Source organism: Pieris napi, chromosome 2 (genome assembly GCF_905475465.1).
Source record: "Pieris napi chromosome 2, ilPieNapi1.2, whole genome shotgun sequence".
NCBI lineage: Eukaryota > Metazoa > Arthropoda > Insecta > Lepidoptera > Pieridae > Pieris > Pieris napi.
Genome location: NC_062235.1, coordinates 9,776,670 through 9,920,848, shown reverse-complemented (window position 1 = coordinate 9,920,848; position 144,179 = coordinate 9,776,670). Strand labels below are relative to the sequence as shown.

Here is a 144,179-nt window from a genome sequence, read left to right as displayed (position 1 = left end):
CAAAGTTTTGTGTACAATGAAATCGTTGGAAAGAACCTTGCTTTGCTGGGTTATGTACTTTAGACTGGATCCAGTATTGTTTTTTAAAGATTGATCTCATATACAGCAGCTTTAAATTTATCGAGGAAAGTAAAACAATTTCTTTCAAATGAAAAAGCTAATATAGCACTAAACTATTAGGTTATTTAAAAGTTTACCTTAAAATTGTGTCCTTATGATTTATTATAATTAACAATTATGATGACTTAAAAAGCGTGTTGCATTGCATATAACAAAATTAAATTGCCTTATATTTACGTATTTCAATAAAATTTTAGTTCACAGTACGCTATTGTTGTGTTCGAATATTGACTTTGCCATAAACAACGTTTCCCCGTATGGCTTACAAGAAGTTTGAGCCTCGTACTTTGAATTGATATTTATTAATATTTACCAAGCAAGAAAACTTATTATTAATAAGTGTTTTATATTAAGATCGTATTAATAATATCAACATTTCAATGTTTTGTACCTAATCTTTTCTTAACTAATACCATAAAGAACTAGCGGACCCGACAGACGTTGTCCTGCATGATATTTCAAGCGATAGTTTATTAAACAAAGTATGATAGTATTGACTGCAGCGCCATCTGCTGGGCTGATTTGCGCTGGGCATCCAAGGCGTCACCCAAACGCACACAAAAAAATCATTCAAATCGGTCCAGCAGTTAAAGAGGAGTTCTGAGACATACACACGTTCAGCAGAATAGATATATAATTATATATACGTACATATTAGCCCATACAGTTTTTTCTTGTCTCCTTTTTAAAAGTTTTTTGATGTAGTGTGCTGATCTAGTTATATAATAACTCCGATCGAAGCATTTATTATAAACGATCTTATTAATAATTTTTCTTACATCCTCTTTGACGATATCGCATTCTGTCAATGTTATGTCAAACGCCATAAGGTTCACAACAAAAAAAAGAATTAGCGAAACCAGTCCAGCCGTTCACGCGTGATGTCGTGACCAAGGGAAATAGGGATTCATTTTTATATATGTATATAGATTTAAGTATAGATATATGAGAACGGCTTCACATAGTCTAAATGCTCACTTAAATTTAAGCAAAGATCGCTTAAGTTCTATTAATTGGAGGAACAGTCCTGAGAAATAGCTATTAATAGATGCATATTCGTTAAGGAATAGGTTTAATTATTCCGCCCCTGTTTATCACGCGAACCTAGATACTGAGCTTTGTTTTATCTCAAATTCTTTAATTGTATTCCACTCGCGCCTGTGAACCGTTAAATTTGGTACAATTGCGAACTTGAGACGACTCCGCCGATTTCTTTTTACAAGCCTCTTATTTAGATAATAATGAAATTAAACAAGAAATTGTAGGCGAAATAATCACGTTAAGACTTGTCGATTTTCATTAAATTGTATTCTTCTATAGTGTTTTATTTAAAAACAAAAATGTATCAGATTTCTGAATCAGTTTCACGATCATTTGTTTTTTCTGTTAGGCATTAGGTGATCAGCGTTATGTTCACACGCCGTCGATTTTTGGGTCTCAGATGTGCCGTTTTCCCATGATTATCCTTAACCGTAACAGCGAGTGTTAAATACGTACTCATAAGGAAAACCCATTGGTTCACAGCCGTGATACGAACGCACGACCTCAGGGCTAAGAGGCGCACACTCAAGCCACTAGGCCAACATTAGAATTTAAAAAAAAAAATCAAAAATCATTTATTCATATAATGAACGTCAGAAAATAAATATATGTATATGAAATGCTTCTATTTTACATTTACTGCCATTTCTCAAATCAAGGGCGTAGAACGGAAGAGAAGAACTGGCTTCTAAGAAACTACAAAAAATAATCTTTTTATTTTAGGTAAACCAATATAATTTCTAAAAAGACAAAAGACTTCAAATATTTCCTAGCTATGAACAATTATTAAAATTAGAAGCATTTATATGTATTTCTTTACAGACAAGTCATAAGTGTACAAAGTGTTACCAATATGATTAAATGATTTTTGAATTTGAATTGAATTAAAACAGCTTTTATTGGAAAATTAAATTTTACTTATTATTTATGTTTATGTTTCCCACCATTTAAACCTTCCCTGAACTTCCACAAATATTTCAATCATTAGCCAAATTGGTCCAGCCATTCTCGAGTTTTAGCGAGATAAACGACCAGCAATGTGTTTTTATACACATAGGTTTTGTCATTTACGTAACTGTATGTGATAAAGACAATCATACAATATTTGGGGCATATGTTTATTTTGAGTTGTTATTTTGAATTTCTTAGGAGAAAGCTATGTTGTAACCTGACCTGTTATTGTAATGGATGGATAACGAGAAATCAGCTGTATTGTGATTAATTTGATTTATTATAACTTTGACTATTTTACTTATAATATATATAATAATTATTAAAAACTACAAGCTTGCTAGTTAACAGTAAGAGAGAATGCGATATATATATCTTAACGTATTTGTGACTTTCAGGTTTGATGGTGTATAGGATTTTTTTGGAGACCTATACATTTTTAAACGTGTATAGCCGAGCTTTCAAGCTTGCTTATATTAAGTAACGTCGTACAAATATACCTCCGTTTCATTCGTTTACAATTGTACGAACAATGCGTTATTGTAACTTGTAATGTAGGCAAGTACAATTCAGTACAATGAAATGTATTCTGCACCATTCGCTATGAGAGGAAGTAAGGTTTCCGTTCCATTATCCACGATGTCTTGAGTGGTACAGGATAAAAACGAACCGATATGCGTGTGTGTGTAAATTTATTGTTGAGGAAGACTTCTTGTCTTCACATACAAAGTCGTAACAAAATATTTGACATATCGTTTTCATATATTCTTTTTTAAGTAAATACGAGTATATAAAATATACTCGTAGTATATACCCGCAGAAATAAGTAGCACTTGTAATCTTTAATTGTTTACAACAGCTGTATTCATAGGTAATATTGTATCAAAATAATAATAACATATTTTGAAGAAAAAAAAAAATCCGGTTGTCTCTAAAGTCGGTTTATTGACGATAGTTGAACGTGACAACGTCATAAGAAAATAGTGATGGAATGGTTGCATTTTTCAAAAGATATTTAATTTGATTTGTTTGATAGATATTTTGTATGGATATAGAGGAGGTAAATGGAAATCACAATTTAATTGATCAAGTTACATTTATTTGTACGCATAAATACAATTATGTCAATTTTTTAACGAACGAACGCTGTCGAACGCGGAGGCTGATTGTGCCTCTTTGTCGCTCGTTCTGCGCTCTCGCTTGCACTTCAAGCCTTAAATGGCGTCAAGGGCGAGGTAACGCCGCATGGGTCAAGACCGAGGTTAAACGCCGCATGCGTCAAGAGCAAGGTAACGCCGCTTGCGTCATGTTAAAGTAAATGTTTCTTTTACGCGACACCTATAGTGATATATCTCTTCAATAAAGAGGGCAATTTATTTGGACTGTAGCACATTCAAGGTATAGCATTATCAAACTGAAATAAAGGAGATTTTTATCGATAAAATTATAATAAAACCAATTTTTATCCGCGTTAGGAACCGTTTTATTGTACTTGAAACGATTTAATTGTAATCGATTTACTTTACAATATTCACTTGTTATTTCTCTTTTAAATAAGGTCTTCCCATTAGTCGTATATACGTAAGAGCGTAACGATTCCTAAAAGGCCGGCGATGCACACGAACCCTCTGCCAATGTGCCACTAAACATCAGGTGAGATTCCTACCCCTTCCTGTTATATTAAATAAAAGTCGCCTTTTTCATTACTCACGAAAATTAGTGTTGAATAATTTCATCCATTCAACCCTGTCTTTGGCAAGCTTTACCCTTGTAAAAGACATAACTTGGATACTCCAGTAAGTAGAGCGTCGGGTTCTCGTCCCTTCCAGTCTATCGATCACCGCAAGTTTTTTCTGGTTTTTAGGACGCAGAGTCCTGTGTGTTCCAAGAACACTTCCAAAAAAACAAGGCGACTTAAAATGCTTGTGTTGATGAAGATTCACACCACTACAATAATTTTGAAAGAGATTCTACGTAAGCGTTTTTTGTTTATTAAAAATATTGGTTGTTTGTAAAGTAGGTTTACGATCGAGATGTTTACGTGATAACGTCTTATTGGTGATATAAGTTTTTGGGAAGTAAGGAATTAATGAAGATAACAATTGTTTCAAATTTTAAATTACATCTATCGTTTTATTCACACTTTTGATGATAAATTTCGGGTGTAAAATGACAAGTTTACTTATTCGACTATGATATACATTTTTCTTCATACATTCACGGAATGACTGGCAGCGCTCGAGATGAGACGGGAGATCGGTCCGTCTCTCTCTCGTTATACCTGCGATCGCGCTCGTGAGGTTTTGGTGTGACACAAGTTTCTGAACATGTTACCCGACTAAAACGATTTTAAAGACGTTATCACGTCAAAAATAATTTAGTTAAGAATTATATTAAAAAAAAATCTATTTAGGAATGAAAATGTGTAAACCGTTGTCGACAACCCAGCTGAGTTTCTCGACTTTTCCTACTTCTTAAGAGATAAATCAGTGCTTCTGTTACGGTAAATTAAATGTATCATTTTGTATGAATAAGATTACTACCCCCATATTCATATAACCGAATCAGTGTAATTGCACTCTTTCGACTTTTTCGTCTTTATCTGTCAAATTGTAATTTTGATGTGACGAAAAAAGACAGAGTACTTTTAAACGGGTGCAATAAGAGAGATTTAGTTACTATAACAGCATTAGTTTTTAAAATACAATCTCATACTATAACGTGATCATCTAAAAAATTATAGTTAGAATTCATCAGCAAAAAGTTTATTGTAATACTCACAGATATTATTTACGTTAAAACAAAAGTATTGTTTTCTATTTAAAATGAATGCTTTGAAATCTAATATCCCGCTTAATTGAATTTCACTTGATTAATTGGCCCTCGTTTCATGTTATTCCGATTCGATTTAAACAAATAAATTGGTTGTTTTAGTTCAAACAGATTCTTGTATAAGCCCTCAATGTTAAGGCGAGATATTTGTTTGAATTTGTTGTATTTCTTTGTATGAATATTGCGTTCACCGGCTGCCTACAATTAGAGACTCTTGTATATAGATAAAATAATGGTTTTATATTATTCAAGATCCTTAAGCATGGGATATTTAAAAGATATATTGAACGTGCAATTTAATTGTATAGAGATGTCAATAAAATTCCTTGTGTTTCCATTTTACACTTTTTTTATTTGAATGTAAACAAAGGCAACCCAATTTTAACAGACACAAAATAAAGATTTAATACTATATAATAGCTGCAGGGTTAAATTAACTCTAGAAAGTGCAATGAGTATTGTACTCAATCTTTGAAAGCTGAGAAAGCGCTTTTAAAGCGAAAACTATTTGCGATTTCCATTTCAGTGCAAATCTACGAAAGGAGCACTCAGGGAGCAGTTGCCGTTGGAACCCGATAATATCACGGGAACCACTGCATAATCTTATTGTTAGACGAATTTTTATATTAGAATTGTAAAATGTACGTGTATTATAAAACTACGTAACCAGATACTATAATTTACTGTAAAAAAAAATCCATCACACATTTCACGTTTAAACATTATTTACCATAATTTTATAAGTTTTAGGAATATGTTAAGATGTGTATAGCAAATTTACCAATCATTGGAGGTATTTTTGTTACTATGTAGTAAAAAAGTAAATTTGTAATTTATATAATACTTTATATATTATAAATGGCAAATACGGGTTTCACTTAATTTGACTCTAATTAATATTTTTCTTGTTTCATTGGCTAACTTGTTCGTTAACTTTACTGAAGTCTGCCAACTCGGTCTTTATCTAGTTAATTAAAAGATAGTTGTTAAATGGTTCTTAATAATTAAATTTATCTGGCTGTGTTTAAGGATAATTTAATATTATACAGGTATTGTTTAATTCAGCCACAAATTGATTGCTTGTTCGCTCATAATCAAAAGCAAGTTATTGTTTTTTACTGTCGTTGTACAACCCCCATACATTCTCATCTCCCGAAGTCGTCAGATTGTTTTTGATTAGTACATATTGAAATTTTTGTTTTGAAACTGAGACCTAAAAATCGACGATATAATTTCTCTAAGACTTTTCTATTACCTAATGGAGATTATACTACAACATTATATTAAAACACGGTTTTAGTACGTCGTAATAAAACACGTGCTACAGAAAATACAGGTGTATTTATTGTATTATTAGCAAATAGCTTGTTAGCAAGAAATCTTCGGTAGAAAGCATTCTCAGCACAAACTTTTAAAATTTGCAAAGAAAATTGTTAACCTTTGATATTATTTCATTTCAGTAATACAAATTGAAGGTAAACATTTGTAGTGGAACCATTAAATTGTATCAGGTCACTGCACTTGATTAAAATTTTACAGACTAGAAATTTACTAAAGCATTTTTTTATATAAATTGAACACGGGTAACGCTGATTTCATGCCTTCAGCGCTTAGTGGTTGTCGAACATGTTATTTAACTGAATTATTTTATTTTGATTGCGGCCGAATATACGTTGATACGGGCGACAGAAGGCTGATACATACAGAATTATGCCTGCTTCATGCACATTACGGGACTTCAAATAACAACAAACGTCTCTCATGTGGCAAGGTCAAGATAACCAGTTGTGATATGTTCCTGAGGATCTGAACTCGCGGTAAAAGCTATGCAAGCATTTAGAGTTCCAATGTTATTATTATTTCAGCTTGTCCTCATTCAGAGAAAGAATATAAAAGTGGGTGGTAATAAGATAGCTGATTTTAATTTTTTGTTATAAAGTATATAATAAATAGGATATATGTATGTGTAGCAACGAAATAGTCTAGCATTTTAAGCTGTTAAATAGAATATGATTTATTAAAAATTAATTATTGTTTCACGTAAAACTTTATAAAACTTTTGTTTTGAACGTCTCTGTTTATATTTAATTATATGTATACACATTCAATCAAATGACATAATCTAAGAATCACACATAACATCCCGTACGAGTGCCGCCCTTCGTGAGACTCGTCCATCGAAATCTCTGTAAATGTAGATACCCACTTAATTAAATGACTTTAAAAGAAGTACAGTTAATAAACCTACGCGATTACCTATCTTAACTTACGAAACCGGCTTTTTAGCTTTAGACAAAATTTATGTTAAAATTTTATTTAAATATTTACCAAATAGCTTATGTAACTGATCGCTTTATTAAAAGTTACAAAAGAAAACATAAAATAAAACCTTTGTATTTGAAAGCGAACATGTGAAAGGCTTGCGTTGACAACAGTTTTGGAACTCAACGTTGCTAATTACTTCCAAGATGTTATTATGTCTATTTAGCTCACGTACCTGTAAGAGAACTGTAGTTTCAGCAAATTCTTGAGTGGAAAATTGCATTTAATTTGTTCATTTTCGCTGAATTATTTTAAATTAATTAACCTTTACTATTTGTACCTTTGATAAACATACCGCAATGTATGTATGTATTTTTCAATCTTTAAATTTATTTAAAAATCTCCTTTTTGATCATCTTTTTTCTGCCTCGTGATTAGCTACTACTTTTATATATTAATTGTGAGTCAATTAACCTTAAGCTGAGCTTTTATATGTCTGTTTATACATACTATTATTTATACCTTTTCTTTAGATTTTATTTTATTTGATTTTAGTTATAGTTGCATGTTATTTTTAGTATCTTTTTGTTAATTAATTATGCATCTCTTGTACTTTACCCTCTGTAGGTGTTTTTTTTTTCTATTGATCCATTTTAGGGTTGCCTGGAAGAAATCGTTTGTTAGGGATAAGGCCGCCCGTTGGCTAATAACTTATGTAACCTACTTACTTTTTGTTTTTTTCTATATGTATAATTATGAAGTGTAAATAAATAAATAAATACATACACAGAAAGTAACCTAAGACCCCAGACGGATGTCGCACGCAGAAGCCACTAGCCCTATACGCCTATATATTTTTTGCGAATTTGTCTACCTCGTACAATTCGCTTTTAGTGAAGACCTATTTATGGAAGTTCACGTGATTTATTTATTTTATTTAGTTTTTGCAAAATACAATTTTATTTAGACAAATTCTTTTAGCCGAATCATTTAAATTCACACAGATATGGACACGAAGCGAGAGTTTTTTCGAATGGAATAAATTGATAAAAATTCAGTGGTACAAAGTGCTTTTAAGCTCACAAACATTTTAAATAGAATTCGTGTGTCATTTTCACTAACTCGGTTCAAAATAATAAATAATAATAAAAGTCCGCTTTATTTACCAGTTTCTTTTGAGACCATGACCAAATGGAAAAAAACAAAACTCGCTCAAACATCACAACTCTAGCTTTGATTAGCTTCGCTGCGGGAAAAAATATGCATGTTCACTAACACACTTTAATCCCACGGCAGACGACTTTTAACAAGATTATTTGGTACTTATAATTGTATTTTATAATCCATTTCAAAAGGTATTTCCTTCGTATTTATTACGAAACTATGGATAAACGTACAATGTTTCAAATTAGCCGAAGACTATTCATTTTTATTATTTTGCTAATTCACACGAGTGATAGGGACAAAACATACAAAAGAAATTCCAGTATGAAGAGATTTCTGGAATATAATTTGTAGTAACTGAATAGTACTAAAAAATATTATATATTCGACTTTAATTAAAGCGGTTAAATATTCCCGGGAAGACACTAACCGGAAGTCATTAGTAAACGTTGATTCAATATAGGTAGCTTGGTCTGTGCTAACACGGTTTTTAATTTTCTCGTACCATGTCGTAACACGCTCTGTACATTTTTATGTTCGCTAACTCAGTTAACAGAACAAAGATTTGTATTGGACGACTACGTAAATGTTTTAGTTCGGACAGCGTCTTTACACTGAATTCATTCGAAGCTTGCTCATTATAGTATTCTTCTTTGAGTATCATTTCACAAAATTAATTCAAAGTTTCTGAACTGGAACTTATGAAATGAACAAGCAAATAGTGTAGTTAAGAAACTGTTTAGATGTACAAGAACTCCAAGTAGTTTGTTTAGGACTTAAACACAAATTGACGGAATAATTATGTACTGTACTGCCTGTACTATATAGATGAGCAATGAAGTCCCAAAAGAACCCAGACATATTCTTCGTTTGGTTCATAATTCTTGATTATAAGGGTTGATATTGTCCAAGACATTCCTTACATATTTTTGTTTCATGTTAGGTAAAACACCCCGCTACCTTGCCTTACTTACCTTTTGATGTCATAGTGGAAACATCTGGTACCGATCTCTTATGCTCCGTAGTTATCCTAAGTCTTAAGAATAAAGAAGTTTAATTCATTAGTAATAACGGTAGCTTCATTACCTACCTACAAATAAATGTCAATTAATGTTTTATAACATGAGATATAAAGTCTTCTTACTCATCACTAAAAGTTTAAATTAGAACCGTTTAAGTGAAGTGCCACACACAGGAGTAAAATCTTCTCGGAAATAGCAGTGAGTTTGTTAATTATTTTATTTTCTCCAAAAGTCCATTTTAGTCCAAGACTGATCAGATTTTAACAAGTACTCTAACATCATACAATTCTCGTCAAACATAGGTGCAAAACAAAGTATATCGGCTCATTTGTTATGCTGTTATAACAAATCGTTGATGTACTTTGAACAATCTTCAACATTCTTTTAAAACGCCGACAGGATCAAAGCTAGCCGCACAGCGCTTCGTGCTTTGCACTTCACATCATGTAGCTACTTTTTGTATAAAGATCACAAACTATGCGGTAATTAGGTATAGTTTTATGGCTTACCTGATACGGCTTTGTGGTTGGAGACCAGAAGGTCGGCCTAGATACCGCTGAATCGACAGAGTGGAGGATAACCTGCTGCAGCTAAAAGCCAGTTGGCAGGAAGTAGTACAGAACAAGGAGCGCTGGTAGTTTCCAGTATTGCCAGCGAAGTAAGGTATGGTATTTACCATTTAATTTATTTTTCTAAGTTATTTAAACGGCTAATTCTAAGAAATATGCAAAATACACACAATTTTAGAACACCATAAGCGCCATGGTCCATGAGCATATGATAAAACATTAGCTTTGTCGCTACAGACATAGGTTATTCATTACCATTAAATGTGGGTTGCTGTAATAATGTGAAGTCTAGTTTTGTAGTAGATTGCAACAATTTATTTTCTTTTATATGTAGGTATACTACTTGACACACATTGGTTAAAGTAGACATTTGTTTAAGTATTCATACGGCACATTTTAAAAGTAAACAACCGTATTCTATTATTTTGAATTTGTTATGATTTACATAAAGTTTATTTAAATATCACAAAAAAAATATTACTACATTTCAATTTCAATTAAAGAAATGTTTTTTTGTTGTTTTAAAATATTGACATCCTAATTCCAACTCAAAATATCTTTATTTATACAGGTAAACAAGTACACTTATGGATCGTCAAAAAGAAGTTAAATTAATTGTAAATTTACATTTACTACCAGTTCGCAAGTCAAGGGCGTAGAGCGGGTAAGAAGAACTGGCAAGAAACTTTTCTTCACTCTTTTTAATCGCAATAACTTCAGGGTGTCGGTTTTTTGTGTCGGTGTGCGCGCACATCGTAAAAATTTAGCGATAATTTTAATGGCCCGACCGTAGACATCCATGTAATCTCTCTGAACTAGCACGCCAATTGACTACGTCGCCGTTTTTAATTGTCTGGTTAGTTGCAAATCAATTTGAATTAGTATTAAATGTATCGACTAATTTTACCTCAATTAGTACGGGAAAACAGGGTATTTATTACTTACATATTCCTTGTATTTTCCGGAAAATATGCATATTATAAAATTATTTAAAAAAATGGTATAAGTTTTTGTCTGTACATTTGCTTAGAACTTCGAACCTTCAAAGGCTTGAGAGTCGCACGCTCAACCACGAGCTTAACACGGCTTGCTATTTACAAAATCAATTATCTTAGTAGAGATAAGGGGCTAATTATGTTTATAGATTTACACAAGATAAGTTGACCATTGCCCATGGGATGTCAACGCTAATTATTTCTTTCAATAAGAAACCGTTATCAGAAAAAAAACATGTGATTGTACTTATGTACACGCGTTAGAAGTTATACTTCTTTGGCGTGACAAGATAAAAATCTTTTTACAATATTCATCTTTCGCCTTATTCTACGTTTGTAGAAAAAACTAAACTAAAAAAAATATTTCTACATAATTAAAGAAATGTTTTTTTGTTTTAAAATATTGACTATCCTAACTTCAGAGTGTCGGTTTTTTGTGACAATAAATCATACCAACCTAAGAAATTCAATGACATTCTGTGTTGCCATCCGAAAGTTTTCAAATAATTCAATTATCTTCTTTCATTAGCTAGACTCTATGTTATACGTTCCAGCACATAAAAGTATAATAAAGTAGTTAAATTCTAACGGGAAGAAAGTATACTAAATGTAATTTCTTTGCTGTTACGCCGTAATAGGAAGAAAGCTTTATGAAATTCAATATACGTCTGGAATTTTGCGGATAAATAAAGCTATACTAATAAGCTTCGTTCTGTATAGACAAAGTGCAGAGTCAAATACGAATAAATATAAATAATATTTTACAAACGGGAATAATAGGTCAATTTTGTCGGTATTGTTTTAGCGGTTAACCGTGTAAATTTATTTCTCATTTAGAGTAAAAGTCTCATTCAAAAAAACTACAGGGCTGATGGAAGGAGAGCAATGGGACCCAATACGATGCACCAACCAAGTATCACAAAACCTAGGCACTAAACTCTCTTAAGCTTATCAGCAAGCGGGAGATCAGAGAGGGAAGTAGCGGGTCCGGAGAATCATAACGCTTACAACGATGTAGTGGACAGAACGAACAGAGCGAACGGAGTAGCATAATAATTACAGAGAAGAAGATTATGACCGTATGTCAAAACAGTATGTACAGGTGTACTATCACATCGTACAGGTATACGTATCAAAATCCCATTAAATTTGTTGATATGAATAGTATATATGGGTTAGAAACAAACTAACTTAGGTCACACTTTTTTATTTATTTTTAAACAGGTTTGCCAACGGGAATTACATCTAACAGTATATCTTACCTCTAGATATCAACAAAAATAACTATTTTTTTTTAAAAGACAATTCACACCAATTGACCTAGTCCCATGCTAAGCTGGTGAAGCTTGTGTTATGGGTACTAGGCAACGGATATACATACATATTATAGATAGATATACATATAAATACATATTTAAACACCCAAGACCTAAGAACAACACCAAATACTCATCACATCGATGTTCGCCTCAGCCGGGGATCGAACCCGGGACCCATGGATTCGCAGTCAGGGGTACTAACCACTAGACCAATGAGTCGTCAAATTGTACACACTGTAACGGGCAAACACAGGCATAGACATAGACATAGACATAACATTTATTACAAACAAAAACACAGAATGCTTAGTACCTATTACCTATTGCTAATTAATATAATTCTAAACCATAAATATATTATTTAAAAAGCGAGAAATATAAATGTTGACTTGGTGTAAAATTTTGGAAAGGTTTGCGAAACTAAGTAAGACGTTTGTTGAGGGGAAAATGTATTTGTTATCAATATGTTGTTGCAAATATATTGTATGGATTACGAAGAACAAAGTTTAAATAAAACCAATAAATATAGTACCAACCATCAAATACTGTACCTACTATTCTTCGTTTATCGAAAACAACCAAAGCCTGTAATTTATTAAATTCGTTCAAATACCAAAATGTGTTTCGAGCCATTCGATCCTCAGTTCCCCGAAGGACAATAAAATAAGAGGTGAAAAGATTTTCGGACCCTTCTCACATTACAAATTAAGTTTATAAAAATGTACTAAATAAAATTGGTTTCAGAAAAATAATGATTTTGTTTGGATTCAGTTGGGAGTCATCTTACTTCTAAGGGTTAATTTTAAAAGTTTTATCTATTTGTGAAATACAATTTTATATTATTTTCCAGAAATCACAGACGCGAGTAATGTTAGCTTATTAAGTTATATTTTCTATATAGACAATTAAAATGTTGAAATATATTACGACAAGATATATATGTAGATATCTGAGTTTAAGGTGTCGCGCTATATTTTTTTAATAAAAAAAAGCTTCATCGTATTAAATAAGGTTTAACAACAATACTTCCTACATAAACAACAACAAACAACTACCAGGTGCAAACACAGCCAAGCTCGCTAAACGCAAAGCTTCGCTGCCATGAGCATTCCAAAATAAATTCAAACAGAAAGGAAGTAACGTTAAAATGCAGAATCTTTACTAGATGCTCACCTCTTTTAATAGATAATGTTGATTTAAAAACAAGCTTTGCTTTTAAAACCATATCTGAATGTAGGGTGTTCCATGTTCCTCACGACAAAGATCGTGCTTTAAGCTATTTATTTCACTTATTTTTCTTTGTATTGTCAGTGGTGGAAGTGGAAGAAGTTTTGTGAGAATAGGTTCAATCATTAATAAAAATAGCATATTACTAAAAATCATGCTCCTCCTTTTTGCAGAAGTATGGTCATTAGTAGTTTCTTACAAAATATTTCCATATTTGCTTTTTAAATGTACCAATAATTAATATGACAAAATTCGAAGGGAATAGAAATAATGATTGATATTTTAATTATGGAGTGCGGTAAATAATAATAAAAATCAGTTTTTTTATGAAATAGGAGGCAAACGGACTGGAGGCTCACCTGATGTGTGTGTATGTGTAAGTGATACTCACATTGCCAAAAGGCTCGCAAGTGCGTTGCCAGTCTTTTTGTTTAGTTCTGTAAAGATACTAAAGTTTTTATTCAAAACTACATTAAAAGGTAACTAATGAGGTCTATTTCAAACCAACTCTGTATGAATAAAAGCTTAATAACACAGCATTTTATAAAATGTCAGCTCATTTACACTGTAATTTGAAAGAAATTTGTTATGTAATCCTAAAACTCCCTCTTATCTTAAAAATGAATTGAAATTCTCAGGTTCTTATAACAACATGTTACACTCCTCTAATGGATTCTTTTTGGAAAATACAAAAAGGCAACTCGTTTATGGTCTATCCAATCAAGTTATAACACATTCGTCTAAAAATTCAATAGAACTTAGGCAATTAAAGTGTTTTACTTATTTAAATTCTATATAATAAATATCGTTTAAGACTAGTTAGGGCCTGCGAGTTCGTCCGCATGAATTTCCCTCCCTTAAACAAATTAAACAATTCTGTCACCATAATATATATTTTTACAGTGTAAATATTACTTATCTTAAGCATAAGATACAAAACTCTAAAACTCTCAAAACTATACAAAACTTAATTAAATGTACAAATAATTTTTATATCTAAACAGAAACCTAAATTTTACTAAATTACCTTAATTGTTGGAGAAAGAATTAAGGTATGATTAAGCTTAATTTATTAATAAAAAAGCCAAAACTAGACCAGTAATTTCGAAGATTATCTATAAACATATATAAAAGCTTAATAAGTTAATTATATTAGTATGTCCTAATATACAGACACAGAGGAATAAAAAATAAATGTTTCAGAAAGAAAATATACATATTTTTGATCTCGAATAGTACTCATTAATTTATGTTTTATTCTTTTACACGGTGACCCTCTCATTTATTAAGTAGATCTTATTTTCCGACTAAATGGGAATTACTTACTTGTTAAATCAAAACACTAATGACATTTTTTGTAATCAGTTCTATCTAGCAAAATGAATTTTCGTTGAGAAATTAATAACATTTTTCTTCGAGGCTGAAAATCATAGCATATTAAAGTGTTACACATTATTAAGTTCAGGTTCACAATATATCCCTAGGCTGTAAATAATTCATAATGTAGGTTCTACGTACGTTCAGTCCTTCACCCAAAACTGAGTGATATATTACATGAATAATGTTCCCACTTAAAGTGGCCTAATATCTAGGTGAGGTATAATATTTACGGGTTTTTTACGCTGGCTATAAACGCAATATCAGCCAAATCTTTCGTAAAGTTATATATCTTTAAAAACAAATTTGGACAGTTGAAGTATTGTACAAGAAAATTCTTACTCAGGTTTACTTAGTTTTATAAGCGCGGCGATTACCTAAATCGTCGGTGTTTCGCCCCAAGAGTATTATCAATAGTCTATGACAACGGTACAATTATTGGTGTTTGACGGTGAATTTAAAGAAGTACATAATAATATGTTCTTTGGCTTTCAACCCAAAACCATAAATACATTTCTTGACGGTTTACTCACGGAGGTTTTTATCAAATATCGAATCATTATTAAATATAATAATGGTAAACGACTAGGTTTGGGCAGTTTTGTCCGAGTGTCTTGAGCATGCCCTGAGTTCTTGTTGTTAGCACAGGCTCTTACTGTGAATGAAAACACCGTGTGGAAACCGAAATACTTTAGACGCATATATCGACGGCGTGTGTGTAATTGCCTATTATGAAAAAATTACAATGAAATATATAAAAAATCTAAGGCCAAAACTAATAAGTGGTACCGCTACTGGTGATTTTTTTACAGTGGTGTGAAGTGACCATGGGTTCATAACTGAAAATGAGCTTAAAAATTATTACCAAGTTAAGCTTTGATGCAACACTCGCGGAGAATAAAATGAAAATTGTATAAAACGAACTGTGAGCATTACTTATATTAATATTCTTTATTTATTTATTTTTATTTTATTTTAAGCCTTATCTTATTTCCTAATACAAAAATATCTAATTATCTCATGTGTTAGTGAATATCTTTTACAGTTAGTAAGTATCAGGAACCCTCTCCGGTACAGGCCTCCTCCAAGGCTTGCCATCTTTCTCTATCCCGAGTTATTTGGACCCAGTGAGGACCCGCGATTTTATACACGCTTTATATTAGCTTCGCTTCACCTGTATGTATGTACTATGTATGTAACCGACTCCTTCGGACTCGATTTTGACCCATTGAATTGAATGAAAGATTTAATTCAAACTGCGCACCTGTCAAAGATCGATGACAATGCAATAATCCGAAAAAAAAATGAAAGAAATTTAACTAAAAAATAAAAAATAAATAATAGTTTAAAAAAACTAAAAAACACGCTTTCAAAGCACATCAAACTAAAAAGTGAAAAATAATTCCTAATTTAGGCTGAAAATGGTAATGAACAAAAAATACTCCCATCGAGCGTAGGGTCTGCGTATTCTAGTATGTACATAAAAAATTGAAAGACATGTGACAAGCTATTTTAAAACGTTTTCTGCCAAAAGTTTTATTCTACACCAAATAAATCAAAGTTACCTACGAGAACTATGTTACACTCAGCCCAAGGTTCGGAGGAATGTCAGGGAAATTCGGTTTCAAAGGTTGTATATAAATCAATTTCCTGCCGGTACTCACTTGCAGAAACTTGTGAATAACTCAGCGGGCTGTTTAATTGATAACGTACTTATAACGTGTATATCAAACCTCTATTATATTATTCATACATACCTATACTAAGATATTTTCATGAATATATAGAAAATTTATTAGGCAGCTAAGTTTGTTGTTTTTGTATTTTAGTTGTATAGCTTAACTTATTTGATAAAATAAATAGTAATAATAATAATCCAGAGGCGTATTACTCTTTGTGGATCTTCGCCTCAGATTGCATCAGTTTCTTTGATCATTTTTATTTCATAGCCAAGCAGGTGATCAGCCTTTTGTCTTACACATGACGTAAAGAACAATAAAAAGAGTGGCGGAGAGTTTATTGCCAGTTCTTCTCTTCTTCGTTCGTTCTTGATTTGAGAACTGGCTGTAAATATATAATTGAAAATTTAACCATTGCATTACATTGTGTTACCTATCTGAATAAATGATTTTTGACTTTTGACGTCGATTTTTGAATTCCACACATGCCCGTTTCCTCACGTTGTTTCCATTCACCGTACTAGCGAGTGCTAGATGTGCACAGAACCCAAAATTACGTTGAAACAAAGACGGGAATCAAACCCATGGGATCAAAGTCTTCACGCTGAAGGCCAGGCCAGAAACATCTAACAAATTTATAATATATATTAATTTATTTGCCAACCCAATTTTGCCATAATTTATATGTTTTATTCTAACTATATAGCAAATAAAAGCACACGAGCCAACAGTTAAGATATTTTAAACTGGAATAATTTATTTATTAAACTTGATATAAGTTTAAAATTATGTAAATAAGGTTTCTTTTTAAATATTATATATGAATTAATCTCCCCAAAGAGGCTGATGATACTTCATCTACTTCGCTCTCTCTTTAATATTTTAAATTATTATTCTACTTTAAATAAAGATATCTATTATTCGATTATTCGTTTGGTATTCCAGAGATGGTATAATGTGCAGTCTCTACTTAAAATGTTACTGGATTTCTCTTTATCTTCTTTAGGATATTAAATATTCCTTTTAGTGCCTTAATAAGGTTAAAGACTAACCGGAAAATATCACCTTTTTAAATTAAAATGCGGATTTTCAGGTTTATGGAAAGCTCCGAACTTGACCAGCGATACATTAATTAGTCTGCTAATTAACGCTTCAAAAGTGTAATGAAAGGGTTACATTTTTGAGACCACTATGACCTAAGTATTTTAGTTTTTAGTGAACATTTTTACCTCCAAGTTTGATTTGGTTCCCTTTGTAGTAGAAACTCTTGGCCCATGGGGTTCAAGGGTAAAATATTTCAAGTTTATAAATGTATTTTAGTTTTTTCTGTTTATTCATTTTTAATTATTATTATTATGTAATTATCTTACATTATATTTAGATTTCATATTATCTAATTTGCATAACATATATATTATCATTCGTGTACGTACATACGTAATATATTAATAAGATAATACTTAATATTCCCAATACCAAAGTCCTTTACGTTAGCAAAGTCCTCGTTAGTATCGCTTTCAGATTAAGTTATAATTGATCAAGTAACAGTCAATATCAGTAGTTTGCTAATTTCTAATAAGTTTGGCCTTGCTTTGCGGTAGTGATTGAAGTACCTTATCCATCCAGAAACGTTTCTGTGTATATAATTAATTATTTTAACGTTATTTACATTAGATTGAGCCTAGTAGACCAGAATTGGTACGGCTTTTGGCGACTTGTACACATTAAGTTTCTCATGTAAATACAAATACATTTTTTGTAATGAGAAATAAAGTACTTGAAACATATTTTTTTAACTAAAACCCGAAGCTCCGAGATCCTAGGTGGAATAACTAGGGCCTTTTAAACTACTCAATCGCCGTTTTTAAAGAATATTATATAAGAATATATACAAACATTACCTGTCCACATCGTATCCCTAACTTTCGTACTAACTACTAACTGACGTGGGACTGATCTTAAATTAAATTATTTTGATTCATGTGCGCTTTTTACTTTTTATTTTTCCTTTTTTTTTGTTCCTGTTTAGTTTTTTTTTCTTCTTAATAACTGTATGTAAAATGTATTTTTGCACTTCTTGCCTACCTTATCTAATTTAATTAATTGTTTTTCTTTTCTCACAGTGGTTGCCTGGAAGAGATCGCTCGAAAGCGATAAGGCCGCCAGTTGCCCTCCTTTATATTAAATTATGTTAATTTTTTATATTGTAATGCAACGACGTGTAAATAAATAAATATTTGTAAGTATAAAATAGTTAATGTTGAATGTAAATAATGGTGTGAATTAATCAATTTTCGTGCACTGAATATTGCTAATTGATATCTGACAATTGACATCAAATTTAATCAGTTATAATACCACAAGAGCTTCAAAATTATCGGGTATTTCCCGATAGGTTCGTTGCAAACAAATATAGTCGTCATGACGACTATAAGTCGTGCAGGGAACCTTGAGGGAAATGCCCGATAATTTTGAAGCTCGTGTGGTATTCGGGGGATTATTTTTCCGACCCAAATGTCGGCCAATAGAATTGCACCATGAGACGAAATGTACAGTTAACAAATAAGAATTTCATAATGAATAAAACAACTACTTAATACTTTTCTTGAAGCAACGACCAGAGAAAATTTTCACAAAAAATTATCAGTATAATACCATGTAGGTTGTACCACGTGACGTCGAATGGTGCAATTCTATTGGCCGATATTTGGGTCGGAAAAATAATCAATATTATTATCCTTCGCCCGTACTTCTGTGTACTTTCACAATTAATACTCGTACCGGTTTTTATGTCTTTTATGTTGTCATACAATTTTCAATCCATTTTGGGTTTAGCAGTCTCACGATTTTTGCAAACACAACGTGTCGGGACAGGTCCCAACACAATCGAAAATAGCAGAGTCGGCCCCCCCGATTGGCTGACTGATGGATATATTTTATTTTGTGCACAAATAACACCGTGCTAGCTAGGTGAAGTAAAATATTGTGTAGAAATGAATACTTCAACAAGTTAAAACAAAACGTTTGCCACATGCTATCCCCCTAAGAAAGTAATATCAAAGTAATAGGTAGAATAATAAATATAAAACCATAGATACATGTGATTAGAATAAATGGTCTAGTTCACACTAACTTAATTTTAAATTTAAACAAATATTCGAAATCATTTAGGCTTTTAAAAAGAGTGGTCTTCAACTCGTCCAATCTACGCTCTTGAGAATTGTCAGTAAATGTAAATTAATTATATATTTCTTTGACGTTCATAAGTTCAATAAGAAATTATTACAAACATATTTTGACTTTGACATTGACATCAAACGCTGGCTGACTTAACTGTTTTATGATCAGTTATGTTGCATGTTTGTGGCGTAAATTACTTTTGACTTATAGCAGTCAGAATTCGTACTTTGGTTTTTGTAATCACATAAAATACCACGCTATACGGTCTCGACTTCCTTTTAGGAAAATCTCGCAATCTCCCTTTATTGGACTACTTGTAACAAAATACGTCTTATATTACCGACCGTTCTTACGCCGAGTACCCTTTATCAGCTTTGTAAGAGATTTCAATCGACACAAAACACTTGTAAAGTATCTTCTAAATCGCATAGGAATGGCATACAATTGAAAAACCTCTACAGAAAACATACTGTGGGTATAGTAAAAAGATTGGGAGAAAATTAACTTATGGTAGCTGATCTTTAGCTGTATTGTGTTATATTAAAAATTAATTAAGCAAAATAGAAAAATAAATGCTGAATACACTTTTATGACGCGAATTAAAATTCGTATATTTTATTGCTTATATTATTATATTTATTTTTTATAATTATTATTATGTACAGGTTAGCTTAGCTTCATTAAATGGTGATATTATTATTACTTTGGCATATGATACATATATATTACTTTTGTTACAGGTTAAGTCAAAGTAATCATTATACTTGTGTGCGTAAATCGAGCTGTTTTTAAGACATATTAACACAACGTATTCTATATCTAACATAGCATAACTATATATAAAATAGTTATAAGACTTTCAACATATTTAAAAAAGCCAGGTTCTAAATTAAATAGGAGTTTCAAACTTTATAAGGTTTTTAAATAAGAAGTAATTAATTCAACTTCAAGTTGGCTTTGAGGGAACTTTATCCTTTTATGTTCTAAGAAGGATCGAAGATCTTAAAACTAAACTCTAAGTCATTTAGTATTCTGTTCAGGAGCTGACACTTTCGATTGGCATCCCTTTTTACTCGTATAATAGAGAAATATCTAGATCAATTGGAAATGTTTACCAGTTAAAAGAAAATTAAATTAAATTTTAAATTTAAAAACAGCATCTATCTCGGAACTAAGTTCCTTTCTTAAGAAGTTTTTATTTAGAAAAAAAAAAAATTTATAAGATAGTTTAAAGGAAGAAAATATTTTTATTGCGATGTTTTATCGACAAGCGTAGCGTAAAATCTTTATTTTAATACGGAAACAATATTAAATTACAATAAAGAGACCCATTCGACTTCTTCGATACAAACAGTCCCCCGAGAGTTGTGGTTCTCGCGGTTTTGCGGACTACTCGATTGTTAGGAAATTTCATGGATCTGGTTGGCGCTGCGCCTTCTGAAGTTCTCATGTCATTTTACACGTGTATATCTTTTTTATTACATATTTTTATAGGAATTTGATTGTTCTCATTTTAATGTGTGATGTTGAGAGCATAATTAATATATAATCCTTTTAAACATATATTTTAGTTATTCTATTTTAAGGTTAGTTATTGTTTTTTGTTATATTAATTTATGTTACCAGTATTATGTTATTTTCATCGAATATATGTTGTCTAGTTATATATATACAGGGTGGCCAAAAAGTCGTGGATCAAACGCAAATAGGGGATAGATGAGGTCATCAGCTGCAAAAAAATGTTCTACGGGAGGTCTCTAAGGTCAACCCCTGCAGAGTTATAATTTATTTTGCGTTTTAAAAGAAAACTGACTTTTTTTTACTAATTCTTATTAAAATTCGAAAAAATCTACATCCTATATCTTTTTCATAATATCCACTAGATTGGTACTGATGAGTTCTTGCGTTAGACATACTATTTACAGTTGTTTATTGAGTGTATTGAAGATAATATTATGTTATACGATATAATTTTTTTTCAAATCAAAACTTTTGTTTACTTCGGACCCCACTGTGAAAAAAAATTACTCTACCGAAAAGTGACCCTGTATTACAAGTTTTGGCGCATTTCATAGGGATTCTGAAAAGGTATTACACGTAGCCATGAGTGGCTCTAATATCTTTCTAGGTCGAAAAAACAACAACGATTCGGACTTATTTACCTACCTGTGACCAGTGCTGTGTGAATTGGACTAGATTCAAAAAATTGGACAGATGGCTGGAGGGTTATGTAGGAATTTGATTAGACGGTGCAGATTAAGTATCAGTCAGAGGCAGGAATTTTGAGCATTTATTGTAAAATTTTTTGTTTCCTACAGACAACCTTTGAGAAATAATTGTTTTAATACAATTATTTCACAATTGTTGTTTGTAATTCTTCCTAGAAAGATATTAGAGTGACTCATGGCCATGTGTAATACCTTTTCAGAATCCCTATGAAATGCGCCAAAACTTGTAATACAGGGTCACTTTTTCGTAGAGTAATTTTTTTTCACAGTGGGGTTCGAAGTAAACAAAAATTATATCGTATAACTTAATATTATCTTCAATACACTCAATAAACAACTACAAATAGTATGTCTAACGCAAGAACTCATCAGTACCAATCTAGTGGATATTATGAAAGTATACAGAATGTAGATTTTTTCGAATTTTAATAAGAATTAGTAAAAAAAAGTCAATTTTCTTATAAAACGCAAAATAAATTATAACTCTGCAGGGGTTGACCTTAGAGACCTCCCGTAGAACAATTTTTTGAATCTGATGACCTCATCTATCCCCTATTTGCGTTTGATCCACGACTTTTTGGCCACCCTGTATATTTGGATATATAGTTTTGCCCGGAAAGCGACTCCAGGACCTCCAGGTTAAACGCCATATGCGCCATATTGTGAAACATGAATATCTAAATTGTTGTTATCTGGCAGCTACCTCGGACAAAGAATTAGTCTAGCAATTCAAAGGGGGAACGCTGCCAGTATCTTCGGAACCTTGCCTAAAGGGACTCCTTTTAATGATATATTTTAGTTTATGTTAAGTTTAGTTATTTATTTCAATGTATATTATTTTATATTATAACCCATAATATTATCATAATTGTTACTTTTGACATTTCAAATGCAAGTAATAATATGTAATGTTATTTTATACATACTGAATCTATAAGCCTCCGGTATTTTGTAATATAACTTCGATAATCACTAATTAGAAAAATCCAAAGAAATTTATATTGTCTAGCGATGGTTTACGATGGGCTTTGGCCTGACAATTTCGTTTCAGTAAATACAATAAGGAAGAACATGAGTCGGCTTATGAGGGTTAATCCCTTATTCACGGCTTTTACTTTGGGACGTTCAACCGGTTTTAAGGTCGAAGTTTTATAGAAATCTTGTAAAAATAAGTGATATAGGGTAATACATATTAAATAGGCCATTTGTTTAAGACCGTCATAACGCCACAGACCGATACATCGACACGCCCTTTTAACACTTCTGTCTTTGCGTCGAGGATTACCAGAAAAATGAAGCAATAATTTGAACGTTTAGGTAATGCCTACATAATACTGCATTAAGAAAACAACACAGTGAAGACATACATCTATAAAATGATTCTTATTTAGGCAAATTATTATGGGTTTCAGTATCCTCTATCTACGTTATCCCATCTATAATATTCTATTTGTGGAGTGGTGTGTGAAGTGTTAAAGCTGCTGAATTGACCGAACATATTTCTGGTAACATAACATTCAGCCGCTATTCAAGACAATTTCTTCCACATATAAATAAAAGTCGTATAAGGCAAATAGGTGTGGTTTGAATGGTTTCCATTTTGTTAGCTCAATTCGGCGTGTCATTGTACGACGGATAAACAAAGTGATTGGTGAATTATCAATCGTCGTCTACGATCGATACAGATACTTTGCGATCACTGTGCGTGTCTATGTTATATAATATATTGTTGTAGTGTTATTCTAGATTACGCATTTATTAAAGCAGAAATTAAGAATAAGTCCATGGTTTTACATAGATGAATGTACATTTACAATAATTGTGAACTAGCAATTTTTCTATTTACAACCCGCGCCACTGGTTACCAACATTAAAAAAAAACGCTTTCAATTCTGCCAGCGTACGAGTCGAAACTTTCGTTACTACTATTTTTATTTAATTACAATATTTAACTGTTTCATCATGTGATGAGGAGCTTGAAGTACCTAATGGTTGTAGGTAAAAAATCTAGTCGAATTTAAGAGTGAAAGAGACTATTGCCAGTTCAGACCGACCGTTCTTCATCCTGGATTTGAGATCTGGCAGTAAATATAAATTGATACGCAACTTTTTTAACTACTAATTTTTTTATAACCTACTAAATGAACTCGTGAATTTTGTATCACCTACATATATTTGTGGCAAAACGTAATACAACATTTTTAAAACAGACCAAAGACAACCTCAAACTTCACCTATATATGACATCCAAGAGATACTTCTTTATTTCTGAAAAGACATAGCAACAGATTTTATTGGAAAATTTAATTGTCGTTTTTAGTATTTTTCTATACTTATTATTTATGTTTTCCACTGTTTAAACCTTCTCTGGACTTCCACAAATAATTCAAGACCAAAATTAGCCAAATCGGTCCAGCCGTTTTCGAGTTTTAGCGAGACTAACGAACAGCAATTCATTTTTATATATATAGATGATTCCTTGTATTGTTCCTACATACTGTTGCTACATTCAACATTCTAATTACATCAAAGGCATACCCAAAACGTTCCATTCCACCAAGAATGCATGTTAAGCGTAGAATTCCCATATATTATAAGAATCATAGTACTTTAGTCAGGTTTCAGTCCATTAACTGAATATATAGGTGTAAATTACCTTAGAGTATAGCGCAATTTGCGTAAAGTGCGGAGTCTTGTCGTGGCTACTTTTCATTACCGAACTGGCCCATTTGTTATACTTTCTATGTTGACTTTCTTGATATTTACTGGAGCGTGAAATGAGTTGTTTTCCTTTATTTTAGCTTTGACCGCAGCCCGGAGATTGCCCTGCATTCCGCCTCATCATTCTAAAATGGTGAACTGAAAACAGTACTAATAGAATTTAAAAATTGTAGGTGCTTCATTTATTTAAGCTTTTAGTTAAAATGAAATGACAATATATTGTTTTTCTATTTAACTAGTATAAACGAATAAGAGGCGCACCTGATGTTAAGCGATGCCGCCCATGGACACTCACCCTGCCAGAAGGCTCATAAGTGCGTATAATAATTGATAGTTTTAAGAATTGTTACGCTCTTTTCTGGAAAGACTCTAAGTTGAATTGGATCGGAAATACTTTAGTGGGCAACTATTTTCACATAGTGGTGGTGTGCGGTAAAAAGTGTATTAAATGTAATCTCACATTTTAGTTTGTATATAAATATTATAATCATTTTAGAAAAATCGTTTCTTTTACTGGATTTTGGAGTTAGTTTTAAAGTATATATACTTATTTTAAAAATTCAAATTCAAAAATCATTTATTCACGTAGGTAACACAATGTACACTTGTGATTCGTCATTAAAGAAATATATATTAATGCTTCTAATTTTACATTTACTGCCAGTTCTCAAATCAAGGGCGTAGAACGGAAGAGAAGAACTGGCAATAAACTCTCCGCCACATTTTTTAATCGCCATGTTTTGTTTTTTTACACAACGTTTGTAAGGATACATCTGGCAAGACCCCTTTACACGAAGTATAACATAATTATTATAGTGTAGTCTTGTCCAGTTTGGAAAGCAAAATATTAAATACCTTGAAATCTCAATAAAGAGTTTTTCAATAAAAATTTATTAGAAAAAAAATAATTTTCTGTTTCAGGTTCAGTCGTCAATCCTCTACGATTTATAACAAAAATTATCAGAGCTCAACGGGGTAGCAATCGAGAGCGTTGAAATTTGAAACGATTCATAATGTTACGAGTGTGATTTATAAGGATTTCCCGTCCCCGCTGAAGTTAAACGTTTAAAATCAGTGAAGCCAGAAGGTGTAAAAATTTATAGCTAATATAAATTCTATTGACCTCTTTGATATACAAAGTCGGTGACGGGCGAGCGTTTAATATTAATCGCCTAATATTTTACGCTGAAACGCAATTTCAGTTCACCCACAAAAGAACACCACAGGCCCATCTGATGATAAGTGATACCACCACCGCCCTTCTCATGAGGGTTTTGTGGACAAAACTGACGAGGAATGACTTTTTTACGCTTTTATTGTAAAGTTATATATATTCACGTTTGTCACTGAAAAACTTAGAAATGCAAATCCCAAAATACTCGTTGAACTATGTGACATAAGCAATATCACTATAAATTATTCAGAAATGTATAGGTTAAAAAAAAATGTGTGCGTGTACTAGGTGTACACACGTAAGAAGTAAAACTTCTTTATGACCTTATTTTTCGAAAAATGATCTACTATATGCAACTTTACAGAAATTGGTTAATTAAAGTTAAATTAGATAAAGTTTAACAAAAGGCTTTTATTATCATAGACATGAATACAAATACAATTATTTCATTTTAACTTATTACTGTACTACTATGTAGTACTAAGATTATTACAGAATTTCATTAATTGTAATATAATTATTAGTATTACTATCATTGTTATCGTTATTATATATTTTTGTTACTAATGGCTTCGAATCTCTTCGGATCAACCGTGGTAGGGACAAGAAAAAGATGGCGCGTAACCGAAAATTGTGACAAATGTGTGTAATTTTTTTTCTAACGCCGATAAAGAAGTTTGACTTCAAAAAGCAACATAGCGCGTAACCTGCTACAAAATTTCTCCCATACGTCGATAAAGAAGTTTCACTTCAAAAGATGGCGCGTAACGGAAAAATGTGACGCGTAACAAAAAAATGTTACACTAAATTTTTTTACAACCCCGATAAAGAAGTTTCACTTCAATTAAAAGATAATAAATAATTGTAATCATTTGTTACTAACATAAACCAAATGCCAAATGAAACGAAAATGTTCTGTCTAAAATAAAGGTAAAAATGCAGACGTCAGCCAGTTCACTATAATTCTACTCTATATTCTCTCTCTCAACTATCAATCAATAAATTCCAGAGGCGATCCACATACCCAGCACGGCGCCGACGTAATTACATTCTTATAGAACCCTTCTTTAATCATATCATAAATAAGAAATTGTTTTATGTGGCAAAATTTGTGACATATTTAAGTGAGCTCCCTTTATTAATACTTTCTCTTAAATAATAATAATAATAATTCAAATTCAAAAGCCTTTTATTGCCAACCTTAAATAACATTACTTTAGCTGTGTTAGTATTTAGTTTTCTTAATTTATTGTTAGTATTATATTTAATAGTATATTAAATAACTAATTGTTTATTTAGTTGGGTACCCGGTTATGGGTAAAGGCCTCCTCCATATTCTGCCATCTGTGTCGGTTCTGAGCGTCCCTTGTCCAGGTGTTGCCGGCCATGTCATGTATCTCATCTCATAATAATAATAATAATCTTTATTTCTTCTCTCACATATACATACAAGGTTATTATGATTAAACTAAGATGATAACATTAGGAAGTGTTTGTGAGAGACTGGTCTCTGTAACAGGAGACCTGAGTGACAGATAGCCGGCCTCTCCACCACCGGACCGGAACACGTACAATCAGGTCATTGTCATAAGTTACAATAGAAGAAAATAAGTATTAAGTGCTAAAAGAAAACATTGCAAACGTCTCAATACAATTTCTTATATCGTTAAAACAAAATAAAATCTATAATTGATGTTTCTATGTCAATTTGTGATTGGCGTAAAGCTTAATTTAAAATGAAATGAAGTATACGACTACTATAAGATACTCGCGATATAAAACGATATGCTACCTAGACACAAAATCTTTATTGAAAACTTCCATAACGCGTTTCACGCTCCAGTAAATAAAAATGCATTAAAAAGTTTAAACAGGTAAGTAGCAGAGCTGTGATGGAAAAAGTTTTATTTCAAAAAGCATAATGGTCACTAGAATTATTTTTGTTGCTTACATTAACTAACAATAAAATAACTGAATTAATACAAACAGCAGCGGTTGTCAGCAGTTCCTCAATTCAATTACTATATATGTGTATGTCATGCAGGTTTTGACCAACGTTTTGACATAAAATAATGTATTGTTTGGCATAATTTAATATCTTAATTATTAAAAAATAAATACATATGTATAGTTATAATATATAGATTTCTAAACTTGTAGATACGTTTATTTTTACATATTAGACACATTAGAATAGTATGAATTAATCCAAATTCTTATTCAACCTACAGTCCTTTTAAATTGAAAACCTTTAACCTAAAACCAATCAAAACTATATAAACACTAGATTAAACTCTAGTTCCGACGCAATTTCCAATCACTGAGCAGGATAATTCTGTTTCTGACGCCACATCTCGACCGCAACTTGTGATATGTGCTAAACCAACTACTGTGATGCAGTCATGTGGTCTAATATTGCAATAATGATTGATAGAGGGTGTCCATACCACTTTGTATCCAAGACTAATTAATTTAAATCTGTGGTTATTAGGATAATGGCTCGAGTGGCCAAGAGGGTTAAATGCACATAGAAAGAAAGTGCATTGGTGCACAGCCGGGGATCGAACCTACGACCTCAGGCATGAGAGTCGCACGCTGAAGCCCCTAGGCCAACACTGCTTTTAAACATGAACTGAATCATTATTATGAATCGTTTGTAGCTAACGTGATTTATATTCATGTGGTCCTTGATTTATGCCCGCCTTCCACTGCGAGCGGAACTGACCCATTATGGACTCCGCTATACTCGTAACGATGATTTTCATTCATTTTCATTTCCGTGGGAAAACTCGCTAGCCTCATATGTGACTCTTTCAACTCGCTCTCTCCGCTGCGCTCGTCTCCGCTTTGGTGGAAGCACATGTATGAAAATCATCGTAACGAGTATAGCGGAGTCCGTAATGGGTCCGTTCCGCTCGCAGTGGAAGGCGGGCATAAAGCTTCTTTGCCTAGATATAAGCTAAATTCCTGTTTATTGAGCTATGAAATTAAACAAAGGCACGACAAAAGCATTAATTACGTGAGCCTCACGTAACAACTTTCTACACTCCCGGTTATATCGTGTTATGAGAATACTGTTACTAAAACTAAAATTAAATTCCAAACGCTGTGCACATAAATTTTCACAGGCCATTTTGTTTTGTTGCAATCAAGGAGAAGCGTGGAGGGTTTTCTCTGTGAAATATAACTGGAGAATGGACAGGGTGACTTGTATTATGCCCCATATATCTACGTTCACGTCAGTATGGTGAGTCGTGAGACGTCATTGCTCTTCGTTTTGCGATGCACAACTATTGTTTGCGTTTGATGCGAGCTAGTTTTGTATTGATGTTGTCAAGAGAGTAAAATAGTATATTATGTTGGATGTATAGATAATAGAAATATATAAGTAATATATTATTTAGAAGTGCGTGAGCGATTCTTAACCCTTTGAGCTTGTGTCTTTGATTCCTGATGTGGATTTTTCTATGTGCGTGTGCTATCTTTCTAATTAACCCATTCTTCTATTATTATATTGTTTCCACGAGAATGTTAGTGCGTGTATTTCACCATGCCTCCTGCTGATAGAGGACAAATATTTGTTTTAAATTTATTTTATTACATATTATTATTACTTAAGATGTCAGGTGGAACAAGAGTTTGAGAACTGGCAGTAAATGTAAAATTAGAAGCATTTATGTATATTTCTTTTTTGGCGTTCATAAGTGTACATTGTGTTACTTATATGAATAAATGACTTTTGACTTTGACTTGACTTGATTTACGCATGCTTTAACGGTGAACCAAATATCCTGTGGTAAACAGCTTAGATCGAGAAATTGATGACCCGTCTCAGATACAGAAAGCTAAACAAGTATTTGCAAAGAAAACAATAAATATAGAAATTTAAGGTTATTAAGAGAAACGCCTCTAAATGTTTATCTTCATGTCCCAAATGACTAAACATGTACAAAGATATGATTAAACTTTTCATATAATTTAAATATAAGATTCTAAACTTTTCCCAAGGCCATATTTCCCACCTACAGGTTATTTTTTTATCGTTATAAAGCCAATTCAATTATGATTCTGTTAAAAGTTCCATTTGTATCCCAGCCGTGGAATACGATTTGCCTTGCAAAATAACTTAGGGCAACTTGTTTTGGAGTAGCTCCTAAAATATCTTCATTATAAAGAAAATTGCTTTGAAAATGACCGTTTACTTTTTTCTTATGACTCTAAAGATAAGTAAAATAATGATTTGTCAGTTATAGGTATTTCTTTGGTTTATTTATTTCACTAATAAGCTAATTTAAATTAGAATTCAACTTTTTACTGCTTAGCTTATACAATATTAAATCGAGGGTCGATTCGTTTTAGTAAAATGTGATGTAATATTTAGTATAGCAGATAACTTTATTAATTTGCAAAACAACCTTGGTATTGAATGAAATCGAATACAGGGTGTTTATTTATTATTGTATAAACTAAGCGGTAATAAGTTGAATTCTAATTATCAAGTATAAAGAGAAAACTATTTCCTTCGCCCGCATTGGAACGAGTTTTACAAAATTAAAGGTTATCGGAATTTACTTTCCATTTAGCAACTTTGTACGCTGATGAAGGTTTGAAATACTGAAAATTAATTTTCTGTAATGGTTTACAATTTAGTAAATATGTCAAAGACGGAAACTGTAGGTACCTACGTTTAAGCCGGTTAGTTGGTATTCCTATACAAGAATTGTTAATTAATACGAAAAAGAGTCTTGAACCATTGTAGACATATTGGGAGAGCAGGTGTTAAAATGACATCATGCAATGTATTCTGCACGCCGAAGTCCCGTCCCATCAAAAATGACATAAGGTGATGTATAGACAGTACGGAAAACTCCTTTACAGTGAGTGCCACATACTTTCCTTGGCCGGCAGCTGACATTGGTACTACTGTCGCCATTTTGAAATGTTAGACTCACATTGTCAATTAACTGCCAAATACATCTATCTAATAAAAATCCAACTAAAATGTATTTATTTTTATTCCTTGCATTTTTAATTACAACGGCAAAGTTTTAATTATCGAACGGTTCTGATTGCTATCTTAAAAGAAAATATATTAAAAGTACAGACCGTAACAAAACCTATCATATCAGTTGTTCCTAAGGTTCAGTCACATTTATTTAAGTCTAGAACTGTATTTTCTATATACATTTTTTTACTTAAAGACATTTCAATAAATTATTAAGTTAGCCTGCATGACTTCTAATTATTCCCCTCATAATGGTTAATATTTATTTACTGACAATACTAATATCCATGACAGCGATGCTCTTACCGGCCAACAAAAGTATGTGGTACTGTAACAAAATTATAATGAAAGAGACAGAAAATGAAACCGCCTATAGATTTTTTAGAATCTATAGGAATAATGAAGCTTTATGGTAGATTGTCAAATTAAAGAAGTTTGTCATCAATCATCTTGACATAACTAACAGAACTTCACAAAAATAACATAAAATTCCAGTAAAAATGGGTTCTAAAGCCAATTTTAATAGTGGTAATCTCATACAGAGTTATTACCTATATTCAGCTTTATTAGCCTTAAAATTGCTTGCTTTAAAACCCCTCGCCTCTATCGTGTGTCATCCAGAGAAAGTGCAGCGTGCTAACTTAAGTGATTTGAAGAATTTGACTCCTTTTTGGCTGGTAGCCGGTCTGTATATGACAACATCGCCGGATCCTGTAACCGCTATTACTCTCCTAAGAGTATATGTCGTGGCCAGGATAATAGCTGCTATTGGCTATGTGACAAGGATACCGACAATGATGAAAGAATTAGCTTTTTTTGTATCATTCACGATAACCACATATATGGCTGCCTGTGTCGTTATGAAGTATAATCACGCTCTGTGAACAATTTATGAAATTCATAAAGTAAAAACTGACTTACCAGCAACGTCGTTTGTGAGTAATTTCAGCGTTTAACTTTGGAAATTACGGATTTTCATATAAAAATCCAAACCTTTTTCATGTTTCATCTGTCAAACTTATTTAGGCTTAAAGTACCTATCTAGATAAGAATACTGAAATCATTTGTTTTAAATACTTATATGTATTTTTCTTAATACATTACATTTTAGTACAAAAATCTTATACGGAATTTTATTTTTTTCAACCATAAATTTAGTACAATCTGTAGGTAGTCACAGAGACTCTGGCATTGAGAGTGTCCATGGGCGGCGGGCGGTAACACGTAACATCAGATGAGCCACCTGTCCGTTTTTCCCCTGTTTAAAAAAATAAAGATAATAATTTAAGTTGCATGAAAGAGGCTCTGTAACTTATCGCAGTATAGTATTTCTGTATAAATTTTGTACGTTTTGTTATTATTTATAACAAACAGGTTAGCTAAGCATAAAAGTGAGTTACAGAATCGCGGGGCAGGTCACTCTTGATAAGCTAGGTGTCCCGATCGTATCTGCTGGAATTTATATATAGGGTCATAAGATGCTGATAATAGTGGAAAAATAAACGGTCTACGGCGTTCTGAAACCTATGCTTTATGTAGTTGTAAATCTTTTCAACAAAAGTATATAGTAGTTAAGTAGAAAATGTATATAAATTCGCAGCGTAATTCCTATTTAAAGGTCACTCAGTTGTTAATAATGAAAAGTCCAAAAGACCCTTGACATTAAAGTAAGGAGTTTAATATTACTCAAGTTTGCAAATCTGTTTTGAAGAATGTTTAAATAGGACCTACCTGTTATAAATATTCTAATCGAAATCCTTTTGTTTACTTGTTTTACGAAGATTTTGTTTTGCGTTTTTATTGAAATTAAGAATTTTTTATTAATCAAATAAGGGAGCGTTCAAGTATTACGTCACGAATTTTGGGGGGGAGGGGGTCCTTTTGTAAAACGTTACGATGCGGGGTCGGGATTGAATTACGCGTTATTTTAAATATTATATTCGACTTTCCAATACTTTACACCACATAATGATAACTTTTAGGTATAAAGAGTCACTAGGTGGTAACGAAACGTTTTACTATACTGGGTACAGTACTGCACTTGGGTACAGAAAAATGTTTCGGCGCGTTACATGGGGGGGGGGTCAATAATCTCCAAAAATTGCGTGACGTAATACTTGAACGCTCCCCCTAAGTTTAATTATTTAACAACATTAAATATCATGTTTAATAAAACGGCAACACTTAATACTTTTTTTTTTTTTTTTAATATTATGGCAACAGCTTCAACTTTATGCCAGTTTCAAGTAAAAGGTTGGGAAACTACACGCGCAAAAAAATAATAAACAAAGACATCAAAAGGAAATAAAGGGATAAGCTGGTTAAAAATAAAATATGTACATAAACATATTACATCTTAATATTATTATAGATTATGAAAGAAGATAATACATTATAATACAATAAAGGATAAAGCAAAAGACAGGAGATTTTAGTCGGAAACGGAACATGAAGTGATTGTAAAGAATTCAGAAAGGAGGTACGGTCATATTGGGAACAAGAAAAGAAAATATGGTCAAGGTCACCAATATCTTCTCCACACTCACAAATATTACTATCAATAATACGAAGCCTTGCTAAATGATGAGGTGTACAAACATGTCCTAAACGCATTCTGGAAATGATAGAAGTGACAGTTTTAGAACTTTTAACCTCAAAGAACCATGGTCTACTGGGGATCCTGGGTTGAATTTCAGCATAATGTTTGCCTTTGAACTTGCTGCTTCTCAACCAAACATCATTCCATGACTCCCAAAGATGGGTTTTCGGAAGAGCAGCTAAATCATGACAATAATTAATGTATGGGACTATGTCTCCATCCTTTATAGCTTCTTTAGCAAGCTCATCGGCTTTCTCGTTTCCTTTAATTCCACTGTGACTTGGAATCCATGCAAAGATAACGGTGTAATTTCTTTGAGAACATATTAAAAGCTTATCACGTATTTCGCAAATAATAGGATAACAAAGTTTCATTTGGAAAGGAAATTTTTCAAGAGATTGTAGTGCACTTTTTGAGTCTGAAAATATGATTGTACTTTTAGATTTTAATAAAATAACTAGTTCTAAAGCTTTTAAAAGAGCAAAACACTCTCCAGTAAAAACCGAGGATTCAGGAGGAAGTTTAATCTTTTGAATTATTTTATGTTGCCAATGAATTAGACCAACTCCAACACAATCATCAACAGAGATTTTAGAGGCATCTGTAAAAATATAATCCCAACCTTCCCAATTTTGTTCCTCAACGCTACTCATGAAACGAATATTTGTTTCCAGAATATCTTGCTTACGGACGCCTATATTATATCTTATATCCGGATCAAGAATTAAAGAATTGAATTGTGTCATAAATATGGGTAATGATGGAGATCGATGAATGCGGCTGTGTAATGTTAAAAATTTACGAAAGCTTATTATTAGACATGGTAATGATTTGTGACGCCAGTAACGGGATGTATAAATAATATTGTTCAATTCATGCAGCCTTCCATGTAGAGGGTGGTTAGAAAACTGCATAGATTTGAACAAGAATCGATCACTTAAAAATTGCCTTCTTAATTTTAAAGGAGGATCGCAGCATTCTACTTGTAAAGCATTGGATGGGCTTGATTTCATTACTCCTGTCACAATTCGCAAAGCTTTTGACTGAATGACATCGAGTTTTTGACTTCCCAAGACACTTCCTCCATCTAAGAGAAATGTGCCATAATCTAAAACAGATCTTATAAGAGCGTTATACACAAGTTTCATAGAAAACGGATGAGCACCCCACCATACACCTGAAAGGCATTTCATGATGTTAAGCAGCTGTGCACATTTCATAACAACATGTTCATAATGGGCAAGTCCAGACAATTTTGAATCCAATATAACTCCTAAAAATTTAATTTTTGTTTGGAGTGGCAAAGATTGACCATTAAAGGTCACATTTATTATAGGAGTTGTGCGTTTTTTGGAAAATACGACTATAGAACTTTTGGAAACTGATAGATCTAGGTCATTTTTAACTAACCAGATATTAAGACAATTAAGTGAACTAGACATGGAATTGCAAGCCTTAACCACAGATTTATCAACGGAATAAAAAAGAAGATCATCTGCATATTGTAGCACATTTATATGGGAATTTATAGATAATTCTAAATCATACGTGCACTTAATACTTATAAAACATTGTCGGCTAATAAATAAATTAAAAAAAAAAAAAACATTGTTTTTTTTAATGTCAATCAATCAGTTCTGACAGTTAAACTTAGTTTATGGAAATATTTTGAAAGGCCAAGACCTAAAATGAATATTTTAAAACTGATAAAATGAATACATTAATGCTGAAGTGATGCGGAATATCACCATATCTTTGGAGGAACCACTCACACAAACATACATGGCGCATGCAGCGTTGCTTGCTGTTAAACTACTGGCCTTGAGCCCCATTGCAGCATTCACATGGGTTAATAAAGGTCTGTTCCCAAACACTGATATCATTCGAAGAGCATATCTATCAGAGCTAAAGAACTTGGCTCCCTTTTGGATTGTTGGTGCATTGTATGTGACTACTGGGCCACCGGTTCCGCTAGGCAAAACTCTCATTCGAGCATATACTATATCTAGGGTCTGTGTGGTACTTGGATACGCTACAAAACCCATTCCAGCCCTAATTTCCGACCTAGCTCTTATTACGTCATACTTTATTAACTCTTATATGTCTGTGTGTGTTATTTATAAGTACAAAGATTGTTTATATCGGTTTGTTTCATTTAATAGTTTTAAACTAGTTTCTGGCTCTGTTTGTTGCCAAAATTTAGGAATTCATTGGATCGTTCATTCAAGCATAGCAAGTTTAAATAACATTTAATATTCCGATGTTTTTTCTTTAAGATATTTTTTATACTAAAACATATAAAAATTAGTATAGCACCAATAAACGGTTATTAGTTCCCGTTCTGGGGCTGCCGGCATAGTTGAATGCGAATCATCATCTCCATATCAACGAAACACACAAAATATGTCTGATCTATCCTTTATACCGAGTTTCGAGACTGTACAATATAATTTAGTATTATGACAGCTAAATGAGTACATATTAGGGACGTTTGCTTACTTTGTCTTAAATTAATGCAAATACAATGTTACGCATAATTTTCTGTTTAACATGGAGAGTTCTTACTTTAATGTGCCGTCTGGATCAATTAAGTGTTGACTCCAAAGTTTAAAGTTTGAACGCAGATTGGGTGAGTTTAATAAAACAGGAGATTTGGCAAATTGGTTCAGCGTCGGCAAGATCGATTGATTAGTTTACTTTTACGGAAGTGTTGGCTCAAGTGAAATGAATTTTCCTATGAACAGGAACAAGAAGTTTATGTAAGTTAATTTCCTTTTACTAATAAATTATACGCATGTATTAATTAGAGATTTCGGGGGTTTTCTAAAACCAATAAAGTGTGTAACTAGCTTCATCTAATATTGGTGGGATTCAATAGAAAAAAAAACGTATAAAGCATCAAAAATATTTATAGAAGTGGTCGTTATTTTTTATTTAGGTAGCCAACGGCTTTTATAAATATTTCAAAACCAACTGTAACCAAATAAAGCATTGCCATGAACAGCCTACCATATAATAATATTGGTGCGTCTATATGTAGGTATGTGTTTATATGTTTGTGTGTGTAACTTAATATATTATTTCGTATATCATTTTTGAATCCTTCGTTTTATAAAATATGTCAAATCGAGAAAATAAATCATTATACTGGTTACAATACAATACCCAAGTCAACGCAAACAGACTTTTAAAACTCTTAACTCAACTGAAACAATTATTCTCTGACAAGTTTTGGCAAGAAGGGTCTTAAGTAACCAATGTCGACGCTTTAACTCCGAAAGTTTCGTATAAGCCCTACAAAATCTTTTAAATTATGATTGTTAAATCACGCAGCATTGCATACTTGCAACCCGTATATTGCTACTTATTATTTCATGGTTATAACTGAACGCTAGATTCAACAATGATTCAGACTTAAGGCCGATTTACATTATCTTAGTGTTTAGGAGAGTGCTTTAGTACAACTTGAAAGGCAAGTTCTTTAGTGCGTTGCGAGTGAACGTTTACATTTCTTCCAGTAGAGTATCATTACACCGCCACAATGAACGCGCAACGACGTCGGCAAATAAGCTCTATTCTACGCAAAATACTAACTGTAGTTATGCAACAAATAGAAGACGAGATTTTATTCGAAATAAATAAACTAAATATAAATAATAAACAAAATAGCTTATTTTAAGGCAGTGTATGCCGAATGCCTAGCCGGTTTGTTTTTGTATAAATTGTTTTTAACGTTCCACAAACATTCGTGAACAACATATTCAGACACAAATTTGATAGTTGTATCTTCCGACCATTTAGCCATCTTTAAAATCAAAAAACACGCCCGCGTTTCACGGCACTTATGCACTCTCCTAAAGATTTTACTAAAATCACTTGGATCACTTGAAACAAAAATAAAAAGCGATTCTATTTTGATTCAACTTGAAAGTCAAGTAGAACCGTACTAAAGCAAGTAGCGTTTACATGTTTCAACTAAAGTACTATCCTAAAGCACTCTCCTAAACACTAAGGTAATGTAAATCGGCCCTTACATATTGGCTGTCTGTTAATATTTATTATCGTATTATTCGGAGAAGAAAACTCAAAGGTCATGAACGATCCCATTTCAGAAATCTACGAAGTCGTATACTTTGTACGTGTGAGGATTATAAGTAAAGAAACCCAAAGCACCGGAAGCCGAAATAAGTTCCGAAAACAAACATCCCGAAAACTTTCATACCCTGTTCATTTAATCCCGATAAGGACCGACTTGACCCTTAGCAACTTTTTTTTGTATCAACTCGAATGTTTTATGAAAAAGTATGTACTGATTCAGTAAGTAAAATATTGGTAATAATATTCGTTTCTATTCTTTTATAACGTGAAACGTAAAGAATAAAGCGTTAACAATAAGTCATCTAGTCTGGATTTAGAGGTCCTGAGTTTGATTTCCGGTGAAACAAGACCTATTTCGGGTTGATAGTAATAGAATATCACCGACCCCATGATAATAAGATTTCGTATTTAAATGACTAGTTAAAAAAACTGCTCATAGCAGTAAGACCGTCCATTTACATTCTTTGTCAGATATTATGTTATGCCTATTTCGTAAAAAATTGTGATGTTAATAAAGTATTTTGTTATTATTATTTTAAAATTACTGAGCCTGAATTATCAAGATACATATTTCGTGTTATATAATAACGTCATTAGTACATTTTTAGGTACTTTAGAAATGTTATATATAAATGTATAAATCATGAATATAGAAATGTATTTTATGAAATCCTAAGCTACCGTTAGTGCCACTTTATTTTTCGTTATAAGCAAAGAAAATTTTAGTGAGTGAAAGAACTAACCGTATTTGTATGCATTGAAAACTAGCTCAGAATTTTAATACCGGGAATTTTGTATTCATAAGGTGTGCAACTTAGAATATATTTGGAAGAGACAAACTTATTTGAATAAATTTTAATATCTTTGTGAGATTGAGATCCTTTAAAACCTAATAATGCACTTCCGTATAGCTATTCAACTTATTGATGCCACGGGCCTAGCGAAAAGATTGAAAAGGAAAAAAATCATTCGGAATTCACTACGAATTTGTGCTAAACAAATATAACTATTTTATATGTACCTAGGTAACACTGAAAATTTTTAGAAAATGAAAAACGGCTTAATGTAGAAAGTTGCCAATACTTTTATTGTTTTTCAAAGTAATCTCCGTTCCTTTCTACACATCGCCGCATTCGATGGAACCACTGAGAAAAGCAGTGTGCCACCTTCCTTAGGAGTCTTTTCTATGGCATTTTCGTACGCTTTCTCTGCATCAAGCAAGTATGGGGAATCCATCTGGTACAAAGCTTCCTGACGCCTAAATGTTCGTGTAATATCTTTTGAACTTGACCAATGCATAATCTGCGTATCTGCTGATTGGTCACTTTCTTATCTTCCTCTATCATGCATTGCACAGCACTGATCTTATCTTCAGTAGTCGCTGTTAAGGACGTCCCTCACGCGGATCATCATTAATTTTGCTACGTCCACGCTTAAACTCGTTAAACCGTGGCACGAGATGGGGCTTCATCAAGAAATGCTAATCGCAGCCTATCATAGCTTTGTTGTTGAGTAAGTCCACAATTAAAGTCATAATAAATCATTGACCGAAAATTTTCTCGCGTTAGGTTCATTTTCACGTGTTTTAACAAGAGTTTGAGATTTGCCGCCAATTCACAAAAACAAATGACAAATGAATGCAATATACTACATTAGATTACCAAAGAGTTCTAAAATTGAAATTAAAAAAAGTTTTCATAAGCAATGTTTCTAACTGGCCAATTCTAAACATTTTCAGTGTTACCCTCATAATAAAAGAGACTATTGTGTAATTGGGCTTATCTTAAATATTCTTATTAACTAGGCAAGAGTTAAGATACTATTTATTAGGTTAGGTTCTTATGTCTCATTAAAAAAAAACAAATAAAATTATAGTCTTAATGTTAAAATTTAATGGAAATAAGTTTTATTATATGTGAAAATAACTTATCATTTATTTAGTTTAAAAAACAATACATCAGCTAGTAATATTCACAGAGTAGAGAGAAGGACAAAGACAAACGAGAAACAGACTTAACCTACATAACATTCTAACATTACCAGACTCAGAGTAACCCTATATATTCTGTCTCACTCTAACGCGTACCGGCCGCACTTACGCTCCGTCAGAGAGATGTGAATACGCAGTATGCGTTCTGTCCCACTCTAACGCACCTGCGCTACGTCACCGATCACGCCAGACCGATGTGAGACGCAGTATGCGTTCCATCCCGCTCTTACGCGTATTGGCCACAGTTATCACACACACGTAATCGTGTGTTAGGTATTTATTTTCATTAATGATAAAATCTATGCAGTAGCTTACTAATAATAAATAAACTGCTAGCATATGATAAGCAAGTCTTAATCACAACAACAAAGACCTTTCCTACCTTCATAACATTTACACATCGCATCACATAAAAATCATTACAATTTATCCATCAAATGGTGTAATATGATATCCTTTCATGAAATAAAGTGGGGAACGTAATAATAAATGATTTTGCTCGACACGATTCCTTCACTTTGTGAGACTTCAAAGGTCGTTACGCCAATATTTTTATAGATATATAGGAAAGATTTATTTAGCTTTAATGTGTATACAGTGTACAAACAACATCCCTTTTTTTGGTTGCGATGCTCTGAACATTTATTTATGATGTTTGAGTGAAAGACTCGCTACTTTAAATTGTTTTACATTTAGTGTTAAATAATGGTTTTGGATCAGCTAAAGTAAACTTTATTACTATTACATGATAAGTTGCTAAAATTAATAATAGACATAATTGCCGAAGACGCATGTAACTTTAAGGAGCTTATTTAAATACATTTCAGCAATTATAATAAAAGTGCAACCATTAGCACCGAACTACTGATATACACACGAAAACTATTATTTTATGACATATATTTCTTTACCAGCTTTCTGCTAAGGAAATAATGTAACAAAACCGAAGGTAGAATTATTAGGATTTTTTAGGATTTTTTGTTATAAGTATATTTTTTATCTTCCAGTAAACTAGAAAAATAGAATGTAAAAATAAATAAGCAATATAACATCATTGCTCTAAGGAAACAACGTTAAAATGGAGCATAACGATACAGATCAAAGGTTTTTCTATGTTTGTATTACTAAGAAGGTTTAAATTGTTATTTTTGACATATTCCAATATGGGCTACGTTTTGTTACGTAGATTTATTGTGAGAATTTATACGTAGGTAATGTATACAAATGTATATTATTAGGTACTAAAACAAAAAGAAGGTGTTTTTAATTGTAATAATTATGTATCACATTAACATTTCTGTTTTTATGTCTCTTTATTACTATTTAAACTATCTTCATATTACTGTGCTTATAAAATGTGCTTATAAGATAATCTTTTATTGTATACTTGTACTCGGATCTATATAAATAAAAAGGTATCGCAAAATATGTCGCTAAGCGGAAAAACACAAGTATTTTTTTGTATTTATTCCTTCACCTCTGAGAAAAGTTATTATGGAGAGGAAAATTGGGAGAAAAAATTAAAGGTTTAGTTTCATTTAGTACTATGGGTTTTTCGGAATCGCGTACAGTACAGGGTAGCATAGGAAAATGTTTCATATTTGGTTTGTAACTACTAAAAAGGTAGGCTAAGTATAAAAGTCATATTAAGGCGAAACGATGTTCGCGGGGGCATCTAGATTTTAATAGTAACTAGTCATTCTTCAAATTGGTTTACTTAAATTCCTACCCTATAGTTGGCCTAGTGCGTTAAGGCCGACCGAAGGTATGTTGGGCAAACATTGATTTTTTTAAACTGTGTAACTTAGTTTTAAAGCATAGTTTGTATACAATAAAAATGTATCTATCTATGTGTAGAACACTTTAATAACTATCCATATGCAACGGTTGCATAATAGTTTACGTAATGAGAGTAAAATTTCATGTCGAGACTTAGCTCTAAGTGTTCCTCCCTGCCTTGCGATTCTGTAACTCACTTACGATTATACGATTGGCACTATACGATTTGGCATTCTGATAAACAATAAACTACAAGCTCCCTCCTTAACAGAATGCCAAATCGTAAAATGACTGCTTTACGACTGATTTGAGCGCGTCCGCCGCTGCAAAAACCGCTGTGAGAGTTCGAAAAGTGAGTTACAGAATCGCAAGGCTGATGTCAAATGTAATAAATTTTTAGCAAACAGAAGTAAGTCATACTTAGTGCTAAGTTAGTACTAAAGTCACGACGAAAATATATTGGAACAAGATATATTTAATTCGAATGAAATCTATAGTACGGGAGGTAGCAACGTTTCAAAAAAAAGAATTTTAGGTCAGCTGATTTTGTGATATGTCTTCCTTCTTGCACTTCCGGTTAGAGTCTGGGCAATCTGGCTGGCGGTAGCGGTTGCATTCATTAGTGCGCATCCTATCTGTTCAGGTAATAATCCTGGATTTTAAAAGCATTTTAAGAAGCGTAATTTTTAATTTTTCGTTTTTAAATACCTCTACCTGACATACTTTTTTTATTGCCAGACATTTTTCACGTTGCTAACTATGTGCCAGACGCGATGTTAAGTTTTTTTTTTATAAAAATTTCAAAGCATTTTAGAATGTCTGTAATTTTAATATTATGTTATTTAAATATAAGAAAAACTGAAAATGAATTTGCCAGACATTAATTCGATTGTTAAGTCTTGAATTAAAATGAAAAAGTATTGCAGTATGATGAAGCATTGCATTTTAAGAAGCGTAATTTTTGATTTTTCCTTTTTAAATAAGTCTACCTGACATACTTTTTTTATTGCCAGACATTTTTCACATTGCTAACTATGTGCCAGACGCGATTTTAAGTTTTTTTTTATAAAAATTTCAAAGCATTTTAGAATGTCTGTAATTTTAATATTATGTTATTTAAATATAAGAAAAACTGAAAATGAATTTGCCAGACATTAATTCGATTGTTAAGTCTTGAATTAAAATGAAAAAGTATTGCAGTATGATGAAGCATTGCATTTTAAGAAGCGTAATTTTTGATTTTTCCTTTTTAAATAAGTCTACCTGACATACTTTTTTTATTGCCAGACATTTTTCACATTGCTAACTATGTGCCAGACGCGATTTTAAGTTTTTTTTTATAAAAATTTCAAAGCATTTTAGAATGTCTGTAATTTTAATATTATGTTATTTAAATATAAGAAAAACTGAAAATGAATTTGCCAGACATTAATTCGATTGTTAAGTCTTGAATTAAAATGAAAAAGTCATGAAAAGTATTGCAGTTTAGTAGCTACATACAAACATATAGAACATTTTAATAGATACTGTTTCATCCGGAATAAAAACCTTAGTATATAAGTAATTTAAATATTAATATAAAAGTAGTTTATCTCCATAAAAAGCGTCGTCAGAATTCAAAGGGCGTTCCTCAAGGTTCAATATTGGGTCCATTCCTCTTTTTAGTTTGACTTTGAAAGATTAAATTTAAAAAAATACTTGAATTTGTCCGATTTTGGCGTTAGCAACTTATTTTCCGTTTCAATTTATTTACATAGAGTGACATCGAGAAAACTATTATTATAAAGTTGGTTAACATACCTTTTAATTATAATATTTAGTAAAAAGGTTCTCTTTTCTTTACCATTAACCCGTTAAACCACGTAGGAGATAATTAAGAATAATGCAGGTACCGCAATCGCAATACAAAATTACTACTATACTTTAGAAGCAATAAAAAATGTATCCGTATCTTCTCGGAATTCATCGTTTCTTTTAAAAACGAGCATTATTTTAGCAACACAATTATGACGCACTAGTAGACTTTCAGGATATTTATAATACAACTTAAGGTCCAAGATGGTATGTCATTAGGAACTGGTGTATAACAAAAAAACTTGGCGATTAAAAAGAGTGGCGGAGAGTTTGCCTGTTCTTCTCTTCCGTTCTACGCCCTTGATTTGAGAACTGGCAGTAAATTTAGAAGCATTTAATGTATATTTATTTTTGACCTTCATAAGTGTACATTGTGTTACCTGATTATTGACTTTGACTTTGGTACCAATACCTAAAAGCTGACAATGCATCCGTGAGCTTTCTGGTAATGTTAATGTTCGAGAGTGTTATCACTTATCGTCAGTTAAACATTGTACGTGCTAATTGAAATGGTGTGGGCCAGAGACTTTGAGTTCAGAACTCGACCTTTCCAACCTTATTTATCTATTCCGTGGTTATACTCACTCCCAGTTTAGGGTGCGGTTTCAATCAAAATTTGAGAAATATATTATTTTGGTCTGAACAAAGTAAATTTGACAACTGATGCGGGTACTGTGGCGGTTGGCCAGTGTATCCCATTTATATGTAAAATAAAGGAATCCCCTGTTTTAGATAGAATCCGTAACTTTGAAAATGCAAATCGGGTGACCGGAAATTATTTCCCAGACATGTTTCGACCATCTCGCTCATAGATTTGTTATAATATTTGTTAGTATACACTATGTTATATGTATGGTTATTTAACGCATATGGAGGAACCGAATTCGATTCCCAGCGAAATATTTTAAGCATAACCTGTGGTTTGGAACCACAAAAACTGAAGAGAAGCGTTGTATTGTAGAAACAGAGGTTTAACATTAAATTCACTTAACTTACCGAGACGTGAACAAAAAAGTTTAACTTACGTAGCAACAAATATAAAGTACGCGATCTAGAACTTGTGTCTACAAAAACTATCTTCAAGTCTGTAACATCTGTTTAGTTCTACGGTTCGTATAAGTATAATAGTTAGTTACGAATTAAGCAAAAAAAGATTTTGTTAGATGGATAAGCTTCTGTAGTTTTAAAATTACAATAATAAAATGCAACGAAGAATTTTAAGTTAACAGGCTGTTTTTGTAGTTGTGCCAAAAACAGGTTGTGTTTTTATTGTCCACAAAATAAGCTTTGTAATTTGTACAGCGAAGTTTTGCTGATTTTATGTAAAAATTAAAGCAATATATTTTCTTATCTGAATAAAATCTGGCAAGATATTTATACATATTGGATACTACTAGAACCGGATATTCGCCATGTCTCATTTCATATAATTATAAATATATTCTGTGGTATTGTAACAACAAAGTTTAATGTATCGAGTTTTCTGCCAACAGTAGTATTTTATTATAAAAACTTCTGATGCAAACTTGTACTTTCAAGTTCAAACGAACACGTAATCAGAATGTAGAATATAGAATTTTTTTAAATGTTTTTAAGTAAAAACGGTCCAATCCAATGTTTACTAGCTACAACTCCCAAAAAACCAGTTTTGCTACAGCCCTTATTTATTGCTTCAGATTTATTTCATGGTTAGTTTTTGAAGGCAAGATGGTGATCGGTCTAGGTGTGACACACACCGTCGATTTATTGGTCGGACTTATCGGTTTCGTTACGATGTTCCTTTACGGTAAGAAAATATGAAGAAATGTCAATGTATGCTAAGGGATTGTTTTCAAAAGTGCTTTTACCGGAAGAATATTACATTAATATTGAGTAACAAAGATCATATTAATTTTCAAAATATTATAAAAGCCTGGACAGTCCGTAATTCTTTATAAGTGTCCGGTATTAATAAAATTGCCTTTCATGATATCTTTCCTGTTTATAAAATCAAATCAGTGGCGCTACAACCTTTTTAGTTCTGGCCTCAGATTTCTGAATCTGTTTCATCATCATTTGTCAATCTAATAGGCAAGTTGGTGATCAGCCTCCTGTGCCTGACACACTCCGTCGACTTTTTGGGTCTAAGTCTAACATATTATTTATTAGTTATTTTGCTAGTAGTAGAATCCAATCACGAATATCTATCTACTGAAATTAAATGTATTATATTTATCGTACCTCCGTGTATTGTGCTGTACATAAAGGTATATACAAGTCGCAATATTGGGATAATCCGACGTTAAAGAAAGTTACGATCGCAATTACGCAACAAACTAACGACTCGAATTTTTCTCTTGGCGCAGAAAATAAAGATTAGCCAGTGGAAATAACGATAACGATGCAACCAACTTAATTTATATGAGATTTTTATATAATCACACCATAAATTGGAATAAAATAGCTTATTAAATGTTAAACATACTAAGAGCCGTAAATAAATAAATGTTTGCCATAAAAGTATACGTATAGTGTATACCCCTAAGTATACTATGTAGGATGAATTAAAAGAACCGCACAACCAGCCATGATAAACTAGCTTGTAAATGTCGGATTATAATTTAAAGAAATTTTACTTTATTTAAATTTTACTTTTTTACACCGAACCGTTCTTTGTGGTACAATTAATTAACACTGCCACGGGAACCAAACATTTAAAGTTATTTTAGTGTTCTATTTATTTATTTTTACTTATCAGACATTACATACAGATGAGATTAAGATTACATTTTAAAGTTCATTAATTTAGAAAACCAATGGAATTGTATATTGCTACATATTATATTAAATTAATAAACATTTAATTTACAATAACAAATAAGGATATTTTATATATTCTGTGTGCCGTTATGTATTGTGTCGCCGCTTATTGTTTATGTAATTAAAGACGGTTATAGCCAGTGCTCGGTCACAATTAATGAATAGATCTATCATTCGCGATAAATCATGGCCATAACTTACCAACAGTAATTGAATCATTAGTTTGTTTGGAAACGAGTTAAGAATGATGTGATAATATTTAGCAACACGCCATCTTGCGTGTTACGTTTTCCCATAAGTTTATTTTGTTTTATTAACCGTATAACTAATCGTATAATAATTAATATTGTTTGTTCTGTTAGCAACTAGTTCTTTTATTGTTTTTTATTTACGCGAATATAATGTACAGTAAATTATGATTAGACAGATTAAAAAGCATTTAATAAACACATGTTCACATTATTTCGGAAGTTGTCAGTTTGACTTTTGACTTTGACGTTTCTATGTACGTTCGAATTGCTTATACACTATACTTGAGTATGATGATCTATATATATTATTCTTATATAGAATGGCTTCAAATGAGTTTTAAATTTCGTAAGCGCATCTTTGTATGATTTCTCGTAAATATTTTTCTCCGTTTTGATTTGATCAGCTATAAGAGAGCTCAATAAAAAATATTGATAAGGAAACTAAATTCAAGGATTCAAAAATGACATATTATTTACTCAAATGGCAATGAGTGGGACACATGATAAGAGAAGAAAGGAAAAGTACAAAGAAGGTAACAGAGTGGTCATCACATCACATCCTATAGATAAAAAGTAAGGGAAGACAGGTGAGACGTTGGGAGGACGACATAAAAAGGATAGCCGGTGTAGAATAGTATTGAATAGCGAAGATAGATCAAGATGGCGATATTTGGAGAATGCCTTTTTCGAGAGACAAGTTGAGTTGTAAAAAAATACCCTAGAAAAAGCCGTAAAGGCGTATTTTATTTTATTTATTTCTTAGGGAACAATCCAAAACCAGAAGTGTTTGAGATAAAGGTACCACGCATTTCTGGAGTGGACATGTATAATTTTAGTAATTAGTTATTGTAATAAATATTCAAAAAAGGTATAATTTTTATTAAACTGTTCCATTATTTTGCGTGCTTTACATCAACCAGTTCCGTGCTTAAATTGTATTTTATTTTAAACATATATCTTTTTATTTACATATAAAAATGCTTTTTAAAAAGGATTAAAACTTATGCATTTTCATACGTCATCCATTTTATAAGCATATATTGAAGTTTTCAGTTATTTCAAGGACCTAATTAACATAAATTTATGATAAACAGTCAATCAAGCATCTAATTCACGATTTGCATTTAGATTGTTATTTACCCATTATGAAATCTATTCAAACAATTATTGTTCAAAGAGTAGGCAAAGCTAATAAAACTTGTTGTAATAATAAACGCGATTTGTTACATACTTGTAGAAAAATCCCAAATAACTCCTATTTCCTAATGTCACTGCAATGTTGCTTTACCATCATGGCACCCTTAAGACGTTAGATAGCAAGAGAATATCATTCTTTAAGCGTTCTGATAATAAAGGCAAGGACTAGTTCTCACTTTCCAAAAGCGGTTGATTGACTTACCAATGCAATGCCAATACTAAATAGGTCAAGAAATTTTAATCTGAGAAGAAAAATAAAAAGTATTTCACTGTCCATGCAAGGCAACAAATTATTACTAGTATAGCTAAACATACATATTTAATTAGATACAATATTTTTTTATAAAATAGGGGGGCAAACGAGCTTGCGGGACCACCAAAAAGGGCAGTCTACGCAGCCCATAGACACCCATTTTTAGTGGGTGCGTTGCCGGCCTTTGATGGAGGAGTAGACTCGCTTTTTAAACATTTGGAGGTCGTATCTCTGAGGGAAGACCCCCCCGGGAGTCGATTCCACAGTTCGCTAGTTCGCAAAAGAAAATGCCTTGTGAAACGGACTGTGGAAGACCTCCAACCATCAAGATGATGTTGGTGAAGTTAAGAGGTCGTAGGGTTCGTACGGTGTTGAAAAGAGGCAGGAGGGATCAACCCAAACAATTCTTCCGAACCCTCTCCGTAGTAAACTTTGTAAAAAACGCAAAGAGACGCCCGGCGAAATTCCACAATTTCCACATATAAGCTTTTTTTATCGAGCATCATCAGATTTATTGTTCGATCACTGATCACACAAATGCGAATTCTATTTTACAAAGTAAAGCCTTCATTTGCAGGTGTAAATAGTCTCAAACTCGTTACATTAAATTCTTATTTCGAGGCTCAGCACTTTAATTAAGAAATCCCGAATTGTAAGGCCGTATAATGCGACCATTTTCCATTATAAAAGAAGACATTATTACTCGGTGGCATTATTACTATAAATTTTTCAGGCAACAATCGTTAGGTGCTTACACAAGCGATGCAATTTAATTGTGGTCATTTTCTTTGAGTTAACTATTTTATATTTTTAGAAACCATTTTTAAACGAACGTGATATAAGAAAAATCCTCTGAACCTTATCTTTTATAAAATATAAAAACTGAAAATAAAGGATCTTCATACTATATTGCTGTAAACATATATTGCTGACGAGTAAAATAAAAGTTGTCTTGTCACCTTTCTTTAGACTTGCCGTTCGATATGTTATCTCGCGATCTGATCTTATGCTGGTTTTAACATTAAATAAAAATCCCTCAACTTAAATGCTTCTATAATATCTCATTTTTACATCTTAACATAGTCCATACATACATTAAATAAATAAAAAATAGTGGCGCTACAGCCTTTTTAGGTCTGGGCCTCAGATTTCTGTATCATGATCATTTGTCAATCTAATAGGCAAGTAGGTGATCAGCCTCCTGTGCAAGCCTGTTTCCTCACGATGTGTGCCTCCACCGTTCGAGCGAATATTAAATGCGCACATAGAAATAAAGTCCATTGGTCAAGTTAGCCATCGAACCTACAAACTGAGGGATGAGAGTCGCACGCTGAAGCCACAAGGCCAACGTTTCTGTAGTCCCTACATAAAGGTGGTTAAATTTCGTAGGATTAAAAGGAAATGTCCGAGACCCGTAACGTAAAATAAATAATAGATGAATGAATTGAATTAAAACGCCGTTGCTTTTAGAGAAGTCGTAGTATATTTACTCAAGTCACAAGTAATTGTTCTCAGAGCCAAAGTGCATTAGTACACATTAACAACGCCCTACGAGGTTTCAATTTACTCATCAAGTTAGACAAATATTGCTCTTCAAATAATAGAGTGAAATCTAATGTACTTTTCAAGTCACAAAATCTAAGGAAATGCATTAATCTATAAGTTAAAATATAAAAGTTGGGAAAATATTTAAAATACGTCGTCATTATTGGTGGTTAAAAAGCTAAATGAGTAAAATAGATTTTTTTGATGTGAAAATAATAGGTTTTTTGGACAACTAAACGTAGTGGGGTATTGTCTAAACCTGCGGTAAGTGAGCTATCATTACATTTACTATTATATTTTATTTCTAATTTTTTAATTTCATACCAGTAGTTTCTATTATTATCACGTTTAACCAAATTCTTTAGCCTTTTTAATATGAGTTGTGGAACGACGGGCGTCGAGGTGCACTCCTCCGAACACTCTCTACTGCAGAGAGAAACCACATCTCCACGCTACTAGTTAATTAAAAAAAATATCAGGAAATTAGAAGAATCTGCCTCATTCCTAACTGGGGCTATGTGACTCTACTGACCTCCTTTAAGCCAGTGGTGTTACCCTATATGAACCTCAAATTGCATCCATTCATCATCATTTAAAGACAAGTAAGTAATCCATCTTCGTTATCTGATTTGTTTGATTGCGAGTCGAACTGAGGACCACAGCGTTGTGACTCATGATTAAGCCACTAAACCAACTACCACACCACTTAGACTGATGATCGTTTTGTTATCTTTTTGCGATACAAATATATATCATTTTACATGCATTGTGGCAAAAAGTCGTAGGCATTTATTGGCCGTTACTTTTCATTAACTGCCTGATATTACGAATTGTGCAATAGCATAGAGTGCAGTTTCAAAGTGTTCTGACTAATACAAGTTGCGGTAAAGAATGACTCATTTTCCCGATTTGCATGTGTGGAAACATAAAAATCATCGAATTTTACATTCGTGTCTAATAAAGACTTATAACTAAATATATTTATGTAGAGTAATACTTTTTACCAACACTGCTTTCTCTTCAGAAAGCGAATGTAATTTTTTTTATTTCGAAATAAAAAATAATGCTTTGATAATAAAAAGGAGCACATAACAAAATATGTTAATGACGTCTCAAGTACAGAAGCGTAGCTCTAATGAACAATTTACAGTTTATTAATTTGGGAATTCAAGCGGTAAATTAGCTTTACCTGGGACTTTCATATAATTTTAACCTTTTTTAATATCACTGTCGTATTGTTTGAGTCTCACTGAGCATGGTTACTTATGGTATTAACTTATGCTTAGGTTACGTAAAGTATTTAATTAATTTGCGTTTATATCCGTTGAAAAACTTGCTGATTCGGACTATTCTTACAAGTATTATAGTATATATAAACGAGTTTTGTTGCGTGTTATATACCAAGTAAGAAACACATTAGAAGACTATTAGAAAATAAAATACAGTTTGTTTTATCAAACTGAAATGAACGTAATCTATAGACGATATAACCATCAATAGCAATCACAAACAAAAACAAATAAAAGTTCCGAATAACAGGATTATCGTAACAATCCCCTTCATTACGAAAGTAATGAAGAAAATCTGCTAAGACTGCCTTTGTGTAATGATAATTGGTTCCGCTATATAATTTTCAGCAGCCTGCTATTTCGTGCAATTCTCAACCATGAGTTGCCTTTGATCCTCGGATATGTACCTACCGATGTATATAAGGTTCTTGCGAGGAAAGCCGATTTGTTGGTCTAAGACACAAACTTTTAAATTTTTCTAGATATATTAATAGACCTATGTAAGGCAGATCATTTTCTTCTTGTATATAACATGGGGCAAACGGGCAGGATGCTCACCTAGTAAGAATTGCGTCGGAAATACTTGAGTTGGCAGCTACACAAGGCCGGTGTGCGGTAAAAGTGCCTTAACGGACGTCAAGGTGATACAAGAGAATTTTCCTATTCTGCCTTGACGACCGATGATGACACATAGCTGCAGGTTTAAATACAAACAACTCCTTCGAACACTGTCCATGGTAAATGCGGTAAAAGATGCAGAAATAACCTATATACATTACGAATGAAACATACAAATAAAATACACTACACACTACTAACGCATTTTAAAAAACTTTATGTACTATGTTTTAAATTCTTATCGTATATAAACAAAAAAACATCGTCTTTTTCACAAAATCTGATAGAATTCAATTGTTTTTGCAATACATTGGCAATCTGCTATTTACCACAATTATAAAAAAAATAATTTAAACAAATAATATTTCCCGTGACCGCCACCGCGAAAGACCACCAGCGAAGAACGCATGAAGATCAATAATATAAAGTCATATAGAATATCCTACATTTCTACCGTGAGTGATAAATTCTGCCAAACAATACTTCAATCCAAAGGTCGTAGTTGGAAATCCCTAAGCGGTCGAAAAAGCATTATTATTAAGGAACCCAAAGTGTCGTCGTGCCTACTGAATAATACCCGCTATTACTTGAAGGACGGACGTAACTCATACTTAAATAATAAATTAGAAAAGAGGCACGTAAGTTAGCGGATATTTTTTTAAGGTTTAAGCGCTGGGTATTTTAGTTTATGAACATCCCCGGACTTTGTAACTTCCAATAGCGTAAGCGATACCGATCCTGACTTTTTGGAAACTATATTTGTTAGTATAGTAAACTCCTGGGTTATTAAAATTTAGTTGCTGTTTAAGCATACGATACAATCATAAATTAATAACAAGGACAAGGCAAGGCACTTCACGTTTTTTGTTAGTTCTCTTTTAAATTGCTTCTTTGCTGTGAAACTGACATGACGTGGGATCCTTTAGCTTGTGAGATTTTATTGCATCCTTGATAGAAGAGAAATATAGATTGTCTAGTCAAGATTGCAGGTACTTTGTTCATAAGTTATTCTATGACATAAATTTTCAGTAAGATTTTTGCGACCGCCAGCGGCTACTAACATAAATGGGTATTAAATTGTTTATAATCATGTTTACGATATAATGTAAAAAACAATACTGTAAATAATTACACTATCGTTCTATTAAGCAGCTTAACAATACAACAAATTAACAAACTTATAAGGGACTTTCACATTAGATGGTTTTCAGCGTATTTTAAATAAAACAACCGCTAAGTGGTTCAACCTTGGCGCTGAAGAGACACATCACAGTACATATAGAATTACTTGTTTACTAATTAGTAACATAGCAACTAAGACCGAATGGTTACTAACTCTAACTATAAATGGATATAGTCTGAAATAAAAAAAAAAATTATTATTAAAACTAAGTACTACTAAGTACTAAGAAAAAATAATTAATACAATAAATACATAAACAAATAACACAGATTAGATAAACAAATAAAAATATTTTTAAGCATTCTTTGTACTAATTATGTAGTTTTTATATGCCGCAGATTTGTGTCTTCTTTACCCCACCAGAACCAGTCTGCTAGGGGGAGACTGAAATAGTATTATAATGTTTTCGTTTATTACTTTCAGTACATGATTAAAGGATTCTCTGAATGCAATACATTCGACATCAATCACAGAAATCAGATATAAAACATAAATAAAGTATTGCATAAAATAAATACATATATTTATAATTACTACATTAACTTTTAAATAAATAAATAAAAACGAAAACGAAACGATGACACGAAAATGTCGGGCAGAAATTAGTTGACTTGCTATCTCTATGGCATTGTAAAACAATAGAAGGCTGTATGTGAACGAAAGTTATTCTTTAGTATAAGTGAAAGTATAAAGTTAAGAAAGTTCGTATGTGAATAATGATTTAGAACATTCTATACAACGTAGAAAAAACCTTATGTCATTTTTATATAGTGCAATGGTATAGATGTAATATGCGTATTTTCGTAACAGTACAGGGAAAATGTAATTAACTAAAAACCTTATTTTCTCATATGCACAAATTAAGAAACAATTGGTCGATAAATTGAACACCCTTGCAAATTCATTCATACTAGACATCGGTGAAAAACGGCAACAACGCGCATTGGCTTGCTAGTTCGGTAGGATTAAAAGACTACGTTCAACCGGGACGTAAATATTATAGCTAAGTTCACTTATGTTGAAATCAAAACAAATTAAGATTAATAGGATACGATTGTTTACTTTTTAGTTGTTAAAATGTCCTAATGTGTGCCGTGTAGCATAAATGTATCTTTGTAAAAAAATTGGTTCACGTTTGATTAAATTGGGTTAACTCACGTTATTAAACTTTATGTATACAAACCATACGTAGCATCATATGATTTTGTAATCTTTCACTTCTATTGGTAGGGGAGCCCAAGAGGGGATTTCGGGATTTACTAAAGCGCGGCAGATTAATATGTAGGGGGATACCCTGTACCCGGTTAAGTACCTCCACAAAATATGAGGCCCATATATAAGGCCGCCCGTGAAGGAGACAGGATCAGATTAGTAAAAAAAAATTGACCATCAGAAATTCCCGAGCGCGTCAGATTAAGGTAGGGTGAGTTAATTACATCCTAAAAAGTGTATATTCCACTAATCTGACAATTTGAGAGTGACGGAAAAAAAGGGGAGGGCAACAAAGTTGTAAAAAAAAAACGTCATCTCGACATTCTCGAGCGTAGCTAATTTTTTTTTATTTTGAAGGAAATAATTCAAGAATAATGAAAAATATATAATCTGACGATTTCCGCAAGCCGAAATAACAAAAATTCGTCGATAAAATTAAATGCGTGCAGCTGCGTGATGCCTACATTTTCTTAAACCAATCGGAATCTACTAAACGGCGTTCTAAATATTTCCCTCAAAATTACATTTCCTGTGAATTTGAACCGATTCGGACCGATAGATTTTGAGAAATTTTGAAAAATCTTAAAAAAATAAGAAATATTTTTTTTTTAAAGTGCTTTCTTTATCGATCAACTTCAAAAACTAATCCGCCTTTGAGCTTGAAAAACCACGTCGATCGCCACCAAGCTGGTCAAAAGCGGTTGATTAGTTCGAGAGATATCGTGAACGAAAGAAACCCGAAAAAGTGTTTTTTCGGGATTACTCCGAAATTTGTGGTTCGATCAATTAAAATTGCAAAATTACTTATGAGGATGATACAACTGCGTCGAATGCCGCCAACCGCGTGAAAATTGCTTGATCCATTCAAAAGTTATTGCGGTTTGAAAATTCCAAAAATAGTGTTCTATGAAACTTCTATCAGACTTTCGAGCTGGGAGAGGTCAAATGCATAGAAATGTTATTTCTTTGAACTCAGCGAGCTCAAAATATCAATTTTAAGCGCCCAGGAATGGAATTAGCGGGAAGTTGCAGGGATGGCCCTTTAGGTGAACCGTTTTTCTAAATTTTTTTTGTCAGATCAGGCAAATCCCTCTAGATAATCGTCAGATTATGAGACGGTACGTTTAGAACATAAAGATGAACCACATATATCTTAATCTGACGCGCTTGAGTATTTCAAAATTGCGATTTTTTTTTGCAAATTATGAAAATGGCCGTGGGTTTGCGTCCCATCGAAATCGTCAGATTAGTGAATGAGAGCTTTTTTTTGGTGCACTTAACACTCCCTTAGAAAATCTGTCGCGCTCGAGAATTTTTATTTTTTTTTCATTTTCAACCCTTAAATACAACCACCCGCATCATGCAAACGATCAGATTAACATACGTACATTATTAAAAATACGTAGGGCATTGATGCTATCAATATCTGACGCGCTTGAGTATGTCCATGCAACAGTTTTTTTTTACATATTTAACAATCTATAGCCGCTTCCCCCACCGATGAAAAGGTATATATCATATAACATTTTTTTCTTCTTATTATCTAGTGATAGACGCTCGAGTAAATCCCCATTTAGCATCGTGGGCTCCCCTACCATATATATAAATGCTAAGCGCGAAGCCATTCGCGGCGCGCGTGACTAGCTTTGAACTAGAACTGTCGGCCGGCGATATCAAATAATTTTGTGTATTGATCAAAATTTGTTATAATAGGTTATACTATTATAACAAATGAGTAAATCTACTTTATAATGCATATACGACAATTATTTTGTGTATGGAAATTATTATTTTATTACATACGAGTTCTTGTTAAACAAACTTTTTTAAAAAGTTGTTTTTTTGTTAACTAATATTATAAATAATGACATTTATTTGTGTGTGTCATTCTACCCCTAGGTTCTTAAGTTACTACCACTATTATCACATCACTAATTATTAATTCATATTGGGTTTTTACAAATCACCTCTTTATTTGTAAGAATTGAGATAATATGCACGCATAAGGAATAGGCACCTGCGCGTGGGCAGGGCAGGGATTGCGCGGGGCCTTTTGCCTACTAATTGATAGATATTTCTCTTCTTTTCGTACAGCAGCGTAAAAAACGTTTTGTTGTAAAAAAATGAAAAAAATCTTATTGCAGCCAAACGGCTTAACAGTTTTAATTCAAATTTTGAAAATCGTTTAATATCGTTGACCTCTTGTGTGTTATCATGGCACCGAAATTACATTCGAAACAGGTTGTAATTTGCCTTATTTTTTTAAATTGGAAATTAATGAGATGGTTAATATGAATGTGAATGACCGACTACACACTGTTATCTTAGTTTGGGAAAGAACACTTGCAAAATTTGTAACAACATTATTTGTAAAAGAAATTTATCAGTTTAAATTATTAGTTTTCGTCTATTTTTGACGTGATAACGTCTTATAAGTCGATGAACGCTGGCTGCACACACGAATAATCATGACTCTTTGTCACGTTTCGCCTGAGGCGAGCGTGCAAGCGAGAGCGCGCAACAATCGATAGAGAGGCACAATAGGCCTAAGCGTTTGGCTTGTGACGCATTTATCTCTCTACCACTACATCGGCCGATGCGTCTTAGGAAAAGAGACAAGGTGAAGGAAAACATCGTGAGAAACAGGCTTGCCTTAGACGAAAACGTCAATGGTGTGTCAGGCACAGGAAGCTAAGCACCTACTTGCGTATTAGATTAACAAATGATTATGAAACAGATACAGAAATCTATCCACTGATTTATTTACTTTACTTACGCTGACTTTACAGACAGCCAAATTTTTGTATGTTTTTAAATATATTTCTAATTGGGACCATGATTTAAACTTGTTTAACTGCCTAGATTTTGACTGCAATATAATTTGAATAATTTAATTCCAGTCCTAAGTCAGTGCTTAAGTGAGACTAATTCGAGCTAATGTTTGCAATTTTACATAATGTTACACTGGGGTCATATCATGCAATACTGTAGAATATTAAGCAGCTCTAGAGCATGACATATTCACCTCATATCCATTGATCGTCAGGAGAGAGTCTGGTTGATTACAATTTCTCTTGTCCTATGTGGCATGTTTTTTAGAATGCCTGGGGAGTGCGGAACCAAAAAAGGTTTTTCAGGATATTCCTAATAATATTATTCTCTAACAATTTTGAAAATACTTAAACGTTAGTTTTTAAGTGTGAATACACTCTTCCAGCTGCCAAATGGATGAATTTTCTGATGGGAACGATACAACTTCTCTGAATCTTATTTAATTGCAACAAACCAAATTGAAGAAAACAAAGTTTCGTTTGATGGTTTCTATCCACCGAATACGTTCCTAGCTTTTACCGCTAGAGCTATTTTTTAAGCCGATCGTAATTAATAAAGAAGTTTCACTTCAAAAATTCATGAGCCATAAAAAAAGTTTATTTAAATTAACTGTCCTTTGAGTTCGCTTCCTCCGTTTTAAAGCAATATTGTATATAAAGTCCAAGAGATTGTTATTTCTCTTGTTATATTATTGGATAATATAATAATTATTTATTTAAAAAATCCAATACTTGTCATTTAGGACCTAAAAAGCTATCAGTGGACACGTGGGCAGAATATGTTAGAGGTTTATTTACCAGAGATTGTATCAGATATCAAACGTCACGGTCTCTCCCTTCATAGTGGCAATTTTTAGATGGAATCTTAACGGAATTAGTTAATTTAAAACATATTTTCTTTTTATATTGCTCGTTATTTTTGTATACTTAATGAATTTGTTTCAAGGTTATTCAAAAATTTGATGCCTTATACTCGTTCGTGTTATTAGGTTTAGTAAGCTTTTTAGAGCTTTTTTTGTCCTGAATAATGAACTTTTTATTAGGTAGGTATATATACAAGGTCTATTAATACACCTATAATGTTCGGAGCGTTCCCAAATGTGGAACGCTCCCAAACGCATCTGGGAGGGCCTTCTACAAATACAATCACTCCGATGACGTCATACCCTGAATCGCGCTTGCAAAGTTATCCCAACCGCAAAGGACTGAAAGGAAGGAAAGGAATTATACTTCCTGGTTTTTTTTTTATAGAACAGGGGGCAAACGGGTAGGAGGCTCACCTGAAGTTAAGTGATACCGCCGCCCATGGACACTCTTAATGCCAGAGGGCTCGCGAGTGCGTTGCCGGCCTTTTAAGAATTACGCTCTTTTTTTGAAGGACCCTAAGTCGAATTGGTTCGGAAATACTTCAGTGGGCAGCTTGTTCCACAATGTGGTGGCGGTGGTTAGACTGGTGAGGATGCCCTTTGATTCGGAGGAAGATCAGCACCTTTCTTCCTCCACATACACAAGTGGTATATTGCTATTAAGCATAATATATTAATACATATATATTAATACATACAGTATTACAGCTGCTAGAGTGTGAACTCATATATTATGAATGTGATTTTGTTTCGAAACGAATGAGGTCCGGTTTATAAGACCTTGCATTGACATTTATATTTCCGGCTTCTTAACCTAAATCAGGACCTACAAATCATATTTTGCAATTTAACTACATTTTATAGAAATTAATCACAGTGAATGTATGTATCTCAAATAAGTCAAGTCATGTTAGTAACATAATTTTACTAGCTTGTATTACAATTAATCAAATGCCTACATAACTAATTTTCGCATGGGACAGACATATTACTGCGTCTGTTTAATTCATTCCGGGATCCTGAGCCTGTCACACTCACTCACTCACTCCGCTGCCTCTGCGACCCAAAAAGTGTATTGGTCTCCCTAGCCTGTGCCACTTCCCGCCAATTGCTGGCTTCTGAAGAAGAAGCTTCTAGAAGGTGCTCCTCTACTCTGTCGATCCAGTGGTACTGGTCTCCAACCATTAGGCAGGCAAGCTTCAGTTCTTACGTGCAATTTATGAAGCAATTAAGTTGTTCCAAATAATTGGTTTGCCAGGGATTATAATAATTTAAACACCTATGGTAAGCTTCTTAGCCGGAACTTACTCCCGTCTGGCAAAAACCTATTAGATTTTGTAATACTAAGCGTTAATTCATTACTAAGAATCTTACCCTTGAACCAATATTTATAAAATAATGGCATCAAAAACATAACTAGTAAAAAAAACAGGTTTCGCAACGCAGTTTTTCTACCGTAAAAAGTTGTGAGATAGATGTAACACCAAGTCGGTTAATTCATTCAGTCCCTACTTAAGGGACCTTCTGTGTTAAGTTATTACATAATTAGCTAACCTAACAACATCTTTTAAAACTTAAAAAGATTTGTAATATTGATGTTATTATTAACATTTCTAGGCACATCCGAACAGCGAGACGCTCGCTCGGGGGAAATCCCTTGTGGCCGCACTGCTGTTATTTACGAAGCATACGCACGTACCTGGCTAGCATGGCAACAGTCAGCATTTTCTACTTTTAGTTTAATTACTTAGTAATATTTAGTGCCGGACTCGTCAAACGTCAGTTAAGTTAATCATTTTGTAAAATTGTTATCTCTCATTAACTATAAATACTTTCACTTACGCACTATAAATACACTAAAGATCTAACAGAAGACAACATCAAGCTTAACAGAGGACTAACTTAAACTAATGCTGTACACTGCCGCACTCGGTTTATCTAAATCTCTATAGAATTAGATTTTTATAAAGATTATTTTAATTATTATAACCATACTGATTATACAATTTGCATACCATTCAGGCACTGCATTCATAACTTTGTAATACCATATAAATATAAAGGATAACTATAGTTTAGTTATAGTTATTTATGCAGTTGGTGTAACTAAAAAAACCGGATCGAAAATCCATAATTTATTTATTTATTTATTTATTTGCTTAATGGTATTCCTACAGCTACTTACAAGTACTATACAATAATCAAAAAATTACACTATACACAAGAGCCAAGAATGGAATACACATTAATTAAACATACACAAAACACAGTTACACCTATACAAATACAAAAAATGCGAAAAAAATTACAAAGAATATATGTATGTATGTATGTATGTAAATTCTAAATTCTACGATTCACAGTTCATTACAACATATTTATTATAAAGAAGGAATAACAAAGCCATTCTATCTAATAAAAGATACTAGATTTTTTATATCATTTCTTAAGCATTTTTTAGATACATTAAATATTTCTATTTGCTGGTAATTCCTATTATAATCTGAAGGTATACGATGCATGACTGAGTTACGCAAATAGTTTGAATTAAACCGAGGAATTTTAAATAGTTGCGTTTGCCTTGTATTGTGTGAAGAAGGGGCGTGAAAAAGTAAAAGCGGTAATAAGTCAGGACAGTCAATTAAACCGTTGCAAATAGCGTGTAAAAATATAAGGTCATATTGTTTACGTCGACATTCTAATGATTCAATACCAAAGTACTTGCAGGAATCTATATAGCTACTGTACTTTCGGAAATCCTTAAAACTTAAAAACTTAAGAAACTTTATTTGAATGTTTTCTATTGCTTCAATGTATTTCTTGTAGGTTGGGGACCAAACAGTGCATGCATATTCCAGTGTACTCCTAACAAAAGCAAAGTACAGGCATTTTATACATTTTATATTCTTGAAAGATTTGCATACTCGTTTGACGAATCCAAGTTGTTTATATGCTTTTTCTGTTATATTATCTATATGTTCTGAGAAAGACATCTTATCATCTAGTAGTATCCCCAATACTTTAGTTTTTTCTTCATTTATACTAACCACGAATTGTACTCTAAATTTGAAGAACTTCTATGTCTGTTACAAGTGCCGAGTTTCGATAATCGGTCAGTCAGTGAGTTAGGGACAAAATTAAGAAATTTGAGTTATAATTATTAAACCAGTGTTCAAGTTAAATGAAATTTGAAATATACCATGTTGATGAAATACCTGCTTGGTAACTGAAATCCAGCTTCTAATTTTATCCACAACGAAGTTATAGGAGGGACGAAAATAGTCCGAACTGCTTCCAGAAAAGGGATGGTACGATCGAGCCCCTTTTTTGCTCGACTTGGCTTGCACTCCCGTGTTTATCTGGATAAAAAGTAGCTCATTTGCTAATAAATTTATTCATAATTTGATAGATTATTTTTTTACAAATGACTTGTAAACAACGTAAAGGACTATTTACATTTAAGTTATCAAAACCTCTTCTACATCATCACTATAATAACGGTATTATCACATAAGATACATTAATGGCATAAAAAAATCACTCTTCAAACGTCAAATTAGTGTTCGCGATACATTCAAATACAGTAACGTTAATTCATTTAATTTGTAATGCTCTATTCATGTGTAATAAATTTCAGTGAAAAATTTATTATTAACGATATTATAAACGTTCATTGCAGATAACAACCACGTACTTTGACCTAAACGTATTACCTAAATGAGAAATGTTCTATTAAACACATAACTAGTTTATAAAGTTAATTATTGTAGAATTAATCTCTATGACATATGGTCTAAAAGGGTCAGCCGTTTTAGGTTACCTTATTTGAGCTAATCCCTCAAAAAATTATAAACTATTTAAGAGGCTTTTGTTGCGGGATTTTATTTGTTTTCCCACGTAAGTGCGGTATGTAGATTAACCGGTCCGGGGAATAACCTCACTAGAACCTTATTCTGTAGAAATTCATTCATCAAATGAAAAAAACATACCTATACAATGCGATTTCCTTGATATGTAACCTATATTTTAATTTAAACATTTTTATTGCTGCCAAATATTTTTACGAGGTTTAGTAATATGTAAGCAGTCTGTTTGAAGTTAATAAATATTACATCCGACTGAAAACTATTCGCATAACCTATTATTCATGATTTAATGATCAATCCAATTTTTTTTATATATTTAATGATACATTAGTTATATTGTTTGAGAATAACCCAGTACTGTCACTAGTAGTGACGCTATAAAAGGCGCGAGCAAGTCTTGCGTACATTTCGTCATCACATTCGCACATGATGGAAAGGTTGTCTGCGCTCTTAATGATGTATTTATTAGTTGTAGTGAATACGCGTAACATTGCGTACTATCCATTTTACCACGACCCGGAAGCTATAGTTTTCGAAGGACCAACTAATTACAATGAGACTCACGAACGTAATAATCAAGAGGACAGTGATAATGTGAACAATATTTACGATATAGATGTAAGATTCGGCCAACCAGACGACTGTCCGGCGGGATATGAAAAAGTTGGTGATTTGTGTTTTCCCAATGATTGATATTTAATAGATGTGCATTAGTGAATTCGCCCTTAATTTGGACGTATGAAGATGGAAGATTATACGGTCAGAAGTGAATAATGTGTTTTAGTGCCTACCTCTTTAACGGTATTGATACTGTTATTATTCATATTATATGTTATTTAAATCATTGTATTTTTATCGAAAACACCACTTTGCCATTTTAGTATGTTCGAGTAGCGAGCTATATTTATTGAACAAACATAATACAATTTACTATGTAAACTTGGCTCATCTTCGTAAATCAATGCGATGAAGGTCGTTTTTTATACGTCATAAAATATACTTGTACCAAGTTACATACGTATTGTTTCTCAATTTGTTCGGCGCTAAATTCAAAACCTCAATTTCGGTCTAAGCTGTACCATAAATCATCGCTGCTTGGAAATTTTTAGATTAGTTTTTAGACTAGATTTATAGGAATTGGGTTTGTTGTGGTTCCATTAGTGAAACGAAACGTTATTGCGGATTAAGATTTTTGATGCCTACAATTTTAGGCAATTATAATGTTTGTTATAATTACAGTTTGTATAAAGTACCGTTTCCTTTTATGACCTAAAAGGTCGTTTGTTCCATTGATATTTTATCTTTAAGCAAGGTCATTTTCTGGGTCTTACATTCGTTGATTTCATTGTTCATCGCACGAGTCATTTTGCCGGGATTTAAACATATTACTTCGGCTTTGAGAATTGGACGCTTAAACGTCCTGCTCTACTATTAATAATTCCTTTATAATTAAAATAAATTAATAATGTTAAAACGATAAAAATTTCTTATTCAAAGTAGTTTTATATTCGAAAACAAATAAATAAGTTAACTATAAATATTATCAACTTAAAAACATTTAGCTTGAAATTAAAATATATTTAAATTTTCAACATGTATTTAATAAACTGCAATATACCGGGGTTTAGTAAAGAAATGTGCATTTACAATTTTAAAGCGAACACTATTTTAAATGCGGCGAATAAGTTCGCTTTAACTCCTAAACAGACTTCATTGTAAATCCTGAGGGAAACCAATTCTTAGCTTCAACTGTAACAATAAGGTTAAAGAGAAATAAACATGAGTTATTGAAACTAGTTTACACTTAGTAATAAAATGTGCCATTTTGGATTCTAAGACACGTGAACATAAATCCAAAAATAGAATAGAAAAATAACAATGTTTGTACATATTATTTTAAGTCAATTAAGAAACTACTTAAAATCAAGCTAGTTTAAATTACATATAAGCCAAATGAGCTACATTAGTTATATTAGGTTCGTTTTATCTATTGGCTTAATGGCGAAAGCGTGCGAGTTTGGACCTATGAGGTCGTGCGTTCGAATAACTTTCCAGGTCCGCAACATTCAATCATTCAGTAAAGGAAAATATCGTACGGTAAAAACCCTCTGACCCAAAAATCGACGGCGAGTCTCAACAAAGAAAGCTTACCTACTTGCCTATTTAAAAAAATAAGCAGCTTCAAAAATCAGAGTCCAAGACCAAGCTCTATACCACTAGTTTTTTTATCGACATTATAGTTAATATATCTCCAACGATAAATTAAAGCAGCTTACTCAATAAAGTAATATAAAAAACGACCCTTACCCAAGAATTATCTCACTATATAATCACGAGCTTACAAAAACGCCGTGTTAATAATCTTGTTACCTGTATATTTGAATTAACATCTCAAGATGTACGACGTTGAGTGTTACGCAAACATCATTAGTATTAATGTTCATTTAACTTTTTTTACGACTTTTGTACGTTTTAGCTTTTTATTTGAGTTAATCAGTATGTTTTATGTGTTAGTTTGTGTGTTTATATGGTATACTTAATAACATTTTAAATGAAAAACATAATTTGAGACGTATATATATTATACTAGCTGACCCGGCTAACTTCGTTCAGCCTTAATAATAATATCGTTGTTACTTTAGTTAAACTTATTTTAGGATTTCATTAAGGTGATAACTTTTTTTGCAAATAGAGAAATGTTTTATTGCTTGCCATTGCAAAAGAAGAATGGCAGTTTTACACATTAGGCCATGTTAAAGCACTTTCTGCTTTACAACATTTTTTGATGAGGTAACACATGTTTTCGATCAAGATCAAAGCCTGGTTATGCATCTCCTCATTTACATCAAGTTCGGAATTTCTTGAAGTGACACGAATTCGACGTAAAATGATGCGTAGTTTTGTCAACAAATGTCACCACATGCCGTGTGCATTCGTAAAATTAATTAATTTATTTATTGTTATTCGATAACTTATCCGATATTTTATAACTTATTCTGCTATTCGGAGTGGAGAAAAATCCATCAAAAAAGACATAACTAACATCGGTCCAGCCGATCTCGAGTTATAAGTGTTGTAACAAACACGACTTTCTTTTATATATATAGATATATAGCAGATAGCAGATACTTTGTAACTCCCAGCTAGCTATTGGCAGTAATTCAGTACCGGTGGGTCTGAAGCATGCCGGTTTTCTGATGATATTATGCGTCCAAGACATGGGTTACTCATAAATATATTGGTACATAACTAGAACCCACGACGAAAGAAAATGCTAGACGGACTGCTCTTTTTCCTTTTACAAAATAATTTATTTATAAGATTACGTTTGTATCTAGTACATCTTGTACATGCCAATTTACTTCGAAGTAACTTACTATAAATTTGCTACCTAAACAGCGGTACAGATACAAACAATTCGAACGATGTTTTTCGAGCTTAAAATAAAAGGCTTCCTTTAAAACAATTCCATCTGAAATTTAAAAGTTTACAAACATTGAGAGCTTTTGCAAATAAAATTGGAAAAGGTTTTTTAATCTAATCGAAATCCCTCGAAGCCTTTGATAGTTTGATGTACGGTGTCCAAAAACTTTCCGAATGCAGTCACGTTTTATAACAATGCATATGCAAAAAGGAAGGGTCAATTTGCCAATCAACCAGCTATAACATGAAGTATGTTCATCCATCATGTACTTAGGTTATTTCTTTGTTTGATCACCGGTAGTTTTTATTGACAATGACTATCTAAAATAGAGAATGTTTTTCATTTCTCGATATTTTGTCAGTATTCATGATTTAGTATATCGCTTTTTTAAAAAGAAACCGATAGTGCAAGTGCGGCTATTGGTTGTAAGTTGGTAAGGTAAAAAAGTAGTTTTGTTTTATGTTCAAAATTTGAAATGTTATCCTAACAAAATCTTACCATGTATAAATATGATTGGCGTGACCCACTCAAACTCCACGAAAACAATACGTAGCTACAGAGTAAAAGTTAATTAACGCAACCTTCTTCGGATATAGACAGGAACATTATGCCTATTTCACTAATTATTATTCTTGACAGGAAGTAATCAGTCACGTGCCCGACTAGTAGAAACAGTTGTTGTTCCTTTTAGAGAACGCATGCTTTAATATTGTCTCATACTCACACGAGTACTTCACATTTAAATTAAACTTTGACAAATTAAGTTACGACTATGATTTCCAATGCAATTATTTGTATTTGTGGTATATAGTCACAATGCTAGAAGTACCTGCTAGTAGAACCGGTATTTTTTTTTTTTAAGTATAGTGAAGTAAATTAATGTCCCTTATAATACGTGACCAAGAAAGCTAAAACGGTTATACCAAATGCCTGCAAGTATTTGTTATAGAATCATCTGTTATCAGTGTTGTAAAGCCTCCAATAGTCATTAATCTTCACTTCGGAGACGGACCCGGCGTCACATTGTGCCCCTATCAATCTCGCCGCCGTAAATTATTGCAACAATCTAACTTACACCTTTTTTAACATTTTTGACCATTTTTAAAATAACAATTTGCAAATATTATAAACCTAATTTTGCCTAAGCCCCGTAATGCCTCAAAAGGGGTGTGGGGCAGATATGTTTGGGAAACCATGCTATTTTTATCATAGTTGAATGTTAACTTGCTATATAATATGGACGGGTATAGATTATATATATATATATACATCAGATTCAGTTACGTCTTGTAAACTTTAAAATACCTAGTCTAGTCTCTTTGTAACTTTTAAAATCATAAATATTTTATTTCTACCTTAAATACCTTATTTCTGCTTCAAAGTATGACTAACTATTGGTTGTATTCTAATTACTTGTACCATTTCTCAATGATACAAATACTTCGCGAATTATATTCGTAACGATAGCTATGTATATGTGTTAGAATACTGTATATTTAATGTATTTATATGTTAATATTGAACGACTTAGTTATGTTATATATTGCGTGGTGTAAAATATATTTTTGTGAATTTATGGTCTTTTCGTATCAAGTTTTATACGTATTTTTTGCCTTAGTGTTGTAAATCAGTAATTTAAATAGTAAAATCCAAAGGCCGGCAACGCACCCGCTAATATGGGTATCCATGGTTTGCTCGTTTGCTCCTCTATCTTATAAAAATGAGAAATACCTGAAACGTATTTATTGAGTATTATTACATTCAACGTTCTCGCAGATAATGTCGAGTAACGTAAATAATATAATAAAATAAATAACCCGTTGAGGCTTTATTTAAAAATCATCTGTTATGAATACTATATTTAAAGCTATACAATACGAGGGTTCAGCTAATAACATACCTACTCAACGTTGAGCACCTGTGAATTTTAAAAAGAACTCTTGTTTTCCATTGTATTTAGTAATTGGTCTATGCTTGAACAATGGTTTATTTATTATTTGAATACAAATGTGCCTTTCCCGTTTTTGGAGAGAATTCGCTATTAATTGGGATAACAACGGAAAGAGACTGTTGAGATTATATATAAAAGCAAAAATATTTTATTAATTATGAAAAATAAGCTTAATGGTAAACGCACTATTATTTGACAGAATTCTGAATGAATATTTTATTGTTTAAATAAAAAAATTTGACCTAGAATGCAAGCAACTCATTTTTATGTTCTGAAGTTTGTTTATCTGATTTATTTTAATAAATTATTTAAAGTAAAATTTTTGTAAAATACAAAATAAATAACGTTTATTAAGAATTCTGCACAAATTAACTTGTTTATATATATATTTGTATAGATATTATAAGATCTCCCCAGTACCAGCTGCTTCCGCTTGACCGTATTCAACGGAGAGCAATTCGAATCATCGTGACCAGTCACTTTCCTCCATGGAGAGTGTTCAGAGGAGTTTTTCGGACTAATACCTGCAGCCTGCTGCGTCACCTTGACGTCCGTCGTTCCACAACTGAGCGATCCTTAAGGCAATTTCTGCCAAGCACCACCACTATGTGGAACCAGCTGCCCACTGAAGCATTTCCGAACCAATTCGACTTAGGGTCCTTTAAAAAAAGAGCGTGCCAACTCTTAAAAGGCCGGCAGCAGAAATATGTCTTAGTTCTGTAAATAAATCCCATAGTATAAGGTCTTATTTAATTTTCTTTCTCAAACTACAGTTTATAAATTAACTGATATATATATTAACCCAACTAGCCTGAGAAAGGATTAGGATGGAAAGAAATGCATGTCTCGAGCTTACTCCGCTCGTATAACTGATTAAATCGTGGACTTAAGACAAAAGCCACAGCAGAGCTTCATGGTTAATTCTGTCTTCTAAAGTGAATTAACTTTAGAATATAAATTAACTGCAACTTTATTTCATTTAAGGCTTAAGTGTATTGTTTTTTGTTCCGCCTCTTATATAGTATTACGTAATCAAACCCTGGGAATCCCAACGAAGACAAAGAATGTTGAGCGTCGGATTTTTAATAAATTTAAATAATAATGAAACAAAATTTAACTGTCTCAGCTTCATACTCATGTATGTAGTCATGAAATTTGATTTTATTATTTCGTATAATCGTTGGCTTAAAAACGGAAACTTCTTTCATTATATAAATATGCTCTTTGAGCTATTGAGCGTGCCAATCTTCGTATTCTATATACAATTCAAATTAATTAAATGTTTTACGTCTTAAGTAATATATAACACACCCAGAAAGATAAATTAATACTTATCTTTTACCATATTTAAACAAAACGTAATAAAACTTTCTCACTGAGGTTTTTCAAATTTATTCTACGCAAATATTATATATAAAGCAGCTCTATATGAACAAGTTAATATTAACCTGAATTTCATATTCGTTGCTAAAATACTTCATGTGAGTAAAATATACTGAACCAAAATTCAAAGCATACTTGTGCAAATTAAATTTCAAGTATTCTCCGGACAAACTTAGAGGATAATAGTTATGTCAATGTCAGAATTCCTTTAATAAAATACAATACTTACAAAGACTTCCCCTTATTCAAGAAAATGAGTCGGTCTGATTCCATTTGTCCCTTTTCTTTACAGCGTAAACACAATTGTACATAAAGAGAAATAAAACTTTTGTTAAAACTGTGCGTTTTATTATATTTTAAATTATCATGGTAACCATGGTTTTTGTGTATTTTCCATCATATTTAATACACACCCCTATAAATCAGTGTTATTACATTCTTTAACTTACCAAGTACTCAATTGTCTCTTTCTGATAAATTATGTTAAGATATGAAAGAAAGGGACTGAATAGTGTTTAAGTTAAAAGCAGTATCATAATTTTATAAGTTTTTTGTTAAAACTATTTTAAGGATTTTTTAAACATTTTGATTTAAAGACTATAAGTAATTTCTACGTATCGTATCGTATGTATGGCTGGCTATATCAAGCAACTGGCTTAATTAAGATAATATATTTTCTTCATAAGGACTATTATTACGTAGAAGCCTATATATTTAGAAAAAAAAAGTCGTCGATTTTACAAGCAATTTTTTTCAATTATGGTTGTTAAGATAAATGTTGACGTACTAGATCAGTGTTTCCCAACCTTTTTTGTGCCATGACCCCCCCCCCCATGTAACATAGTTTCACTAAGAAACACAGTAAGAAATTTTCCAAAACATATAATGAAAAAGTCGAGTCCATTTTCGAATTGCCCCCCTGTGAGGCGTGGGTTTCACTTTGAGAAACAATGTACTAGGTTCACGTTATTAAAAAAAGGCAATTTAAATTAATATTTTATTATAACATAAGTCAGAATAACAAACATAAACTTTATAACTTTAATATCCCTTTTAAATAAGGGCTCACATTATTTCAAAGGGATATACATAAAAATATACCTAAAACATCATGTTTGGAACTTAACGTCTTTACAAACTTTAAAAGTATCTAAGTGACATAACTTTGACTAGATAGACGTATACTACGTAATTACTCATACATAAGTCAAGATATGTACAGTTAAATAATGATATTTACATTTAATATTTATCTTATATTTTAATCGTTGATATTCTTATGTGAAAGGAATTAATGTTACAATCATCTAAGTTGCATTCTATGCATGACTAATATATACCTAACATAAGATTATACAATGTATATAACATACATACATAAATATAGAGAAAATTGAATGTCTACAATGTAATATTTTTGTTAGAATTTACATAGTAACCGTCTAGTAAACATTTAACCACCTACAGTTGAAAACTCTTATTTTGAGCAAGTAAAGAATTATTTACATTACATTGGCACAGCTTACGACTTAATACAAAGCAATTTTTTAAACGCCCGTCTAAAGTCCATATTAAATATCGTATATATAAGAGGGTTTAGCGCTGAATTTACATATCCGAGCCAAGTTACAAAGTTCGTGAACTTGTTTGATAAACAACAGCTCGAACAAAACGGTATCACAAGATATAAGACGAAGAATGGAAGCCAACAAACAACGAAAACGCCCATTATAATACCAAGCGTTCTGGCAGCACGACGCTCTCGCGTTAATGAGATACGTTGCTTCTCTTCAATGAACTGATATACAGTGTTTTGTTGATTAGGTCGTATACGTTTCTGGGACTTAGTGGAACCAGATTGCATGACTTCCAAGTCTTCATCGTGTGTCTCTTTAGAGTTGCTCTCTGACGACGTGTGGCGATTTTCTGGATTATCAATCATGTCACTCACAGAGTTTTCGTTGGACAGAATCGGTACGATTAATTTATTTTGTGACTTGTCATCTTTACTCCAATACCTCGGTTTCGGTTTCTTTTTAGGTGTTGACTTTCTCGGCTTTTTCTTTTTTTCATTATCAGATACGAGCCGCGTTACGCCCTGATGTTCATTATGGTTAGCCTCTGAACTCACCGAGTCCTGATCATGAGGGTCACTGTCCTTAGCTGCAAACTTGTTTTTGCCGGTAGATATGGTGCTTATCTTAGTAGCTTTAGCTCGGTCTCTGAGTCTCTTTTTCGTGGCTAAATAAATTTCAAAATACACAACCGTCATTATTACCAAAGGAATGTAGAAGGACCCGGAAGATGAAAATATTACAAAACCAGGTTGTGATGTTAAACGACAGGGCGTGTCAGGCTCGAACACTTCGGGCCAATCGTTCCATCCTAATAACGGTGGAGAGCTAATGATGAGGGACAAGATCCACACGACTCCGATCATTAGGAGCACTCGTTCTAACGTTCTCTTTTGGGCGTAATTTATAGGGTCAGTAATTGCCCAATATCTGTCCAAAGCGATCGCACAAAGGTTCAAAATCGATGACGTGCAGCACATTATGTCGCAGGTCAACCACATTTTGCACACATAAATTCCAAACACCCATTGTCCTAGAATCGAGTAAGCGACATTAAGTGGTAGGACTAAAATTGCTACCGTTAAATCAGCTACGGCCAGCGATACAATGAAGAAATTCTGAACTATTCGGAGTGGCTTATAGGTGAACACGCTTAAAATTACGAGAATGTTTCCTACTATGGTAGAAATAATAATGAGTGTTAATACAATGGCCGTGCAAATAGCTTCCCATTCTGGAACAGCCAGTGTTATTCCCAAGCTACTGGGATATTTAGGGTCATCAGCGACCGCACAGTCATCATTATCTAACTCAATTATATCGTTGGCCTGGGTGGTATTTGATAAAGTGTAATTATTAAAAACGTGCGTGTTCGTCAGACCCATTTTGTTAATTCTCCTACTCCATTTCACGTAGCAATATTGATATTGTCTAAAAATATTTTCGTATAATTAGCGTTTGTGCCCGAGTTTTTTCCTAGTACATCGTGAGGTAACCGAATTGTGAATTCCATTTTCTTTACAGCCGATATAATCCAAGATAATTGTTGATGTCGTTTTATTCTCAGCGTTTTCTTATCGGAGTTGAAATTACTTCGCTGAACACTTTTCTGATGTCTCATATTCTTTAGAGGTCAGACCTGAAACAAAAAGAGGTATAAGAAAATGCTCTGAAGGTGAAAACAATTTATTATTATAAATACTATTATGTAAATGTTGAAACGACTGGGTTAAGCGACGAGTGTCACAGAATTATGATTTAGGTCCCAATAGCGGTTCTTTTATCTAGATATTTTTGTTCGCATAATAATATCCTCAGTTTACCCGAGTCGTTTATAAAATATAAGAGGCGTGTGTGGATTTGACAGCAACGGCTTGAGCCGCAAAACACCTAGATAACATCTTTATATTCCTCGTTTTGTGGTCTCATATCAATTTGTTATAAAGTATTAACTAGTACTTTCTGTTGTAAAATAATAGTAACTAAATTAAATATTTTTGTAAAAAAGATCGTTTATATTTTTTGGTACAAAGTAGGCAAATATAAAAAGTGTCTGTTTGAATATCAAAGGGTTATTTCGCTTCGGAATTATAGTCTCTTATTTGTTGTAAAATAAAATTTGGTTGTAAAACTAAAAGAAATAAAAGACATGACAAAGTTTAGAAATGCTGTTACTTCTAGTAAAAGATTAAAATGGAAATGGACAGGACACATTATGAGAGAAGACAAAGATAAATGGACGAAAAAAGCGACAGAATTCCTTCCTCGTTGTGACAAAAGAAGACAAATAAAAAGATGGGATAATGATATAAGTAGAGATGCTTGCCCTATGTGGCTAGGTAAAGCTAGACACCTAGAAGAGTCGAAGCTCTAAGAGGAGGGCCTATGAAATTAACCGGTTTGCCGATTAATTATTAGTGTTTATAGTACTTCACATTTTTATGTACTAGGATAAGTATTTTACAGGAAATAATGCTATTACTATATATTGTCGGTTGTGTGTAAAAGATAAGATACAAAAAGATAATAATGTACTTCGAAAACGTCATCAAATTATTTTGTACTAGCTGGTGCCTGCGACTTCGTCTTCGCAGGATTAAAATAATATTTGTTCAAATGATGTAGCGTGAAAGACTTATTATCATATGATATACATATATCATACTTTAAATACCAGAAGCGATAAAAATATCTATTTTCATTTAGAAATTATGTTACTATATATACAATATTATATTACTATTTTGGCTATAATAGCTTACACATACGACATAGATATATGTATACTGTTGCGGGCTGTTTTGTTAGACTATTTAAGATAAATATTTCCATCATACATTACATATGTGTAACTTTAGCGTTTTTGGCAGCGTACGCCCGAATAGCTGGCAGATGGTAGAATTTTTCCTACTTACTTGATAAAACTACAAAAAGCCATAAATACTGTTGGCTTGTGGACCAAAAAATGGCGGATACGATTAAATCAGTCTAAATCAGTTCACATAAACTTTACCAACAAAACATCAAATTACCAGCCAGTATATATTGATAACGTCAAAGTGCCGTTCCAAAATTCAGCTAAGTACCTAGGTATGACGCTGGATACCAAACTCCGATGGAAGGTCCATGTTAAAAAGAAGCGTGAAGAGCTGGATCTCCGTTACACTAAATTGTACTGGTTGCTCGGAAGGCATTCCGCGTTATCAGTTCAAAATAAATTATTGATTTACAAACAAGTCCTGACACCTGTATGGACTTATGGTTGCCAGCTGTGGGGCTGCACCAGTAATAGTAACATCCAAGTAATCCAACGATTCCAAAACAAAGTGCTCAGGGGAATAGTCAATGCTCCCTGGTATATTCGCAATAACGACCTCCATCGGGACCTTAATATAGAGGACGTCGCCACAATAATAAAAAAGACTGCTGGAGCCCACGAACATAGGCTCCACCATCACGTGAATGTCGAGGCTATTCAACTCCTAGACACCACTGGCCTAGTGAGAAGACTTAAAAGGACAAAACCATTTGAACTAGTGAATTAGTGTTAGTGCACGTCAGTACTAAATACACAGTGAGTGAAAGAAAAAAAAAATAGAACACAAGAACAGAGTGTCTTCCCTTTAATAGAGACTGTAAGTAGTGTTATTGGACACTTTCTTATGAAAAAATCCTTATTAGTAAATTAGGTTAGACTTAAATTACTTATTAGTCTTAAGTTAGGCTAGATTGTAATGTGCCATGATGTCTTAGTAAAGACACATGTATATAAAAAAAAAAAAAAAAAAAAAAAACTTACTTGATATTTTAGACAATTCACACAATATCTTTATAAATTTTAGCCTATGTTTTATTCTGATGTATATTATATAAGCTATATTATTGTTTCATTAAAATCCATTTAGTAGTTTTAACGTGAAAGACTAACAAACATCCATTCATACTTACAAACTATCGCGTTTAAAATATAGCTTTATATAATGATAAAGCATTTGTTCATTTTTAGGATTAGATCAATACTTAGAAGGTTACTAAAATCGAACATTTTGATTTGTCCCTTTGATGAGGCGTCGGAGGCGTTTAAAACGTCATATTATATCTATAGTATGTACGAGAACGATAATCCGAAAATTCCGATCATCTTTAGTTATCGGATGATATGTATTTAAGCACCCTGTCTCATTCAATGTATTCCCATTACTTCGGTGGAAAGCAATAGCCACGTACCGAGGTCAGCACGATTACGGAATTCCAAATTTGTTACAACCAATTTCTTGTGCGTAGTTCATTTTCTCTTCTTAACATATTGCTCGACACAAACTTTTTCTTTTGATAATCTTGAGATAATTTGTAAATTTTTCAAAAAGAAAGAAATTTAAAAATGGTATGAAACATTTCTGTAAGTAAAGGCTTCGCGAAGAAATCTTAATTAAACTCGTAATTAAACTCCTCCGAAATGGCTCGACCGATTTTCGTGAAATTTTGTGTGCGTATCAGTTAGGTCTGCGAATTGGACAACATCTACTTTTCATCCCACAAATGTTAAGATTTGTCCACCCCTACATTTATTTTTGATCTTTTTGAAAAAATATTTTTATAGTACAGCATACAAAAATACATACAACCTTTAATTGTCACCCCTTAACGATCAACCCCTATTTTTTATAATAGTAGATAGTTATTTTTATTGAACTAATTTAAACTAAGCTAAAAGACTAGCTAGAATCAAAATAATTGTGGGAAATTTGGTTGAGTATTATTTAATAGTAGTATAAAAGAACGTCCTTGCCATTGAGTAATAAAATAGTCTTCATAACCATTTCTATTATTTTACTCGACTGTATGGACAGATTATTAAATAGTATTAACACATCTCCTGACCCTAAGCTTCGATCGTGGACCTTACCTTTGATCTTTGGTAATCTATTCTCATCTACCCGTAACAACCTTTTTAAAAGGTCATTTATACTCTTATTGTTCATTAAAGATTAACTTGGAGAGTTTGTCTATTAATTTTCTATAAAGATATCTGATTGAACTTTCGTATCTTAAGATGATAATATTTAAGCTGTTAAGTTCTTATATGATTTTTATTACTAGCATTTGGCATAGGGGTATTTTTTACTGTATTTTTTACAAAATGACTAATAACTGTGGATTTAAATAAAATTATTTATGTATAACGAGTTATGGCTTTTAAAATTCTGGTGGCCTAACATATACATCACGACATACATGATTACATGTTCTTTGTTATACCAGTGTTTATATTTTTTTTTAGCTTAAATGTTATACTGCAAATCATATTTCATAACTTCTTTGATAGGATGAAAACGAAAAGCTCTCCGCCAATATCGAGTAAGATATATTGTAGTTTCTAAAAGTCAATTTTTCAATATCGTGTCGATGTGAGAAAATATATTTCTTTGTAAATGGACTTGTCTTTCACTTTGACATACACTCTTTGCTAGAAACTATAACATAAACAATTACTTATAATGACAGAATAATCAAAGAGAATTTTTATTTCTATTATTCTTCTTTATTATCGTATTTAGTATCTACAATTAACTACATCTAACTAAAAAAGGACGATCACGTTCACCAGTATTAACTATTTTGTATGATAAACACTAAAGCTAATAATCTAAGAGACTACTAAATAGTTATTTAGGACTTAACTAAAACCTCCTTATTATTACTACGTAAATTTCATAAAATGAATGAGTACTGTGTATAAAGAGAGACCAATATTTCGTTGTATTTATGGATAGAATCGAACAAGTAAGAAAATTTTTGATCATGAAAGTGCGAAAGATTTTTAATTTTGAGTATAATTTTGCGTATAAACACTGAGGAAGATATAGATTTGCGTGTTGTTCCCACGACAAGGTAAGTGCATGCTCCTATTTCACCATGCCTACTGTGTAATGGTTGCAGCTCCTTACAAACATTCTGTAAAACAAAAAACTTGGCGATTAAAAAGAGTGGCGGAGAGTTTATTGCCAGTTCTTCTCATCCGTTCTACGCCCTTGATTTGAAAACTGGCAGTAAATGTAAAATTAGAAGCATTTAGCATTTAATATTTATTTCCTTATTGACGTTCATAAGTGTACTTAGTGACGCATTTTGTATTAAATTTTCTATTAAACGACGTCAATAACTTTGTTACCTAAATGAATAAATGATTTTGACTTGACATGATTTAAGAAAGCACTTTATATGTAACCACAGAGCGACCCAAATTTTACCTTAAAGAATTTCCCAACGTATGAATGGAGTTAAGAGCACAACCTTCATATTCAATACAGAATACTCTTACACAAGAAACGTGTTTGGGTAAATATTGGTATTGAATACGTAAAAATATGTAAATGCACACGTAAGGTTTTCAAAGGAATTTTATTTATCCCTGTTAAGGGAAATGGAGGAAATCGTAAGAACTGTCGAGGTATTACTTAACTTTCTTTGTCAGCTGATCCTTGAAGATTGCAATCGAAAATTATAAACTCAACAAAATGTATATTCACGATTTAACTAATAAATATATACAATTCTCGTGTCGCGGTGTTTGTGGTTAAACTCCTCGGAAACGGCTCGACCGATTCTCATGAAATTTTGTATGCATATTGGGTATGTCTGAGTATCGGACAACATCTATTTTTCATCCCCCTAAATGTTAAGTGTAGTCCACCCCTAAATATATATTTTTTTGTTTTTAGATATTGTTTTCTGTTTTTAAAAAATACACACAATTCCTAACTTTCACTTCTCTACGATCAACCCCTGTTTTTTTATTATAAATGATATACATGGCAAAACGACGTTTGCCCGGTCAGCTAGTATACTATAATGCTTTTTAATCTAGGGCAATAGCACCGTTTAAAGAAAACGTGTACAAGAAGACCGTACATGTATATTTACTAAAGGAAAATTTAATAATGTGTATCTGCCTCATTTCATCTATATTCGTAAAATATTTCACACGCAAATAACGAATTTCAAAAGTGAATCGCTTGACATCTGTCAACGTCAAGTCGACCTGAAAACATGTAACATACATGATTTTCGGGAGACAGTTCAATTTGAGACCATTTCCAGCCCTGCGATTCTGTAACTCACTTTTCGAACTCGCACAGCGGTTTTCGCATCGGCGGTCGCTCTCAAATCAGTCGTGAAGCAGTCATTTAATGATTTGGCATTCTGAAAAGGTGGGAGCTTGTAGTTTATTGTTTATTAGAATGCCAAATCATTAAATTACTGCTTCACGACTGATTTGAGAGCAACCGCCGATGCGAAAACCGCTGTGTGAGTTCGAAAAGTGAGTTACAGAATCGCAGGGCAGAAGTGTGACTTAATTTGCTTTTTCATGTTTCATAATATATTAATTCTTATGTAATGCGAACGTTTATTTCAACCTCAAAATGTTAGTAAAATCAACATCACACGTTTAAATACGGTAGATATTTTCATAAAGTTTAAGAAAAAGTCTAATACTAAGTGAGAAGTAATCAATGCATACATTGTACTTTTTGGTTTATGCCCAGCATTTGTGATTGCGTTTTGATGTTAGCAAGCGGTAGACGAAAAGGCTTAATGGTATAATTGAATTGTACAGTTTAACATTGTGTTCACGAGACTTTTCCATGGCAAAAACAATATTATCTGAATATTTTGGGTAAATAGATGCACAGCATACCAATGACGCATTATCCCTTAAATTATCTATTAAACGACGTCAATAACTTTGTGTCAACAACGTGGGAGTAAATTTGGTTAATATGTCCCGTAGGCAGAAAGGTCACTTAAATTCAAGCATTTAATCTCCATACAAACTTTGGTCGATTAAAATCCATACGCACCAATTAAATTGTGATTTAATAGAAACAGTACACTCATTAAATTATCTCTATTTATATAACTTTATTATTGTATAGTTCTGTATAATTATACATAACTTCAACTGATTATTATAAGTATCCAATATTACAAGTGTACTCCATGAACTGGGTTTCTTAGTACCTATGGGATATGTGCGACGGCGAAGGCCTAGGTTATTTGCGATACCGAGGGCAAGAACCAGTCTGTTGCACAGATCCCCGTTATCAAAGACTTGCGCCTACTGAATGCTGTCTCCGACACTATCGACATATTTATATGTTCGCAGAGTGAATTCACAGTAGCGATATTGTGTATATTATGTGTTTAATATTATATATGTATCTACTTTATAATATTTTATTTAATGTTTCTCGACATTATCGTATTGGCATAGTCTGTAAGGATAATGTATGTATTTCTGTAATAAATAAATAAATAATAAATATGTGGTAATATATTATAGTCTTTACTGAATATAGACGAAAGTCTATGCGTAGATCTCATGAACTACGTATTAGTGTTTTCACGCGCAGGTAAACCACTAAACAATAATAAAACTAAGACTTTCCTTTATTAGTTAATTCATTATAACTTAGGTGGTAACAAAAGTTTCTCTAACAAAAACACCACGTTCATTTCCAAATCTCAAGGTGCTTGTTAGTTCCGAACATCGGATACCTTTGAGCAGAAATTAGAACTCGCCTTTACCTTTGTTGTAGAACTTTATACAATAGTTTTTCCACTGGACATTCGTTCCTTTATTTGTGTAAGCCGCTATGTAGTACCAAAATATATATACTGTATAGAAATAGGAATTTTACTAAAATTGCATTTAATTTCAAGCTATGATTATTATTAATTAATGCGTTTTAATAACGCCCTCATACGTTATTACGTGTAAAATTATAAAAAAAATCATTTACAGCCATCCCAAATTGTGACAAATACTAGTAACATTAAAGTTTTCTAAAACAAAATTCGTGTATTATCATTAACATTGTTTTTCAATGTGTTCTAATAAAATGTATAAATTCCCACCAGCGTTCGTGTGACACCGAACGAGGGAACAATATCCGAGTGATTGATGTTCTCCCCGTTACAATACAATTCCATTTAAAAAATAGTTTATCGACTATGACAAATCTACCGAATGGATTTGTAGTTTAAAAGCATTCTGTAATCCGATACTGAACTTTCCCGACAACTTTATACGTACAAAATATCTTCACTGAATTTAAGTATGCAGAATAAATAATATGGTGGGTTACGAATATTATTTATAGTACAAAAATGAGGTTTTTAATTAATAGAGCAAACGCCTAGGGACTAGGCGGGTGATACTATCGCGTGTTAAACCCTGGGTTTGATGGATGGATTTTCCCACTGTTGCTCATACATGTAAGGAAACCATCTCACCAAATAATCGATGACCAGTTCTGTCACAGAACGCTGATTATTATCTATAAAATAAAAATAAATCAGTAGCGCTACAATCTTTTTAGGGCCTCAGATTTCTGAATATGTTTCATAATCATTTGTCAATTGAACAGGCAAGTAGGTGATCAGCCTCCTGTGCCTGACACAAGCCGTCGACTTTTTGGGTCTGAGACATGTCGGTTTCCTCACGATATTTTCCTTCACCGTTCGAGCGAATGTTTAATGCGCACAGAGAAAGAAAGTCCTGGTGGACAGCCAGGGATCAAATCTACGACCGTAGAGCGTAGCATGCTGAAGCCACTAGACCAATACTGCGATTATTATCTACTTCATTGAATATGATCTAAAAATCAGATACATAAATGTGACGCCAAGAGGATTGCTGTATGTGTAGTATGTCTTTTTTTAAACACTCACTACGAAATACATATGGTTACTTCGACCACAAATAACTATTACGCACATCGAAAATTCAGCTGGATTGTACACGCAACTCCGTTTAAATGAAAATAAAACGAAAAGAATAATTGCGGTAGCATGTTGTTCATTATTTAGATGTTGCTTTTAGCTTTTATTCGCCTTTTTACTTTAGGTTTCTAATAAATAAGCATTTCCAAAATGAAAACATATGGCTAACCGTATTTGGTTGAAATAATTAGGACATAAGAAAACCGATACTTGCTATAAATTACAGTGTTAGGATAAATGTTGCATATGTCCTGCCCTGCGATTCTGTAACTCACTTTTCGAACTCACACAGCGGTTTTCGCATCGGCGGTCGCTCTCAAATCAGTCGTGAAGCAGTCATTATATGATTTGGCATTCTGAAAAGGTGGGAGCTTGTAGTTTATTGTTTATTAGAATGCCAAATCATAAAATGACTACTTCACGATTGATTTGAGAGCGACCGCCGATGCGAAAACCGCTGTGTGAGTTCGAAAAGTGAGTTACAGAATCGCAAGGCAGTCCTTTGATTATTACACAGACACACGACCGAATAATAAAGATTAATAATTATAACAATCAAATATGCAGTATTAACAATTTTCTTAACCCACATAGTAATAATAAAAATAATTAAAAATTAATAAAAAGATATTTAAAACAATTTTATTATTTTTGGTCCCTGTGGCAGTGTATCTTTAACGCTGGCAGCATTTCCTCGCTGTATTGCGAAACTTATTTGTTGAGCGAGGAAAGCACCAGCTCTAATAATAATATTAATAAATTAATCCCGTTTCAGTTAAAATAAGTATTATGATTTTATTGATTTTGTAATCTTCAAGACTTTGGAGGCTAAGATACACATAAAATTGCTTCTTATTTTAAATAATGTAATTGGATTATACAATACTAATTGGATAAGTACTCATTGTAGCTTAATCAAATAATAAATTATACAGTCAAACAAAATACAACAAAGTTTTATTATTGAAATTGTAAAATTCATTTACAATGAAGATTGTTCTGAATATATTTATTGTCACTCAGTGATATTTACTTTCTGTTTCAAGAGCTTACTTTTTATGAGAACGAGCTTTCTTTGGCAATATCTACGTCGTAATTAAAATTCACGATACACTTTGTATTTATTAAGAGGCTTTTACCAGGATTTGTCTTTCAAAATCGTCTCGGATACTGCTGCTTTGATAGAGTATATAATTCAAACATATTAAATCTTATTACACCATTCAATACGTATATCTTATATATAAGCGTTCGTATTTCTATAAAAACCTGCCAGAACCGATCATGAGACATGAATTAGAATTAATTATTAATTAGTTGAAAGTAGCTAAGACTGCATGCTTAAATTAAGACTTGTTTTAAATACATGCCTAAATCTATGTTTATTTTGTTAAATTTTTAATTATTATCATTCATAGTCGTAAATAGTGTACTAACGAAAATATGTGTATAGATATTTTTGAGTATGTTATTGTCAGGTCAAGATAAAAGCCATTAAAAAACACTAACCAATTTTTATTTATTAAGATTTAAAGGTTTTGATGAAGAGGTTTATTATTTAATTATTTACATAGATAACTTTTTCACGAAACATAACTTAGGTTGGATGTTATATACTAGAAAACAAACACAAGACCGACCAATAGTTACAGAAACAAATAAAGCGTCTACACCCAAAAATATGGAAGTCAGTGACCGAAAAAGAAAGAAGACTGTGAGAGAAGGGGATTGTACATTTAGGGAAAGGTAAGGACTAAGAAGGTTAACATCAACCTACGGCCGAATTAACGCGGTTAAAATCGGAGTACAAAGCTAAGCTAAAGATGGTCCTACATTATCAAACACAAAATAAAATAACTTATCAAAGAGTTCTCTTGCAATTATTCAAATTTCAGTTGAAATACTTGTGAAAAATCATCTGTATTCAGCGGAGTGAAATAAGTGTCGTGAACTTTGCGATCCTAAAGCTTCGGTATTTTCATTTATTATTTGTCAAAGTCATTGTTAATATTAAATATGTCACCTAGTAGTTGGGAATACGGTTTATTTGATGTAAGAAACATTGTGGAGATGAACTATAAGTCTATCCATTAGGATATATAAATGTTATATTTGCACGAATTTTGTTGACTACTGGGGTCTCCTATGGCTGAAGAAGTGGTATATATATTTGTTAGTATTAAATTTTTTTTAGTTAAATAAACTTCTTCAGTATAACCATCCGCTAATAATTATAATCTATCGTTTTAATTAAGTGTAACAATTAGCAGTGCGTGTGCCTATGAGTGGCTACAGGCATAAACAAATGAAATTTTATCTCTATAGAATGTCTATTGGGTCTGTCTACGAAAAATTTTGTATGCTTGTATTCGAGTTTTCTTAACAAATATCTCATTAAAATTCGTCTTTAAATTTCGAAAATCATATAAGATTTTGAGTTTCTATCGAGATAAATATATCAATCAAATCGAACTTTGTAAATTTGTGTGCGTTTTGTCGCCCTTTGTGCCTTTGTAGAATCAGCTGCTGCCAACTACGGCATTTGAAGTGGAAATTAACCTTGGGTTTTTTAAAGTGAACACGAAAAGGCGAATCAAGCAGTGCAGTTTACTCGTCTTTTGTATTTGTTTTTACCTCTAACTACAGATGTTACATAATAACGTGATATCGTTTATTAAAACCTAAACATAACAATCAAATATACAGTATTTAAAATTAGGTAATAAAATATATATAAAACAGTCGGGCTTGTTTTAACACTTATAACACACTGACGGCACACGACTGGACCGATTTTCTTGGTTTTTGATTTGTTGTATTTGTCTCCAAATTTACGAATTAAATAAAAGAAAAATCATTTTCATAACGAAATGTTCCCGTCGATACGGTAAATTCTCCTTTCAAATTATAGAACGTTATTAAATAAAGGTTTCGAATCGACAAGATATATCCACAATATTCGGATAATGGCGTATTTTAGATTTTATAAATGTAGAATAATGTCAGTAATGAAAAGGGATTGACATAATATAATATACTGGTTGTCAAATATTTATGCGTGCGTTCAGACGCTTAATAAAGTAGTGAAATTAATATTTATTTTGTTTTAATTGTATTACTTGATTAAATCATTAATTAATTACAGCTAATCTGTAACACATTCATTGACTGTTAGGCGTTACGAAGTTCGCCGGGTCAGATAGTAACTATATAAAAGCTAAAAAAATATTATGTCGAAAAAATTACAAAAACAGATATACAGACTAATTATATTGCATATAATTAGTTTAATTTTTACTGAATAATACACGTGTGTAATCGTCCTTTTATCATCTACCTAAAATGATTGATTTTTGTTTCGCCAAAACTCGATGCTATTACGAAAATAAGATAAATTCAATAATGATTTAATCGTATGTATAAACAAACTGCTTTATGGTTTTAAGAATCACGCCCTAACTCGCCGTTGATTCTATTATTTTGTGATTTCTCGTTACTGGGACCAATATATATAATAATAACAACAAATTGCTTTTGATGTCAAAGGCCCTCAAACATATCTTTACTCTATATATTCGGTAGGTTTTAGATTTGATAACATATTAAATTCATTCCATCCCAGAAATATAAACTCCTCAAAGATCTTTATCTTTATCAAGCAAAATTCCTACATCAACCTTTTTGAAGATATTCGTAATATTTCAATAAAAACAACATAGTAACAGATAGTAAAATAACGTACCCGGGAAGCTCCATTCAACAAAACTATAAAAGATATTTGAGATAGGAATAACAAAGACAAGGATGCGAACATCGTGGACATACGTAGAAAGGTTCTCCTTTTTTGTTAATTGTAAAAAAAAAATTGTATATAAACTCTTTTTTTATAATATTTGGCGTATACCTATATGCTATGAATAAATAAGGGGAAATATATAGATAGATGGGAAGGTTCATAACCGCGTTAAATCTGGTGAGAATGTAATTGCGAAGAATACAGAGCTAATTGAAAGAATTCTTGGTATCATTGTCATTGAAACGCCAAAAATTTCCATGAAAATGAAGACGTTTCATGCAAATTTTTGTGTATATATCAACTTCATAATCACACCCTCAGTGCCGTTTAAACGGTACAAATTATGAATAAGTATTATTTCTGTAACTCTTCACATTACTGAAAGCATTCCAATACTTTATTTTCATTTTTAATTTATTACAAATTGTGCAGTTTAAATAAAAAGTAATTAACCCTGACGAGCTGGGACCGCGACCTAGGTTAGCTCAAAAAGCCACTGTTCACGCTCTAATAATTTTAATTCACATTTTCATAATATTATAATTATTAATTTCTGTAGCACTGGAAAAACTGAATAAAAGTAAGGCGGTTAAATTGCTTTCTTTTGATTCTATTATAGGAGCAAATAAAAAGCTTTCAGAGTTTTATAAATGTCTTATATATTTTAAACCGTTTTCTAAATTTATCTTAAATAAAAATAATCATGGTTCATACTTTACCATAATCGTAATACATCTTATACATAACTAGCTAACCGGGCAAACGTCGTTTCGCCATATCATTTATAATAAAAAAATAGGCGTTGATCGTAGAGGGGTGAAAGTTAGGGGTTGTATGTATTTTTTAATGGTGTATCATAAAAAAATAAAAACAGAAATAAATATGTAAAAGTTTAAAAAAAAAATTTAGGGGTGGACTACCCCTAACATTTAGGGGGATGAAAAATAGATGTTGGCCGATTCTCATAGATACCGGATAAGCACAAAAAATTTCATCAAAATCGGTCAAGCCGTTTCGGAGGAGTATGGCAACGAAAACTGTGACACGAGAATTTTATATATTAGATATATTCTTAAGAAATTCTAAAATACATGTGATACAATAAAGCACTTACTATATACATAAAGTTACGTCTAAACTTTATTATAAAGTTTTCATGACACAAAGACAAGCACTACTAGAGTCTAAATTTTGAAATTAACTAAAATGAATTATATTAAAACTATTTATTGCTGGTATATTTCAAATACTACTGGATTTCTTGTGCAAGTGTGGAAATGAAGGAATTTATTAGATTTCAAGGCTCAATCTGACGGATAATACCGCCTCCCGTTAAATCGACGCTCGAGTTGATTGGCTAATTTGATTTTCCAGTGTTCCGATGGTGATGTGATTGCTATTCCTTTATTCAATCATTTGCATCATTATTAAGTCCAAAGTCTATTTTGAATGCTATTAATAATATAAATTCTGTAGGTAGTGTATTTTTTTATTTTGGCAGGTCCTCAATAGGGTGTGATCAATTAAGACAAGTAGACTGATAATAATACACTAAAGTGTATACCGACCCTAAGTGATTATAACACCGAGAATTGAAATTATGTTCTTCAACCAATAAACCACGGAGACAATGTGTAATACAGAGTATCTTAAATATAAAATTCTTGTGTCACAATGTTAGTTACCATACTCCTCCGAAACGGCTTGACCGATTTTTATAAGGGGTATACACCCCAAAAAAATTTTTTATTCTTTAGCTTTTTTTTTGTTTTTATTTATGATACAGCATACAAAAATAGATACAACTCCTAATTTTCACCCCTTAACGATCAACTCTTATTTTTTATTATTGTAGATAGTTATTTTTATTGAACTAAAATAATATTTCCTTGAAATAATAAACATGGCGAAACAAATGTTTGCCGGGTCAGCTAGTTATTTCTATAAATTTCTTTATTAATCCAAATAACATCCAATTTCAGGGAGTTCGATTTTCGAAATAGGCAAATAATTTTTGAGTTGTGAGGGTACCACGCGTGTATTTAACGACACGACAACGGTGATTATTATTATCTATAGTCTTGAACTCGATAAATAGAGATATGTATTTTTTTTAAGATATTTATTTTACTTTAAGATTCTAAAAATTAATTTATAAATAGTGCGTGGCTCATATAAAAAAGGATGTATATTAAATAGCGTATAGTTAAAGGCCACTTCTATTTGGTTCTTCTCAACACAGATTATTTACATATTTAGTATTTAAAATATCACAGTCGATATCTGTTCACAGATATACAGTAGCGACATTATACATCCATCAACTTTTAATGAATTTTAATTGTTCGAAACTATCGTTGGCTTAGTCTTGTGTGTAAAAATTGTATGAAAAATAAAATTTATGTTAAATTATTTTATACACTTATAAACGGAAAAATAAATAAAAAAGTCTTAAAAAAGTCTTTACTGTCGGTTATCAAATCGAGGGCGAAGAGGACCCTTAATTAAATTTTAATTCTCCTACCAGATCATTAAAACTAACATCTGTCATCATCCGTATTAATAAAAAAATAAGAAATGGCTTTTATGCATGCGTAAAATGGATGACCATGCATTTAAATCAACCTACATAAACCCTCTCAAAGGTCCCGGTGAGAAATGCCCACTAAAACCACTCTGCCGTCTTCAGAGGCTCGTGGGATTCCATTACTAATAATAATCAAATATATCATAATATAATCTACCGACTCAAATCTTCAGTCAGTCATGAGACCCGCGAATCGACAAACGCACAATGTAATTGCAAATTTAACTTAAAGTATTAAATAATAATAAAGGTAGTAGTAACCAAAATTTAAAAAGTAACCTTTTGAAGCTACAAATTTAAGTGGTTAGGAAAAACAGAGAGAAACCTTCCATATTCGTAGCAAAAACACAACAGCCCTGTAAAAAATCGGAAAATACCATATCGAATGTAACCCAAAACCAATTAAAGTACTCATAATAATAAACAATTTTCTTTTATCATTAAAGCAAACGAAATTTATCACTCAACGTTCATCAGGTTGTGTTTACTTGAGTTATCACAGCTCAGCAAATTACACATTTTTTCTTTGCTCCGTCTGTCACAGTCGTTTGTGTATTTAATTGCGCTAGAATAAATCTGTACCATTAATTAAAGCGCTGCTGCGACGCGATACTTTGTCACCTGACAACTGGTTCTGCGTTGGAAGAGTTTCGAATCACTAGTATCGAATAGTTTTAAACCGCTCACAGAAATGGTTTAAGTAAGTATAATAATAACAATCAGTGGCGCTACAACCTCTTTAGGTCTGGGCCTCAGATTTGTCTCATGATCATTTTTCAATCTAATAGTAGTATGTGATCAGCCTCCTGTGCCTTACACACGCCGTCGACTTTTTGGGTCTAGACATGTCGGTTTCCTCACGATGTTTTCCTTCACCGTTCGAGCGAATGTTAAATGCGCAAATAGAAAGAAAGTCCTTTGGTGCAACAGCCGGGTATCGAACCTATGAACTCAGGGATGAGAGTCGCACGCTGAAGCCACTAGCCCAACACTGTTCATTTAAGTAAGTATACCGCAGATACAATAATTGTTAAAAAGTCTTTTATTGCCGTATACAACCTTCAAGGACTGTTAACCATGGCTTAAATTTCGTCTGAGTTGCCGTAAGATAAATTTAATGAGTCATGACCAAAATTATTTCAATAATTTTAGTTTATACTGGTAGTCTTTGCATGCGCATATTTAAATGACGATTACGATTTATTTCTATTTGAAAGTAATATTGTACAATTTATAATATTAGGTCCTTACATATGAAATTGGCGTTTTACGTTTTGGCCTCTTTGACCTCAAATATCTCCTCTTTGGTTAAGAATTCCAAATTAAAATTTGTACAGCTATTTACTCATGTATTTGTGCTTCGATGACCGTCATTCATTTGTTTTTTTCTTCTGTTTTTTTCTGTTTGCGTCACTCATTTTACAAAATGGAAAACTTAAAGTATCGCATTATTTACGAGTACGAGTTCCACCGTGGCACTAGTGCTGCGGAAACGACTTGAAGGGTGAATGATGTGTAGGCGGTCATGTTGCAAAAGAAAACACAGTTCGTTTTTGGTTCCAACGTTTTCGTTCTGGAAATTTCGACCTGCAGAACAAGCCCTGTGGACGGCCTGAGACCCAAGTTGATAATGAAGTATTGAAGGCTATTGTGGAAGCGGATCCTTCGCAAACCACGTCCGAGTTAGCTCCAGGCTGCGGTGTTAGTGATAAAACTGTTTTAATTCACTTGAAGCAAATTGGGAAGATTAAAAAGCTTGAAAGATGGGTACCTCACGAATTGACTGAAGCAAACTGGCAAACGCGCGTCGACTGCTGCGTTGCATTACTGAACCGGCACAATAATGAAGGTATTTTAAACCGAATCATTACCTGTGATGAAAAATGGATTCTTTACGATAATCGGAAGCGCTCAGCGCAATGGTTAGATCCTGGCCAGCCAGCCAAATCCTGCCCCAAGCGAAAATTAACCCCAAAAAAGTTACTTGTAAGCGTTTGGTGGACTAGTGCCGGTATTGTTCATTGCAGTTTTCTCAAATCTGGCCAGACTATTACGGCTGATGTCTATTGTCAGCAATTGCAAACCATGATGGAAAAGCTAGCGGCTAAACAACCTAGGCTGGTCAATCGCTCCACGCCACTGCTACTTCACGACAACGCTAGACCACACACTGCACAACAGACGGCTACCAAATTAGAAGAGCTTCAATTGGAATGTCTAAGACATCCTCCTTACTCCCCGGACCTTGCTCCAACAGATTACCATTTTTTTCGAAATTTGGACAACTTCTTGCAAGGGAAAAAATTTAACTCTAATGGGGCAGTCCAAATCGCCTTCACAGATTTTATTGATTCCCGTCCGACTGTTTTTTTTAGTAAAGGGATCAATGAACTACCTATGAGATGGCAAAAGTGCATAGAAAACAATGGTTCATACTTTGATTAATTAAATATATTATATTTAAAAATATTCGACTTTTTGTTCCTCCCATACAAAACGCCAATTTCATATGTACGAGGCATGCCTTTTAAGTTCTGTCGTTTCCATATTTCCCGGCAACTTTGAATTTGGACCTGTACTATATTCGAATATGTTTACATTTTGAATCTCAAAACAGTTAAAAGTATTAGGATTAATGCTATTGTTTAGTCACAGCGTCGATTTGAATGTGTCAAGTTACGTACGAAAATGAATCTCTCTAAGGAAAATGTTCGTGCAATAATTTTCTACAACTTTAGAAGAGGCCTGACACGGCTTCAGTGTTTGAAGAGCTAATATCTGTGTTCAGTGATGAAGCCCCATGTCTGCGGACTGTCGAACGCTGGTATTTAGAATTCCAGCGTGGACATACTGGTGTTAGTGACCAATCTAGCGAAGGACGCCAAAAATCCGCCTTCACTGAAGAAAACATCATTGCTGTGAGACAACTAATTCTCGAAGATTGTCATGTGACGTATCGAGAGATAGAGGCTCTATTAGGCATCTCAGGGACAACCATTCAGAAGATCTTGCATGAAACACTTGGTGTGAGAAAGCTAGTTTGCCGTTGGATACCGCATCTGCTTTCCGACGATCACAAGGCGGCCCGCGTCAGATGGTGTAAGAAAACTCTGCAAAGGTTCAACCGAAGAGAGTCAAATCACGTCTACGACATCATCAGTGATGCCGAATCTTGGATCTATGCCTACGATCCTGATTCCATACAACAATCTACAATCTGGGTCTTTCAAGACGAGCCAAAGCCGACTAAACTCGTTCGTTCTCGAAGCACTTCAAAGAAGATGGTGGCCACGTTCGTTAGAAAAACCGGCCATGTTGCGTCTATTGCACTTGAAGATCGTAGAACAGTTAACGCAGAGTGGTATACCACAGTTTGTTTACCACAAGTCATCGCCAAACTTCGAAAATCTAACTTAAAGCGGCGCATCACCCTGCACCACGACAACGCAAGCTCACATAGCGCTCGTCAAACAATTCAGTATTTGAAGCAGGAAAAAGTAGAAATTCTTGACCATCCTCCATACAGTCCTGACCTAAGCCCTAACGATTTATTTACATTTCAAAAAATTAAGAATAGTCTTCGTGGTCAAAGGTTCCAGACCGGAAAAGAAGCAGTCGACGCTTTCAAGTCAGCCATTTTGAACACCTCCACTTTAGAGTGGAATTAATGTTATAATAACTGGTTTAAGCGAATGGAAAAGTGTATTAAGCTACGTGGTGAATACTTTGAAAAACAATAAAAAGTACTATAAGGTTCTAGTTGTGTTTTTTTCTGCAAACGACAAAACTTAAAAGGCATGCCTCGTAAGGACCTAATATAAACAAAAAGATGCTTGGACGTTTAAATAAAGTCACACGTAATCAAAAGTGTGTCTTTTAAATGCAATACTAAGAAAATTACAGTTATAGTAAGTAGTGGTTATATAAAAGATTCACTGTTAAATGATTTTTATTTTTGTTAAATTGATAGTTGCTTTAACACAACATAATTTAAAAAATATAAAAGCTTTTTAAAATGAATCTCAGGTTTATAATTGACTTGCAGAATCACTTTACAATGTATACTTGCATTCCTTTTAGCATTCTTTCCAGCATTAAGTTTTGTTTACGAAGTGAGAACTTTAGATCGATGGAATGGCAGTTAAAAGTTATTGCACTGACCTTTGAATGGAATTCGATAAGTGATCAATTGTGCAGGCTTTGCAGTGAATTTTAAAGCAGTTTTCAGTTTACAGTTATTATAGGTTCTTGGCATTTGTTAAATTGCTTTAATGTGTAGCATTGTTGTAACACATCAATTAATTATAATTATATAATATAATACCTTTTTAAATCTTTAAAAGTGCTTATTATAGACTTGGTTTGGTACATATTAGATTCGTAAGAGCGGACAGTATTTTAAATAAAAAACGTGTGTTTACCTACTTATGTACGCGCGTTAGAAGTTATACTGCTTTGGCGTAACAAGATAAAAATCTTTTCAAAAATGTTATTCTACGTTTGTAGAAAGAACTAAATTGTTGACCATTGCTAATTTCAGGGTGTCGGTTTTTTGTGACGGTGTGCGCGTATCGTTAAAATTTACGCTCATCATTGTTCCCTAACGCGTCAATAGAAGTATAACTTCAAAAATGCTCTGTTCGAAAATAGTACATTTTTCACGTTTCACGAGATTATGCACGTCTCGTAACATAGGAATTATGTAACGTAACGTATCTTACAGTGAGCACAGTAGCACCGTGTGAAATATAATCCTCGTAAATCGATTGTGAATCATCATGAACAAAAACGCCACGATATTTTGGATACAAAACACAGGAATGTGTTGCGACTGGGAGTAATAGTGCTAAAAATTTCACAGTAACTATACCTAATTTTCTTTTAAAAACCAAAATTCGAACTAAGTATGGCTATAAAAGATTTATTATAAACAATAACCTAAAATGGTTAAAAAAGACAATGTTTCTATAAGTCAAACAAAATCGAGCTATATTTCAAACGTGAATCTACCAATTAAGTGCTGGAACCAAGTGCTGGAACAATATCCCTCCTCCGTTGAAGTGTCTTCAATTAAAGTCGAATTTTAGTCGCACTTATAAGACACTTCTACTTATGCAACAAAAGTCCCACAAAATTTAGTTTCTACCCATAAAACAAACAAATATCTACTTATTTACGTCTATTCTTATTTTTAACTTTTAATTTAATTCTATTTATTATACAACGTCACACACGATTTACTCACACTTCTTTAATATTTATCTTTAATATTATTATTATTATTTTTCTACTATAATTATTTATTTTATTTTATTAGAGGCGCAAACTAGCTGCTGTGGTCTCTGGCAGAATGACCAGCGCTGTGGAACTTCTTGCTCCTCAGCATAATGCTGAGCCAGGGCCAATTACAACCACAGTACACACACATTGCACACTAGAAGCGAACCGAATGGCAAAAGAAAATTTCTTAATTTTAATTTCTAATTTTTATTGTTTGTGATGTCTTATTTTATTTTATGTTTTCTTTAAGTATTGTTATTTTGTGTGTTTATGTGTGTGTGTTTTTGTTTGTAATAAATGTTATGTCTATGTCTATGTCTAATTAATCGATTTAGCGAATTATTTAGTTATAAGTACAAGTGCCGTCATTGTTCACCGTTCGCAATTTGAATTGGCAGAATACCAAAGTGAGTTAAGTGGAATTGAATAGACGTTTCAATTTCTCATGCTTCTCTCGTAAGTTATAAACAATTGGTTTTAGAATATGTTTCTAAAACATTTCAAATTCAAAAATAATTTAATCATATAGGTTTTATTGTATTATATTGTATAATATTGTACACTTATGACTCGTCAGTAAAGAAATACATATTAATGCTTCTAATTTTACATTTAGTGCCAGGTCTCAAATCAAGGGCGTAGAACGGAAGAGAAGAACTGGCAATAAACTCTCCGCCACTCTTTTTAATCGTCATGTTTTTTTTTCAACGGATACTTTCGTTCTTCCCTTCCACTATTAACTTTTAATAAAGGTTTTATACCGTTTATGTAAGTAATAACTTGTTATAAGTCAGATAAACATATTTAATAATAAGTTAACCGATAAAAAAATTATGTCTATAATCTATATAGACCCTAACTTTGTGTATAAAAAGCCAAAGCGAAAAAAAATATTAAAACTATTTAGAAAGAAATCTTATCGAGGTCATAAAGGACGTTTATTGTCTACATCTAAGCTAAGATTGATGTCTAGATTGCGTAATTAAGAGCAAATGTTGATTCAATGTCACTAATCCGAAATTAATCTCAGAAACATCGTAGATAGAATCTTAGACACGATATTTCACGAGAATCTACAATGCGAATATATTTTTTGCAGTGTATAATTTTATTATTAATTTCCTACATTATTATTGTATACTAACAGTAACTGCTTATACGATAGAACTACTAACGAGCTCATTACAGAACTTAACGCTAGAAATCCCTACACATGCCTACTTTCCCAGTATCCTTAGGTAATCTCATGAGAAGGTCTTTCAGAGTGAGTCAACCCATCAAATACAGAACTAATCCTTCTTACAAACCGAAGAGTTCTTGGACCGTACAGACTTCCAAAACTTTTCAACACTGAACTAAACCTCAAGGAAGAAATCAAGTACTTAGGTGTGATTTTGGACAGTAAACTGATGTTGAAGAAACACCTAGAACATAAACTAAGCAAAGCAACGATCGCCTTTTGCCTTTTGAAATGGGGTTTATCGGCTAAGATAACTTTATGACTATACACCACCGTAATCAGGCCAATGCTAGCCTATAGAGCCCTGGTTTGGTGGCGACCGGCAATCACGAAACTTGGACGTTTCCAGAGGCTTGCCTTGTCCGCTGCTAGCGGTTGCATTAAAACAACACCAACTGCAGCAATGGAGAAAGCCCTACAAATTGTGATGAGGTCGCTTTGTGAAGCCTGCGAAGTGCCCAGGAGACTTCTATGCTTCTAGAAGGAGCTAGGCTGGATTAATTAGCCAGCACATTACGCACAACGGACCGAGTACGAGTCTAAGTGCGGAAACTGAGCCCACCAACCATACCATACCATACGATAGAACTATACAATAATACTTACGTCGATAATAATAGTACAATTTAAAAAAGGAAAAAAAAAAAATGTACGCTCGTTAGACTAGCAAGAGGGCTTGATCATGAACCCCTGTTCCCTCCCAGTCGCTCCAGCGGGGGAACAGGGGTTCATGCGTCCAAAAGAAGGGATGCTGATGCATCCCTGCAAGCATTGTACCCGGCCTTCCCCAGCTTTATAAAACAGGGAGAATTGGCCGATGTGAAAGGCCCTTGCTGTGCCAAGGTCCATTCCACATCATTCGTAGCCGTAGAGGACCGTGATATTAATGGCTGATCGCGTGGCTGGATGCGAACATGGCTACGCTGTTACCGTGTACTGCCCTGGGCGATTGCTGGTGGCGCCGTGGGGCGTTAGTGGGTATGCACAACTCAAACTCAAAATATCTTTATTCAAGTAGGAAACCAAGTACACTTTTGAATAGTCAAGTTAAATTAATCGTAAATTTACATTTACTACCAGTTCGCAAGTCAAGGGCGTAGAGCGGGTAAGAAGAACTGGCAAGAAACTTTCCGCCACTCTTTTTAATCGCCAAGTATTGTCATACAAATTGTTTGAACTGGAGCAATTCAATCCCAAGGATTAGGATCATTTAAGTAGTCCTCAAATTTATAAAAAGCTTTGTTGATTAATTTTCGTTTAACGAGGACTTTGAATTTATTTAGTGATAATTCTCTAATTGCGCTTGGGAGTTTGTTGTAAAAACGAATACAATTTCCATATAAGGAGTGGTTTATCTTTTGGAGCCTGGTTGGTCGTACACTCAAATTAGTTCTATTTCCCGTATTATACTGGTGAAAGTCACCATTTGTTTTAAAATCGTTTATATTTTTTTGGACATACAACAAGGCTTCAAGAATATATTGACCAGATAGTGTCATAATATTTAATTCCTTAAACTTATCCCGTACGGACTCCCTCGGAGAAACACAACAAATACCACGAACAGCCCGCTTCTGCAGGCCAAATATGGATTGAACCTCTGCAGCAGCACCCCACAGTAAAATACCGTACGACATAACGCTGTGAAAGTAGCTATGATACACAATTTTAGCCGTGTCCTTATCAGTAAACTGTCGGATTTTCTTTACTGCATATGCTGCAGAGCTCAGCCTATTCGAAAGAGTCTCTATGTGTGGGCCCCATTGGAGTTTACTATCTATTGTTATGCCTAGAAAAACAGTTTTGTCAACAAAGTTTAGTTCACTGTCCTTAATTTTCAGGTTACCAATATCTCGCTTTACGCTAGTAGTTGTAAATCTAATACATTTTGTTTTATTCTCATTAAGCAATAAGTTATTTACATTAAACCAGTTAACTATACGAGAGATAGAATTGTTTACATCGTCCAATAATACGTTATTCCTATTCACTTTAAATAGAAGTGAAGTGTCATCAGCAAACAATACCATCTCATGAACTTCGTTGACAAAGAATGGGAGGTCATTTATGTAAATCAGAAATAAGAAAGGCCCGAGAATCGATCCTTGGGGGACGCCCATTGATACCTGCGAACCCGGAGAGGTGACTCCATTGACATGAACTCTTTGGATCCTTCCCTTTAAATATGAATTCATCAGGCTGGAAGCTTTGCCATCAACGCCATAGTGTTGAAGCTTTCCAACGAGTATATCAGGATGAACACAGTCAAAGGCCTTTGACAGGTCACAAAAGACGCCGACTCCATCATATGATTCTTCCCAGGCGTTAAATATGTCCGAAATCAACTTCACACCGGCATCGATTGTGGAGCGACCCTTAGTGAAACCATACTGTTTATTATGTAAGAGTTTATTTTTATTAAAATGTAAAGAAAGCTGGTCTAGCATTATCTTTTCATTTTTTTGTATGAAAATGACAATCGGTACCCTAGGCCCATAAGGCGTGAGTCGGGATACAATAAGCGACCCCACGTGCTACGAAAAGACACACATTAACGCTCACACTTTTCGGTAGTCAACGGCCAGTTAATTTTCGGTAGTAATACGGCTAGACCCCCCAGAACGGGTTAGTCGCATCCAGTCGTGACGGCTGTTTAAAGCAAAATATGACACTTAAAAAACATTTACCATTGTGTTATGCGTACACAATTTATATAATAATAAATAACAAACTGTGCCGAGGCAAAAAATGTTGTACATAAATTAATGAAATCACTTGGGCATTTAGGATTAAATTGGTTGCCGCAAGAAACGATTGCCTTTATATTTGTATAATAAATCATGTATTGTTCGGGGTTTACGTCAATGCCAGGACAATAGTTATTGAAAATTAATGAATCCTGTTTTAGTCAATATTTGACAATGAAATTCAAATATAAATTATTATTATACGTCATAATATTATAGTTTTCAATGTTCAACTTGTGATTGTTGCGTCGACACTAATGAATATACTAAAACGTTTATGGCACGGCACACTCAATAAAGTCTGATAGGATATAATGTATCGATTATTCAAAGTTATTGACAGCTTTTCAATTCAAATTAATGCGCATATGTGATAGACGAGTCATTAACCTCTCGAGCAGCCTATAAAATACAACGATGTCTCAATGAGTCAAAATAACAGCAACGCTATTTTTAATATTTGCCTATTTTTGGCTTGACACCAGTCTATTTTTGGCTTCATGAGCCATAATTATTGTATATGGATAAACGCTAAATAAAAGAAGCTACAGTTGAGATAATGTTGCACTTGAATTTATCTATTATTTCTTCAGTATAATCAGAAAAAAAAGGAAAATTAAATTAAACATTAGATAAATAACATCTGTGCATTAGAATTAAACACAGCGGTTGTTCAAATAAAATAATCGTATAAACCAATTATTATTCATAACTCTCTGATATAGCTATTGTTTAGAAAAATAATGTCAACGTTCATAGCACGGACATAAAATAGCAAACTTATTATTGTATATGTAATTACTTTAATAAAAATTCAAATAAATTTCCCTGTATTTAATTGTAATCAATTTTATTGTTGGAACCTTTTCCATACATAATTTTCGTCACAATAGTTCCCAGTAGAAAACTTACTTCTAATTAAATTCAGTATATTATATATTTCCGCTATTTACTTACGGAAACAGGTTTTGTTATTGTTATATGTCCCTAAAATCTATTTTATTTGCCTGCTCTTTGTATAAAGTTAGAAATGTATAGTTTACGGAAATAAAGGGTGAAAATAGTATATTTTAGCAGAACTTCATTAATAAATAATATTAAATAAGCTTTTCTCATAATATATGTTTGTATCCTGCTATTTACTCGTGCATTTGTTTTTTGAAAATCACTATTCATTTCATTCTCCCGTTTTATTTTATTTTCTTTGCATTACTCTATTTACACAACAGATTTAAAAACAACGTGATATAGGCAAAAATCAATATATTATATAAACACAATGAAGTTAAATTAAGAATACTTGAAGAAGACCGCATAAATCAAGTATTTATCAAACTATGGAACTTTAAATTCTTGTATAAACTGTTATGAGAAGCTTAAGTTAACCACAAAACGTAATATTGACTAATCTAGCTAGTATTTGAATCTACACAGAACTTTAACAGCGCCAGTAAACAATTAATAACTCGACGAGACTCTTGACCCTAAGACCTACAACGCACTAGCGGCTGGCCGCAATGCGGTGTGCCGCTGCGGCTGGCCGCACATCGATTATTACATGAAACCGCACGATAACAACGCACTGACTTGCGGTCAACCGTCAACCGCTCCGGTTGATCTGGAGCTGCGGCGAGCCGCACCGGTTGAATGATGCGGCGCGCCGCGTCCCCTCCACGCACTCGGCGCGGTTAGCCGTCCTACCTACGTCGTCACATATAACTATTTAACAAATGTAAACAAAATATTGTAAACCTATTTTAAAAGAGAAAAAAATAAAATATGTTTATTATGGAACATAAGATACATGTATCACTTATTCTACGTCATTAAATTTGAATTTGTTATATTTCAAGAAGCACTGACGAGTGACGATTGCGGCAGACCGCAATAGGACCGCAATAGGGACGGTTAGCCGGAATACGGCATGCCGCTACGGCAGACCGTATATACTGCGGCCTGCCGCAGCGGCACACCGCATCACGGCCAGCCGCTAGTGCGTTGTAGGCCTAATATCCAACAAGACTGCAATTGTTTTCGTTAGATATATAACATTAAAATAAATACTTAAAATGATTTCAAAACTGATAAGATTTAACGCTAAGTATATAAGATTTGACGTACGACAGTTATTTTTATCGTTAACTTCCGGCTTTTAAATCTGATGGTTAGTCTCGTATGGTTCAAGAATGTGTTGTCACCATAAATTTTGTAAAGAGTACGTAGATAATATGTTTATGAATCACACGAATGCATGAAGCCTCATAGCTATTGAATAAGGTAATACAGACTTTGAAAATAAGTATTGATTATTTATTGAATATGAAAATTTCACGGAGAAATTAATACTCCTACTAGCGGTGAGTTAATATTCGCAAGCATTTTCACGTAAATTACTTTAAAAAAATAACAATTAATAAATCACCAGCTATCCTACAAACATAAATCAGCATGAATTGTAACTACAGACATAATTATCGTGACGAAACCGACATCTTTCTGCACACTTGCGTAGATTTTAGCACGTTTCTGTATATTATTTCATGTCTATAACATAGATAATCTAAAACATCAGATTTTTTACCGTTAAAATAAATATTCAATTTAGGAGATTTTTCATAAACTTTCATAATATTTTTATTTGACCTATTAAATAAATCCACTTCATACGTTATTCATACCTAAATTTAACCCGCACTGATTATACTGAGCGCTCTGATGACGCCCGCTATTACACGCCTGATGCCTCACGATATTACGATCGTGAAGCGTAAAACGAGCACAATTACAGGAGAAAGCTAATTAACATTGTACGTAGCTTCGTCGCAAAGACGTAGCGGCGTAGCCACGTAGCACTCTACCAACTAGTAGATATGTAGAGCTACGAGGAAAGGGAGTGTCTGAATCTATATATTATTAAGTGCTCACAACATATACGATGATTCTATTGTCTATAGAAATTGATAAGCAAGCAACAAAGGCAACTTTTATAACTGGAGGTACGTGACAAAAATGTATTCATATTTACGAGTAGGTTGGCTAAAACAAGCTATGAACTTAGAAAATGTCATCAAACCCTTTGAAAGTAAAATTATTCCTGTGTAATATTTACAAAAAATACATATTCCTAATGGAAAAGCTATTTCGTCGGATACAGTTTTAATCCGTATCAAAGTAATTAAATTAGATATATATTTTCGACGGTTATATGTTGACATAATCAACAAATTAAATCGTAGGTAACATATTGTTATATTTAATTTAGTTTGTAATGGTATTTTCCAAGACTTAGTTTTTATTATACACTAACTAAGACGGCTTATATAGATAGATTAAAATTATACATAAAAGTAAAGAATATTAAAATGTAATGTATAAATTGATAGGCAGGTATGGTGGCTTTGTAAATATACATTATCTTTCTTTTTATAAGACGAATATAAAGAACTGTGTACAGTGACGAATTTCCTACTTTAGCGGTAACGCCTTTTATTTGTCTAGCGCAAAAAATATTTGGGTGCCATTTTCTGAATGAATTCACAAACTGATTGGTTCTGTGTAAATAAGAGAGCGAGGAAATGGTTTATCGACTTGTGGTTCGCGAACAAATTAAGACTCGGGGAAGCCAAGGGTACATAATTTTCTTACAATACATTCCTTCCCCTACTATTTTCGCTTGGGTCGTCCCTAAATCGTCAATCTATCTTTATGCGGCTAGTTTTATCACGCGAGACGGATGACTTTATCGTATATTTTTTATCCATAAAATTGTATAGCCCAATTTCTGCTGTATTAGTAGTAGTTTACTTTTAGTACTTCGAACTTAAAAAAAGGGTGCGTGTACTTATGTACGCGCGTAAGAAGTTATACTTCTGTGGCATTATAAAAAATAGTTTGATTGCATGCAAGTAATTAATTACAATTAAATAATCAAAGACTGGAAAAGGAGTCATTATAGTCAATAAAGTTCAGTTTACATTTGAAAAATTAAATAAATAAATATTTATTATTATTCTCTTACATTAAGTGTAACATAAATTCTGTTATTATTCGAATGTTGTTTTTAAATTATGTCTATTATTATGTATATTTATAAGTTACTAGCTGGCCTGGCGAACATCGTACCGCCTAACAGTCGATTCTTTATTTTTTTAAATACTTATTCTGCTATTTGGGACACCGGTCTAGCTAGTAAGATAAAAAAAAGAAAGTTTATAAGACAACAAATACATTATGTCAAAAAATAAAAATTTACCTTCCCGGAACCCCTCCACTAACACTTGAACTTTATATGGTATTAAAGTTCAAATTGCCTTTAAATATTATTACGAATATTTTGTATGGGAATATTGAAAAGTGATGTTTTTAGACTTTTTCACTCAATTTTTTTTAAATTTTCTCTCCGTAAGAACCATCCTCGTACTTCAAGGAATATTATTTTAAAAAAATCAGACAAATCGGTCAAGCCGTTTTCATATTATGTCGTGACAACGGAAAACGGGTTTCATTTTTATATATATAGATAATTACGACAAAGTCTAAAAAACACACACGAAGACTTTTTAAACATCACAACGTGCTGTCAAACTCATTACCCCTATCTATTGAAAGTGCATAATTTGCGCTAACAATTTCTTTAGCTATTTTATTACTGCAAATATTTATATAAAAAGTAAAACGAATTGAATAAACAGAACATATATACATTTATCAGAAATGCTAAACTTTGCCAGTCAGTTTTCAGCCTAATCTTTTTATTATACATCTTTCTTTAACAGTTATTACTAAAAGACATTTGTAGTATGTACCTAATTACCTTAATAATAATAAGACAGAAAAAATTGCTTCATAAAAAACAGCTTTTTGAGAAATGGTGAATGGTTTAATTAGCTAAAGTCCAAAAGGTTTAGGATCTACAAAACAGGAACTTTGGTGTCAAAGAGTTTTCTCACATTGCGCTACCTTGACATTCTTACCTAGTACTATTTCTTTTTTATTCATATTTTCTACTCTTAATGATGAAAGCTTAGAAGTTGAATTGTACCAATTATACAATATTTTCATTGCTTTATGAAAGTACCACCTTTGGATTCTTTAACGGACAAGGCTAATTTATTTTGTTATTAAACTCGACTTTTCGAATTTAAAATACCTACTACTACCTACTATTAGATAATATAAAGTTTATTGGAAATTTTAAAACTCACGTAAGTAAAGTAAAATACACAATCTTAATATATATAAATTACGTGTCACGTTGTTTGTCCGCGATGGACTCCTAAACTACCGAACCGATATCAATCAAATTTGCATACCGTGTGTAGTTTGATCCAACTTAAAAGATAGGATAGCTTACATCTCAATTTATACCCGCAATATTATTTTATTGCAAAATATTCTTTTATTATTTGATAGTCACAATTCTAACAGATGGCGCTGTGTTGAAAGTACCAACGTTTCACATAAGCTACAATTTAATGGCATAACCACCAAAAAAGCATGGTGGATTGGTGTTCTCCTGCCGTTTCTCTTGAATAGTTTACTACTATGTAATACAACAAAAATCTTAGCCACAGCAACGCTTGGCCGAGTCTACTAGTAATATATAAATATCAGTGTTGTCCGCAAAGTCAAAGCGGTGTTGACGTTCCACTTTTAAAACGATTCTACATAAACTATGAAACAGATACAAAACTTCACGTACAGCTCGAGAGTAGTTTGTTTTTGAAAACAAAAGAGAATAATTACAGAAAAACTTCTATAATACACCCGATGGCAAATTGTACCCCGCGGGCAGTTTAATATACATGTTAGTTCCAGAAACATGAAAGGTTTTGAAAATTTCTAATAGCGATTTAAAATATAATAAAACATCACTATCATATTATATACCTGATATATACTATATATTTCGATATAAAAAAACAATACAAATGAAGGGTGTAAAAATATGATGCCTCATTCCAGGGACATGGGGTTACACGAGTAAAATATTATTTTTCTAATTGGTAAAATTCAGCATTGTCTTAGAGTAGTTTAAGCTAGTGTTTAAATACTTGCACAAGGGATTGGATATATTTCTGCATTTCATATAATTTGGAACGACAACACATTTGTGTTGTAAACAATTGTGTTTTTGCCAGAAACTGAACCCAAATACGATATTCACTAAGCCATAGAGGATATACTAGTCGTATAACCTAAAACAAATATTTTCGTTAATCTAATATGTACAGTAATTTCTAATCAGTTATAAATAACCACCAGAAATACCCAACAATGCAAAACCCAAATCCGAATTCGACCCGTATCTTTGGATTAAATTCAAACAATTCAAACGAATTCTCTGTTATTACCTGACCACTTCATCTAAATTATACACGCTTGGTTAATCGTACGTATAATAATTTCGTACGCTTTGAAATGGACAACATATCTTATCCTAATTCATTACGTCCTACAAAAGCTTGGTTATTTTGCTTTGTGATTATCCTCCTATATTTCAAGCAGATATGATTATTATGCCGCAACAGTGAGTTGTAAATATTGTTACAGCTGTCTATGATGGCAATTCAAACGTAAAACATATTTATGTTTAGCCTAATATTTCTTTGTGATGTATCAAAACGTATTCGTTGTACTTCGTTTGAAGAAGAAAGTTCTATATAATGACTTTCGCTGTGTAAGTATCTTATCTAGTGTGTTAACCAGAGATCTTTAAGTTAAGCCTCATAATGGGCAATATAAATTTTAGGTCCAGCACAAGGTCAAATGTCGCAAGTTTGTGGGAAAATCTATGAAGGGTTTAGTGACTTTGTTAGCTCTTCATGCGGTTAAATTTTGCTAAAATAGTAGGTTATATCGATATCTTGCCTTTTAGAAGTGAAATCCTTAAAAAATCCAAATACAATAAATAGTTAAATCTCTCTACATTCTAAAAGAACTCTCATAAAGTCATCGATACCTAAACGAAAACCTTATGGGTTATGTGAAATGTTCCATAAAATGTTCATGCTTCACGGGATAAACTCGTATTATATTACTACCATAAAATGGTTTCACGAATGACATACGAATCATACGATATGTATGTTTTGAAGTTTATGAGCAAAACATAAGCAAAATATTCATTTCCGTGGGAAACTCGGTCAAATCGCTAACCTCATTTGTGACTCTTTCAACTCGCTCTCTCCGCTGCGCTCGTCTCCGTTTTGGTGGAAGCACATGTATGAAAATCATCGTAACGAGTATAGCGGAGTCCGTAATAGGTCCGTTCCGCTCGCAGTGAAAGGCGGGCCAAAGCATTCTCGCTTTCGACGCCAGGCCGCCTTGCAAGAACGTTTAAAGAAACAATAACAAAACTAATATTTTACTTTAGATTTTATGTAGTAGTAGTCGTTACATTCCCACATATTAATATCATATTGCGATTGTTAAGCACAAAGAGTAGAATAATACAATAAAAATATAGAATATGGGTTATAAAACCCGCAAGCAGGACAAATAAAGCTATAAGTTGCTGTAAAAATGAAAAATATATTATAATAAAATAAAAATAATCCGAAATTCATCCCTAAAGGCTGTAAAAGGATAATGACGTTCCTTCCCTGGGCAACACAAAATATATTGTTGTCCCAAGAAGACTGATTTGTAGATTTGAACCTAAAAAACATATAAAACTCTGGCGGCCTAACATTTTTCTGGACCGGATTCAAATAATAACATATGTAATTCATAGATATATGGAATATGATTATGATTGTGACCTTGATTGTGATACAAAGCCGGATATAACAACATTTTTTTTATCTAGGTTTGTTCATTCGCACACATTTCACTCGCACACCGAAATGTCTTAGACCCCAAAATTTACATGTAAGACAAAACACAGACATTATTATTATTATTATTATTAAAAATAATAATGTCTAAAACTGAAGCCAGGACACATAAAAAGCCATTCACTGAACTATTTACACTAAAATGTAAGTTGTAAGCTATTAATTATCTTAATGTATATCCAACATTGCATATGTTACGTGTTTGATACGTACGAATAATTCCCAATGGAATCTGTATGGATCTGTAATCCCAGATCAACTTGCATACTTTATTGATATATAAAAATTCAAATAAAATGACATTTTAACTTGAATATACAATTTTTTTAATACATATTAATAACAACTCATAATAGGCAACAGTTGGAGGGTAGGAATATATTTTATATATATATTATATAATAATACTTCAGGTGCCATTTGCAGTTCATAGATTTAAAAAACTCCAATGTTATTTTTTTTCAAAAAGTTTTTAAATGGTATTTAATCATATCACATATATATATATATATATATATTTACTTACTTCTAGCACTAACCACAGTTATACGAAGGCGGAATTCGCTCGTAATGTTTCAGTGCCCAAGGGCACCAAAGGTCTTTTCGCCCCGTTTTATAGACATCTTTACTTTATCCTAAAATATATATGGACTGCACGCATTCAATAAATTAAAGTTACATATTGTTCTTCGAGGTTACAAGAACCGTTTTATACTTATTTCAATAATTTCAAACGCGCCCGTCCCAACATTATGCATAATTTCAAAGGCTTATATAAGGGTGAAGACACTTCCTAAGCCACTTACTGAGTAATGCGAGATCCCACTACAAAAGCTAATAGCTTGTTATATTTCATTAACTAAATATAGCTTAAAATTTGAAGCATCCTTGATGAAATTTGATGGAATACTTAATGATTCAAAGCTTCATCATCAAATAATGAATGGGTTTTGGCCTTGTGATTTTGTACAAGGTTTCATTGATAAATTATGTTTCGTACAAGTAAACCATTATGTTTTTATGATTATTGGGTAATATTATTTTGGGTATTAGACATGCTGGTTTTTTGATAATATTTCATTAAAATTCAGTCAGCGTTGAACTCCTAAGGGTTGTAATGAAATCGTGTAATCACTTTAATACAAATTAAGTAGCTGTTACATAGAAATGTATCGGTTAAACCGGATAGAAATAACAAGGCATATTTGCTTACTAACATAACACCATATTCTATGTATCGATTTCTATTAACAACGTAATGATATAATCGCCGGCTTTCAACACACGCTTAAGACAAATTAATCCTCTTATATAGGTGTAGGAAAATATTATAGTTTACTTAGAAAGTTTGATACTTTACGTATTTAAGCTTTCTCCATCAGCATGGCCCGCGTGAATTTCGTGTATTTTGGCAGTTCAAACTCTTTAAAAATAATCCTTATATTTCAGACAGTTTACATAAAACCTTCATGATACACTTAAAATTCAAACTCATTTGGTAATTGTATTTGACTTTATGATGCTCATAAAGACGCTCATAAAATTTAAGGATATTAAACTTTGTATAGATCAGTATTTTACATGAAAGGAGTATGCATAGGTACATAGATTAGATTAACTTCATAGCAAAGTTATAAGCCACATTAAGACTCGGGTAGGGATATTGGACTAAAACAAGCAAGAGATCAACTCAAAAGCACAATGATCCTATATCTCCTTTCGGGGCGTTAAAGTTGATGAGAATAAAAATGCGCGGAAAAACTTTAGATAACCTAGACTAGCAGACACGTTTTAATCTTTACTGTATCGATTCTAGTTATAGATAGCTATTTAAAAAAATTAAAATAATTAAATTACCGATTCTTTATAGTTAATAACGACCATGCTAATTGGTTGGCAATAATATTTGGCGTCATTTGCAATTACAAAATAAAATATCACTTATTCATTAGAATTATGATGTTTTTCTAAATAACTTAATCATTGAAGAATATTTTTATTCCAAAGTGTTTTTAATAAGATCCAAGTAATATTTCTGTTAAGGACGAGGCCTATTGTACACAATTTCTAATATATCTGTGTCCTTGCCACGTGAATATTGAATAAAGTTGTATATTTGAAGCAGCGATACAAAATATGTTGTGCGTATTATTTGTGGAATTTAAACATTTATAAGTAAAATGAACGAAATCAATATTTTTGTTTAAAATTCTTTATACGAACGTGTGTAAAGTTCGTTATAATTGTTATAATTAGTATTAACCAGTGTACCTTGTTTTTAAACTTGTATTAACTCGCGCAATGTTATGGATTAGTTCTTGGAAAGGTCGCATGCGTTTTTTGTTTCGCATGTAACTCCGTATAAGTTTGCTCAAATTATGCAATTTTTAATTAACAAACATTCTAAAAGTTTTGTACACGCTGAACAATTTCACCGGCCATAAAAATATAAGGCCAATTAAAAATAGTCTTTTAAACATATTTTAGGTTCAGGTATCAAAGTCGCTTAAAGGCTATATTGCTATTAAAGCCTAATTTTATCCGATAATATTGAAAAAGGAATGCTATCGTTTTTATGTTTAATGTTATTTTAAATTTTCATATTAACAATAGGAGCTTTGTTTCATTGAAAATTATACTATGATATACGGTGCGAATTTGTACAATGATGTATTACTATTCATTATGACTAAAGCAAATAAATTATGTTAGTGGCTGAGGCCAGGAAAGCTGTATTATTTTAGAAGTATAATTTTGTTTTATTTTTTTAATAAAATAAATGCTTTATGAGTAAAGGATTTTTTTTTTAAATATTTTCTAGATAATTCCCCAACTACGTAGTCGTCGGAGGTATTAAATAACTTACGTAAACCCGGATTGGTAACCCGGATGATTAAACACAACAACTATTTCTTCTAACAACATTTAGTATGGCCTTTTCAGCAAATTCCAAAAAGATGCCTCTTACCCTAATGTTGAACATTATTTCCTTTAAATTCGTTTTTGTTACTTTTATGCCCATAGCTTCTTCAGTGTTATATCTGTCGTATACGTACATTGGACAGACGGTCAGAACATGTAACACCGTCTCTTCAGGTGAGTAAAGGTTAAAATTAAAAAAAATCTGGTGGTAATTGTAAAAAAAATATTACTTCCATCTGTTATATGTAATTTTCATACACAAGAGAAGCAGTTTTATATTTTCAGTATGTATGGAAGCGTAGACCGTTAATAGAAATTATATTTTTTATTACTAACCAAAAACATTGTCAACCATCAGTACTAGCAATTCATATTTTTATACAAAAAAACAAATCTTCTTCGAATGCTGGTTTGACATAAAGTCCATGAAGATTCTGCGAATTTCTTAATAGAGCGATTCATTTTTAATGAGACATTTACCAGTGAAATCACAATCGCAGATCGTTATCTAAAAAGTTCCCTAAAGTCTCATTTCATTTCACTGTGTTAGGAGTCTTTATCAACTTGACTTGTTGTATGGCGTTTATTATGTTCTAAAAATATTATATTTCTTTTAAAAATATTGAATATTTCATAGATGGTTGAGTTTTGTTAATGTATCTTATATATTTTAAGTAAAGAACTGTCAAATGTAAAAGGCATCAATAGGGAATCTAAAATGTTATCCTACCTAAAAATACTCATGCTTATTCATAAAAAAAACTAGTTTTCATTAATCATCAACAGAATAGATAATGATAAATCTGTTTTTCAATTAGGACCAGATAACTATGACGAAAACAAATTATATCAAAACGTTAAGAAATGATATCATCAACAACGAATTATAAATTTAAGCAAAGACGGTCTCACAATTTTAGAGAGTACAGAGCAAATCTGTGAAATATTTTATTTAAAAGACAATCGGGAATGAAAGCATTTTTCGTAAGTTTTGTCAGATCAAAGGAATTTCTTCGTGTTAAGAATTGCTTGTCAGTTCAGTGAAAAGTAACATTGCTGCTATAGGTATGTTATCTAAAGCTGGCGGCTTCAACACATTTACACTTTGTGCTTGTGTAGTGTCTGTGAATAAGCGCGAGACGTGATGTCAAACTAAAATGTTGATCTTTACTGTACATGTTGATCTTTTTTTTAAACATTACCAGGGCAATCTCGTAAAATGGTGCACAATGTTTTTAATTATTTTAAGCATCCTAATAAAAACAGTTTAATGAAAAAATGTTATATTTAATTAATATATACTTGGTTGTTAAATTTTGTGTAATAATTTTATTATATAATAATGAAATTTAACTGGCTTTAAACTGTACTTATTATTTTTTTTAATAATTTTATCTATTAGTCTATAGATTTACCAAAAAAGATTGTGAAAATAATTGACGCAGAAAGACATGGCCATTATCATGAGGCATTACTTGTACAAAAAAAGTTGTGTTCTGCGTCTGAAATTACTTAGCAATGTGTAAACCCTCAAAAGACTGCATGTATCAAATATTTAGGAACACAGTGGCACTTTCAATAATCCTTTGTTACCGATTGTGTGTTAGCAATTCTAGCTAGTTTATGAATTTTTTCATGGTTTCATACAACTGCAATGGTCAATGGAAAAATAGACCATTGTAATATAGTTTATTTAATTATTCTTATTCTTTAATTATTGGTAGCACAATCAATAAATTTCTATTATCTATCATGAGGACAATGAAGCGATGTGCAATTTCCTGCAGCTGTGCCACTCGTTTCAGTGTTTATTAAGAAAATGAAAATATTCTCTTAATGAAAATAATGTTTTCAATTAAATTAATTTAATTTTTAAACGATTGAAAATTTTATGTTAACGGTGTAGCATGAAAAAGTACTAAATTTAAAAAAAACGTTTTATTTTAAAATATTCTCATTATGATAATAACGACAACTAAAAATTACAACTAGATTAAAATAACATAATTAATATATTAAGATTACAAACAAATCAAAATCCAAATTTCCAAACGTTTGGAAAAAAAGTCATATGAAATGGTTATTTTTAAGTATACAAGAAACCGCCATTATAAGAACAAAGTATGTGTATGATCTACAAGATTCATAAAAATTGGTGATTTAATTGTGTAATTTTTTATGTTGTATAACTATTTTTAAATTAGACTTACCAGTTTTATTTCCACTGTTTGAATTATGCGCCCCATCTTAATATTCACACAACAAGAGAATTAATGAACTTGTAATAGGAGTTTTCGTTATTAAGAGTTCCTTAGAAATATTTAAAGGAGAATATTTAATTAAATTTAAACATTAAAACTTTCTATTAAAGAGTTCTCATTCAAACGAAAAAGCGAACTTCAAAAGTTTATAGTCCGTGGCGGCCCGCGTGTGTTCGTCGAAGCACTACGTTATCAACTGAGGCTACGAGCTATGCTACGAGAGCTCTACGCCCGTAGATCCTTCGCCTTTCAGCGAGGTGATTGAAAGTTCTTTAGAAATTAATCGATTCTGATTTTTGTGATAATTGCTTCTAAATTGGATGGCGTATTTGAACAATATCTTTTATTCTGAACGTGAGTTGAGTTCTGTGGCGATTGTTGGGGTTGTGTTCTAATGTATGTTAAATGATACTCTTTGTTTGGAGCTAGTTGTCAACTGGCTTTAAACGTTTAAAATATGATCTTATAACTAACATAAAATGAGGGGTAGTGGGGTGCGACGCTGGATTAACAAAAAATCTAACTTGACTTGTTTCAGGGTTCTTAAATCTAAGTTACACTTCAACTACCTATGAAGAATATAATAAGTGTAGTCTACCTATTGGAGATTATCGGAAACGAGAATGTTATATTACAATTTCAAAAACTAAAGGGCTCATTTTGGCTTCAAGTGTGCGATGATTGCTAAAATTTGGTTTTCCCTTCTAAATGTTAACTAATATATATTTATATTGTATATATGTAACTTAATTAATGTTAGGTTACATAACTCGTGTAAAAATATAATTTTCCATTGATCGATCAATTCCATAACATAATATCCGTAACCATTTCAAAACGAATGTATTAATGAGATTATTTGAACTGAGTTGTTTTATGAACTACTATCAAGTTTAAATATGCTTAAAAATGTGTTGTATTATAAAAATCCACATTTATATACAAAAACACAGTTGGGTTGAGTGATTGAAGTTTGGTGACTTTGGTGTAATATAAATCACTATTATTTTGAACTTATATTTGAACTTATAGTATGTAATCGCTGAAAATTCAAGTGTTCAATAGTACATTGAAAAAATTGGTTAGTTTACAATGCGTGCTAAGTTTATAACTACACTTACAGCAATGATTCGTTCAAAGGATTGCACTTCATTAGCAGCTCAAATTCCATGACGTATATATTAAAATGTTTAGAATAGTTTTTTTTACCGAAATCAAGCGTAAACTTTTTTCATTCTCAAAAAAGGCTATATATATTTTGTCACGTCTATTTAGATACGTTAACGCAGTTTTAGATCTATGTCAAGACTTCAGTGAGTATCTTTTATATTCTACACCTAAAATACATAACTAACGTTTTTAAAAAACAGTCGCATGTAGGGTTATACAATTTGGCTTTTCTGTTATTGTCAAAATTTGAATAAGTTATTAAAAGAACATAAAAAAGGCGTGTTTTAACAATTATTACCCCAAGTAACTAATTGTATGAAAACATTTGACGAGTGCAATAAATGTTTGCGTGTCACATAAATTATTAAAATACTCGTGAGCCCAACCTACGTTTTTACAAAAGTACTTTACATTAAAACTGTAATGTATAAACGTAGGGCAACGTTTTTTAGACAATATTTTAATTTACGATAAACATTTATGTAGTATAGTATCACAAGTATGGACGATTTATTTTCTTTCTAAATGAAAACCTGAAAATGATTTAATGCCCAGTTTCCATAGTTAAATCTTTTTCTTGATATATTACGTGATAACGTAGTTATTAAAAGTTAGAATTATTTCTCAGTATTGTTAAAGTATATTGGATGGATTGAGAATTATAAAGCGTTTGTGAAACAAGAACACAATAACGCACATGGGCAGCTAAACTAATGCTAATGCTTAAGCAATATTATAATTAGATTTATTGATTTAAAAAATATCATATATAATACTAACATAATCTATGGTGTCGTACTTCGCTTAATCTGTCATGAATATTTTATCTGAGAAATGTTTCATCACTATATCTTACTTATCCTCGCTAATAATGATTAAATGGTAACCAAAATTACTATGTGCAGCAACTTTATATTCGGCGTAAAACATAATGATAAGAATACCTTATGTAAATAATGCAAACGTCTACCTACGGTATATTGTCTTCAACAAAATCGGATTCATAAGAAAATTGGCAGTACCGTGGCGCGTTGAGGCGAAGCAATATTATATTATATGCTCCGACTCTCACTTCAATTGAAAATCATATCGGGTCGAGGCAGCAGATGCTATTTTCTCCGTGCAGGCGAATAGTTTTGAATTAATAAAATTTTAAGCTTCATTTTAAGGCATTTTCGCATAAAGCTCTATGCATAGGTCAATTACGTTGAATCCACATAATAAGTAGGTTTTGTTTTGTTTATCAAGGGTGTGAGTGTATACTTAAGTAAATTTTATATTTTAAGTGGCAGGTTAGTGACGAATTTTCAGCAATTTCGTTCCTTCTTTAAAAAAATAAATCTATTTTATGAAATAAAAGTAGTGATGTTAAATGCATAATTTTAGATAAATCAAAAATATTTTTTTGATATTTCTTTAGTATCTCTTAAGAAAATTTACATATGTTCAACTTTTATCCTAATTCACTTACGCTAATTATATATTTATACTTTTATTTTTTTGTATATTTAGTCTATCCCCTACTCCATAAGTTAAATATATCTAAGACTGTCGCAAATACTTTAATAAAACATTTCCTCAATAGGAAATTATTTCATTAATATGAATATAATAAGGTAGGCCTCAGTGGCTCACCCTTCAAACATTTAATAACAAATACTTCAGAATACTTGTTGACAAAGTTTCAAGTTTAAATCTATGTACTGTGGTATCATAAAGTAATTTGTATTCAAGCAAGAGTCTCTTTTAAAATAACTGCTCTTTGTATTTCTTTTAAATTTATTATCATAAATTAATGCGTTCTGTTTAATAATAAATGCAAACATCTTCCAATAAAATATAACTTAAAATGTAATAAAAACGTCTAACAACTTCGGACAACTTTAGTATTTATCATATTCTGTTGGATTTAAAATTTTTCGTGCCATAACTTATTTGACGTAAAAAACCAACGAATAGAAATAATATTTAGAATGATCAAAGCGGTACCTCATACGTTACTCTAATTATAGTTGATTTTTACAACATCATAAAAGTTGGAATACACGGACAGCTCCATTGAAGCTCGATGTAAAGCTTCGTCGTTGACAAAACATATTGTGTATCTTGTTAGACAAGGTACATACAACTGACTAGGCCTAAACACTTTGTTATTAAAATAGCCGAGGGGAATACTTCCACTACACAAATATTTGCATTATTTACAGTCCACTTAGACTTATATTAATAATACCTGCTTTACTGAAAGTTCATTGAATTTTTAATATTTAACAGTTTTTTATACAAGCCTGACACAATAGCCTAGATTCATAAACGAGTAGTCAGGTTCCGGCTTAATCTGGTACAAAATATATAATTTATTTTAGTAATTACTGTTCATACTATAACTATTCGAGATTGTATTGCAGTGTTTATTTTATTACCAATAACTTGTTCATTAACGTTAGTAGATGCGAGAATATAATTCATATTTTTTTTATAGAACAGAGATTAAACGGGCAGTAGGTTCACCTGATGTTAAGACATATCACTTATGGACACACTCAGGCATAGGGCTCGCAAGTGTGTTGCCGTCCTCTGTCGATGTCCAAAGATGAAACACAGCTACAGGTAATCAAAATAAAATAAATATAAATGTATAATCATTTTATCCATCCTTTATTATTACCTATATCTTCTTGGTAGATCCAAGAAGATATAGGTAAATGTAAAATTACTGCCGACGTTATTTAATAACGCCAAGCAGTTAATAAATGTCGCAGATAATAAAAAAATATTGCATTGAGCTGGACACACACGTAATTGTAATATCTTTCATTTTTCTTTCATAATTTTCAAAACCATGAAATCTCTTAATAAACTTATATTCATTATTTTGTCGCGAAATCCGAAACTTATAAGCTAGTATTAAACTTAAAAACAAAATAAATTATTCATGAAATAACTTCCCTCCCAGCAATCATTTCGATCTCTGAATCATTTATATATTTGCTGAGAGAAAACTCGCGGTTACCCTGGAGGCACCGAGATACAAATGTGTTATTATTTCAGAATTAAGAAGCGAACAAAAAGTATTAGAAACTAACAGTAAATTTATATACTATCTAATAATTTCTTTTTTATTCAACTATTATCATTTAATCATGCTACATACGTATAATTTGTATTTAATAATAATATTATTTCTATAAACAATTATGTTTTCAATGCATTGTTTAATCACATTGGCAATCAACATCTATTGAGAATCAGGATAAAGTTATTTCATTTTCTACATATTTAAATAAAATTAGAGTCTTGGTCAATGTTTCCTTGAAATTATTAATAAATTACAAAGCAAATATGCTTTGATTAATTATTCTAAACTGCAATAAATAGACAAGTGCCTTAAATTTACGTTTATAATATATAAAATGTGTAAACATTACTATTCTGTTTTAATTTATATTTGAGCTTTAACATGAATCAATGGCGCATTTTCCAAAAGCATGTACTTTCTGAAAGTCTACACTAAAAGGCGGTTTTAACGTATGTCTAAAATCCATTTAACTTTACATCAAATTACAATAAAATACAGATACAAATAAAATGAAACACAAAGTACTAGGTAGGTTAACTGAGTAAGTTTCATCTATTAGTATTTATCTAGACTTCGCAATACAATACAATGTGCAACTACTTAATGTATCAACAAAGTATCTTACAAATATTATATGTAAAATACCGTGGCAAAAATAATGAAAATCATTTAAAACCATTAATAATAAAAATCCACTTACAAGGAAGCAGTTTTCATGGTGCGAAGTTAATGTCCATAAAATTTACTGGACATCGTAAATCTTTCACAACGGATCCTGCTCTATTTGTCTTCAATAAATCTGAGAAAATATCACTAAAAAACGAATGCTAAAGAATCTTTTAAATTACGGAAAATCCTATAAAATTACGATAAAAGTTTTCACCATTAATAATGCAAGTCTTGTTTCTAGTTATTTATAATCTATGATCATCAGAGAGTCATATTTATTGACCTATTTTCTGTAATTCAAATCATTTTGTGACGAGACAAAATTGGTTATACTGAAATGGTTGCAATTTAATTAGAACTACAATTCAGTGAAACGAAATAGTGGGTCTGTCATTTTAATTGACTTTCAAAAAGGAAGGGCCCTCAATTGGTTAAGAATAGTCTTTGATTAATTCTATCTCAATTTTACGAAAATAAAGCTAACTTTATAAACTTAGAAATAGACTGTCCAAATAATTTACATATTGTGACGATGTAAGCAGATTCATTTTTTTTATAATTATCATTAATTGAATGGTCACTTAATAATCACATCAGTTGCTAAGCACGTGAATCTCTACCTCAAGGTCGTGCGTTCATACTCGGCTGTGTACCAATAAAGAAGAAATGCTAATGCATCTGTGCAAGCACTGGAGCCGCTCCCCAGCTACAACACAAAATATCAAAATAAATAATAAATCCCAGATACAACAGTAAATAGATTGATTTGAGAATGACAATTGCTGTATCATGGGTCCTTAACAAATCATACATGCCCACGGAGAACCAACGAAGAACGGTATACAGCGCACGGAGAAGGCGCGGAATGCTGTGCCCCATCTAAAGCGACTGTTGATGGCGCCGTGTGGTTTCTGTGTGTATTCTCAGATCGCGAATCTCACATAACCCTTCTTTTTTTATTTCACACTATTTTATCCACACTTTAAAAAAGGCAGTGTATCAATAGATTTTTTCACTGTGTTTTTATTACTTGCTAGGAGCAAGTGTTAAAACAGTGAGGTTGAAGAAAAGTACGTTTTACATAAACTCTCATGACCGTTACAAGACTTTATACTATTTTAAATTAAAGAACAAACTATTAAAATACAACCTGTATTACATACTAAATTAATAACGAAAAAAGATTCCTTTGACATCCATTAAAGCAGCTAAAGTTGTCTAATAAATAAAGATATTGTTTTAGAGTCAATTCCCATTCTGCTTATAAATGCTTCATATTGTCACAATAACGTAATGAGGTGTTTTTAGAATGAGTAGAAAATTGTGACTTCTATCATTGTGTACTCTAACTAAACTGTTATAAGTCAGTAGTTTATTTTGCGGTCGTTTATTTATACTGTAGGAACCAGATAGTTGTTGATTCATGCTTTCTATTACGTGCCATTGTAATTATATAAAAACGACTTAGGATTTAGGCAGAAAATTAAACGGCCTATGACTGACAATTACATTTAGTGTTGAAATCTTATATTTAACAAAATAAACATAAATCTAAATTTACCAAAGATGGACAAACTATTTTAATATTCGTATATATATCTAATTAGTTAAAAATGATTTATCATAGAAGAACGATTGTCAAATTGCTTCTGCAAATAAAGGGTATTTCAACAAGAACTTTGTTTTTCAATTGTGGCCACACCGAGAACGTGATAGTTTTGACATTTAGTTTTTGGCGGTATTCGTAGCAGGTGCTTTGGCAATTATTACAATGAATTCAATTTCGCTCGAAAATCGCATTAAAATAATTCAAATCCACTATAAAAATGGTGGTTCTGTTAAAGTTACATTTCGTAAAATTCGTGATATTTTCGGCCAGCATAATCGTCCTTCTGAGACCGCTGTTAAGAATTTGGTCGCGAAATTTGAGTCGACAGGCTCGGTACAAAATGTGCCAACACCAACACGTGTTCGACCGGGTCGTTCAACAGAAAACATCGCCGCCGTGAGCCACAGTGTTGAAGAAGATCAAAATTTGTCAATTTCACGACGTTCTCAACAATTGGGGTTATCCAAAAGCACAACATGGCGAAAGCGAAAGGATTTGGCTTTGAAGCCTTACAAGATTCAACTGGTGCAGGAATTAAAGCTGATCGACCATTCAAATAGCCGCAGATTCGCTCAGTTCATTCAGGAACAACCTGCTGGTTTTTCTGAAAAAATCATTTTTTCAGACGAAGCCCATTTTCATTTGTCAGGGTACGTCAACAAGCAAAATTGTCGCATTTGGGCTTCTGAAAATCCTAAAGCAATTATTGAGAAGGCTTTGCATACTCAACGTGTTACTGTGTGGTGCACTATGTGGTCTGGAGGCGTGATTGGGCCGTTTTTTTTCGAAGATGAGGCTGGAAATGCGGTAACAGTCAATGGATCACGGTATCGCGAGATGTTAACCACTAAATTTTGGCCTATTATTGATGACATGGATATCACTGAAATGTGGTTTCAACAGGACGGTGCCACATGTCACACAGCCAATGAAACGATCAATTTATTGCAAACCAAATTTCCCGAGCGCATAATTTCGCGAAATTCAGCTGTTAAGTGGCCAGCCAGATCGTGTGATTTAACACCACTGGATTATTTTTTGTGGGGCTATGTTAAAGACAGAGTCTATACGGAGCCAATCGAATCGATTGCAGCCTTAAAACTCAAAATCCGTGATGTCATTAACGAAATAGACCCTCCATTTTGCCAAAAAGTGATTAAAAATTTTGATGAAAGAATCAACATCTGTCAGCGTGGTCGTGGTGGACATTTGCCAGATATTATTTTTCATTCATAATTGCCAAACTTTTCTCTTTGTAATACAATAAAAATTTTATTCATTTTCCTCTAAATTCTTTGTTTTATTTTGTTTTAGAAAACAAAGTTCTTGTTGAAAAACCCTGACCCTAACAAACAATACAATAAATGGTAGCAAGTCGTAAAACAATTATTCCATGCATGAAGACTATAGTCCACTACAAAGTTACTCGTCACGGCTAGTAATATGGAGGAAGTTGTTAAGCATCCATTATACGAATTGCTTCGGATGTAAATTGGTATTAACGCTATCATGTATTCCTTAAGATATAGTACTGTTGACTTTACATTTATATTAAATGTTCTTGTAAGTTTATAAGCAGCGTTCTGATGTGTTTTTGTGTTACAAAAGAGTATGGCGCGTTAGTCAATAGTTATACATTCGAACACCATTCGCTAAATATTATATTATCGAGCGCTATCTCAAAATGGTGGTTCTTGATTTCTTAAATGAAAACAAAAATGTCTTCAACATGGTAGAACCAAGTACATAGAAGACAGCCTACTTATCTTCTAATAACATCTAAGAAACTGTGTTAATGGTTGTCAAGAGTACCCGGCGGAGTTAATAAAACGGGACTTTTTAAAGCCAACTTTGGTACTTATTAATAGAAAGGAGGTCTGCTATAAAATCCCTTGCAATTCAAATGTATTTTAGGCCCAATAAAATGCCCTTTTTCGTAGCATAACATATCTAACCCTTATTATTACATTCTCTCTCTTCCTTGAATTCATCCACCCCATTTCGTACATTTATTATTTGTAGCCGAGCTAAAATATTTTTGTTTTGTTATATCGCTACATGTTTGAAGTAATAAGGCGCGTAATAGAATACATTACGGTAAATTATTACGTAGGAAAGGGACATATTTCCTTAAATTTAGCGTGAAACAAGCCGCCGGTTGAGCATTGTGAAACTGTATTTCAGGCAGACAATTAACTTTTTTCCTTATGTTGTCATTTTGGAAACAATTGTAATAATTACTCTCAAAAGTTACTCCCTTTATGTACTCTTTGAAACTGTTTGATGTTTCATTGCTTTAAGGGTTCCAAAATTAATACTTCTAATCAATATGCCGTCGATCGGGTGTGGCACAAAGCATTTTTGAAGCTCCTAGTATATGGGCTTTCCGATAATCTATGCAAATAAATTTCCAGCTTACTGTGATAGGAGCATGTTCGTGAAGCCCACAAGGCTGTGTCCTATTGCGACCCTGTTTCTTCTGCATATGAATTATATGTTACAACTTAACAACATTCATTGCTATATGGACGACAGCACTGGGGATAGATACTCTTTACACTGGCCGTGTAAAAACTAAATTGTTACTGCTAAACCAAATCAGTCTTCCCGCCTCTTCAAATATTTCCTCACATCGTCTTAGGTGAGGTGGAAAATACCAACATCCTCATAATAAGTGTCATATATAAGTATAACACTAATTATGAGGGTACGAAACAAAGCCGAAAGCCGAAACATTGGCGAATTATGCAGGTAATTCGTGTTCGTACGAGGCACATGGAACACTTGTGATCTTGTCGCATACGGCGGAGAGATTCTTTGAGAAATTAACGACAGCAAATAGGGGCTATCTATCCCATTAAGAATATCGAGCAAAAATAATAAGTCTTGCTGACTCCGCCGATATTCTAACGAGTCTAAATTAAAATATTTGCAAGAATCTGCATAACTATCGAAATATTGATACTATAAAAAAAGCTTTTATATATTTTATATGGTATGGAGACAGTTTCTCGGACAGTTGTCAATCAATGCCAGAACAAACTCGTGTCTGAAGTCGAAACTCTACTACGTCAAGTCACGTAAGAAGTTACAAGTTTGCGCGTTTTCCGAAAAAAAAAAACCCTCCTTTGGCACTCCTCTCTTCGAAGACTAATCACTTGCACTCGCACTAATCAAAGTGAATACAGGCCTTTAATACTAGTGGTTTATTTGATTTGCCAATGCTGCTAGATCTAGGTATAAATTAGCGACTATTGATACATATTACTTGAGCTACTTCTAACGTCTATTTGATAGTCTATATTTCTGATAGTAATAGTGATTTTGAAAATTAAAGACAATCATTATTAAAACAATCATTTGACACTCGTTCGACTGCTGATTGACTCTGTAGTCGGTTATGCCGCGCATCGAATACACAAAATGTCACAAAACTTGTTCATCAAAAATTCGGATTGCTATAAATGGAGACATTGGTTCCATTCCCGCCGAGTTAAGCTCGCCTCAATAACCCGAGCTAAGCTGTCAAGGACCTTTAATGCCGGCCATACACACTACGGTCTACCGGAGAGGTCCACCTGTGCAGGCAAGCCTGCAAAGGTAGACCGGAATGTGTGTGGGAATAGACCTGTGCAGCTTTTTGAACCTGCGCAGGCGACCGGCGCAAGATCGAAAATCGATTTTTTCGAGTAACACCGTACGGTGTACCTGTGTACGCTCCGATATACCGGAACGTCCCCATAAACGCTACCATTGTTCGGTTGACCTGCGCAGGCATACCTGCACAGATTACCTCTCCGGTAGACCGTAGTGTGTATGGCCGACATAAGCCAACAGTGAGATTCCATTCATAAAAAATACAGCCTTTAGTTTGATTGGACGTTCGAAACAAGCAGAAGCCTTTACAAAGTAGACTCTAATGTTAAAATTAAACGGCTGATACCGTACAGACCAATTTATGACTGATATCATTAAAATTCGCGCTTTCTCATCATTATTGTAGTTGCCTTGCTGAGGGCAACCTCTGTGCCATTCTTTCTCTATTCCCGTTAATAAATCTCCTGCGTCGCCGCAAATCTGGCTATGCGCCATGAACATAAATTGAGCCACGGAGACTACTGAACTTGCGAAAACCGCATTCTTAAAAATGTATTTTAAAAAGGTTTAACTAACTTTAACTTTAACTAATTATAACTGCTACGTGTCGTGCACATGCATGCAAATGCACAATTCATTGGAGCGACGTGTATTTTGAATAATGAATGAGTAAGATTTAAGTACTTTTTATGAATATAATATCTTTACAATACACAATATATGTAGCTAAAATTTTATCATATCATACACTTTTACTAGCAAGGGTATCAAAGAAAGTAATAAAAGCTTAGCCTTTGTGAATCAAAACATTTTATTACTATTGAGAGTGACATAATATAAATACATGAAACAAGAAAATACATCTTTTAGAGATATACGAAATTCATAATGCATATCGTGGACCCATTCCTGCGTCGTAACTTCTTTAGCGGCGTTGAACACTTTTTTTGGAATGGGTTAAAAATTTTAAACTCGCGTCAGGACAAAATCGTAAGACGGATGTTTTTTTAAAGGATTATGAAATAAAGCTTTATTATTAACGTCAGACTGACGCGAATAAAAAATGGCAACTTAAAAAATATTGAATTTTCCTAATTGAATTATTTATTACTAATTTTAATTATTTTGTGTAGGTTTCGTAAGACGGATGGAGAGTAGATAGCTAGCGTGGCGTATTTAATGTAATATAAATTGTCATGTTTGTGTACGACAGCGCAATAAATAAATATTGTATTCTACCACATAAATGATAGGACTTTTATACTGATAATAAAAGCAATTCGTGCAAAATTATTCCCTAACCATTCCAAAATATCAAAAATGCAAAACGTTAATATTCAAGTTTTCACTTCTGCCGGCAATCCCGGAGTGCAACCCGTAGTTTTTTTAGCAAATAGGTAATTAGTTATTTGGCCCAAGTGGTAGATTTTTGGGTATCAGATATGTCAGTTTCCATTCGGTTCACAATACGAGCCAGCAAAGTGTCAGCGTTCAAATACATGCCTGAGGATTAAGAGTCGCCAACTAAACCTTCACTAGAGGGTAAATAACAGCAAAATATTGTATTTTTTCCATAGTTATTTTACCCTGTTATTCGGCAATATCTCAATAACATTATGTTTATGAAAACAATATCTATAAATGAAATTCTCTCTAATTAAACTCTTTGTTTTTTCTATTCCAGGAAAATATAATATCTGATAAGAAAAATATTGACGATAGATTTAATATTAGACTGCCCCGGGACTTAATTAAGTATAAAACTAAAAGGTCCTGCATTAAATTCCAGGCGAAATATATAAAATATATACCTTTGAACACAGAAGTATCCGAATCCGAATCCACATTCTGAATTTAAAATCATATGATCAGTTCATATATCTTATATATAAAAATGAAACCCGTTTTCCGTTGTCACGACATAACATGAAAACAGCTTGACCGATTTGTCTGATTCTTTTTTTATAATATTCCTTGAAGTACGAGGATGGTTCTTACGGAGAGAAAAATTAAAAAAATTGAGGGAAAAAGTCTAAAAACAACACTTTTCTATATTCCCATACAAAATATTCGTAACCATATTTAAAGGCAATTTGAACTTTAATACCATACCATAAAGTTCAAGTGTTAGTGGAGGGGTGCCGGGAAGGTAAATTTTTATTTATTGACATAATGTATTTGTTGTATTATCAACTTTCTTTTTTTTATCTTACTAGCTAGACCGGTGTCCCGAATAGCAGAATAAGTATTAAAAAAAAATAAAGAATCGACTGTTAGGCGGTACGATGTTCGCCAGGCCAGCTAGTTATTTATAATTGTATTTTGTAATAACAAATTCAAAATCTAATGCTAACGCTGTAACTTAAGCCGTACAAATAAAAAGTTGGTAAAGCAAATATTTCATACAAAACTTTAAACATTAAAGGCAAGAGAATTTCTATAATCACTAAACAATGCAAATAAGCAGCGCTTATGTCGCAAATACAACCCACAAAATTAATTGCGTTTAGCTTTATGGCAACCATAAATTTTTATAATGGCCTTGTATGAATTTAAAAGGGAAAGAAAATTAAAATTTATTCTTAATAAATTGCCGAGACAATGTTATTCTAACAATACGTTTTAAAATTAACGCAAAGCTAATTATAATTTACGTTAATAAAATCTTCAAGTCAATTTGATTCAGTATTATTTTCGTAAATTGCGAGTATAAATTCGATCCGAAAATAGAGAATACATGTTCATCATCATCAGTTGTACATTACTGAGTTTGTTTCTTCAACACTGACATCTGTCAAAATCGATGACAGATGGGAATATCAGCTTCCATTAAAGCTAGTCTGTGAGTCGTTTTAATATTTATGCAAAAATGTTCTAAAGATTATTATCCCTGACCACGTTAACAATTTTTTTTTAAATGTTTTCTAGATAATTCCCCGACTATGTAGTCATCGGAGGTATTAAATAGCTTATGTAAATGGTATTGGTAATCCGCATGATTAAACACTACTACCTATTTCTTTTAACAACTTTTTGTATGACCTTTACAGCAAATTCCAAAAAGATGCCTCTTAACCTAATGTTGAACATTATTTCCTTTAAATTCGGCTCTGTTACTTTTATGCCAATAGCTTGTTCCTGCTCGTTGTACCTGTCGTACATTGGACAGTCGGCAGAACATGTAACACCGTCTCTTCAGCTGTATTGCTACAAGGACAGGCAACACTTTGTCTAACCCTGAACCTGTAAAGATACCAAGATACAAGAATCCACCGTGACCTGTCAACATCTGGGTAATCAATCCCGTTGGTTTCATTTGTTTAATTATCGAAAAGGCCGAAACAACATTTGGAAGGAATAACTTAGTTATTGCAGCTATTTCGCCGTTTAGATATCTGTGATTCCATTCTTCTATCGTGTTTCTACGTAGACACATTCGAAGCGTCAAGTTTTGTAAATATTGTAATAGATTCGCGTTAAATATTTACTTAAATCTGTAGATCGCATAGACGTTCTACTACTACGTTCTAAGTTCAAATAATTAAATATATTATTCGATTTTAATGGATCCAGCCGTGCTTATTTTAATGAAGGTTTTAGAATTCAGATAACAGATAACTGCTTTACTTGTTGTTAGGATTTCGGTGATCTAATTGAATCGTTCTTAGTTGAGGGTTTGCTAATTACGGGCCGTTTCATAATTTTAACTAGAGTTTTAAAGTGGACGTTAATATGTTTAACGTGTTTACTAATGTGCTTAAGGTTTTAATTTATCTTAGCCTCTTTTTTGTTGACCCTGTGCCATTCGTTCTGCTAAATGAGTTAGGTTAGGTTCGCTTAATTAGATAAACATAGTCACAAATATTAGAGAACTAAGTCTGCAAAAGCATTAATTATATAAAATAAATTAACGGTCATAATGCTCGATATGTATAGTCCTTTAATCTACTCGTTAAATAACAATATCACTTATATTTTTTGCAAAAAATAAAATTGTTTGCAAAAAATATGTCTCCTTTAAATCTCTACTGTACAAACATCGTATCCCTAATTTTCGTACAAACTAATGTGAAACTGATCTAAAATTATCGTGATTCAAGTGCACTTTTTCTTTTACATGTGTCCTTTTTTATGTTTTAATTGCTTTGTTTTGTTTCATTTGTTTTGTCAATATTTCTTATGTATTTTTGCACTTCTTAGGCTTGCCTCATCTAATATTTAATCTTTAGCCTTATCTAATATTTATCTAATAATATGAAGAGATCGCTTGAAATATATAAGGCCGCCAGTTGTCCTCATTTTGATTGAATTAATATGTCAATTCTATTATATTTCTGTATGCAACGAAGTGTTTATAAACAAAACTGTGAATATTACAGCCGTGCTCATTATTGTTCATTAAGAATTAACTCTCACATTAAGTTCTCCCTATCGGCTAAAAATAAAATTTCATGCTTGCTTTTAAAAATTCTTTACAGCGTAACTTCATTAATAGCCTTCATTATAATTAGTATTAATTAACTTCTTGTGATTTATCGAAATCTCTTGAGGCCATACTTTGCGAAGAGGCTAATTATTAAATCTTAAGAAGCTCACATTTCAAACAGCGTATTTTTACGAGTTTTTTAATGTTTTTGCTAAGTATTCATTAAATTAATAATGAAATATATAGGATACTGAATTCATTTAAGGATTTACATAAATTCGTTTAATTTAAAAGACTTTTGATTTATACACCAATAAATGTTAATACAAAAAATAAACGAGCATGTTGCCATTAATGTACTCGAAGAATCCGTCTTTCATAAACCATTTTCACATTCTAAACGTAATTTTTGTAAAATTTGTTTTGTGTCGCTTTTTTTGTGTAGTGGCCTTTTCGTCATTTTAGTATCTCTTTTTCTCTTTTAAAGGTATCGAACATCTCGCAACTGAAGTAATTTCTACAAATCAACGAAATTGGTTCTAACGAGGAAATTATTTCGCCTAATAAATTACCCTATTACCAAGCTTTATATCTGAATTCCAACTAAAAGGTAAGTGATAACAGTGCCCTATAGTAACCATTTAATCTTTTCCGTTAAAGCCAGCGACCCGTACTAGGGCGGGTTAAATCCTCGGCTATTTCATAATTTATTAAAGGTTACAGAGATTTGAGTCCTATTAATCGCTGCGGACAGGTAATATTTTCGCAATTGTATTGTTATGATTTGTTGTTGTTATGATCTGGACGCGATTGGTATACAAGAAGGATAATGGGGGAGGCTTTTGCCCATAGGCACACAGAATCGTAGATCAAGAAAAACAATAACTATAATGTTCTCGTATATATTTTATATTCTGATGTAAGGCTAAATAAATAAATTGTTATGATTTAATTTTGGCTAGTGTTTTTATCAGATTGCCGTATTTGAACCTGAATTCCATGTTGGTTAAACATATGTTTTATGTATATAATATAAACATATACTTCTAAAACACATAAGGATAATTAATATAGGATGGATAAAAATCACATTAAAACAATGTCAATCATATATCTTATGTTTGCATTCCAGGTTTTAATTGTATTTATAAAACACATGGATAAAGCACACAACATTTATAAAAATGTATCACTATTTATAAAAGAAAAATTGTCACCATACCATTTAAACCTGCAAAAGCTCTAAACCGAAACATTTTTGTATAATTTCCTTTCTCTCCGGGAAAAGAATAAAGGGTATCCATTAAAACGGGTCCATCCATTTCACATAACACGCCGTAAACGTCAAAACATCGGCTCTAAAATGTAATTAAAAGTGAAAATGTTGTTTTCGGAAAAAAATCGTAAACATTAAGAGCCGGTCGTGACCGATTAGCATCTTTTGCTGAAAAATACAATGTGCTTTTTAATAATGACCCAAGGGCCTAATCGCTTTGAAAAAATGACTTCCAATTAGAAAAAAGGTTCGATAGGAGAAATAATGGGTCAGGTCTATAGCGACGTCGAAGATTGATTGTTTCTTGCCCCCTCGGACTTACCAACCAAGCGTGAACGCTGCAAAAATGTCTGCAATCTACTAAAACCCATTATAAGAAAAAGTAGACTGTATCTGTAAATATTATCAATTTTCAAACATTACAAATACTAGATTGCTAATCAAAGCGATATAATTCAGCAAATAAATGACTTGCGTAACACACTCACAAAATCGCTTTTTATACAAAGTTGCATGCATCTGATTACTATCAGTGGTACAAATAAAACTTACTTATTCGAACCTTATGTTAGGAATAGTTATGCTTAGAATAATGAGATCATATTTTCTTACTTATAAACTCGTAACTACGATGGTATAACTATTCCCCCGTTATGCCATGCACAAGATGGCAACGTGGCAATTAATAGATAAACTTAATAAATGAGACAGAAGCTTGTCTATGATAACCGTGTCCGTGTCGCGTCGTGTCATCTGACGATTCCATTCGTGGTGATTTTGATCCGTGTTTATTGATTTTTATTATTACAATTTTATTATTACAAGCAGTTTAAAAAAATATTAAAATGCTAAGTAATAAAAGGGAACAAAACACTATTAATTGAGTATGTTTATGCCAAGGTTACTAGTATGTATCACTTACGTCGTATCAGTTGACATAGCGACCCTTATACATTGTCTTGGGCTGCTGCTTGCTAAACGAATCGTAGAATCATCGGTTAGAGGCTATTTGGTATTCCAAGTTATACCTTCCTAATACTCTAAACTTCTTATATGTACTATCAATAAGATTATGTTAAAGTTACATAACGAAGCACGATCTAATCCAATCAATATCATCGCTAACGTGGTTATTCGCGATCAATGAATTGCATGGTCCGTCGGTCGTTGAGTCTTTTGAAAAAGTCGAAAATATTGCCTTTCTATTTGACGTTCTTTTCAAATAAAGCCCGCAGTTCGGTCATTTTGAATACATCGCTTTTTCAATATCTCTTCAATAACAGCTAAACAAGAGGAGTAATGATTGCTCACTTCAAACCTCTGTTGAAAATAGATACTTTGTTTATATACGATCTTCATTTTGCTCATTGTTTGTTTTAGAAGTGCTTTGAAATTTTGAACAATATAAATAGCAGGGCTGGGTAAACACCAGTAGCTCATCTTTCATTTTCCGATGAGGCTTGGGGCAGAGAATTTTGTCACTTCTAGAGATTAGGATTAATCTCCGAATATAGTGATAATTTTCATGCCATTAACAACATCAACAAATATATTTTGTGATAGACACCTTTTTTGCCATATATATATATTAATTGCATTCTTATATTTAGCTTTATAATGGAATAGTGTACGCCAAAAATGAAATATAAATAACAGTCGTTACACGGTAAAATTATTGAACTTAATATATCTTTAAATTAGAAGAAAAACAGACGCTTGTCGAAAATTTTGACAAATGGCAAATGCAAAGAAAATTGAACTTTAGCGTTGAACTAATATCATTATAAAAAGTGTACGTTTGCCCGACGGTCACGTTTGCAATAAATCTCAGCTAGTCTGAAAGTAGATCTACACAAATGTAGCCAAAATCTTGGTTAAAGGCGAGTCGCAACTACTATAATATCCTTGTAATGTATTCAAGATCGATCTTAAACATGGAAACAAACTTAATTTTGAAAATAATTAATTTAATACCGACAGTGATGTATTAGTTTAAGTATTAAAATAAAACTATAACGAACATAAGATAGGCAGCCAGAGAATCTGGCAAACAAGTAAAGGTATTATAGTTGAATAATAAAATACAACAATAAACAAAATAAATAATTCAAACAGTATTTGGTAATATTCGCTGATGTACAAATGAGTAAGTGTAGCTTAAGCTCAATACCCCATCCTTTGAGTGGTTAAATACAATTTCAACAACCATTCACTCTATGATTACGCAAACTGTTTGTATTATGTACATAAAAACATGTGTACTATAAAATTTGATTAAAGTAATGTTAATAATATTTTGTTTTATGATAGTATAGGTATACCCGATTGATATGATGCCCTAATAATAACACGAAGAAATTATAATACCTCATTAATTGTCATTTGTATTTTCCAACGATCATATTATAAGAAACCAGTAGCAAAAACTATTCATCAAATTGAATAGATAACGTAATAGACTATTAAGTTTAGCTGTGCGTGAGCGAATGTAACTAATTGGAAGGACAAACATACATTGTTCCAATGAAATTTGTGTGCTAATTGAATTTACTAGGATAGGTTACTTGAATGAATTCTAGACATCAAAACATCAAAAACCTAAAGCTATTGCGTAGAATTTTTTATCAACTTATGCAATTATAATTATTTATTTATTTTTGCATTATTTTTTTCTTTGATATTTATTCAATCTACCACTCTACCACTCTGCTAGACTCAGACTAACACGCCTGTACAGTCTGTCTCACTATAACGCGTACCGGCTGCACCAGCCGAGCTAACGCTAACGTCACCGATCTCGTCAGAGAGATGTGAATACGCAGTATGCGTTCTGTCTCACTCTAACGCACTTGCGCTACGTCGCCGATCACGCCAGACCGATGTGAGACTGAGTATGCGTTCTGTCCCGCTCTAACACGTATTGGCCGCACATATATTCATCACACGTCATCGTGTGTTAGGTTTTTTTCGTTACGGAATTTCTTGTTTCGGTCGCCGCATTCAAAGCCTGCGATAAAAGCTATGCAATAGCTTAAAAACTAATATATAGGTACATATTATTTTGAAAGTTGAAGGTCAAATATAAAACCCTATATTTTCTCATCATTAAAATATCACTGTCCCTTGTTTGCACATTCTCCGGGTACATAAATAGAGGTAAAGAAGATAGATGTCGTACAATATTTTCAAATAAACACAATAGCTATTTGACAAAGAAGAATCGCCGCTACAGTCAATAAACGACAATGGAATTTCGCAGACGCCTCCCTTGATGTCTTTTCTATACCATACGTATTTTATCATTATTTGGGAAGTCTGTTTATTTAGAAATCTGTATTTATATAAGCCCATGACCAATGAATACAAATAATCATTCTTAAATGAAACAAAGGCGAATGTGGGTTAATCCTAATAGGCTTATGTTTACGGTTTCTAAGCAAGAAACGCTATTTCAAAATTGGTACCATAACGTTTGACGGTTTTGTATGGAATGAAATTATTTATTTTCTTACTAAAAACTTTGTTCCTTACCTACCAACCATGTACCTGAATTACTTCGATTGCGGATTCTATTAATAAGTAGTATTATTCACAACGTTCAATAAGTTAGCAAAAAAAAATTTTTTTTAAACATATTTTTTTTTAATATAGTTTTCACTCTTTATTTAAAGGCATTAATTATTTTGTGTAGCTCATAATTGTGTATCGGATTATGTAATTAAAACTGGAACAATTATTGGCTAGGTATATTATGAATATCAGGTACAAATGAAATAAGTACTAAAAAGGCAGGTCGTTAAAATAACAAAAGTCTATGTACAATACGAACTCCATGGCCGTATTTAGCGTTTTTGTAGTGGAATTCCTAGATAAGCGAAATAATAATTTTAGGGTAGGTTTATAAAACTGATCGTGTACGTACTAAAAAAAAGTATTAAGACGAAAATGTGGTTTGGGTAGTTTCGGATATTACACAAAAATGAGGTATATGTGTTTGATCTCAGCATTGGAAACTTTCGTTCTAAGGCAAACACAATAATCCTATAGACCACCCTGTACACCAATAGATTATTGTCATTGAGCAATAAACACTTGGTCTTACAGCGACGAAAATCACAAGGAAATTGGTAAAACATATCGATATACGACGTATGTAATCCGCCAATCCTAACCTAGCTTATTATTCCCTTTGATCACCCCAGCAGACAGATCTATACTAATATTATTAAGCTGATTTCTTTTTTGTTTGACCACGCTAAGGTAAAATAAAGAAAGGTTCTGCTTTGGTTGTATAGTCCATTTATCGACTGTAACACGCTTCAACCGAATTAACGTAGGGTAAACTGCGACAAATATACCACATAGGCTTTTAATGATAATTTATAATTGCAATACTATTTTATGTTTATCAGAATAAAAGTCAATAAATGGAACGATAAACTTAACTAGCAAAGGCCATTAGCATAATACAAGCTTATTCGTGCGATACATGCTTTCCAATACACAAATGAGAATGAAAACTCATATCAGCCGGGAACACGACTCAATTGGTTCCCTTTGAATTCACTCTACGCGGCTTTTTAATTATGTTAATTTATTACACCAGGCAGATGCAATTGTACAAATTTCTACTTGAAACATAAAAAGTAATTATGTCAATTTTGTATTAAATTTGTTTACCTAACAGTTTAATACGAGTATGAAACAAAGTCGGGTTTTTTCGAAACTAACTCGAGAAATACTAGACCAATTTTCATTTAGAATGACGGTCAAACATTTAATGTTCATCTCGTCGATACAGTAAACTCTATCCTCAAATTAAAGGACGTATTTAAAAAAGGACGTATTTCGAATCGACAAGATTAATCCATAATATTCGGATAATAGTAGATTTTAGATTTTAAATTTAGAATAATGTCAGTAATTAAAACAATTGACATATCGGTTGTCAAATATTTTAGAAATTTATTTAGTGTAAACTAAGAAAAAGTTATCAAGCTACTTAAATTTACAAAAAATCAATGCACATTGTTTTTATTACTTCATTAGTATTGAACTTAATATTTATTTTGCAATAATTGTATTATTTTCATAAAATGATAAATTAAGTTACACGACATTCATTGACAAGGCGGTAGGAAGTTCGCAGCTAGTTTATATTATATTACAGTATATTTAACCTAGTCCTAATTATTATTATATTATGATTTTACTGCAATACTAATAATTAAATAAGACTAAGATTCAAATTCTTTTTCAAAATTTGTTTTCATGCTTTAGTAAAAACCATACGTGTTTTTGTATGAAATGCTCTTTACGTTGTGATGAAAAGAGACACTGATTTATGTAACGCAGATAATCAAACCCTATTAATTGAACCGTTTATACCTTAATAAACGCAGATATTAATTAGAAAAATATATTATTAATAAAATTAGAAATGGTTCTTTAATTTTATTTATTGGTAACTACGGTATTAGAGTTTAATTTTATAAAAATGTATTATATCTGTTGAAGCAATGACATTACTGTCATTATCATTATATGTCACAGGACTCATAAATTAACATTAACATGACATAATTACATTAACATTAACATAATTACTCTTTGTTCCCATACCATCGGATTTGACACCTCCAGACTTGACTCCAGGACCGAGTAGAGCGTCGCTCCTCAGGACACCGGCTGTCTGTCTGTCTGGATATCTGTCTCCTCGCGCACTGCAGCCCTCATCCAGAGTATTAAGGCCGCCCCCGTACTGCCCTGCGGATGATAAACAATAAACTACAAGCTCCCACCTTTTCAGAATGCCAAATCATAAAATGACTGCTTCACGACTGATTTGAGAGCGACGGCCGATGCGAAAACCGCTGTGTGAGTTACAGAATCGCAGGGCTGCCCTGTATTAGCAGAGTGCGAAATAAAATACACCACCCGAAGGAGAAATACGAACGGGCCTAAACACCCCCCTCGCGAGGGTGTAACAAGATATCGGATATGCCTCTTAGTTGGATTGAGCGTTAGAACAAAACAGAAGCCTTTACACATAATGTCAAAATTAATCGGCTAATGCCATCAAACTCACTACATTCATTATCTTCAATAATTTATCAACACGTCCTGTTTTTGTTAATATTTAGGTCGTGCCTTTTCGTCATTGTAGTTCACCTTTAACTCTTCCTCTTTGCCACTATAACCCTATTTGTCATTCCTTTTGCCTTAAGTAGTTCACTCCGTCATATCATTTCACTTTAACTTTGTTATAAACCTACGCAATTATAATCAACATCGAAAAGTTTCAATCAATTGGCTGTTATTGAAACAATAATTTTGTCATAATTTTTATTACATTGCCTCACTTCAAAAGAAAACCAATCAATCATCCAATTAGAAAGTTTTGTCTTTTAAGCGCTGTTGGTAGACATTGGATAATAACTTCAATTTATTATTTAAAATATGGCTTAAAATATCAGTGAACTGTAATAAATTTCGATACGATTTTCAACTCGAAATAGAGTGACAAAAAGATATTTGAATGGGTTCATTGTTATGTATGAATTGAAGTATAAATAAAAGTCAACACGTCATATTGTTTACGTTGACGTAACGAATACATACAACAGAATCGTTTCAAGTATCCATGTCACCCTGGTGTCACTTTGTGAGTATAAAAGTCAATATATATAATAGTAGTAATATATATAGTAGTAGTTAAAGTTCACGAGGTAAAAGTCAGACTCGAAATTTACCAAATACGTTTTTTGATACACAAGAGTGATAGTCGCTTAGTTCCAAATGGAGTCTTGGAGTAAGAACGTTTATAAATAAGGAGACAGAAATGTAATAGAAACAAAGAGTCGAGGCTGGCCAAAAAAAGTTATTGTGCATATTAAATTACTGAAGAAGAAATCGTTCCCACTGAATGAATAATTGCGGAAATACAGATTTCTAACGCTAAGTCAACGCCGTACTATAATTGATTGCACTAACACTCCGTGATCCTAGGTCTAATAAACTTTCATGATCCAGCCAAGTCTCTTCGCCAATGCAATACATTAGATTTAACTGTTACGCGTCACATTATAACATCAGGTTTCGTTCCCCTACACATTGAATGTGTAATTCCTGTAACACTCACACTTTCATAGCATAGCAAAGCGTAACATAACATAGCATAACATAGCATAGCTTAGCAGAGCATAGTATAACGTAACATAACGTGATGTAACATAACATATAATATCTGCCCAATATTTCTGATCCCCGCGTAAGATTAACTTTCTGCTCCCCTCGAGATACTTAAATAAGTGTTTTTCAACGGGAGTTTTTTTTTGTATGTGTGGAGGAAGTGTTGGACAGAAAATTTCAAAAGAATCATTCATTGCATTTATTCTTGGTTTTAAGAAATTCTCTCTTGCATAAATCTCCAGTTAATTTCCAATTTGCAATACGTTAAACTTGCAAACTAGTTGTAAATAGAGCCGAAAGTTCAACTTTACACAAATTTTGCGCAAGAAACTGAACCGGGTCGAAGTGAACAAAGATTTATTTTTATTAACTTTTAATTGCTGTAACAGAGTACAGTAGAGCTAGTCGAAGTTACGTCGTTAATTTTGTTATACACTTGATCACACCATACCATACGTTACTAAGTTGAAGAATATTCAGAAACAGAATCAGAAATTTCTTCGCACTTAGTTATGTTTCTGGAATCAGCCGTAACAGTCTAGGTAGATGAAGCTCCGGTAGCCCCTTGAAAACCAGATGGTTCTCAGAAAACTAATCTACCTAGTGATTGTAGGGTTAAATACTTTCCTGCGAAATACACTTTATTCGTAATGTTTAGGGCTTTTAATCTTGCTTAAGTGTGAGTAAAATTTACTTAGGGGATATTGTTACTGCTGTAAGTGCTTTCATATAAGTTATGAAGCAGCTTAGCTCACCTATTTCCTCGACGCATGGTTTAGCTGATTTTTGTTTTGTTATACTTGGACCCGTATTTCTATTATGGATTGTCATATCTTCAAGGTGAAGCTGTCATAATTTGAAATGTCTAAACATTTGTTCTCGACGCTGCCACACGACCTGCGAGGCGGCGAAGCGCACCCATAACTTCCTTGGTATTTGAAAACAGTTTCATTGGCATTGAGGATTTTCCTATCTTCATAAGCGCACTTCTGACCTTTTTTTTTAAATATGGTTTTTGAAGAGAGTGGAACGAACTTTTTTTAGCATGTTAGTGCAGTTAAGCTTGAAAAAGTGTATTAATTGCGGATTTTAACACTTACGTAGGGGATACTTTTGGATTTTTTCTTGATTATTGGCTCGCGAGCTGCGAACCAACGAAGTGCATCAAATACTTTGACGTTAGGATTGCGGACCGCGCTTTTAACTGTATTTAAAGTCGTTTATTTCTGGCACTGGTACTTCTATTGCAAATTTTCAAATATTCACAGATGAAGCTGTTAATGTTTTAAATTACTAAGTACTGGCTTTTAACTCCAGGGTTTAACTAGACAAGGAGCGTGGTTTTATCCGTAATTCATGGTCTTACTATATTTGCACTGGTATTTTTTTTTTAAAGACAATCCACACCAATTGACCTTGTCCCATGCTAAGCTGGTGAAGCTTGTGTTATGGGTACAAGGCAACGGATATACATACATAGTATAGATAGATAGACATTTAAATTCATATTTAAACACCCAGCACAACACCAAATACTCATCACATCGATGTTCGTCTCAGCCGGGGATCGAACCCGGGACCCATGGATTCGCAGTCAGGGGTACTAACCACTAGACCAATGAGTCGTCTAGTCGAATTTATTTTTAAATCTTACTAGGTAAAGTAGTCTAAATTTACGTAATTTGAGTATTTGGTTGCTGTACCACGTGAGCAGCGCACCTTGACATAACGATATTGAAGTACGCACAACACATTCAGAAAAAAATTACAACATAGTTATTCTGTATTTGAGGAGAAATGGCTAAAGATTTAAAGATTTTTATTGTAGGTGAAAAACGTGCGAAGTTATGTGTATATTAATCATGTAACTTTGTTTATACTAACCTTTAAATCGTTTAAAGTAAAAATATTCACGTGGTATTTTCGTTCGTAAATTCAAATTGAAAATGTTCGCAACAAAATGTTTTTGCATTTCTATTACAAAGCAAGGGAACGTGACAACGGGCGAGTTTTGTAATTTAATTGTAGTAAAATAATTAAATTGTTACTTGATGAATCTTTTAGAAGTAACACAATGTTTATTTTAGTAGATGTTCTACGTTTGAGAACGGTTAGACAACTATATGAAAAATTATTTATACCTGACATTAATGACTTTAAATATTAAAGCGTTTAAATTCCGAAATATTACAATAGCTTCAAATGTCAAAGAGTACTTGCTTTCCCTTAAGGCCTGTATTCACTTTGATTAGTGCGAGTGCAAGTGATTAGTTAATGAGGATTAGTGCAGGTGTGTAGTGCAAGTAGTGTCCAATTCTTGTTTAGTGGCTCTATAAATTCAGTTGTCGATAGCTGTCGATTTTGGACGAAGCAAGTTTGGACGAACATCGAGAAACGCGCTTGCAGTTGGAATAAGTACTGAAAGAAGTATTAAACGCGGTGCTATCTGAAACCGAAGAAGTTTTAGAAGCTAAACTTGCAAGACCAAGAAAAGTATGGGTTCGAATATGGATTAATAGAAGACCCATAATAAAAATAGAATACGCTTCTAATCACTACGCAGGCAACTAATCACCTGCACTAATCAGTCGCTATCCACACTTGTTTTCACCTAATCACTAATCACCTGCACTAATCACTAATCAAAGTGAATACCCTTGGCCTTTTACCACTATATGGTAAATAAGTTGCAAATCCGCTCCATGGCCCATGAGGGGCCGTCACAGACGTACTGGAATATTTGTAAAAGCCTACAGAGTATAAAATATTTTCCTGAGTCTATAGATTTATTTTTGAACTATAAATCTCATTGAAGTTTTATATTGTTTGATGAAAACATATAAAATTCTAGAAATAATCTATATTCAAACTCGAAAGCTTTTACTTCTGTAAACTTCAGCAATATCTCTGGAAACAAAATGTAATCACAAGCGAAAATTATACATACAACTTAGACAACAATGGATCTGTTTCTGCACAATAGAATATCATACTACAATAGATCTTTTTTGATTTAGATTTAATAAATCATAACCAAAATCTAAATAGTACATATAATGGAATTTGTTTGGTGGATTGTATGAATTTAAGTGTCTAGATATAACTTTAGTGTATTTTTTAATTAACATTAAATACAATTTTTTAACCCAATCAACAGTTTCAAATAATTCTGCACATCTTTGTATCTCAACACGTTTAAAACTGTAACCTGGGAGAGGTCGATTCTAAACACTATAAAATTTGTAAGTTGTGGATAACCTGACACTTATATGATTATATGTATTTTTAATACCAACGTTTTTACTTGAATACTCAATTCAATTGTATTATGTGGCATCTTTATGATCTGACGGCAATAAACAGAGGCTTACCGCAATTTAGTTGATTAAACATAAAGATCTGTAGACCCTTGAGATAATACTGGAATAAAAGATGAACTTTATGGCACAACTTTACTATTTCACTGCCAGAATATTTATTGAAATAAATCTAGTACTATAATATTAATTAATATGTCTTCGGTAATTATCCTGATTTGGCCGCATTTGTGATGGCAGATGGGTCAAAAAGACCCTTACTTGGAAGGACCCAGTGGGGAAAAGAAAGAGGATGCCCACCAAAAACTTGGGCAGATGAAATAAAAGGGATAGCGAGAAAAAAACTGGAAAATTGTCGCAACAAATAGGGACAAATGGAAGAATCTGGAGGAGGCCTTCACTCTGTCGGAGGTCAAGTACTAGTGTAAAACTTAAAAGACATGGACTTACTGTAGTTATAGTGTACCTACTCGAATAAAGGCTATTTTTATTTTATTAATTATCCTGATATAGGACACTTCCGACTACTCTTTCTTAGATCCCGGCCAAAGGTATTGAGTGCCAGGTTTGTTGAGCTTTTAATTATTTCATCTTCAGGCCACTATGTAAATGTTAACTAACTAGGTAAGTTTAACTGTCTATTATTTGAGTCGTCGGATAATTTGCGCTAGAAAAAATTACTTCTCGGCGGATATGATGTCGCCTCATTCCCGCTCCTCCAATTATTCTTAAAACTGAGTATTGTTTAATATTACTTCGTTCTAAGTTAAATGATAATTATATCACGAAAATATACATTTAATACTTATTGGGGTATATGCTATATTATCAAAGTAAATATTTGTGTTCTAAAAGTTTTTTTCAACTCTACTCTAATTTTTATCTATGTCAGCTGATAACAGCTGCCCACTGAAGTATTTCCGAACCAATTCGACTTAGGGTCTTTCAAGAAAAGAAAGTACCAATTCTTGAAATGCCGGCAACGCAATTGCGAGCCTTCTGGCATTGTGAGTGTCCATGGGCGGCGGTATCACTTAACATCAGGTGAGCCTCCTGCCCGTTTGCCTCCTATTACATAAAAAAAAATAACAACCTGGAGGACCGTAACGACGTTATTACTGGGAAGGATATATGATATAGCATTTGTGATCTCATATTACAATAAGTGTACAATGTATACATTTCCCGGAAATCTTGTGCCTATTGCTTCAGAATGTAAGTTAAGGGTAAAAATTGTGTAATTGTGAATCATAAAATTGAACAGTCTTGTTCTAGTAAGCGCGAGATCTTTGCGTCAGAGTCAAGATCAGACATGCGGTACAAAAACTCAAAATTGAAGTCGAAATCGCTATTGGAAATTACAAAGTACTGCCGCTAAACCATTTGGTTGATTTAAACCTAAAAATGAACATTATATATTAGATACATACCAACATATAAGGTTCACTCATAACGTTTATAGTCAAGAAGAAAAAACAACATAATTTACACTATGAAAGAGAAGCTAAAAACTCAGCAATACACAAATTGAATATTTGATTAAGAAGACTTTTTCTAAAGTGTATTTCAATATAAAGCTGTTGATTCGAACAAAATTGAGCGAGAATTTCTAAATTATTTTATCCATTTACACACACATTATCCAAGTAAATATTAAGATTTATGGAATATGTGATCTCGCATATGATTTAAATAGGTATAAACTTAGGTTAATCTCTTAATGGGTCTCAGTGGGTCCATTTTGAATACTCTTATGCCTAAATTTTGCTATAATGCTGTTAGATTTATCATGAATGTTTATTAATGTCTTTAAACCGCCGTTACTAAATTAATGCAACGCGGCGGCGGCGCAACCAAGCCCATTATTTTATATTATACCGACCTACCAGTACCCATACGTAGGATCGACATACTATAAATCTCATGAAAAACAAGACTAACCAAATAGCAAGTATTGCTACATTTTCTTTTTGGTTTCGCTTCTCGCAACAAGTGAACAAAATAAGGAACATTTTTGTAATTATATCATGTTAAAAAATAGGTTTTGGCCTAGTGGTTTCAGCGTTTGACTCTCATCCCAGGGTCATAGGTTCGATCCCCGGACACCAATGGACTTACAGTAAAGGAAAACAAGGAGAAACCAGCATACCTTAGACCCAAAAAGTTGACGGAATGTAACAGGCACAGAAGGCTGATCATCTATTCGCCTATTCAAAAAAACAAATCACAGATACACATGCCTGAGGCATACCTTAAAGGTAAAAATATAAGAATAATTTTTGATATACCAGTGTCTCTACGCACTGCCTTGCGATTCTGTAACTCACTTTTCGAACTCACACAGCGGTTTTCACGGCGGCGGTCGCGCTCAAATCAGTCGTAAAGCAGTCATTTTACGATTTTCCATTCTGATAAACAATAAACTACAAGCTCCCTTCCTTACCAGAATGCCAAATCATAAAATGACTGATTTGAGCGCGCCCGCCGCTGCGAAAACCGCTGTGTGAGTTCGAAAAGTGAGTTACAGAATCGCAATGCTGGTATTTAAAAAATTATTCATATTAGCTTGCAAACTAAGCAGATACCAAATCTTTTCATATTATAGTAGGTAAATTGAGAAAGATTAAACATATCCCATTGTAACAACTCTTAAAAGAAAAGCAATTAGGTTCTACACAGAACTGAGCATGTTTCATTATTTAAATGTATGTTTGAAATCCGAATTTATGTACTTTTTTGATTAATCATGTTCCTTTAATCAAAAACAAAATGTACTAAATAATCTACCCTAAAATCGAGGTCTTTAGCGAGTACTAAGTTTGAAGTAATTACCTAAGTTAACTCTGACACGCAAAATAATCAGGGCATGAACAACGTAGCTTTAATTAAATGAATACGTATTAAGTTGGCAATCTATAAGAGTTACTATATATACTTTAACAGGCAATTTTATACGATAAAAATTTGGTTGTCTGTAAAGTCGGTTTACGGACGATAATTTGACGTAATAACGTCATAAGAAAACATTGATGAAAAATTGCATACTTTTGTGAATTGAATTGAATTATTATCACTAATAGTTAATTTAAATATTGTTTTTAAAAATTAAAGAACAAATATATGAGATTATATTGCTAATCAAATTCTTAAGATGCAAGAATTAATTATTACCTTTTTTGCTGAAATTATTGTTGTAATAATCAATGGAACTCACATTAACTTTTCACTTCACTTTATAAACAGTAGACAAAACACTTCACGTATGGGTTGTGTGCTGCCGCTGTCTCTCTTTTACTCGGACGCATCGGCCGATGGAGTGTAAGAGAGATACATACGTGGCTTGTGACGCTTAGACCGATCGTGCCTCTCTGTCGCTTGTTCCGCGCTCTCGCATGCACGCTCGGCTCAGGCGGAACGTGATATGTTTTTTCGTGCGTGTTCATCGATTTACAAGACGTTATCTAAAAAATTAAACACTTATTATACGTTGAATATAATAGAGTTGCGTATGGGACTTGGGTTGTAATTTAATCAACGCAGTCAAATAACTGGCCATTCTAACCAAGGGTAATGTTAAGTCAAGTCCGACTCTTACCATAAGAGTTATTTATATTATATCATTTATATATCGTGACCTTAACAAAAACCTTGAACTTAAAAACCATTATTTACATTTTTTAAAATAAAAGTGTAAACATTCTAAAGTCATAATGCATTTCTCCGCGTACAACATAACAGCGCAACGAATAAGGCTAAGTAAAAATGAATGTAGAAATAATAACTTTTTCATGTCAAGAAAATCTACAAGTAAGTTTCAAACTTTCACCTTGTAACAAGCAAATAAATAGAACATATTACGTCTTCATGTCCCTTTATGTTGACTCAACACGTCTTCATGTATCTAATGAGGGCCGACCTTTTAAGATAGCATGTCATTAAAAATCTACGTACTCGAGTATTTTTAGATGTCACAAGGAAATTTAATTTTAATTAAAAAGCATGGTGTTCGTTTAAATTATGTCTGTTACATATTTTTATTAAGTATTAAAATAAAATATTTATTCGTGTAGACTACACAGATTAGCGCATATCGCTCCTAATAGCAATGCTTTCTTAACACATGTAATTCCTTTATATAAATTTTTAAACAAACAATAGTTTCATCACTCAAAATACTATATCTCACAAACTAATAGTACGACAGTTGTCAAATTTATACACGAATCTTTTGAAGGTTATGGTTGCTAACTAATCATATTTATTTAATACTAGCTGACCTGGCTAACTTCGTTCCGCCCTACAACCTTATAATATCGTTGTTACTTTAATTTAACTTATTTTAGGATTTCATTAATGTTAAGTATTACATTAATACAACTTTTTTGCAAATACAGAAATGTTTTATTGCTTGCCATTGCGAAAGAAGAATGGCAGTTTTACACCTTAGGCATCTTCTCTCTAGCGTCAATATACGATACTGCATGTTAAGCACTTTCTGATATCCAGCATCTTTTGATCAGGATCAAAGCATGGTTATGCATCTCCTCATTCAACTCAAGATCGGAATTTCTTGAACTGACACGAATTCGACGTAAAATGATGCGTAGTTTTGTCAACAGATGGTTACCATGGTGACCATATGGTTTTTGCATTCGTAAAATTAATTAATTAATTTATTGTTATTCGATAACTTATCCGATATTTTATTGCTTATTCTGCTATTCGGGACGGAAACAAATCCAACAAATCAAAAACCATGGCAATCGGTCCAGCCGTTCTCGAGTTATAAGTGTTGTAACAAACACGACTTTCTTTTATATATATAGATAAGTAGCGCCTATGTGTCAGCCTACGACCTTTTCAGCCCAACTAATAGTTAATGGTTGATTGTACCAAATGAATTATGATTTCAAAATAATTTACCATTCATCCGCGTATTATAAACAAGTATATTAAAATTACAAACATAAGTCATACATTTAAAGAAAACACTTTTTTTACCGGATTGAAGTTATGTATTATTACAAATTTACAATTATTTTGTATAACCTCTAACATTTTTTTGTGGTCACCGTGACCACGCACGCTGTAAACCATGCGAAACGTCGTAAAATTATGCAAAATAATTGTAAATTTATAATAATAAATAACTTCAATCCGGTAAAAAAGTGTTTTCTTTAAATTTGTAAAAGTTATGTCAATAAAAGACAATACTATAAGTCATACAGTTTATGAAAAAGTTAGTACATAATTTATAGATCGCAACAGGGTATAAATATTATGACGATAAGTTCAGCCAGCCATTCATGTCTATTGCTAATTACTGTATTTTATATAAATACAAATGGGTTTCGAATAATTAAAATGTTTATCCAGTGTATTTATAAAACTAGCTGAACATCAACGTTGATTTGATCGTAGATTGTTCTATAGCTTGCGTTAGTAAAAAAAACCTATAAGAATATTTATTTTATTAGTCGGTTTGTCGGTTGGTTGTACGGTCTGATTTACGCGTTCAACCGAATAAAGAACCAAATTATTTACTGTAGGTATTTTTGTCATATAATCATAAAACAGTTAAAAAACACATTCAATAATGCGTCCTTCCCTAGGGACTTAATACGTTTATCGTTACAAAACACTCGTGTAAGCTACCATTTATCAAATAGTCGGTACTTCTGTTCAGACTCTGTAAAATTGTCTTTTTTCTCACACAATTCGCCTGAGACCCGGATTGTTATATTCTTACGAAAACAATTGATAGTTTCAAATCCTACTTCACGCGCTACTAGACTTTTTCTCGCAAGTTTTATAACCTGAAGATCTTAGATTTTGTTCCCCTCAAATATTTTTGGTTCGAGCTCAGATAGATGGATTTTGGTACTGATTTTAGAAATATTGTAAGTGCGTAGCGTAGCAAAATACTGTTTACAAGAAAGGAAATCTTTAATATTCACAAACTTTACATAAATTCGAAAAGTTTGAAACAAACATTTGATCGTATTATAAAATCAATTTTAATTTAATTGGCGAACTTCAGCGATCGATAGAAGTTAACAAACAACCCTTTTAATAATAAAACATAATATTAATCTCAAAGTCGTTTACTTTTCTTTTTACACACAAAAGTTTTGTAATAGATTAGAGGTTCCTAAGTTTATTTTTAATTTTTAAACAAATTATATACGTTTACTGGACATGAAAACCATTCAACATATTATCTAAGGTGAGAATAACTCCGGTTCTTCATAGACAGATAGGTGATTAGCCTTCTGTTCCTGACACACATAAACCTTTTTGGGTCTAGAGCATGCTAGTTTCCTCACGATGTTTTTCTTCACCATACGAGCGAGTGTTAAATGTGCAGATAGACAGAAAGTCCAATGATGAACAGTCGGGCTCGAACCTATGACCTCAGAGATCAGAGTTGCACGCAGAAACCACTAGACAAACATTATTTAACTTTTTCTTTTTGTTTATTTCATCTACACCTTTGTCACTTAACCGAACTAAATATTTGATTTTAAAAAAATATATGCTGTAATGAAAAGAGATAAGTAATATGGCTAAAATAATGTCCCAATTCCCCGAGTGATATATGAGGCTAATATGTTTCTGTCTATTTTCGCTGATCATATTTTTCCCTTTCAAAACGTTGATTGCTTGAGCACGGTATGAAGTCTCGCAGCTTTTCCATTCACAGGGCAGACAAATTTATGAGTCTGCTCCGATATGCAGATATACAGATCAGCCTTCTATACCTTACACACATCATTGAATGCGAAAGCATGTCGGTCCCTAATGATTACCATATCCGAGCATTTATTAATTGCTCACTTCGGAATAAAAATCCGTTGAAGCACAACCGCTTTGAGCCCACCAGCATAATACGTTTGTCAAACACTAATTCCCTGAATTCCTAACTCAATTAGTGTTTTGTGTCACAAATTTAAATGAAAATCTCATTTCTACGCGCATAATAGTTTAACATAATTCAATGCAAAATAATGTCTGAATTTACCGAGATTTTATAATATAAACCACATTCTCTGTCCGCTATATACAAAATATAAGCAGCTTAGTATTTCAATGCATTAGTAGTGAAACAGTTATTCTATTTAAAACTAAACCCTCTGTATAAAAATAAATGTACTTGAAGCATATTTCTACAGAATCCTGAACATAATTCAACGAAATATTTCAGAAAGTTTCGTAAGTTCTTTAAGACTAACAATTTAATTCTGTATAAATAAAATGATATTGCATTATAGAAATAAATTAAATATACAAAAGTTACTATTTGAAATTTACTTGTGTTACTTAGAGTAAGCCTCAGAGTCGAGACAGGCGCTAAGTGGTTTTACATTTAGTGTTGACGCGTATCCTTTTTTAAATTTACGATGTCTACCTTTATACTTTTTTATTTACACATATTACTACAGTTTATATTACTTCACAAAAGATTTTCATAACAACACATAAGCATGGTAAAACGGGGTCTTATTATCCATTTTATCTCTTTTATTTTACCCCGCGGTGCTCTTAAGATATCTGTTTATGCTTTTGAGGGTTTTGCTTTTATGGTACGTGAAATACATGCAGCCGGATTAAATTATTTGGACTAAATCCACTTTCTTTACAAAGGGATGTTTTGCTTTTACGCTGAAACCAAGACAATTTATTTTTCTAAAATCTAAAAGGTTTCGGTTAAATTAATTTTTGTTTGATATTACAATAATGCCATTTAAGAAATCAAGCAGTACCTTAATAGTACGTACGTTCGTTACGTACGATACGTTCACCTTAAAGACTTCTTAAAAGTTTGTTAATGCTTAATCGCAAGGTTTTATATTATTTTGGCGTTTAAATCTATTTAGTAAGTTTTAATTAAATGCATAATACTCGCGTAAACTAAGGACGCTAGACTCAGGATTCGTTATTTTTTATTATTATTTTGTGCAGTGTTAATTATTGAAATGCCCCGAGTTTTTATAATAAATAGTTTGTTGTTTGAGATCAATAGTGTTGTTTTCAAAACAGTGCATTTAAAAGACCAAACTATATTTGTATCGTTTGAATGCATGCATAATTAATTAAATATTTAATCACGACTATACAACTAAATTTTGCTGACGGCTGAGTTTATGAGCGTTTCACACAAAGGCAATAAGTACCTTTGTCAAAAGTTATCCTGAATGCAACTTGATTTAAAATAAACTGGAGCGCTTCGGGTAGGACAATATTTGTATAACGTGCAGTTGTTTTGTTTATGAGCTTAAAATCTGGGCAATAGCTAATAGTTATTTAACAGATGTGTTAAATATTTTGCATGTATGTATAGGGCTTCTCAACATAAAGGCATATTGAAACATAAAACTTGGCATTTCAATAGAGTGACGCAGTTTCTTGCTAATTCTTCTCTACCGATCTCCGCGCTTGATTTGAGAACTTAGTAAATCTTAGCTCCGATTTACGCTGAAATGATAATCGCTGATTTAGGCAACGTAGCTAACTTGGGTTATAAATATAATGATATCGGTTTACGGTGTTCATTTTATAAAGAGAAATACTAATTCAGAATTTATTCAACACTTCATGAGGTTTAATATTAAACTCAGATTATTGTGATTAATTAATCTATAATCTTTACATTAATATTCATAAAATTAAAGGTGTTTTATCAAATGTGATACGCGTTAACGAAACTTATAAATGGTAGAACGCTAGTGGATTTAAAAATAATAAAAGACAATGAAAAAACGAATTACATTTAACCACATCTATTCTATTTCTTCAACAAAAGATCTATAACATTGAAATGGCTAACATTTACACTAAAAATACCTTTTCAACTACTGTATCTCATAGTCCAGGTGAGGTCGTTACAAAGTGAAGATATATCATTAATTTTCCTTTTTACACCTACGTAAGTCTGAAACGGTAAAGTGAGAATCGTATATCATCAGATGGCAGTTACTAAAAAGTGTATATCACTACAAAACACTGCATTCTTAAAATGAAATAGAGATATATTTGTTTCTCGTTTTATATGTAATTTGATATCTAATTATTCTTGTTCAAGGTGGAATGAAGACCCGTTTAGATGAGTTTTACGTCCCCTAATGAATTCTTTTAACGGTGTGCATCTACCTACCTATAAGATTTAAGAACCCGCTTTGATGTGATTCAAAATCTGATAACCCATAGAGAGTTAGTTTACATAATTTATACCAATTCATCACATCATTTTGGTGAGATCTCTTTGGTGGGCTTTTAATCTTTTTCTATTATAAAATTTGGAAATAAATAATTTTTAATTTAACACAGAAATATACAGTATTTACAACAGTCTTGACGTGCATAGTAATAATAATTAAAAATGCGTGTATCTTTAATGCTGGCAGCATTTCCTTGCTGTATTAAATTATAAACATCTCGTTTATGTGAAATATGAAACAACATACATTTATAAGAGTTCAATTTCAACACATGATGAATACTAAGAACCAATGCTTGGCACATTTTACATTCATCCAAATGGAATTTTATATAACATTTCCCAGCTCTATATTTTTATAATATATTTGGTTTAATAAAAACTGAATATAACATGTTCGTAAGTATGATTAATATAAAGAATATAAATAGCATCTATTGAAAATATCTTAAAATTACGAAAATGTAACAAAAGAAATCTTTATTGCTTCAACAGCTGCAATGACCTTAGCTACCGGTCCACATTGTATTACAAAACCCAACGACTTGTTTAAATATAAAAACAAACCATATTTCTTGAGACCTTAGATCTATTTCTACAAACCTAAAGGTAAAACAAAATTTGCTTCGTACCTTTCCATATTCTATACCCTTTCTTACACTCCATGCATTCCAAAGATGACTCGGCTACAAATTGCTTAGTGTATTGAAAGGCAACAATTTTTTCCTAATGTATCAGAAGCG

At 32.5% G+C, this 144,179-nt stretch overlaps 2 protein-coding genes and 1 pseudogene across 2 annotated transcripts; 2 read left to right on the top strand and 1 right to left on the bottom strand.

The window, feature by feature from the left end:
- Nucleotides 1-31,327: 31,327 nt before the first annotated feature.
- On the top strand, nucleotides 31,328-31,896 carry LOC125062109 (microsomal glutathione S-transferase 1-like). Its single transcript, XM_047667699.1, has one exon. The coding sequence runs from the start codon at nucleotides 31,367-31,369 to the stop codon at nucleotides 31,748-31,750; it is 384 nt and encodes a 127-aa protein (XP_047523655.1). The 5' UTR covers nucleotides 31,328-31,366; the 3' UTR covers nucleotides 31,751-31,896.
- A 36,977-nt stretch (nucleotides 31,897-68,873) lies between these two features.
- LOC125062418 (octopamine receptor) lies at nucleotides 68,874-108,052 on the bottom strand. Its single transcript, XM_047668339.1, has 2 exons — nucleotides 107,835-108,052; nucleotides 68,874-71,067 (listed from the first exon to the last, which is right to left on the bottom strand). Exon 2 carries the CDS (start codon nucleotides 70,811-70,813, stop codon nucleotides 69,377-69,379), a length of 1,437 nt encoding a protein of 478 aa, XP_047524295.1. The 5' UTR covers nucleotides 70,814-71,067; nucleotides 107,835-108,052; the 3' UTR covers nucleotides 68,874-69,376.
- LOC125057710 lies at nucleotides 86,994-89,265 on the top strand (annotated as a pseudogene).
- Nucleotides 108,053-144,179: the final 36,127 nt, after the last annotated feature.

Excerpts from the sequence above, each read along its gene's own strand:
- LOC125062109 (XM_047667699.1), top strand. The coding sequence starts at position 31,367 with ATGGGTTCTAAAGCCAATTTTAATAGTGGTAATCTCATACAGAGTTAT.
- LOC125062418 (XM_047668339.1), bottom strand. The coding sequence starts at position 70,813 with ATGGGTCTGACGAACACGCACGTTTTTAATAATTACACTTTATCAAAT.